Source organism: Salvelinus namaycush, chromosome 11, assembly GCF_016432855.1.
Source record: "Salvelinus namaycush isolate Seneca chromosome 11, SaNama_1.0, whole genome shotgun sequence".
Taxonomy (NCBI): Eukaryota; Metazoa; Chordata; class Actinopteri; order Salmoniformes; family Salmonidae; genus Salvelinus; species Salvelinus namaycush.
The window spans coordinates 34,395,121-34,537,230 of NC_052317.1; the positions used below are offsets into that span (position 1 = coordinate 34,395,121).

The 142,110-nt window shown below is 43.3% G+C and overlaps 9 protein-coding genes and 1 long non-coding RNA gene across 11 annotated transcripts; 4 read left to right on the forward strand and 6 right to left on the reverse strand.

The window, feature by feature from the left end:
- Positions 1 to 4,612: 4,612 nt before the first annotated feature.
- LOC120055373 (zona pellucida sperm-binding protein 3-like) lies at positions 4,613 to 10,798 on the reverse strand. Its single transcript, XM_039003241.1, has 10 exons — positions 10,693 to 10,798; positions 6,573 to 6,757; positions 6,393 to 6,496; positions 6,064 to 6,155; positions 5,726 to 5,903; positions 5,366 to 5,471; positions 5,198 to 5,286; positions 5,025 to 5,116; positions 4,827 to 4,901; positions 4,613 to 4,620 (listed from the first exon to the last, which is right to left on the reverse strand). The coding sequence occupies exons 1-10, from the start codon at positions 10,796 to 10,798 to the stop codon at positions 4,613 to 4,615; spliced, it is 1,035 nt and encodes a 344-aa protein (XP_038859169.1).
- Positions 10,799 to 14,488: 3,690 nt separating this feature from the next.
- LOC120055374 lies at positions 14,489 to 22,216 on the reverse strand. The gene is made up of 9 exons (XM_039003242.1): positions 22,111 to 22,216; positions 16,246 to 16,430; positions 16,066 to 16,169; positions 15,730 to 15,821; positions 15,389 to 15,569; positions 15,029 to 15,134; positions 14,861 to 14,949; positions 14,689 to 14,780; positions 14,489 to 14,565 (listed from the first exon to the last, which is right to left on the reverse strand). The coding sequence occupies exons 1-9, from the start codon at positions 22,214 to 22,216 to the stop codon at positions 14,489 to 14,491; spliced, it is 1,032 nt and encodes a 343-aa protein (XP_038859170.1).
- A 4,049-nt stretch (positions 22,217 to 26,265) lies between these two features.
- On the reverse strand, positions 26,266 to 32,274 carry LOC120055376. Its single transcript, XM_039003243.1, has 9 exons — positions 32,169 to 32,274; positions 28,023 to 28,207; positions 27,843 to 27,946; positions 27,507 to 27,598; positions 27,166 to 27,346; positions 26,806 to 26,911; positions 26,638 to 26,726; positions 26,466 to 26,557; positions 26,266 to 26,342 (listed from the first exon to the last, which is right to left on the reverse strand). The coding sequence occupies exons 1-9, from the start codon at positions 32,272 to 32,274 to the stop codon at positions 26,266 to 26,268; spliced, it is 1,032 nt and encodes a 343-aa protein (XP_038859171.1).
- A 3,861-nt stretch (positions 32,275 to 36,135) lies between these two features.
- On the reverse strand, positions 36,136 to 38,533 carry LOC120055377. Its single transcript, XM_039003244.1, has 10 exons — positions 38,470 to 38,533; positions 38,126 to 38,310; positions 37,946 to 38,049; positions 37,590 to 37,681; positions 37,249 to 37,429; positions 36,889 to 36,994; positions 36,721 to 36,809; positions 36,548 to 36,639; positions 36,350 to 36,424; positions 36,136 to 36,143 (listed from the first exon to the last, which is right to left on the reverse strand). The coding sequence occupies exons 1-10, from the start codon at positions 38,531 to 38,533 to the stop codon at positions 36,136 to 36,138; spliced, it is 996 nt and encodes a 331-aa protein (XP_038859172.1).
- Positions 38,534 to 38,805: 272 nt separating this feature from the next.
- On the forward strand, positions 38,806 to 40,902 carry LOC120056095 (NEDD8). Its single transcript, XM_039004265.1, has 4 exons — positions 38,806 to 38,961; positions 40,169 to 40,216; positions 40,371 to 40,453; positions 40,559 to 40,902. Exons 1-4 carry the CDS (start codon positions 38,944 to 38,946, stop codon positions 40,674 to 40,676), a joined length of 267 nt encoding a protein of 88 aa, XP_038860193.1. The 5' UTR covers positions 38,806 to 38,943; the 3' UTR covers positions 40,677 to 40,902.
- Positions 40,903 to 41,437: 535 nt separating this feature from the next.
- On the reverse strand, positions 41,438 to 54,627 carry LOC120056094 (AP-1 complex subunit gamma-1-like). Of its 2 annotated transcripts, none has more exons than XM_039004262.1 (22): positions 54,425 to 54,627; positions 53,541 to 53,748; positions 51,750 to 51,874; positions 51,367 to 51,508; positions 51,070 to 51,166; positions 50,742 to 50,818; positions 50,456 to 50,551; positions 50,272 to 50,352; positions 50,083 to 50,181; positions 49,888 to 49,943; positions 48,127 to 48,240; positions 47,851 to 47,991; positions 47,486 to 47,540; positions 45,321 to 45,443; positions 45,096 to 45,185; positions 44,859 to 44,986; positions 44,574 to 44,678; positions 43,738 to 43,882; positions 43,445 to 43,589; positions 43,059 to 43,213; positions 42,761 to 42,859; positions 41,438 to 42,675 (listed from the first exon to the last, which is right to left on the reverse strand). In XM_039004262.1, exons 2-22 carry the CDS (start codon positions 53,739 to 53,741, stop codon positions 42,577 to 42,579), a joined length of 2,373 nt encoding a protein of 790 aa, XP_038860190.1. In that variant the 5' UTR covers positions 53,742 to 53,748; positions 54,425 to 54,627; the 3' UTR covers positions 41,438 to 42,576. The 2 variants fall into 2 exon arrangements, with proteins under 2 accessions (XP_038860190.1, XP_038860191.1); XM_039004263.1 differs by lacking the exon at positions 54,425 to 54,627 and adding an exon at positions 54,206 to 54,288.
- A 1,040-nt stretch (positions 54,628 to 55,667) lies between these two features.
- Positions 55,668 to 69,937, reverse strand: LOC120056096 (large neutral amino acids transporter small subunit 2-like). The gene is made up of 11 exons (XM_039004266.1): positions 69,742 to 69,937; positions 65,934 to 66,138; positions 65,315 to 65,466; positions 64,766 to 64,891; positions 60,905 to 61,058; positions 60,330 to 60,453; positions 60,011 to 60,114; positions 59,505 to 59,601; positions 59,193 to 59,342; positions 58,698 to 58,875; positions 55,668 to 56,928 (listed from the first exon to the last, which is right to left on the reverse strand). Exons 1-11 carry the CDS (start codon positions 69,878 to 69,880, stop codon positions 56,837 to 56,839), a joined length of 1,521 nt encoding a protein of 506 aa, XP_038860194.1. The 5' UTR covers positions 69,881 to 69,937; the 3' UTR covers positions 55,668 to 56,836.
- Positions 67,409 to 79,402, forward strand: LOC120056097. Its single transcript, XR_005477744.1, has 3 exons — positions 67,409 to 67,802; positions 69,788 to 75,634; positions 76,130 to 79,402. It is a non-coding gene; the product is annotated as an uncharacterized LOC120056097 (long non-coding RNA).
- An 8,804-nt stretch (positions 79,403 to 88,206) lies between these two features.
- Positions 88,207 to 89,382, forward strand: LOC120055378 (proteasome subunit beta type-11-like). Its single transcript, XM_039003245.1, has 2 exons — positions 88,207 to 88,819; positions 89,036 to 89,382. The coding sequence occupies exons 1-2, from the start codon at positions 88,207 to 88,209 to the stop codon at positions 89,380 to 89,382; spliced, it is 960 nt and encodes a 319-aa protein (XP_038859173.1).
- A 1,703-nt stretch (positions 89,383 to 91,085) lies between these two features.
- Positions 91,086 to 97,690, forward strand: LOC120056098 (proteasome subunit beta type-5-like). Its single transcript, XM_039004267.1, has 3 exons — positions 91,086 to 91,340; positions 91,979 to 92,285; positions 97,028 to 97,690. The coding sequence occupies exons 1-3, from the start codon at positions 91,116 to 91,118 to the stop codon at positions 97,360 to 97,362; spliced, it is 867 nt and encodes a 288-aa protein (XP_038860195.1). The 5' UTR covers positions 91,086 to 91,115; the 3' UTR covers positions 97,363 to 97,690.
- The last annotated feature ends 44,420 nt before the right edge of the window (positions 97,691 to 142,110 follow it).

Below are 142,110 nucleotides of genomic sequence, written 5' to 3' on the forward strand. Positions count from 1 at the left end.
CCATATTAATAGATGGCTTTTTATAAATAATGTTTTGTTGTTGCATTTAACTGAAGAAAATGCAATTATCGAGGTAATTTTCGTAGTAGATGACGTCAGAGGTCAGCATGTGGGAGCTCAGGATGATAGACAAGTTTCCCACTAGTAATTAAGCTTGTTTGGAATTGGAACTTTCCCATTTCTTATTCATCGCTTAGAAGTGTTGTAAATTTACCATCAAATTCATTGGGATATAGGGTACTATGGGGCGAGACGCACCCTGGGGTAAGACGTGCCCTCCCCCCTGTAATTCTCACAACAAAAAAATCAACAGTTTCTCTGGCTGCCGCTAGTCTTGATCAACTACAAATGTCCTCTGTTTCAACATTTTTGAAGTCATGCCATCAAAACAATTTTGAGTTAAATGTATTTAATTATTAATAATTTAGAAAAAGTTGTAGATATAATCCAAAGAAGTTAGATACATTTTGTTTTTATGTATACATGTAAGGAAGCCTTAAGATAAATCATCCATTTGTTTAGAGAGAAACATTTTGATTGTTTTTTTAGTAAAGTAGTAATATGTTAGGTTAGTATGTTGAAGGCAGGAATCCGTCTGCCACACCAATGCGGCAAGATATCTCTCCTCTTTATGATTGATCATTTGTTTCTAGCTGTAATTTAGGCACTGACTAGCCAAGTTAGCTAGCTAGCAACCTCACTAGCAGAAAGTCTGAGGTGAAATAAATGCTAGCCAGCTAGTTAGTATAATATGTCTATTATCATAGTCAGCTAATCCCCCAGTTAGCAGGATTAGGGGTCAGAATTAGAATAGGAGCCAGGGTTAGGATTAGAATAAGGTTAGGATAAAAGCATATGCTAAATGGCATATGAATAGGGGTTAGTGTCAGAATAGTGTTTACGGTTAGGCTAGGTTCAGAATAGGAATTAGGTTACGGGTCAGTTCTCCACCATTCCTAAGATAATTTTGTTTTTAGATGAGTTAACAAGAAAATATCTGATTGTGGAGGCTATGGCGAAGAGGCGCTTCGTTGTGCCCTGAATGCTATTGAAAATGGGCAGGGCATTAACTTTTTATGGCTGCAGGGGCAGTATTGAGTAGCTCTGTTTAAGGTGCCCATTTCAAACGGCCTCGTAGTCAATTCTTGCTCGTACAATATGCATATTATTGTTATTATTGGATAGAAAACACTCTCTAGTTTCTATAGCCGTTTGAATTATGTCTCTGAGTGGAACAGAACTCATTCTACAGCACTTTTCCTGATATGGAGTGAGATTTCAGAAATCTTGGCCCCTGCTCCCAGGTCAGTTCATAAGTCCCTGTGAATGCTATGATGCTACAAACACTGCCTACGGCTTCCTCTAGATGTCAGTAAGAGGTGACAATTTGAATGGAGTCGATTGCGCAATCAGGGCCTGTATAAAAGGCCAAAGACCGGATGTACCGTTCTTTTCCTGCTGCGCCTGACGCACGATGTACGTCGGACCTGCTCTCTTTCCAAGCTTGGGTTTAGCCAGTAATATTTCGCCGGTCATGTTTTTACTCGTTATAGGTGTTAAAAACATCATAAGGTAGTTAATTTAAACCGTTTTATAGCAATTTATATCCGTTTAGTGCGATTTTGAGGCATTGCTTTGTGTTGCACTTTGAAGCGCCGGGCACATTTCGGGGTCCCGGTCGAACGTTAGTGGGCATTTCGACGGACAAGAGGACATCTTTCGACCAAAAGAAGATTAGACCCAAGAAAGGATACATTGCCCAAGATTCTGATGGAAGATCACCTCATAGTAAGAAATATTTAAGATGATAAATCGTTGTTCTGTCGAAAAATTTTAAACGCATATTCCGCCATTTTCTTTGGTATAGCTTCGCTTGGCGAACCCTGTATTGCACAGTAAGGATAATTTTAGAAATGTAATTCAGCGATTGCATTAAGAACTAATTTGTCTTTCGATAGCTGTCCAACTTATATTTTTTTAGTCAAGTTTATGAATAGTTATGCATGAGACAAGATCACTGTTAAAGATGGCGCCCGACATTTTCAGGCTAGTTTTGCTAGTATTGTCATTGTATAACCACGGTTTTTTGTGGCTAAATATGCACATTTTCGAACAAACTCTATATGTATGTTGTAATATGATGTTACAGGAGTGTCATCGGAAGAATTCTGAGAAGGTTAGTGAAAAAATTAATATATTTTGGCGATGATTACGTTATCGCTCTCTTTGGCTTGAATCAATGCTCGGGTAACGTTTGCACATGTGGTATGCTAATATAACGATTTATTGTGTTTTCGCTGTAAAACACTTAGAACATCTGAAATATTGTCTGAATTCACAAGATCTGTGTCTGTCCATTGCTGTGAGCTGTGTATTTTTAAGAAATGTTTTATGATTAGTAATTAGGTAATTCTCGTTGCTCTCTGTATTTATTCTAGTCGAGTTGTGATGGTGGGTGCAATTGTAAACTATGATTTATACCTGAAATATGCACATTTTTCTAACAAAACCTATCCTATACAATAAATATGTTATCAGACTGTCATCTGATGAGGTTTTTTCTTGGTTAGTGGCTATCAATATCTTTATTTGGCCGAATTGGTGATAGCACCTGATGGAGTAAGAAACTGATGGAGTTAGAAAAGTGGTGTCTTTTGCTAACGTGGTTAGCTAATAGATTTACATATTTTGTCTTCCCTGTAAAACATTTTAAAAATCTGAAATGGTGGCTTTATTCACAAGATCTGTATCTTTCATTTGGTGTCTTGGACTTGTTGTGTGAAAGTTAAATATTTAAAAAAAATATTTTTTTGAATTTCGCACCCTGCACTTGAAGTGGCTGTTGTCATATTGTGCCCGGCTTCGGGCTTGCAGCCATAAGAGGTTTAAGGCAGCTGCCCGGGCTTTTAATGTGCCACCCAAAACCCTGAGGCGCCACTGAGACAAGCAGGTCAAAACCATTTGGGTGGGTAACCAGTCTTCACTGGTTCTTTAGAATGAGACCTGGTGAGTCATACCCCAAAAATGGAAAGAGCCCTGGGATGTCTGAAAAGTTGCCTTTGACCTGGCCGGAGAGGATGGGAATCCAAAACACATTGAATAAGGAAAGGCAGTTGGCAGGCATAGACTGGTTTTAACGGTTTTATGAAGCAGCACCCAGGATTATCCATCCGTATATCCCACAAGCAACCAGTCTGGCTCGAGCTGTAGGCTTCACACCCACCATGACCTCTACCCCTGCCACATCAACAACCTCCGACACCAACGTCCACCCCACAGGTCTCCAGTGACCTTCCTCCAAATGTTGGTAAGAAAGGGAAACGTCAGCACACATTTTAGGAAAAATAGTAGCATAGTGTATTTTATTTAACTAGGCAAGTCAGTAAAGAACAAATTCTTATTTACAATGACCGCCTACTCCGGCCAAACCCTAACAATGCTGGGCCACTCGTGCGCCGCCCTATGGGACTCCCAATCACGGCCGGTCAAACCAGGGTCTGTAGTGACGCCTCTAGCACTGAAACGCAGTGCCTTGCGCCACTCGGGAGCCCATTATTGAACCAATATTCATGCGTTCCTGTTTCAAAGTACCAGGTCTCCAACAAACAGCAGCCATATTGGAGTCGCCCACCAGGCCAAGGAAAAGGCCAAGTCAGCTACACCCCACAAGAGGTTCCTGGCGGACAAGGCAAAAAAATAAAAGCAACCTGTGACGCTTGTTCTGTAAGGAGTTCTTCTGTTACCGGATACAGTGCAAGTACTGGGCTCATGAGCTATGCTGAAATTTAACTGGGGTGGGATTCATTTGTGACCTGTCAGAGGGGAAATGCCGGTGTTATGAAATGTTTAATCAGTTACATGTCAATGAATGTGCCAAAAATATTAAAGTGATGAACAGTTTGCTCTTGAACTGCTGGGATTTTAAATCTTGCCTTATGCAAATGATAATCTAGTTTAACTGTTAGAAAGGTAGACATTTTTGCAGGTGAGGTATGAAAGACACTGCAACCAAGGCATAATCTTTGGGGTAAATTCCCCTGATGGGCACTTTCCTAAAAAAATATATTTAAACTAAAATGTAAACTACAGCCATTTTCCTGGATTGTTACCTAAGCATGGCAATCAGCCACCTACAATCTCTAAACTTGGCTTGTCAATTTGATCTTGGGGTGGGCTACTGCTGAAAAAGTATAGGTTCACTTATGACAATCTTTCAAATAGCTTTACCATTGCATGAACACCTGCTGTGACTATCATTAGCAAACTAATTATGCCAAGAGAAGAAAGTGTTACAGTTCAAGAGTAAACAGGACACTGGGTAGTCCAGAACAGTCGCAAAACACTGAGCACTCACATTGTGATCATCTTCTTACAACCAGATGGTCACCTCTAGGCTATTTTGTGTAGATACCGGCTCCGCACTACTGGATTTAGGGTACATCTCATCAGGATCATAGCATTTTGACAACCGACAATCATTAGAGACAAAAACCATTGTAAAGTACTCATTTTATTGAAACATGCTAAAGTCAAAGGACCATACTGGGGGGTGTAGTTTCCACCACTTCTCTAAATGTACTGGAAAGTGATGCACCCTTCAGGCCACCAACAATTAGATGGCTGTGGAGACAGAAAAGAAACCCATCCCTGTAACAGGTTGAAGAATTGTTAGTAACATGCATCTCATTGCAATGACAGATGAGTCAATTACAGGTTCAAGTTCATTTGGCATCAAAGCTGATACAATTAAAAGCCAAGTGTAAACTATAGTCTTCAATGCCAAAAGCACCAACCTTGTTCTACAGTAGGATATTTTACAAATTCACTGGGGATCTGGGTTTCAGAGTTTTCCACTATTGTGAGCGGTCCAAGAACAGAGTTTTGAACCAGGCCCTGGGGTTCTGAGAAAAAAATATATATAAATTACTTCAAGCTGCATTCCCATCAGAAACTCAAGAGTGATCAGCTCAAATGAATATGGAACTACAGTTTATTCAGGCTTGAAATGAAGCGCCTCAAAATACCTGAATCCACACCCCTCTTCAACCGAGGCTTGCAACTCGAGTCACAGCACTTGCAGAGGTCACTTTGAGACGGGTCGTCCAGCAGCTCCCATCTATGAATAAAAAAAAGTTGGCTGTTGCATTGGCACTAACGTCATTATGGTCCAATGTTAAAGAATGTGACCAATACTTACTCTCCAGTCTCTTTAATGTAGTGGCAGGCCTTCTTTTCTATATCAAAAACCTCAGGGTCCCATGCAACAAGCTTACAATGAATATACACCTGGGGTGAAATAAGAGAACAGTCAAGAGCTACAGTATGAAAACAACCCAGTCATACCGAGAACTTGTGGTCCACTCACTTCCTCGCCTAGGGCAAACTTGAAGGACTGCAGGTAAAGCAGAATAGCAGACGAGTGGTACCTAGGCAGGAACCTGGAGTTCCCAGTCTTCCCATCTGCAAGGCAACTGAAAATGCATTGTGCAATGAGCAGACAAACAGAACTTCCATCCAGCAAATAAGCCAACTTTAAAATGTATTCAATACTTTAATGGGATGAATTCCCCCCGTGCACATTTTGGGTTTCGCCCTAGCACTACACAGCAGATTCAAATAATCAAAGCTTCATGACGAGTTGGTCATTTGAGTAGGCTGTGTAGCGCTATGCAGTCAAAAACCAAAATGTGCACCCTACATGGCCATAGCCAGGTCTGGTACATACCCCTTGGTGATGATGGGGTACACCAGGCTCGCAGACTGCAGTTCTGGTGTTGTGGCCGCCACACACTCCTCCAAGAGCAGCAGCAAGGGCTGATGGTCCTTCTGATCCACTGCTGCCCAGATGGGGATGAAAGAGCCCAGGGGAAACAGGCTGGTCTTAGCCAGACCAGTAAGGTCTTCTACATGCAACAGAGGGGGGGAAGGGGCGCAATGTTCATACGTACTGTACAGCCACAGGTTTCAACTAGCTTTGGGCAGTGTCCTCTGCTAGGAATTTCTTTACCAGGTAAGTTGACTGAACATATTCTTACAATTATTGTTGTTGTATGAGTCACTCACCATTGAGGAGTGCCATGTGGAAAACCAATCCTCCATGACCCTCAGCACTACCATAGGCAGGGATAAGGAATGGGGGAATCCATCCCTCAGGTCTACATACAAGGGGGAATGTTTAGTTTAATAATGAAGGTGGCAAAGGAAGATTTGATTCCAACACCATAGCTACAGTACACCCAATAGAGCCCTAAAAGGCAACACATCCACTGCATTTAAAAAAAATCATTCCTTAGACACCAGGTGTGTGCAATTAATGATAAAGTAGAACTGAAAGACAGCAGGCGCCAGACCTCTTAGGGTAAGAGTTGAGTACCCCTGGCATAGATGGTTACCTTATGTAAACACACTTAATATGGTGACTAATAGCAGCAGGTTTGGGCTTTCGGTTAGGTCTGTAAGTCAGGTTGGTTGAATAGATGTGTTTTTTGCCAGTCACCTGGGGAATAGAAGGAGAAGCATTAGTCGTCGCAGGATCCAAAATGGCATACATTGGGTCAAGAGTTAGACATTACCCGTTTCTTGATGGCACAGCCATTGAGGTTGTAGTGGAATGTCGCCATCCCTTCTCCCGTGGGAAGAACAGAAAATGTGGACGGAACACAGTGTCCAAGGAAAAGACGGGCAGCATTTTCAACCAACTCTGGACTGACCTTCCATGTCACTTTAATGGAGTGTTTCTCACAATCCACATTAAAATCTAAAAATATAAATTTGATAATGTCATCATTCACATCTCAAGAGCCAACACCACAACTTGGCTAGTCTGTTAGGCGGTCAGCATGAGATAAGTAGCCTATTCAAGTTAACATGGTATCAGTGCTACATAATCATATTATGCGTTCATTATTAGACGTACCTTCATTGGCAGCGCTTGCTGCTACAACAGCCAAAACAATTGCACATTGCCAAAGGAGAGACATGACTGAATGATCTAGGAGTGCCTACAAACTAGAAATATTTATGGACCAATTGATCCTAATCATCTTAATTCTGAACACCTGTGAGAGGTCAAGGAGCGATAATTATAGACCTAAAAACTTAAGCAACATCATCAGTTTTGGTATTTCCTGGTCTGAAAACATCCTTGAATTTTTATGGGTTTTAAAAGTAAAAATTGTAATAGTCACATCTTTTCCCCATAAAGTAGTCTGCAAAGCGGAACCTATGTCTCACAAAACACGATGGACGGACGGAATAGTGACTTACACAGGAAATAAAGTTGAATCAAAAAGATTGAACAATCTGGTTTGCTCAATTTGACAGTACCACACTAAGTGTGGATTAGGTATTTTTTACATCGATTTAAAGCGTATTTTATGCGACAGTCAAAATGCTGATCAAGGTTAAGGTAAGACCAGCCATTTAATTGGTGGCCAAGCCCGCTAGTTTACATACTGAATGATTATCTCATCACCGATCTAGCTATCTGCCGTAGCTAAATATATGAATAGATCTGAAAAGCGCTATATAGTGGGCATCGCAGCAGGCCATTGGCATTGAAACAGTCATCCCCGTATAGATTGCAGAGTTCGCTAACGTTAACTATACTGAACCAAAATATAAACACCACTAGCAACAATTAAAGATTTTTCTGAGTTACATTTCATATAAGGAAATCAGTCAACTGAATTAAATTCATTAGGCCAAAATCTATGGATTTCACAGGATTGGGCAGGGGCGCAGCCATGGCTGGGACTGGGAGAGCAGGGGTGCAGCCATGGATGGGACTGGGAGGGCAAGTGCGCAGCCACATGGGAGCCAGGCCAAGCCAATCAGAATGAGTTTTTCCCCACAAAAGGGCTTTATTACAGACAGAAATACTCCTCAGTTTCATCAGCTGTCAGGGTGGCTGGTTTCAGAGGATCCCTCAGGTGAAGAAGCCAGATGTGGACGTCCTGGGCTGGCGTGGTTACACGTGGTCTGTGGTTGTAAGGCCGGTTGGACGTACTGCCAAATTCTCTAAAACGACGTTGGAGGTGGCTTATGGTAGAGAAATTAACTGTCAATTCTCTGGCAAAAGCTTTGGTGGACTTTCCTGCAGTCAGCATGGCAATTGCATGCTCCCTCAAAACTTGACACATCTGTGGCGTTGTGTTGTGACAAAACTGCACATTTTAGAGCAGCCTTTTATTGTCCTTTGGATTGTTTTGGCAAAGGATAATTGCTAACTAACAGGGATTTAAAACAAATTTGTACAAAAAAATGAGAGAAATAAGCTTTTTGTTGAGAGAAACATTAGTTGTTTTAGTAAAGTAGTAATATGCTAGGTTAGTATGTTGAGAGCAGGATGCTCCGCCTAAATAAATGCTAGCCAGCTAGATAGCATAATATCATGTCTATTAGCATAGCTAACTAATTCCCAGTTAGCAGGGTCAGAGTTAGAATAGGGTTCAGGTTTGGGGCCAGGGTTAGGATTAGAATAGGGGTTAGGGTTATTGTCAATTGGCGATGCCTATAATAAATGTCAGCAAGCAATCAAGTTAACCACTGCCATCTGTGTGTTTTGCTATGTTAACAACCTCCAGCTGCAGGTGTAACCGCTTCTGCACCGGTGCCTTTCTCCGTTGTGTTCTGGTAAGGTGTAGGTGGAAGATAAGGCTCTGAACACAATTCAGCCGGTTGTCTCTCTTTTAATGATTGCATGGAATGGATACAAATACAAGGCAAAAGTTACTGCTGCAGTCTGGACTCCGTACAAGTATATGTGCCTCATCACACTGAGCAAACTGAGGAGTAAGATCATGGCTCCTGTTGATGACATTACAGCATTAACACAATTTAGAAAAGAAATACAATCAAATAATTCACTCTTGAAAGTAATGTAATACATCTTTAAATAACCTTAAAATAATAAATATGAGGGATTTTTGGTGAAATACATAAAGTATATTTTACACATGTTACATTCACCCCTCCTGAATTTCACCAACATACTGAAAGCATATCAAACAAGATATGGAACACAAGGGACAACAAACTCTACTGAGTCACTACTGGCACGAGTGAACACCAAGATCTCATCTTTGGTCTCTGCTATACAAGCTATCTGCAGGCAGATTCAGAGGAATCTAAGGTTGATCAGGCCTGAGAACCTCCTGGACAAATACGCTGCCAAGTACATCATACAACACTCGTCCTCACATTACATTATCCCTTGACACCATTCTACACATCACTTAGATGGCTTTACATATCTGTGAATATTCCTCAGAACAACAGAAAAAATAAAGAAAACCTTTTTTAAAACAGAGTTAGAAGAGACTGGGACTTCTTTCCTAGTTTGGTGGCTAAGCCCTCCATAGTGAATGGTCTCTGAGCCATTGTCTCAATAAGACGACTTACAGATTTCACTACCCTGCCAGTGCGTGTTCTGACCACATCTTGCGAATCACATGAACCCGGTCTTTGTAAGTCTTGGTCACTAGCTAAATCAGCTGGTCCAATTGAGTCAGGAATATCTGAAGGTTCTGTGTCAGGGACTACAGCCACCCTGTCATAGTCAGGAATGCTAATAGCAGTCTCATTATTGAGAGATAGCTGAGCTTGACGGTCTTGATTTGGACTGTCCCTGCAGCTGTACGCTGACTGTTCTTGCTCCATCTCATCTCTGACTATCTCCTGTCTCTCTGAAGATTCCTGATTTGCGGGGTCATCTACTCCACTGAGTATCCATGAACTGGTCATATCTCCAGAGCTTTCCTCTTCATCAAAGCCTGAAAGGTCCATTGACTGACCCTCATACTCTGGATCTACAGCGCCATCTGATTGAGATTCACGTGAATCATCCTTAGGCGTTTCTACCGGCAGAAAGCTGATGGCTAGCAGAAGGTTGGTGTTTCCTTTATCATCCACCAGCTTATATATGTGTGTGTATGTAGGTTTCTGTCAATGACCGTGTACACCTTAGCTTCCCACTTGTCGGCAAGTTTTCTTTTTCCCCTTTCTCCTTTGTTAGCGAGAAGCACTCTGTCTCCTTTGTTCAGGTGAGTGCTTCTGACTTTTCTGTCATAATGTTTGGCCTGTTTCTGTTGTTCTTTAACTGTATGCCGTTGAGCGATGCTCGCTGCTTAATGAAGATGGAACATCAGTGTTTTGACATAACTACTATAGTCAACAACCACAGGATCACTCAAAACTTGCTTGAACATTACATCAACAGGGAGTCTTGGAACGCGACCAAACATGAGCTGGAATGGAGCATAGCCAGTGGTTTCGTGTACAGTAGCATTGTAGGCAAACGTTAGAGTTTGTATCCGCTGTGGCCATTTCTCTTTAGCTTTTAGAGGGAGTGAGCGAAGCATATTTCCCAGAATTCGATTGAACCTTTCCGTTCCCCCATTCCCCATGGGATGATACGCAGTTGTGTGTGACTTGGTGACACCAGAGAGCTTGAGAAGTTCTGTGATTAGCTCACTTTCAAAATTGGCTTTGCCGTTTGATTTGAGCATGGAAAGGCGTGAGCTAACTTGGTGAAGTGATCTGTCAGAACCAATACATCCACTGAGCGTTGCTTGTTGTCCTCAGAACTCCAAAAGTCGAGACATACTAACTCCATAGGCGCAGAGGTTCTGATGCTTTCGAGGGGAGGTCGAGCAGACGGCTCAGGAGACTTAGCCAGGATGCATCTCCGACAGCACTTGACATACTCCTTCACATCATGCTCCATCTTGGGCCAGAAGAAATGCTGCCTTGCCAAAATGAAGAGTTCTAGCTTGCCCTTGGTGGCCAGCATGGTCATGCACACCACTCAATGCTTTCTCCTTCATATTTTTGGGCATCACATACTGATGTCTCTTTTGTTTGCTCAGGGGATCCTTTGTCGCCCTGTAAAGCACTCCATCTTGGACCCTGAGCCTTTCCCCCTGCTTGGCGAGTGCAAGGGTTTGTGAATCAAATCCATCCCTCTCTCGTCTTGAAGGACGTCTTTTGCGGTTGACAAACAGGATAGCCTTAGAAATCGTAGGATCAAGTTCTTGACTCCGCTGAAGCTCCTCAAAAGAGATCGCAGGAATGGAGTCTTGGCTTGGAGATATGAGTTGTTGCACAGACTGCACTAACTGTACTTAGTTTTGGTTTCGTCATTATGTATGTGAGGGGATTATGTAATACATCTTAAAATAACCTTAAATATGAGGGATTTTTGGTGAAATACATAAAGTATATTTTACACCTTTTACACTGGCAATCACTCACTGATCTGGAAATCATTAGAATGAACTCATTGCAGTCTTGCAATTGATTATCAGATACTTATCCTGAGTTTGTAACCAAGTGGGAGATGTGAATTTACCAGTTATGAAGTCGTAACTAGTTGGATGCATTGAACTCGTTGAGAAACGCCAATTGGCTAATGGCCAACAAGCTGCATAAACAATAAACAAAAAATACAGCTATCATGCTTGTAAACAAACTATAGTGTTCAAAAACCATATTAATAGATGGCTTTTTATAAATAATGTTTTGTTGTTGCATTTAACTGAAGAAAATGCAATTATCGAGGTAATTTTCGTAGTAGATGACGTCAGAGGTCAGCATGTGGGAGCTCAGGATGATAGACAAGTTTCCCACTAGTAATTAAGCTTGTTTGGAATTGGAACTTTCCCATTTCTTATTCATCGCTTAGAAGTGTTGTAAATTTACCATCAAATTCATTGGGATATAGGGTACTATGGGGCGAGACGCACCCTGGGGTAAGACGTGCCCTCCCCCCTGTAATTCTCACAACAAAAAAATCAACAGTTTCTCTGGCTGCCGCTAGTCTTGATCAACTACAAATGTCCTCTGTTTCAACATTTTTGAAGTCATGCCATCAAAACAATTTTGAGTTAAATGTATTTAATTATTAATAATTTAGAAAAAGTTGTAGATATAATCCAAAGAAGTTAGATACATTTTGTTTTTATGTATACATGTAAGGAAGCCTTAAAATAAATCATCCATTTGTTTAGAGAGAAACATTTTGATTGTTTTTTTAGTAAAGTAGTAATATGTTAGGTTAGTATGTTGAAGGCAGGAATCCGTCTGCCACACCAATGCGGCAAGATATCTCTCCTCTTTATGATTGATCATTTGTTTCTAGCTGTAATTTAGGCACTGACTAGCCAAGTTAGCTAGCTAGCAACCTCACTAGCAGAAAGTCTGAGGTGAAATAAATGCTAGCCAGCTAGTTAGCATAATATGTCTATTATCATAGTCAGCTAATCCCCCAGTTAGCAGGATTAGGGGTCAGAATTAGAATAGGAGCCAGGGTTAGGATTAGAATAAGGTTAGGATAAAAGCATATGCTAAATGGCATATGAATAGGGGTTAGTGTCAGAATAGTGTTTACGGTTAGGCTAGGTTCAGAATAGGAATTAGGTTACGGGTCAGTTCTCCACCATTCCTAAGATAATTTTGTTTTTAGATGAGTTAACAAGAAAATATCTGATTGTGGAGGCTATGGCGAAGAGGCGCTTCGTTGTGCCCTGAATGCTATTGAAAATGGGCAGGGCATTAAGGCAGCTGCCCGGGCTTTTAATGTGCCACCCAAAACCCTGAGGCGCCACTGAGACAAGCAGGTCAAAACCATTTGGGTGGGTAACCAGTCTTCACTGGTTCTTTAGAATGAGACCTGGTGAGTCATACCCCAAAAATGGAAAGAGCCCTGGGATGTCTGAAAAGTTGCCTTTGACCTGGCCGGAGAGGATGGGAATCCAAAACACATTGAATAAGGAAAGGCAGTTGGCAGGCATAGACTGGTTTTAACGGTTTTATGAAGCAGCACCCAGGATTATCCATCCGTATATCCCACAAGCAACCAGTCTGGCTCGAGCTGTAGGCTTCACACCCACCATGACCTCTACCCCTGCCACATCAACAACCTCCGACACAACGTCCACCCCACAGGTCTCCAGTGACCTTCCTCCAAATGTTGGTAAGAAAGGGAAACGTCAGCACACATTTTAGGAAAAATAGTAGCATAGTGTATTTTATTTAACTAGGCAAGTCAGTAAAGAACAAATTCTTATTTACAATGACCGCCTACTCCGGCCAAACCCTAACAATGCTGGGCCACTCGTGCGCCGCCCTATGGGACTCCCAATCACGGCCGGTCAAACCAGGGTCTGTAGTGACGCCTCTAGCACTGAAACGCAGTGCCTTGCGCCACTCGGGAGCCCATTATTGAACCAATATTCATGCGTTCCTGTTTCAAAGTACCAGGTCTCCAACAAACAGCAGCCATATTGGAGTCGCCCACCAGGCCAAGGAAAAGGCCAAGTCAGCTACACCCCACAAGAGGTTCCTGGCGGACAAGGCAAAAAAATAAAAGCAACCTGTGACGCTTGTTCTGTAAGGAGTTCTTCTGTTACCGGATACAGTGCAAGTACTGGGCTCATGAGCTATGCTGAAATTTAACTGGGGTGGGATTCATTTGTGACCTGTCAGAGGGGAAATGCCGGTGTTATGAAATGTTTAATCAGTTACATGTCAATGAATGTGCCAAAAATATTAAAGTGATGAACAGTTTGCTCTTGAACTGCTGGGATTTTAAATCTTGCCTTATGCAAATGATAATCTAGTTTAACTGTTAGAAAGGTAGACATTTTTGCAGGTGAGGTATGAAAGACACTGCAACCAAGGCATAATCTTTGGGGTAAATTCCCCTGATGGGCACTTTCCTAAAAAAATATATTTAAACTAAAATGTAAACTACAGCCATTTTCCTGGATTGTTACCTAAGCATGGCAATCAGCCACCTACAATCTCTAAACTTGGCTTGTCAATTTGATCTTGGGGTGGGCTACTGCTGAAAAAGTATAGGTTCACTTATGACAATCTTTCAAATAGCTTTACCATTGCATGAACACCTGCTGTGACTATCATTAGCAAACTAATTATGCCAAGAGAAGAAAGTGTTACAGTTCAAGAGTAAACAGGACACTGGGTAGTCCAGAACAGTCGCAAAACACTGAGCACTCACATTGTGATCATCTTCTTACAACCAGATGGTCACCTCTAGGCTATTTTGTGTAGATACCGGCTCCGCACTACTGGATTTAGGGTACATCTCATCAGGATCATAGCATTTTGACAACCGACAATCATTAGAGACAAAAACCATTGTAAAGTACTCATTTTATTGAAACATGCTAAAGTCAAAGGACCATACTCGGGGGTGTAGTTTCCACCACTTCTCTAAATGTACTGGAAAGTGATGCACCCTTCAGGCCACCAACAATTAGATGGCTGTGGAGACAGAAAAGAAACCCATCCCTGTAACAGGTTGAAGAATTGTTAGTAACATGCATCTCATTGCAATGACAGATGAGTCAATTACAGGTTCAAGTTCATTTGGCATCAAAGCTGATACAATTAAAAGCCAAGTGTAAACTATAGTCTTCAATGCCAAAAGCACCAACCTTGTTCTACAGTAGGATATTTTACAAATTCACTGGGGATCTGGGTTTGAGTTTTCCACTATTGTGAGCGGTCCAAGAACAGAGTTTTGAACCAGGCCCTGGGGTTCTGAGAAAAAAAAATATATAAATTACTTCAAGCTGCATTCCCATCAGAAACTCAAGAGTGATCAGCTCAAATGAATATGGAACTACAGTTTATTCAGGCTTGAAATGAAGCGCCTCAAAATACCTGAATCCACACCCCTCTTCAACCGAGGCTTGCAACTCGAGTCACAGCACTTGCAGAGGTCACTTTGAGACGGGTCGTCCAGCAGCTCCCATCTATGAATAAAAAAAGTTGGCTGTTGCATTGGCACTAACGTCATTATGGTCCAATGTTAAAGAATGTGACCAATACTTACTCTCCAGTCTCTTTAATGTAGTGGCAGGCCTTCTTTTCTATATCAAAAACCTCAGGGTCCCATGCAACAAGCTTACAATGAATATACACCTGGGGTGAAATAAGAGAACAGTCAAGAGCTACAGTATGAAAACAACCCAGTCATACCGAGAACTTGTGGTCCACTCACTTCCTCGCCTAGGGCAAACTTGAAGGACTGCAGGTAAAGCAGAATAGCAGACGAGTGGTACCTAGGCAGGAACCTGGAGTTCCCAGTCTTCCCATCTGCAAGGCAACTGAAAATGCATTGTGCAATGAGCAGACAAACAGAACTTCCATCCAGCAAATAAGCCAACTTTAAAATGTATTCAATACTTTAATGGGATGAATTCCCCCCGTGCACATTTTGGGTTTCGCCCTAGCACTACACAGCAGATTCAAATAATCAAAGCTTCATGACGAGTTGGTCATTTGAGTAGGCTGTGTAGCGCTATGCAGTCAAAAACCAAAATGTGCACCCTACATGGCCATAGCCAGGTCTGGTACATACCCCTTGTTGGTGATGATGGGGTACACCAGGCTCGCAGACTGCAGTTCTGGTGTTGTGGCCGCCACACACTCCTCCAAGAGCAGCAGCAAGGGCTGATGGTCCTTCTGATCCACTGCTGCCCAGATGGGGATGAAAGAGCCCAGGGGAAACAGGCTGGTCTTAGCAAGACCAGTAAGGTCTTCTACATGCAACAGAGGGGGGGAAGGGGCGCAATGTTCATACGTACTGTACAGCCACAGGTTTCAACTAGCTTTGGGCAGTGTCCTCTGCTAGGAATTTCTTTACCAGGTAAGTTGACTGAACATATTCTTACAATTATTGTTGTTGTATGAGTCACTCACCATTGAGGAGTGCCATGTGGAAAACCAATCCTCCATGACCCTCAGCACTACCATAGGCAGGGATAAGGAATGGGGGAATCCATCCCTCAGGTCTACATACAAGGGGGAATGTTTAGTTTAATAATGAAGGTGGCAAAGGAAGATTTGATTCCAACACCATAGCTACAGTACACCCAATAGAGCCCTAAAAGGCAACACATCCACTGCATTTAAAAAAAATCATTCCTTAGACCTGGGACACCAGGTGTGTGCAATTAATGATAAAGTAGAACTGAAAGACAGCAGGCGCCAGACCTCTTAGGGTAAGAGTTGAGTACCCCTGGCATAGATGGTTACCTTATGTAAACACACTTAATATGGTGACTAATAGCAGCAGGTTTGGGCTTTCGGTTAGGTCTGTAAGTCAGGTTGGTTGAATAGATGTGTTTTTTGCCAGTCACCTGGGGAATAGAAGGAGAAGCATTAGTCGTCGCAGGATCCAAAATGGCATACATTGGGTCAAGAGTTAGACATTACCCGTTTCTTGATGGCACAGCCATTGAGGTTGTAGTGGAATGTCGCCATCCCTTCTCCCGTGGGAAGAACAGAAAATGTGGACGGAACACAGTGTCCAAGGAAAAGACGGGCAGCATTTTCAACCAACTCTGGACTGACCTTCCATGTCACTTTAATGGAGTGTTTCTCACAATCCACATTAAAATCTAAAAATATAAATTTGATAATGTCATCATTCACATCTCAAGAGCCAACACCACAACTTGGCTAGTCTGTTAGGCGGTCAGCATGAGATAAGTAGCCTATTCAAGTTAACATGGTATCAGCGCTACATAATCATATTATGCGTTCATTATTAGACGTACCTTCATTGGCAGCGCTTGCTGCTACAACAGCCAAAACAATTGCACATTGCCAAAGGAGAGACATGACTGAATGATCTAGGAGTGCCTACAAACTAGAAATATTTATGGACCAATTGATCCTAATCATCTTAATTCTGAACACCTGTGAGAGGTCAAGGAGCGATAATTATAGACCTAAAAACTTACCAACATCATCAGTTTTGGTATTTCCTGGTCTGAAAACATCCTTGAATTTTTATGGGTTTTAAAAGTAAAAATTGTAATAGTCACATCTTTTCCCCATAAAGTAGTCTGCAAAGCGGAACCTATGTCTCACAAAACACGATGGACGGACGGAATAGTGACTTACACAGGAAATAAAGTTGAATCAAAAAGATTGAACAATCTGGTTTGCTCAATTTGACAGTACCACACTAAGTGTGGATTAGGTATTTTTTACATCGATTTAAAGCGTATTTTATGCGACAGTCAAAATGCTGATCAAGGTTAAGGTAAGACCAGCCATTTAATTGGTGGCCAAGCCCGCTAGTTTACATACTGAATGATTATCTCATCACCGATCTAGCTATCTGCCGTAGCTAAATATATGAATAGATCTGAAAAGCGCTATATAGTGGGCATCGCAGCAGGCCATTGGCATTGAAACAGTCATCCCCGTATAGATTGCAGAGTTCGCTAACGTTAACTATACTGAACCAAAATATAAACACCACTAGCAACAATTAAAGATTTTTCTGAGTTACATTTCATATAAGGAAATCAGTCAACTGAATTAAATTCATTAGGCCAAAATCTATGGATTTCACAGGATTGGGCAGGGGCGCAGCCATGGCTGGGACTGGGAGAGCAGGGGTGCAGCCATGGATGGGACTGGGAGGGCAAGTGCGCAGCCACATGGGAGCCAGGCCAAGCCAATCAGAATGAGTTTTTCCCCACAAAAGGGCTTTATTACAGACAGAAATACTCCTCAGTTTCATCAGCTGTCAGGGTGGCTGGTTTCAGAGGATCCCTCAGGTGAAGAAGGCAGATGTGGACGTCCTGGGCTGGCGTGGTTACACGTGGTCTGTGGTTGTAAGGCCGGTTGGACGTACTGCCAAATTCTCTAAAACGACGTTGGAGGTGGCTTATGGTAGAGAAATTAACTGTCAATTCTCTGGCAAAAGCTTTGGTGGACTTTCCTGCAGTCAGCATGGCAATTGCATGCTCCCTCAAAACTTGACACATCTGTGGCGTTGTGTTGTGACAAAACTGCACATTTTAGAGCAGCCTTTTATTGTCCTTTGGATTGTTTTGGCAAAGGATAATTGCTAACTAACAGGGATTTAAAACAAATTTGTACAAAAAAATGAGAGAAATAAGCTTTTTGTTGAGAGAAACATTAGTTGTTTTAGTAAAGTAGTAATATGCTAGGTTAGTATGTTGAGAGCAGGATGCTCCGCCTAAATAAATGCTAGCCAGCTAGATAGCATAATATCATGTCTATTAGCATAGCTAACTAATTCCCAGTTAGCAGGGTCAGAGTTAGAATAGGGTTCAGGTTTGGGGCCAGGGTTAGGATTAGAATAGGGGTTAGGGTTATTGTCAATTGGCGATGCCTATAATAAATGTCAGCAAGCAATCAAGTTAACCACTGCCATCTGTGTGTTTTGCTATGTTAACAACCTCCAGCTGCAGGTGTAACCGCTTCTGCACCGGTGCCTTTCTCCGTTGTGTTCTGGTAAGGTGTAGGTGGAAGATAAGGCTCTGAACACAATTCAGCCGGTTGTCTCTCTTTTAATGATTGCATGGAATGGATACAAATACAAGGCAAAAGTTACTGCTGCAGTCTGGACTCCGTACAAGTATATGTGCCTCATCACACTGAGCAAACTGAGGAGTAAGATCATGGCTCCTGTTGATGACATTACAGCATTAACACAATTTAGAAAAGAAATACAATCAAATAATTCACTCTTGAAAGTAATGTAATACATCTTTAAATAACCTTAAAATAATAAATATGAGGGATTTTTGGTGAAATACATAAAGTATATTTTACACATGTTACATTCACCCCTCCTGAATTTCACCAACATACTGAAAGCATATCAAACAAGATATGGAACACAAGGGACAACAAACTCTACTGAGTCACTACTGGCACGAGTGAACACCAAGATCTCATCTTTGGTCTCTGCTATACAAGCTATCTGCAGGCAGATTCAGAGGAATCTAAGGTTGATCAGGCCTGAGAACCTCCTGGACAAATACGCTGCCAAGTACATCATACAACACTCGTCCTCACATTACATTATCCCTTGACACCATTCTACACATCACTTAGATGGCTTTACATATCTGTGAATATTCCTCAGAACAACAGAAAAAATAAAGAAAACCTTTTTTAAAACAGAGTTAGAAGAGACTGGGACTTCTTTCCTAGTTTGGTGGCTAAGCCCTCCATAGTGAATGGTCTCTGAGCCATTGTCTCAATAAGACGACTTACAGATTTCACTACCCTGCCAGTGCGTGTTCTGACCACATCTTGCGAATCACATGAACCCGGTCTTTGTAAGTCTTGGTCACTAGCTAAATCAGCTGGTGCAATTGAGTCAGGAATATCTGAAGGTTCTGTGTCAGGGACTACAGCCACCCTGTCATAGTCAGGAATGCTAATAGCAGTCTCATTATTGAGAGATAGCTGAGCTTGACGGTCTTGATTTGGACTGTCCCTGCAGCTGTACGCTGACTGTTCTTGCTCCATCTCATCTCTGACTATCTCCTGTCTCTCTGAAGATTCCTGATTTGCGGGGTCATCTACTCCACTGAGTATCCATGAACTGGTCATATCTCCAGAGCTTTCCTCTTCATCAAAGCCTGAAAGGTCCATTGACTGACCCTCATACTCTGGATCTACAGCGCCATCTGATTGAGATTCACGTGAATCATCCTTAGGCGTTTCTACCGGCAGAAAGCTGATGGCTAGCAAAAGGTTGGTGTTTCCTTTATCATCCACCAGCTTATATATGTGTGTGTATGTAGGTTTCTGTCAATGACCGTGTACATCTTAGCTTCCCACTTGTCGGCAAGTTTTCTTTTTCCCCTTTCTCCTTTGTTAGCGAGAAGCACTCTGTCTCCTTTGTTCAGGTGAGTGCTTCTGACTTTTCTGTCATAATGTTTGGCCTGTTTCTGTTGTTCTTTAACTGTATGCCGTTGAGTGATGCTCGCTGCTTAATGAAGATAGGACATCAGTGTTTTGACATAACTACTATAGTCAACAACCACAGGATCCCTCAAAACTTGCTTGAACATTACATCAACAGGGAGTCTCGGAACGCGACCAAACATGAGCTGGAATGGAGCATAGCCAGTAAAGAAGATAGGACATCAGTGTTTTGACATACAGTGGGGCAAAAAAGTATTTAGTCAGCCACCAATTGTGCAAGTTCTCCCACTTAAAAAGATGAGAGAGGCCTGTAATTTTCATCATAGGTACACTTCAACTATGACAGACAAAATGAGAAAAAAAAATCCTGAAAATCACATTGTAGGATTTTTTATAAATTTATTTGCAAATTTTGGTGGAAAATAAGTATTTGGTCAATAACAAAAGTTTATCTCAATACTTTGTTATATACCCTTTGTTGGCAATGACAGAGGTCAGACGTTTTCTGTAAGTTTTCACAAGGTTTTCACACACTGTTGCTGGTATTTTGGCCCATTCCTCCATGCAGATCTCCTCTAGAGCAGTGATGTTTTGGGGCTGTTGCTGGGCAACACAGACTTTCAACTCCCTCCAAAGATTTTCTATGGGGTTGAGATCTGGAGACTGGCTAGGCCACTCCAGGACCTTGAAATGCTTCTTACGAAGCCACTCCTTCGTTGCCCGGGCGGTGTGTTTGGGATCATTGTCATGCTGAAAGACCCAGCCACGTTTCAGCTTCAATGCCCTTGCTGATGGAAGGAGGTTTTCACTCAAAATCTCACGATACATGGCCCCATTCATTCTTTCCTTTACACGGATCAGTCATCCTGGTCCCTTTGCAGAAAAACAGCCCCAAAGCATGATGTTTCCACCCCCATGCTTCACAGTAGGTATGGTGTTCTTTGGATGCAACTCAGCATTCTTTGTCCTCCAAACACGACGAGTTGAGTTTTTACCAAAAAGTTATATTTTGGTTTCATCTGACCATATCACATTCTCCCAATCTTCTTCTGGATCATCCAAATGCTCTCTAGCAAACTTCAGACGGGCCTGGACATGTACTGGCTTAAGCAGGGGGACACGTCTGGCACTGCAGGATTTGAGTCCCTGGCGGCGTAGTGTGTTACTGATGGTAGGCTTTGTTACTTTGGTCCCAGCTCTCTGCAGGTCATTCACTAGGTCCCCCTGTGTGGTTCTGGGATTTTTGCTCACCGTTCTTGTGATCATTTTGACCCCACGGGGTGAGATCTTGCGTGGAGCCCCAGATCGAGGGAGATTATCAGTGGTCTTGTATGTCTTCCATTTCCTAATAATTGCTCCCACAGTTGATTTCTTCAAACCAAGCTGCTTACCTATTGCAGATTCAGTCTTCCCAGCCTGGTGCAGGTCTACAATTTTGTTTCTGGTGTCCTTTGACAGCTCTTTAGTCTTGGCCATAGTGGAGTTTGGAGTGTGACTGTTTGAGGTTGTGGACAGGTGTCTTTTATACTGATAACAAGTTCAAACAGGTGCCATTAATACAGGTAACGAGTGGAGGACAGAGGAGCCTCTTAAAGAAGAAGTTACAGGTTTGTGAGAGCCAGAAATCTTGCTTGTTTGTAGGTGACCAAATACTTATTTTCCACCATAATTTGCAAATAAATTCATTAAAAATCCTACAATGTGATTTTCTGGATTTTTTTTTCTCATTTTGTCTGTCATAGTTGAAGTGTACCTATGATGAAAATTACAGGCCTCTTTCATCTTTTTAAGTGGGAGAACTTGCACAATTGGTGGCTGACTAAATACTTTTTTGCCCCACTGTAACTACTATAGTCAACAACCACAGGATCCCTCAAAACTTGCTTGAACATTACATCAACAGGGAGTCTCGGAACGCGACCAAACATGAGCTGGAATGGAGCATAGCCAGTGGTTTCGTGTACAGTAGCATTGTAGGCAAACGTTAGAGTTTGTATCCGCTGTGGCCATTTCTCTTTAGCTTTTAGAGGGAGTGAGCGAAGCATATTTCCCAGAATTCGATTGAACCTTTCCGTTCCCCCATTCCCCATGGGATGATACGCAGTTGTGTGTGACTTGGTGACACCAGAGAGCTTGAGAAGTTCTGTGATTAGCTCACTTTCAAAATTGGCTTTGCCGTTTGATTTGAGCACGGAAAGGCGTGAGCTAACTTGGTGAAGTGATCTGTCAGAACCAATACATCCACTGAGCGTTGCTTGTTGTCCTCAGCACTCCAAAAGTCGAGACATACTAACTCCATAGGCGCAGAGGTTCTGATGCTTTCGAGGGGAGGTCGAGCAGACGGCTCAGGAGACTTAGCCAGGATGCATCTCCGACAGCACTTGACATACTCCTTCACATCATGCTCCATCTTGGGCCAGAAGAAATGCTGCCTTGCCAAAATGAAGAGTTCTAGCTTGCCCTTGGTGGCCAGCATGGTCATGCACACCACTCAATGCTTTCTCCTTCATATTTTTGGGCATCACATACTGATGTCTCTTTTGTTTGCTCAGGGGATCCTTTGTCGCCCTGTAAAGCACTCCATCTTGGACCCTGAGCCTTTCCCCCTGCTTGGCGAGTGCAAGGGTTTGTGAATCAAATCCATCCCTCTCTCGTCTTGAAGGACGTCTTTTGCGGTTGACAAACAGGATAGCCTTAGAAATCGTAGGATCAAGTTCTTGACTCCGCTGAAGCTCCTCAAAAGAGATCGCAGGAATGGAGTCTTGGCTTGGAGATATGAGTTGTTGCACAGACTGCACTAACTGTACTGCTCGAGCTTCGGTCGCTACATCACACTGATCATAGACTTCACAGATCGCTTTCACTACTGCAGAGTCACAGGTTAAAGGACAGCTGTCAGACTGATTTCTAGAGATTGTCTCTGCTTGTTTTTTCACTATGTGACTCTGGACCTTCAAGCGAAACACATCTTGAATCCCATCTTCTCCTATAGCATCGGCTTCAGCAAGCAGACTGACATAGTTCTCACTGATCAACCTGTGACTAACTAACTTGGCAAATTGGTCCCTACTGAGGGCATCAGCCACAACGTTCTTTGTATCTGCTATGTGCTTCAGATCGAATGAGTAGGGCGCCAATTTGGCTACCCATCGTTGCTCACAGGCGTGAAGTTTTGGTTTCGTCATTATGTATGTGAGGGGATTATGTAATACATCTTAAAATAACCTTAAATATGAGGGATTTTTGGTGAAATACATAAAGTATATTTTACACCTTTTACACAGGCAATCACTCACTGATCTGGAAATCATTAGAATGAACTCATTGCAGTCTTGCAATTGATTATCAGATACTTATCCCGAGTTTGTAACCAAGTGGGAGATGTGAATTTACCAGTTATGAAGTCGTAACTAGTTGGATGCATTGAACTCGTTGAGAAACGCCAATTGGCTAATGGCCAACAAGCTGCATAAACAATAAACTAAAAATACAGCTATCATGCTTGTAAACAAACTATAGTGTTCAAAAACCATATTAATAGATGGCTTTTTATAAATAATGTTTTGTTGTTGCATTTAACTGAAGAAAATGCAATTATCGAGGTAATTTTCGTAGTAGATGACGTCAGAGGTCAGCATGTGGGAGCTCAGGATGATAGACAAGTTTCCCACTAGTAATTAAGCTTGTTTGGAATTGGAACTTTCCCATTTCTTATTCATCGCTTAGAAGTGTTGTAAATTTACCATCAAATTCATTGGGATATAGGGTACTATGGGGCGAGACGCACCCTGGGGTAAGACGTGCCCTCCCCCCTGTAATTCTCACAACAAAAAAATCAACAGTTTCTCTGGCTGCCGCTAGTCTTGATCAACTACAAATGTCCTCTGTTTCAATATTTTTGAAGCCATGCCATCAAAACAATTTTGAGTTAAATGTATTTAATTATTAATAATTTAGAAAAAGTTGTAGATATAATCCAATGAAGTTAGATACATTTTGTTTTTATGTATACATGTAAGGAAGCCTTAAGATAAATCATCCATTTGTTTAGAGAGAAACATTTTGATTGTTTTTTTAGTAAAGTAGTAATATGTTAGGTTAGTATGTTGAAGGCAGGAATCCGTCTGCCACACCAATGCGGCAAGATATCTCTCCTCTTTATGATTGATCATTTGTTTCTAGCTGTAATTTAGGCACTGACTAGCCAAGTTAGCTAGCTAGCAACCTCACTAGCAGAAAGTCTGAGGTGAAATAAATGCTAGCCAGCTAGTTAGCATAATATGTCTATTATCATAGTCAGCTAATCCCCCAGTTAGCAGGATTATGGGTCAGAATTAGAATAGGAGCCAGGGTTAGGATTAGAATAAGGTTAGGATAAAAGCATATGCTAAATGGCATATGAATAGGGGTTAGTGTCAGAATAGTGTTTACGGTTAGGCTAGGTTCAGAATAGGAATTAGGTTACGGGTCAGTTCTCCACCATTCCTAAGATAATTTTGTTTTTAGATGAGTTAACAAGAAAATATCTGATTGTGGAGGCTATGGCGAAGAGGCGCTTCGTTGTGCCCTGAATGCTATTGAAAATGGGCAGGGCATTAAGGCAGCTGCCCGGGCTTTTAATGTGCCACCCAAAACCCTGAGGCGCCACTGAGACAAGCAGGTCAAAACCATTTGGGTGGGTAACCAGTCTTCACTGGTTCTTTAGAATGAGACCTGGTGAGTCATACCCCAAAAATGGAAAGAGCCCTGGGATGTCTGAAAAGTTGCCTTTGACCTGGCCGGAGAGGATGGGAATCCAAAACACATTGAATAAGGAAAGGCAGTTGGCAGGCATAGACTGGTTTTAACGGTTTTATGAAGCAGCACCCAGGATTATCCATCCGTATATCCCACAAGCAACCAGTCTGGCTCGAGCTGTAGGCTTCACACCCACCATGACCTCTACCCCTGCCACATCAACAACCTCCGACACAACGTCCACCCCACAGGTCTCCAGTGACCTTCCTCCAAATGTTGGTAAGAAAGGGAAACGTCAGCACACATTTTAGGAAAAATAGTAGCATAGTGTATTTTATTTAACTAGGCAAGTCAGTAAAGAACAAATTCTTATTTACAATGACCGCCTACTCCGGCCAAACCCTAACAATGCTGGGCCACTCGTGCGCCGCCCTATGGGACTCCCAATCACGGCCGGTCAAACCAGGGTCTGTAGTGACGCCTCTAGCACTGAAACGCAGTGCCTTGCGCCACTCGGGAGCCCATTATTGAACCAATATTCATGCGTTCCTGTTTCAAAGTACCAGGTCTCCAACAAACAGCAGCCATATTGGAGTCGCCCACCAGGCCAAGGAAAAGGCCAAGTCAGCTACACCCCACAAGAGGTTCCTGGCGGACAAGGCAAAAAAATAAAAGCAACCTGTGACGCTTGTTCTGTAAGGAGTTCTTCTGTTACCGGATACAGTGCAAGTACTGGGCTCATGAGCTATGCTGAAATTTAACTGGGGTGGGATTCATTTGTGACCTGTCAGAGGGGAAATGCCGGTGTTATGAAATGTTTAATCAGTTACATGTCAATGAATGTGCCAAAAATATTAAAGTGATGAACAGTTTGCTCTTGAACTGCTGGGATTTTAAATCTTGCCTTATGCAAATGATAATCTAGTTTAACTGTTAGAAAGGTAGACATTTTTGCAGGTGAGGTATGAAAGACACTGCAACCAAGGCATAATCTTTGGGGTAAATTCCCCTGATGGGCACTTTCCTAAAAAAATATATTTAAACTAAAATGTAAACTACAGCCATTTTCCTGGATTGTTACCTAAGCATGGCAATCAGCCACCTACAATCTCTAAACTTGGCTTGTCAATTTGATCTTGGGGTGGGCTACTGCTGAAAAAGTATAGGTTCACTTATGACAATCTTTCAAATAGCTTTACCATTGCATGAACACCTGCTGTGACTATCATTAGCAAACTAATTATGCCAAGAGAAGAAAGTGTTACAGTTCAAGAGTAAACAGGACACTGGGTAGTCCAGAACAGTCGCAAAACACTGAGCACTCACATTGTGATCATCTTCTTACAACCAGATGGTCACCTCTAGGCTATTTTGTGTAGATACCGGCTCCGCACTACTGGATTTAGGGTACATCTCATCAGGATCATAGCATTTTGACAACCGACAATCATTAGAGACAAAAACCATTGTAAAGTACTCATTTTATTGAAACATGCTAAAGTCAAAGGACCATACTCGGGGGTGTAGTTTCCACCACTTCTCTAAATGTACTGGAAAGTGATGCACCCTTCAGGCCACCAACAATTAGATGGCTGTGGAGACAGAAAAGAAACCCATCCCTGTAACAGGTTGAAGAATTGTTAGTAACATGCATCTCATTGCAATGACAGATGAGTCAATTACAGGTTCAAGTTCATTTGGCATCAAAGCTGATACAATTAAAAGCCAAGTGTAAACTATAGTCTTCAATGCCAAAAGCACCAACCTTGTTCTACAGTAGGATATTTTACAAATTCACTGGGGATCTGGGTTTGAGTTTTCCACTATTGTGAGCGGTCCAAGAACAGAGTTTTGAACCAGGCCCTGGGGTTCTGAGAAAAAAAAATATATAAATTACTTCAAGCTGCATTCCCATCAGAAACTCAAGAGTGATCAGCTCAAATGAATATGGAACTACAGTTTATTCAGGCTTGAAATGAAGCGCCTCAAAATACCTGAATCCACACCCCTCTTCAACCGAGGCTTGCAACTCGAGTCACAGCACTTGCAGAGGTCACTTTGAGACGGGTCGTCCAGCAGCTCCCATCTATGAATAAAAAAAGTTGGCTGTTGCATTGGCACTAACGTCATTATGGTCCAATGTTAAAGAATGTGACCAATACTTACTCTCCAGTCTCTTTAATGTAGTGGCAGGCCTTCTTTTCTATATCAAAAACCTCAGGGTCCCATGCAACAAGCTTACAATGAATATACACCTGGGGTGAAATAAGAGAACAGTCAAGAGCTACAGTATGAAAACAACCCAGTCATACCGAGAACTTGTGGTCCACTCACTTCCTCGCCTAGGGCAAACTTGAAGGACTGCAGGTAAAGCAGAATAGCAGACGAGTGGTACCTAGGCAGGAACCTGGAGTTCCCAGTCTTCCCATCTGCAAGGCAACTGAAAATGCATTGTGCAATGAGCAGACAAACAGAACTTCCATCCAGCAAATAAGCCAACTTTAAAATGTATTCAATACTTTAATGGGATGAATTCCCCCCGTGCACATTTTGGGTTTCGCCCTAGCACTACACAGCAGATTCAAATAATCAAAGCTTCATGACGAGTTGGTCATTTGAGTAGGCTGTGTAGCGCTATGCAGTCAAAAACCAAAATGTGCACCCTACATGGCCATAGCCAGGTCTGGTACATACCCCTTGTTGGTGATGATGGGGTACACCAGGCTCGCAGACTGCAGTTCTGGTGTTGTGGCCGCCACACACTCCTCCAAGAGCAGCAGCAAGGGCTGATGGTCCTTCTGATCCACTGCTGCCCAGATGGGGATGAAAGAGCCCAGGGGAAACAGGCTGGTCTTAGCAAGACCAGTAAGGTCTTCTACATGCAACAGAGGGGGGGAAGGGGCGCAATGTTCATACGTACTGTACAGCCACAGGTTTCAACTAGCTTTGGGCAGTGTCCTCTGCTAGGAATTTCTTTACCAGGTAAGTTGACTGAACATATTCTTACAATTATTGTTGTTGTATGAGTCACTCACCATTGAGGAGTGCCATGTGGAAAACCAATCCTCCATGACCCTCAGCACTACCATAGGCAGGGATAAGGAATGGGGGAATCCATCCCTCAGGTCTACATACAAGGGGGAATGTTTAGTTTAATAATGAAGGTGGCAAAGGAAGATTTGATTCCAACACCATAGCTACAGTACACCCAATAGAGCCCTAAAAGGCAACACATCCACTGCATTTAAAAAAAATCATTCCTTAGACCTGGGACACCAGGTGTGTGCAATTAATGATAAAGTAGAACTGAAAGACAGCAGGCGCCAGACCTCTTAGGGTAAGAGTTGAGTACCCCTGGCATAGATGGTTACCTTATGTAAACACACTTAATATGGTGACTAATAGCAGCAGGTTTGGGCTTTCGGTTAGGTCTGTAAGTCAGGTTGGTTGAATAGATGTGTTTTTTGCCAGTCACCTGGGGAATAGAAGGAGAAGCATTAGTCGTCGCAGGATCCAAAATGGCATACATTGGGTCAAGAGTTAGACATTACCCGTTTCTTGATGGCACAGCCATTGAGGTTGTAGTGGAATGTCGCCATCCCTTCTCCCGTGGGAAGAACAGAAAATGTGGACGGAACACAGTGTCCAAGGAAAAGACGGGCAGCATTTTCAACCAACTCTGGACTGACCTTCCATGTCACTTTAATGGAGTGTTTCTCACAATCCACATTAAAATCTAAAAATATAAATTTGATAATGTCATCATTCACATCTCAAGAGCCAACACCACAACTTGGCTAGTCTGTTAGGCGGTCAGCATGAGATAAGTAGCCTATTCAAGTTAACATGGTATCAGTGCTACATAATCATATTATGCGTTCATTATTAGACGTACCTTCATTGGCAGCGCTTGCTGCTACAACAGCCAAAACAATTGCACATTGCCAAAGGAGAGACATGACTGAATGATCTAGGAGTGCCTACAAACTAGAAATATTTATGGACCAATTGATCCTAATCATCTTAATTCTGAACACCTGTGAGAGGTCAAGGAGCGATAATTATAGACCTAAAAACTTAAGCAACATCATCAGTTTTGGTATTTCCTGGTCTGAAAACATCCTTGAATTTTTATGGGTTTTAAAAGTAAAAATTGTAATAGTCACATCTTTTCCCCATAAAGTAGTCTGCAAAGCGGAACCTATGTCTCACAAAACACGATGGACGGACGGAATAGTGACTTACACAGGAAATAAAGTTGAATCAAAAAGATTGAACAATCTGGTTTGCTCAATTTGACAGTACCACACTAAGTGTGGATTAGGTATTTTTTACATCGATTTAAAGCGTATTTTATGCGACAGTCAAAATGCTGATCAAGGTTAAGGTAAGACCAGCCATTTAATTGGTGGCCAAGCCCGCTAGTTTACATACTGAATGATTATCTCATCACCGATCTAGCTATCTGCCGTAGCTAAATATATGAATAGATCTGAAAAGCGCTATATAGTGGGCATCGCAGCAGGCCATTGGCATTGAAACAGTCATCCCCGTATAGATTGCAGAGTTCGCTAACGTTAACTATACTGAACCAAAATATAAACACCACTAGCAACAATTAAAGATTTTTCTGAGTTACATTTCATATAAGGAAATCAGTCAACTGAATTAAATTCATTAGGCCAAAATCTATGGATTTCACAGGATTGGGCAGGGGCGCAGCCATGGCTGGGACTGGGAGAGCAGGGGTGCAGCCATGGATGGGACTGGGAGGGCAAGTGCGCAGCCACATGGGAGCCAGGCCAAGCCAATCAGAATGAGTTTTTCCCCACAAAAGGGCTTTATTACAGACAGAAATACTCCTCAGTTTCATCAGCTGTCAGGGTGGCTGGTTTCAGAGGATCCCTCAGGTGAAGAAGCCAGATGTGGACGTCCTGGGCTGGCGTGGTTACACGTGGTCTGTGGTTGTAAGGCCGGTTGGACGTACTGCCAAATTCTCTAAAACGACGTTGGAGGTGGCTTATGGTAGAGAAATTAACTGTCAATTCTCTGGCAAAAGCTTTGGTGGACTTTCCTGCAGTCAGCATGGCAATTGCATGCTCCCTCAAAACTTGACACATCTGTGGCGTTGTGTTGTGACAAAACTGCACATTTTAGAGCAGCCTTTTATTGTCCCCAGCACAAGGTGTCAAAGTGGATTGTTTGGATTGTTTTGGCAAAGGATAATTGCTAACTAACAGGGATTTAAAACAAATTTGTACAAAAAAATGAGAGAAATAAGCTTTTTGTTGAGAGAAACATTAGTTGTTTTAGTAAAGTAGTAATATGCTAGGTTAGTATGTTGAGAGCAGGATGCTCCGCCTAAATAAATGCTAGCCAGCTAGATAGCATAATATCATGTCTATTAGCATAGCTAACTAATTCCCAGTTAGCAGGGTCAGAGTTAGAATAGGGTTCAGGTTTGGGGCCAGGGTTAGGATTAGAATAGGGGTTAGGGTTATTGTCAATTGGCGATGCCTATAATAAATGTCAGCAAGCAATCAAGTTAACCACTGCCATCTGTGTGTTTTGCTATGTTAACAACCTCCAGCTGCAGGTGTAACCGCTTCTGCACCGGTGCCTTTCTCCGTTGTGTTCTGGTAAGGTGTAGGTGGAAGATAAGGCTCTGAACACAATTCAGCCGGTTGTCTCTCTTTTAATGATTGCATGGAATGGATACAAATACAAGGCAAAAGTTACTGCTGCAGTCTGGACTCCGTACAAGTATATGTGCCTCATCACACTGAGCAAACTGAGGAGTAAGATCATGGCTCCTGTTGATGACATTACAGCATTAACACAATTTAGAAAAGAAATACAATCAAATAATTCACTCTTGAAAGTAATGTAATACATCTTTAAATAACCTTAAAATAATAAATATGAGGGATTTTCGGTGAAATACATAAAGTATATTTTACACATGTTACATTCACCCCTCCTGAATTTCACCAACATACTGAAAGCATATCAAACAAGATATGGAACACAAGGGACAACAAACTCTACTGAGTCACTACTGGCACGAGTGAACACCAAGATCTCATCTTTGGTCTCTGCTATACAAGCTATCTGCAGGCAGATTCAGAGGAATCTAAGGTTGATCAGGCCTGAGAACCTCCTGGACAAATACGCTGCCAAGTACATCATACAACACTCGTCCTCACATTACATTATCCCTTGACACCATTCTACACATCACTTAGATGGCTTTACATATCTGTGAATATTCCTCAGAACAACAGAAAAAATAAAGAAAACCTTTTTTAAAACAGAGTTAGAAGAGACTGGGACTTCTTTCCTAGTTTGGTGGCTAAGCCCTCCATAGTGAATGGTCTCTGAGCCATTGTCTCAATAAGACGACTTACAGATTTCACTACCCTGCCAGTGCGTGTTCTGACCACATCTTGCGAATCACATGAACCCGGTCTTTGTAAGTCTTGGTCACTAGCTAAATCAGCTGGTGCAATTGAGTCAGGAATATCTGAAGGTTCTGTGTCAGGGACTACAGCCACCCTGTCATAGTCAGGAATGCTAATAGCAGTCTCATTATTGAGAGATAGCTGAGCTTGACGGTCTTGATTTGGACTGTCCCTGCAGCTGTACGCTGACTGTTCTTGCTCCATCTCATCTCTGACTATCTCCTGTCTCTCCGAAGATTCCTGATTTGCGGGGTCATCTACTCCACTGAGTATCCATGAACTGGTCATATCTCCAGAGCTTTCCTCTTCATCAAAGCCTGAAAGGTCCATTGACTGACCCTCATACTCTGGATCTACAGCGCCATCTGATTGAGATTCACGTGAATCATCCTTAGGCGTTTCTACCGGCAGAAAGCTGATGGCTAGCAGAAGGTTGGTGTTTCCTTTATCATCCACCAGCTTATATATGTGTGTGTATGTAGGTTTCTGTCAATGACCGTGTACACCTTAGCTTCCCACTTGTCGGCAAGTTTTCTTTTTCCCCTTTCTCCTTTGTTAGCGAGAAGCACTCTGTCTCCTTTGTTCAGGTGAGTGCTTCTGACTTTTCTGTCATAATGTTTGGCCTGTTTCTGTTGTTCTTTAACTGTATGCCGTTGAGCGATGCTCGCTGCTTAATGAAGATAGGACATCAGTGTTTTGACATAACTACTATAGTCAACAACCACAGGATCCCTCAAAACTTGCTTGAACATTACATCAACAGGGAGTCTCGGAACGCGACCAAACATGAGCTGGAATGGAGCATAGCCAGTGGTTTCGTGTACAGTAGCATTGTAGGCAAACGTTAGAGTTTGTATCCGCTGTGGCCATTTCTCTTTAGCTTTTAGAGGGAGTGAGCGAAGCATATTTCCCAGAATTCGATTGAACCTTTCCGTTCCCCCATTCCCCATGGGATGATACGCAGTTGTGTGTGACTTGGTGACACCAGAGAGCTTGAGAAGTTCTGTGATTAGCTCACTTTCAAAATTGGCTTTGCCGTTTGATTTGAGCATGGAAAGGCGTGAGCTAACTTGGTGAAGTGATCTGTCAGAACCAATACATCCACTGAGCGTTGCTTGTTGTCCTCAGCACTCCAAAAGTCGAGACATACTAACTCCATAGGCGCAGAGGTTCTGATGCTTTCGAGGGGAGGTCGAGCAGACGGCTCAGGAGACTTAGCCAGGATGCATCTCCGACAGCACTTGACATACTCCTTCACATCATGCTCCATCTTGGGCCAGAAGAAATGCTGCCTTGCCAAAATGAAGAGTTCTAGCTTGCCCTTGGTGGCCAGCATGGTCATGCACACCACTCAATGCTTTCTCCTTCATATTTTTGGGCATCACATACTGATGTCTCTTTTGTTTGCTCAGGGGATCCTTTGTCGCCCTGTAAAGCACTCCATCTTGGACCCTGAGCCTTTCCCCCTGCTTGGCGAGTGCAAGGGTTTGTGAATCAAATCCATCCCTCTCTCGTCTTGAAGGACGTCTTTTGCGGTTGACAAACAGGATAGCCTTAGAAATCGTAGGATCAAGTTCTTGACTCCGCTGAAGCTCCTCAAAAGAGATCGCAGGAATGGAGTCTTGGCTTGGAGATATGAGTTGTTGCACAGACTGCACTAACTGTACTGCTCGAGCTTCGGTCGCTACATCACACTGATCATAGACTTCACAGATCGCTTTCACTACTGCAGAGTCACAGGTTAAACGACAGCTGTCAGACTGATTTCTAGAGATTGTCTCTGCTTGTTTTTTCACTATGTGACTCTGGACCTTCAAGCGAAACACATCTTGAATCCCATCTTCTCCTATAGCATCGGCTTCAGCAAGCAGACTGACATAGTTCTCACTGATCAACCTGTGACTAACTAACTTGGCAAATTGGTCCCTACTGAGGGCATCAGCCACAACGTTCTTTGTATCTGCTATGTGCTTCAGATCGAATGAGTAGGGCGCCAATTTGGCTACCCATCGTTGCTCACAGGCGTGATGTTTTGGTTTCGTCATTATGTATGTGAGGGGATTATTATCAGTCCAAAAAAAGTTATGTAATACATCTTAAAATAACCTTAAATATGAGGGATTTTTGGTGAAATACATAAAGTATATTTTACACCTTTTACACAGGCAATCACTCACTGATCTGGAAATCATTAGAATGAACTCATTCCAGTCTTGCAATTGATTATCAGATACTTATCCCGAGTTTGTAACCAAGTGGGAGATGTGAATTTACCAGTTATGAAGTCGTAACTAGTTGGATGCATTGAACTCGTTGAGAAACGCCAATTGGCTAATGGCCAACAAGCTGCATAAACAATAAACAAAAAATACAGCTATCATGCTTGTAAACAAACTATAGTGTTCCAAAACCATATTAATAGATGGCTTTTTATAAATAATGTTTTGTTGTTGCATTTAACTGAAGAAAATGCAATTATCGAGGTAATTTTCGTAGTAGATGACGTCAGAGGTCAGCATGTGGGAGCTCAGGATGATAGACAAGTTTCCCACTAGTAATTAAGCTTGTTTGGAATTGGAACTTTCCCATTTCTTATTCATCGCTTAGAAGTGTTGTAAATTTACCATCAAATTCATTGGGATATAGGGTACTATGGGGCGAGACGCACCCTGGGGTAAGACGTGCCCTCCCCCCTGTAATTCTCACAACAAAAAAATCAACAGTTTCTCTGGCTGCCGCTAGTCTTGATCAACTACAAATGTCCTCTGTTTCAACATTTTTGAAGTCATGCCATCAAAACAATTTTGAGTTAAATGTATTTAATTATTAATAATTTAGAAAAAGTTGTAGATATAATCCAATGAAGTTGAATACATTTTGTTTTTATATATACATGTAAGGAAGCCTTAAGATAAATCATCCATTTGTTTAGAGAGAAACATTTTGATTGTTTTTTTAGTAAAGTAGTAATATGTTAGGTTAGTATGTTGAGGGCAGGAATCCGTCTGCCACACCAATGCGGCAAGATATCTCTCCTCTTTATGATTGATCATTTGTTTCTAGCTGTAATTTAGGCACTGACTAGACAAGTTAGCTAGCTAGCAACCTCACTAGCAGAAAGTCTGAGGTGAAATAAATGCTAGCCAGCTAGTTAGCATAATATGTCTATTATCATAGTCAGCTAATCCCCCAGTTAGCAGGATTAGGGGTCAGAATTAGAATAGGAGCCAGGGTTAGGATTAGAATAAGGTTAGGATAAAAGCATATGCTAAATGGCATATGAATAGGGGTTAGTGTCAGAATAGTGTTTACGGTTAGGCTAGGTTCAGAATAGGAATTAGGTTACGGGTCAGTTCTCCACCATTCCTAAGATAATTTTGTTTTTAGATGAGTTAACAAGAAAATATCTGATTGTGGAGGCTATGGCGAAGAGGCGCTTCGTTGTGCCCTGAATGCTATTGAAAATGGGCAGGGCATTAAGGCAGCTGCCCGGGCTTTTAATGTGCCACCCAAAACCCTGAGGCGCCACTGAGACAAGCAGGTCAAAACCATTTGGGTGGGTAACCAGTCTTCACTGGTTCTTTAGAATGAGACCTGGTGAGTCATACCCCAAAAATGGAAAGAGCCCTGGGATGTCTGAAAAGTTGCCTTTGACCTGGCCGGAGAGGATGGGAATCCAAAACACATTGAATAAGGAAAGGCAGTTGGCAGGCATAGACTGGTTTTAACGGTTTTATGAAGCAGCACCCAGGATTATCCATCCGTATATCCCACAAGCAACCAGTCTGGCTCGAGCTGTAGGCTTCACACCCACCATGACCTCTACCCCTGCCACATCAACAACCTCCGACACCAACGTCCACCCCACAGGTCTCCAGTGACCTTCCTCCAAATGTTGGTAAGAAAGGGAAACGTCAGCACACATTTTAGGAAAAATAGTAGCATAGTGTATTTTATTTAACTAGGCAAGTCAGTAAAGAACAAATTCTTATTTACAATGACCGCCTACTCCGGCCAAACCCTAACAATGCTGGGCCACTCGTGCGCCGCCCTATGGGACTCCCAATCACGGCCGGTCAAACCAGGGTCTGTAGTGACGCCTCTAGCACTGAAACGCAGTGCCTTGCGCCACTCGGGAGCCCATTATTGAACCAATATTCATGCGTTCCTGTTTCAAAGTACCAGGTCTCCAACAAACAGCAGCCATATTGGAGTCGCCCACCAGGCCAAGGAAAAGGCCAAGTCAGCTACACCCCACAAGAGGTTCCTGGCGGACAAGGCAAAAAAATAAAAGCAACCTGTGACGCTTGTTCTGTAAGGAGTTCTTCTGTTACCGGATACAGTGCAAGTACTGGGCTCATGAGCTATGCTGAAATTTAACTGGGGTGGGATTCATTTGTGACCTGTCAGAGGGGAAATGCCGGTGTTATGAAATGTTTAATCAGTTACATGTCAATGAATGCGCCAAAAATATTAAAGTGATGAACAGTTTGCTCTTGAACTGCTGGGATTTTAAATCTTGCCTTATGCAAATGATAATCTAGTTTAACTGTTAGAAAGGTAGACATTTTTGCAGGTGAGGTATGAAAGACACTGCAACCAAGGCATAATCTTTGGGGTAAATTCCCCTGATGGGCACTTTCCTAAAAAAATATATTTAAACTAAAATGTAAACTACAGCCATTTTCCTGGATTGTTACCTAAGCATGGCAATCAGCCACCTACAATCTCTAAACTTGGCTTGTCAATTTGATCTTGGGGTGGGCTACTGCTGAAAAAGTATAGGTTCACTTATGACAATCTTTCAAATAGCTTTACCATTGCATGAACACCTGCTGTGACTATCATTAGCAAACTAATTATGCCAAGAGAAGAAAGTGTTACAGTTCAAGAGTAAACAGGACACTGGGTAGTCCAGAACAGTCGCAAAACACTGAGCACTCACATTGTGATCATCTTCTTACAACCAGATGGTCACCTCTAGGCTATTTTGTGTAGATACCGGCTCCGCACTACTGGATTTAGGGTACATCTCATCAGGATCATAGCATTTTGACAACCGACAATCATTAGAGACAAAAACCATTGTAAAGTACTCATTTTATTGAAACATGCTAAAGTCAAAGGACCATACTGGGGGGTGTAGTTTCCACCACTTCTCTAAATGTACTGGAAAGTGATGCACCCTTCAGGCCACCAACAATTAGATGGCTGTGGAGACAGAAAAGAAACCCATCCCTGTAACAGGTTGAAGAATTGTTAGTAACATGCATCTCATTGCAATGACAGATGAGTCAATTACAGGTTCAAGTTCATTTGGCATCAAAGCTGATACAATTAAAAGCCAAGTGTAAACTATAGTCTTCAATGCCAAAAGCACCAACCTTGTTCTACAGTAGGATATTTTACAAATTCACTGGGGATCTGGGTTTCAGAGTTTTCCACTATTGTGAGCGGTCCAAGAACAGAGTTTTGAACCAGGCCCTGGGGTTCTGAGAAAAAAAAATATATAAATTACTTCAAGCTGCATTCCCATCAGAAACTCAAGAGTGATCAGCTCAAATGAATATGGAACTACAGTTTATTCAGGCTTGAAATGAAGCGCCTCAAAATACCTGAATCCACACCCCTCTTCAACCGAGGCTTGCAACTCGAGTCACAGCACTTGCAGAGGTCACTTTGAGACGGGTCGTCCAGCAGCTCCCATCTATGAATAAAAAAAAGTTGGCTGTTGCATTGGCACTAACGTCATTATGGTCCAATGTTAAAGAATGTGACCAATACTTACTCTCCAGTCTCTTTAATGTAGTGGCAGGCCTTCTTTTCTATATCAAAAACCTCAGGGTCCCATGCAACAAGCTTACAATGAATATACACCTGGGGTGAAATAAGAGAACAGTCAAGAGCTACAGTATGAAAACAACCCAGTCATACCGAGAACTTGTGGTCCACTCACTTCCTCGCCTAGGGCAAACTTGAAGGACTGCAGGTAAAGCAGAATAGCAGACGAGTGGTACCTAGGCAGGAACCTGGAGTTCCCAGTCTTCCCATCTGCAAGGCAACTGAAAATGCATTGTGCAATGAGCAGACAAACAGAACTTCCATCCAGCAAATAAGCCAACTTTAAAATGTATTCAATACTTTAATGGGATGAATTCCCCCCGTGCACATTTTGGGTTTCGCCCTAGCACTACACAGCAGATTCAAATAATCAAAGCTTCATGACGAGTTGGTCATTTGAGTAGGCTGTGTAGCGCTATGCAGTCAAAAACCAAAATGTGCACCCTACATGGCCATAGCCAGGTCTGGTACATACCCCTTGTTGGTGATGATGGGGTACACCAGGCTCGCAGACTGCAGTTCTGGTGTTGTGGCCGCCACACACTCCTCCAAGAGCAGCAGCAAGGGCTGATGGTCCTTCTGATCCACTGCTGCCCAGATGGGGATGAAAGAGCCCAGGGGAAACAGGCTGGTCTTAGCCAGACCAGTAAGGTCTTCTACATGCAACAGAGGGGGGGAAGGGGCGCAATGTTCATACGTACTGTACAGCCACAGGTTTCAACTAGCTTTGGGCAGTGTCCTCTGCTAGGAATTTCTTTACCAGGTAAGTTGACTGAACATATTCTTACAATTATTGTTGTTGTATGAGTCACTCACCATTGAGGAGTGCCATGTGGAAAACCAATCCTCCATGACCCTCAGCACTACCATAGGCAGGGATAAGGAATGGGGGAATCCATCCCTCAGGTCTACATACAAGGGGGAATGTTTAGTTTAATAATGAAGGTGGCAAAGGAAGATTTGATTCCAACACCATAGCTACAGTACACCCAATAGAGCCCTAAAAGGCAACACATCCACTGCATTTAAAAAAAATCATTCCCCTCTAAATCAGGGACTGATTTAGACCTAGGACACCAGGTGTGTGCAATTAATGATAAAGTAGACCCGAAAGACAGCAGGCGCCAGACCTCTTAGGGTAAGAGTTGAGTACCCCTGGCATAGATGGTTACCTTATGTAAACACACTTAATATGGTGACTAATAGCAGCAGGTTTGGGCTTTCGGTTAGGTCTGTAAGTCAGGTTGGTTGAATAGATGTGTTTTTTGCCAGTCACCTGGGGAATAGAAGGAGAAGCATTAGTCGTCGCAGGATCCAAAATGGCATACATTGGGTCAAGAGTTAGACATTACCCGTTTCTTGATGGCACAGCCATTGAGGTTGTAGTGGAATGTCGCCATCCCTTCTCCCGTGGGAAGAACAGAAAATGTGGACGGAACACAGTGTCCAAGGAAAAGACGGGCAGCATTTTCAACCAACTCTGGACTGACCTTCCATGTCACTTTAATGGAGTGTTTCTCACAATCCACATTAAAATCTAAAAATATAAATTTGATAATGTCATCATTCACATCTCAAGAGCCAACACCACAACTTGGCTAGTCTGTTAGGCGGTCAGCATGAGATAAGTAGCCTATTCAAGTTAACATGGTATCAGCGCTACATAATCATATTATGCGTTCATTATTAGACGTACCTTCATTGGCAGCGCTTGCTGCTACAACAGCCAAAACAATTGCACATTGCCAAAGGAGAGACATGACTGAATGATCTAGGAGTGCCTACAAACTAGAAATATTTATGGACCAATTGATCCTAATCATCTTAATTCTGAACACCTGTGAGAGGTCAAGGAGCGATAATTATAGACCTAAAAACTTAAGCAACATCATCAGTTTTGGTATTTCCTGGTCTGAAAACATCCTTGAATTTTTATGGGTTTTAAAAGTAAAAATTGTAATAGTCACATCTTTTCCCCATAAAGTAGTCTGCAAAGCGGAACCTATGTCTCACAAAACACGATGGACGGACGGAATAGTGACTTACACAGGAAATAAAGTTGAATCAAAAAGATTGAACAATCTGGTTTGCTCAATTTGACAGTACCACACTAAGTGTGGATTAGGTATTTTTTACATCGATTTAAAGCGTATTTTATGCGACAGTCAAAATGCTGATCAAGGTTAAGGTAAGACCAGCCATTTAATTGGTGGCCAAGCCCGCTAGTTTACATACTGAATGATTATCTCATCACCGATCTAGCTATCTGCCGTAGCTAAATATATGAATAGATCTGAAAAGCGCTATATAGTGGGCATCGCAGCAGGCCATTGTCATTGAAATAGTCATCCCCGTATAGATTGCAGAGTTCGTCAACTATACTGAACCACAATATAAACGCCACAAGCAACAATTAAAGATTTTTCTGAGTTACATTTCATATAAGGACATCAGTCAATTGAATTAAATTCATTATGCCCCAATCTATGGATTTCACAGGACTGGGCAGGGGCGCAGCCATGGGTGGGACTGGGAGGGCAAGGGCGCAGCCACAGGGGAGCCAGGCCAAGCCAATCAGAATGAGTTTTTCCCCACAAAAGGGCTTTATTACAGACAGAAATACTCCTCAGTTTCATCAGCTGTCAGGGTGGCTGGTTTCAGAGGATCCCTCAGGTGAAGAAGCCGGATGTGGAGTCCCTGGGCTGGCGTGGTTACACGTGGTCTGCTGTTGTGAGGCCGGTTGGACGTACTGCCAAATTCTCTAAAATTACGTTGGAGGCGGCTTATGGTAGAGAAATTAACATTAAATTCTCTGGCAACAGCTTTGGTGGACTTTCCTGCAGTCAGCATGACAATTGCACTCTCCCTCAAAACTTGACACATTTGTGGCATTGTGTTGTGACAAAACATTTTAGAGCAGCCTTTTATTGTCCCCAAGTGGATAGATTGTTTTGGCAAAGGAGAAATGCTCACTAACTGGGATTTAAACAAATTCGTGCAAAAAAAAGAGAGAAATAAGCTTTTTGTGCTCATGAAAAATGTCTGCCATCTTTTATATCAGCTCATGAAACATGAGACCAACACTTTACATGTTGCATTTATATTTTTGTTCAGTATAACTAATGTACTTTAGGTAGCTAACTAACTCTAGGCTAGCTAGGTGTTACTACCTAACTAAATTAAATTGTATGTCCATTGTCCTGTTTGAGCTGCTTTGCTCACCCAGTCTACATCTTAATCCAGACAGGATACAAGGCCTCACTTAGTACAATAAACAGGTCCTGTAGAACCATAGCCAGTACCCACTAATTTAGGCCAATCCTTATAAGATGTTGCTGTGTAGTGCAATATGGTATTTTATGCTCTGAAATGATCAATTATTTTACTGTTTACAGACTCTCACTGGCAAAGAAATAGAGATCGACATTGAGCCCACAGACAAGGTATGAAACATCTACATTACTCTGGAGGTTGATATTAATCTCATGGATTTGCTTTCTGTGTGTAATATTTGGATTACTCATGTCAGCATACATTGTTTGGGAGTGATGTCCTAGTAAAGACATTTAGCTTATATGCTTTCTTGTACACATGAAGGTGGAGAGAATTAAAGAAAGAGTGGAGGAGAAAGAGGGTATTCCACCTCAACAACAAAGACTAATCTACAGTGGAAAACAGATGTAAGTGATCAACCCTTCCAACACAATCTTGTCATGAAACATCAGCTCCATTTAATCAAGTGGTTGCATTACATCTTGGATGTTTTATCTGCTCCCATCCCTCAGGAATGATGAGAAGACTGCTGCAGACTACAAGATCCAGGGAGGCTCAGTTCTGCATCTGGTCCTGGCACTAAGAGGAGGGCTAGTCTGCCACTGTAACAGAATACAACTCATCGTCTAGTGGGGCCGGCCTTGTGCCAACCCACAAGTTTCTGTCATTGTCACTCACACCATGTTGCAACACAAAGCAGCAAATTGCCACAATGGTGTGGCACTAAAATTCTTAGGCCTCCTGGGCCTCAGCAAACAAAGGACTTTCTGCTGTAATTCTTCTGTGTAGATTGTTTTTGCAACCACCTCTTGCTTTAAGTATTTTGCTTGTGATTAAAAAGGTAAAGTTGACTATTTTTGTTTTGAAGTACGTGGCTGTATGGCTGCTATTGTATGAGTGTGTGACTTAGCAGTGCATTGTAAAACTACTTTCCATATATAGGCAGTTATAGGAATTCTAAACACATTAAGGTTTGATAACCTTTAATTAGAAATGACACAACATGGGAGTCGAAAGCAATGCATACAACAAACCGAATTCTCTTTCCGTCTCCATTTCTCCCTCTGGTTCCTTTGAGGGTAGTGGTCTAAAGGGTGGATGTTTTGCTTATTTGCACTGAATCCCATTAAAGCATACCGTTATTAATATCCACAAACCAATTTTCTATCAATGCAAGTTACTTACAAACAATTGCGTGGGCAGCTGGTAATAAGGCCCAGATGTTCGGAATATTACAAAATTAATTTATTACTACTTTTGTAACCTTGTGGAGGAACTTCTCCTATTTGCATCAGCACATGTATATAAATTATTTATTATTGCAACAAGATTTGCAATCTCATACAACCCAAGACTACCTAGTGTTAAGAACATAAGTCACCTGTTGTGCCTTTTTTTTTTTTTTTTTTTTAAGCTGAAAGAGGTTGGGTAGTGTATGCAAGGCAGGGGTCAGGGCCAGTCTTTCCCCTAGATTTACTTTCCCTGGGCATAAAAAAAAAAAAACTCCGTAAGCTAAAGCTATGGCAGGGGAAACACTGGTTAGGACTGCCTGACTGGCACTGGTGCTTCAAAGATACAGCGATATGGGGGAGTTATATCATTCACAGATAACACGGCAACTCTCACCTCAAGGTCAATATACACATACACCATAATACCTCAGCTCCAAAAGGGGGTTCTGAGTGACAGGCACAAGGGAAGAGAGAAGCAGATGGTAAAGAGAGGTAGGGAGAAAAGCACACCAACGGAAGGCATGTAAGTATAGATAAGGCGTAGTGTTAATGGATGCTGATCACGTGGCTCAGATAGACTACAGAGAACTGTAACAGTGAGCCACACTAGTAAGTAGGTCAGTGGTCCTGGAGTGAAAGAAAAGTTGTCAAGCTTTTAACTAGTTTACAAGGTTGCACGAGCCAAGACTTCCAGCTACTCAATTCAAATGTATCCCAACAGACCCCTTTCATGTGGACAGTCATGATTGCAGTTCTCGGGATTTATTGATCTTCTGATTGGACGAGTACCACTGGCTCAGGCAGACAGCTGCATATTACTGTTATTGATTGATGTGACACAGATGACCTGCAACTCTGGAAATACACAGCGAAGCTAGTACCATGTGCAGTAGTGTCATTAATACCGCTAGTTAACCTATGCTATGGGAAATGTAATACCAGTAGTCCAAACAGGAGCTGAAAAGGTAGAATGGTGACAATGGCTTTTAGGGTGACAGTCTCTTGAGAGTTCATCTACATGAATCCTTGTCAAACTGTAGGGGGACAATTTCCACAGTTCACGAGGGTCAGCCATTTAGAAAAATAACCGAATTAAGAGTAATTTGAAAAAACTGGATTGACAGAACATCAGGTTGTAGTGTGGAATAGTTGATTGACAGAGGATCCCCTCTATATGATTTACAGGCAGTTGTTAGGTAGACTGGGTCCCCAGTCCTGGGCCTGGTCAGCTGTCGATCCTTCCACGTACATTGTCTGATGTGTGTCAGTGTTGATGGACAGGTTGATTGCAGCGGTCATTACCAGGCAGTGCTTGGGAAGGAGTCGATCTGCACCGTGTCCTGGCAGACAGAGCTCTGGCTGGTGTAGCACACACGCACCCTAATCTTCAGACTCACCTGGGGGGGAAGGAAGTTCATTTTTAGTCCATTGTGGGTGTGCGCATGCGTGTGGTGACCATGAACTGACTGAATGAAGACCCACCTTGTTTGGGTTGTTGAGGAGCACAGTCTGGGTCACCTGACCTAAGCCATGCGCAGGGATGACGTCACCACTCGGAGCCTTCATCTGTAACTGGACGCTCTGAAGGTGGATGGGAGTGCGAGATAAAGGTCATGTATAGCCTATAACTAGCACCCAGAGTTTTACAAAGGTCACAAACAGCCTATAACCCAGAGTTCTTCCTGGTCAGTTACATGGTCTAGAGGACCCTACTCAAAACGTAAAAGCTTGGAACACCAAATACAAAGGTACTCCGACACAAAGAGATGGGGAAGCAGACCTTGGGTACTGCTGCTTGCAGGGTGAGGCCAGTGATGTCCCCGTCAGTGGAGTTGGTGGCAGTGATGGTAACGGTCATCCCTGTGTCCGTCTGTCTGTCAGTCTGTAGTTTCAGCGTCACACCGTTCTTCTCATACACTGTAACACTAGGTGGTGCTATGGAAACACAAAGAAAAAAATCTGTCACTGGGAATCATGGAATTCAACACCAAAAACAGATGATCATTAAATACATTATGAAGATGTACTGTATATTTTGTATAAAGCTACAGATGTGTTCATTCCCAAACAGTTGATATTTGACTCCATCTCGCCCTCCAACCATCTCTTTGCGACCCCCTGCTCTGCCCATCGCCCTCTTTTTCTCTCAGCTGTTGTGTGTCTCACCAGGTGTTACATCCAGGCCTCCCAGCAGGTCCAGTAGGTCTCCCCCAGCCGTGCTGCTAGCTGGGCCGGGTGCTGTGCTGGACAGGGACGGGCTGGGCTGGAAAGGCTCTCCAGAACCACCCAGCAGGTCCAACAGATCACACACCTTGACAAGGGAAAGCAAGGGTAAAGATTACACATTATGTAATATTCAAGAAGTTTAGCTTGAGAAAGTACACACACAGTATACAATAGTTCTATATATCCAGATAGCTGAAATACCAAAGTTTATTGCAGTCATTTTCATCACTTACCTGATTAGAAGGTTCCTGGGGAAATACTATTTCCTGTGTCAGTTTGGTTGGCTCCAACTCTTTGATAGTCCCCCCTGCTGATTCTCCATTGGTATGTCCCGGGGAGCTTTTGTCAATCACCGGCATTCTCTCCAGCACCGCAGCCCTGTGAGCACAGAGAGCTCTCTTAGCAGTGTAGTGGGGTGGGATATAGTAGCTACCATGATGCAAAGCCCCACTCACTGGGAATGTACCCATACATAAAATATAATAGTAGAAATCAAAAACAAATTGTATTAGTCACATGCGCCGAATACAACAGGTGTAGCCCTTACAGTGAAATGCTTACTTATGAGCCCCTAACTAACAATGCAGTTTAAAAAAATACAGATAAGAATAAGAAATAAAAGTAACAAGTAATTCAAGAGCAGCAGTAAAATAAAAATAGCGAGACTATATACAGGGGGGTACCGGTACAGAGTCAATGTGCGGTGGCACTGGTTAGTTGAGGTAATATGTACATGTAGGTAGAGTGTAAAGTGACTATGCATAGATGATAACAACAGACAGTAGCAGTGGTGTAAGAGAAGGGGGGGGGGGGGGGGGGGGGGGGGGTAATGCAAGTAGCCATCTGATTAGGTGTTCAGGAGTCTTATGGCTTGGGAGTAGAAGCTGTTTAAAAGCCTCTTGGACCTAGACTTGGCACTCCGGTACCGCTTGCCCGTGCGGTAGCAGAGAGAACAGTCTGACTAGGGTGGCTGGAGTCTGACAATTTTTAGGGCCTTCCTCTGACACCACTATATGCATGTATGATTGGCTAACATTGCAAATAGTATTATGTATATTATTGGTTGTACCTCATGTGGTCGTATTTCTTGAAGAGAGCGTTATATTCCACTGCTCTCTGCTGGAGTTCCACGTCGATACAGCTGCCATAGATGCTGACGATGCTCCTAATGCGACTGCCAGAGAGGGACAGGGGAGAGAAAAACAGGCGGAAGCAAAAGCTATTTTAGTATTCGCTGTATCAGCAATGTAGAGAGTCAAGTCCCAAGACCCCACGCAGTGGGCAAAAAACTGACACAGCAGTTTTCAGTTATTGCTGTATAGTAGTTCTAGCAGTGTGAGATACTGATGCTTACTCCACGTTATGTGTTATGCGTGTGCTGAGTTTCATGGTTGCTGTGAGAGCGAAGCCCCTGGTTGCTGGCGACGACATATGTGACTGTAGAACCGTTTCCAAGGCGTCCAGGACATCATCCTCTGTCACCTAAGGGCAGGACAGAAAACAGGAACTACTGCCTCAGTTTAATGACAATTACTACTGTATTGTCAATTGGTATTAATCATGATTGTGTTACAACAACCAAAGCATGTACCTGAACAGGTTCTGTCTCCTCACACTCTCCTCTCAGAAGCAGGTCTCCATACTCCCCAATACACCAGCACGCAACCTGTACCAGGGATTGCTGCACACACACAAACGTTGCACAGTTCCACAGCTGATAATCCGAGTATAACCAGGGCCTTGAGGTTTTCCTGACTGATAACACACACATTCCTTCAGAGCATGGCACACAAACACATTCATACTAAAGCCATACCACTGAGATGTCTGTAATCAGGGCTCTGTACAGCTTGTGGACCGTGTAGCAGTGAAGTTCTGTTGCGGTGGTGATGAGCTGGATCAGGTTGGGCACCGTCTCATCCCGCACATCACCCCCTGCCTGAAAGAGATAGTTCTTAGTTTGACTGAGCTTCAAGTTCCTTAGTGTCCACATCAACAACAAACTAGAATGGTCCAAACACACCAAGACAGTCGTGAAGAGTGCACGACAAAGCCTATTCCCCCTCAGGAAACTAAAAAGTTATGGAATGGGTCCGGAGATCCTCAAAAGGTTCTACAGCTGCAACCTGACCGTTTTGCATCACTGCCTGGTACAGCAATTGCTCGGCCTCCCACCACAAGGCACTTCAGAGGGTAGTGCGTACGGCCCAGTACATCACTAGGGCAAAGCTGCCTGCCATCCAGGACCTCTACACCAGGCGGTGTCAGAGGAAGGCCCTAAAAATTGTCAAAGACCCCAGCCATAGACTGTTCTCTCTACTACCGCATGGCAAGCGGTACCGGAGTGCCAAGTCTAGGACAAAAAGGCTTCTCAACAGTTTTTACCCCCAAGCCATAAGACTCCTGAACAGGTAACCAAATTACCCGGACTATCTGCATTGTGCCCCCCCCCAACCCAACCCCTCTTTTTACGCTGCTGCTACTCTCTGTTAATCATATATGCATAGTCACTTTAACTATACATTAATGTACATACTACCTCAATTGGCACGACCAACCAGTGCTCCCGCACATTGGCTAACCAGGCTATCTGCATTGTGTCCCACCACCCGCCAACCCATCTTTTTACGCTACTGCTACTCTCTGTTCATCATATATGCATAGTCACTTTAACCATACCTACATGTACATACTACCTCAGTAAGCTTGACTAACCGGTGTCTGTATATAGCCTTGCTACTGTTATTTTCAAATGTATTTTTACTGTTGTTTTATTTCTTTACTTACCCCCACACACACCTTTTTTTCCGCACTATTGGTTAGAGCCTGTAAGTAAGCATTTCACTGTAAGGTCTACACCTGTTGTATTCGGCACACGTGACAAATAAACTTTGATTTGATTTAGTACTGTCTAGTAGAAAGCTAGACAGCGGGTCCGGATCTAGAACTCTAAATAATGTTACGGGTCTGGGTCGGATCTAATTGTCCCAGGTATGTGTCATTTTAACTGACTTGCCCTGAAGAACCCGTACAGATCTGAATGTGACTGCTGCAGTAGAAAGATAAATTCTATAATTTATGCTGCTGATCTTGCTTTTCACGAGAGTGGAGTCTGAAGCGTGTAGCTTGTTGTTGTCGACAAATCATAAGTCATCAAAGCGCCAATAGGCTTCAGTCATAAAGCCTCCGTGTGTGGCAACAGTTCAGAGATATCTAATCAATGGAAGATGGAATTAAAATGACCGAGTGAAAAGTTATAGGAGGATAGGCTACAATGACCAAGAGCCAACAGGTAGGCTGCTACTTAATATTATTGTTATTTGTAGCCAACTGTAGGGCGAGAAAGCACACAAAGAATCAATTAGTCTAGCTAACTTGCTTAACTAGCGTCTCCTGGTTTGAGGCAGTCAAGATAGGCACGACGTTGCGGTCTATCCCTCCCTTCACTTGGTTGGTTGCCGTCTCATCTCTTCCCAACTCCTCCTCCCAGTGTCACTGGCTCACACTCACAGAGTACACACGTAACTCAGCCCCTGCTAGAGCAGCACCTCTCTCTCCCTCCACTCCCTTTATCAGCTCTGGTTAATAAAGTAGCTTAAAAATGGACTTTTCTGCTGCTTCACTCACTCGGATCAGGTCTGGATCTGACCAAGTCTATAACGGAACAGGTCTAGTTGTCCTCAGGTCCGTTCAGAATGGGTTTCTATATTTTAAAATGGTATTTTGGGGGAAAGCCCCATGTACATTTCAGAACGGGTCCTTTCTGGATCCGTGAAGAACTCCACTGTCTAGACTAAAGTCAAACGGTGGCAATGTGGGGCGGCCTGGTTTCCACCCAGACGTCTTGAGGTATAGGCTAATGGGGTGAGACCAGTGAGACACATCATGGGGGTATTTTTACAATAGCTATTCATAGTTAAAAACAAGTTGTAGAGGCTCTGAACCCAGGTGATTGTGGTGCAGCATAGTGTCATTATTTACCGTGGTGAGGACATGCAGGATGGTGTCAATGTGCCAGCGCTGAGAGGGAGCATACCTGACAGAGACAGAGACTTAGTGGTCAGTGGTGAGGCTCAGACACAAATATACACAGTCACAAAGACTGACACACAGGGAGGGCAGGCTCCTGGCTAGGCCTGTGTGTGTTTTGTGATGGAACAGCCAGATAGCTGTGAGATATACAGACACTGAGAGCAAGACAGTAACACGTCACTCAAAGAGACAGGGAAACATTCATATAGACAAAGACACAAAATGAGACATCCCAGCACACACAGACCACAAAGAGAGACTTTGTGGCATAGAGATTATTAAAGCCCATAGCCAGGCGAGGTCCAGCTCAGTACCTCTCTGCAGCGTTGAAGATGCCCGAGGTGGTGTGTGCTCGGAGCTCTGGAGGACAGCTGGAGAGGAAGAGGAGAAGCTCCTTCATCAGAGAGCGGATGTTGACAGCTGACACCAGGGCCAGCGAAAGCTCCAATGCCCGGCTGAGGGATAAACATAAATAATAGAACTATATACTGTTTGCTGTTCTCTACATTACCACACCTCCTGTCATCGTAGCTCATGTATAGGCAGCACATGGCCAGCTGGTAAGACAAGTTCAGAAATCACAACATTACCGTTTGACAGAAGCATCCTGGTCCTTCAGGCAGTCCACTATGGTCCCCCTGTGACGCTGCACTGCATTGTGGTCCGTCTGAACAATTTTCTGAAGGGAAGTCATGGAGATATACCTGTGCATGAATAAAAAGAAAGACATTCAGACAAGTTATATTTGTGTGAGGGCTGTGAATTGATCAACACAATTGGTGCATGGATACATTTCACAGAAAATATACTCTGCCCAACCAAGCAACATGCTTGTGATTCTTGTCTACAAGTATCATTTCCAAGATCTCCCATCTCATATATCTTATGCAAAAAAAAGTGCTGTGTGCTTTCTTCACTGGTGTTAAGCATGGCTGCTCTCCTCCAAGTTCAAGGTCTTTGAATTTTCTTTTAAATATCTACACTACATGACCAAAAGTATGTGAACACATGCTCGTCGAAAACCAAAATCATGGGCATTAATATGGAATTGGTCCCCCTTTGCTGCTTTAACAGCCTCCACTCTTCTGGGAAGGCTTTCCACTAGATGTTGAAACATTGCTGAGGGGATTTGCTTCCATTCAGCCACAAGAGCATTAGTGAGGTCGGGCACGGATGTTGTGCGATTAGGCCTGGCTCGCAGTCGGCGTTCCAATTCATCCCAAAGGTGTTAGATAGTTGAAGTTAGGGCTTTGTTTAAGCTAGTAAAGTTCTTCCACACCGATCTCAAACCATTTCTGTATTAACCTCACTTTGTGCACAGGGGCATTGTCATGCTGAAACAGGAAAGGGCCTTCCCCAAACTGTTGCCACAAAGTTGGAAGCACAGAATTGTCTAGAATGTCATTGTAGAGTTAAGATTTCCCTTCACTGGAACTAAGGGGCCCAAACCATGAACAACAGCCCCAGACCATTATTGTGTGCGGCTGCTCGGCCAAGGAAACCCATTTCATGAAGCTCCCGACGAACAGAGGCAGTTAAAAAAAAAAAACGGTAGTGAGTGTTGCAACCGAGGATAGACAATTTTTACGTGCTAGGCACTTCAGCACTCTGCGGTCCCATTCTATGAGCTTGTGTGGCCTACCACTTCCCGGCTGAACCATTGTTGCTCCTAGATGTTTCCACTTCACAATAACAGCACTTACAGTTGACTGGGGCAGCTCTAGCAGGGCAGAAATTTGACTTACTGACTTGTTGGAAAGGTGGCATTCTATGACAGTGCCACATTGAGTCACTGAGCTTTTCAGTAAGGCCATTCTACTACCAGTGTTTGTCTATGGAGATTGCATGGCGGTGTGCTCGATTTTATACACCTGTCAGCAATGGGTGTGGCTGAAATAGCCACATTTGAATGGGTGTCCACATAGTTTTGTATATATAGTGCATCTGGTGAAACGATATGACAGAATGATCCCATCTAAGCCAGTGTAGCAGCTCTCCAGCAGCCGTCACACTGTCACAGGGATGGGAGCTTAAGCCTAGGACCAGACAAGAATAGCCTGCTGGACCAGACAGACCCTACTGGGACAATCCCAACAGGAAGTATGCCTCAGAACAGACAGATAAAAGGAAACTTGATATGTGAACGTGAGCTCACGACGTACAGAGAACTCTGTCTGTCATTCTAAGGGCTCTAGCTAAATAATCCCACAAATAAACATTACTGACCGTGTTAAGCATGATCAGAATCCAGATGTTTGTCTGCCTCAGGCAACAATAATCTTCTAGGCAACGGGCTAGAAACCATGAAAAAGGACCAGATGAGATCAAAGGAAGAGAGAGGGAAGACTAACCGGATGTTCCTATCATTGTTCAGAAGAAATCTCCCCAGGATGTTCACAGCCAAGACCTGTCACACACAAAACATCTTAGATACGTTATGCAGAAATGTAAGCTACATTAGCCTCCATCACTTGTAGCACTTCCAATAGATGTAAATATACACAAACGAGAAATTTCTTGATGACGCTATGATACGTGACACTTACCCTCAAGCCACTTTCTGATTTGATGTCCATGACAGTGAGAACCGTTTCATACAAAACAGCACTGCCTGCGGTCTTGCTGCTGTCTGTGTTCGTAGCCACCTGAAGGTCAATAATACATAAGCTGTGATTAAAATCTAAATAGTTCATACAATAACCCTGCATGACTATTTACTGATGAAAATACTGTACCTGGGCCAGCAGGTCATTCATGGCATCACTGGCTGTGTCATTATTGCGCCCCAGGATCCTCAGCAACCTAAGAATGCGCACCTAATGATGGAGGAAGGAGGAGGAAGAGAGAGAGAAACATGTAGATTCAGTCACAATATGCTTGTTTTTACCCCAACTCCAATTCACTATTCAAAACACTGACCTGCAGGAATGGGTCACTGATCCCAGCCACATTGTGTTCTGGAGAGTAACCCGACATCACCAGGCCTTTCATCATCAGGACCAGCTCCGGCACCGCCTGGACCAAACACACACAGAGCAGGAGTCAGGCTCACAGACCATCATCTAGGGTTGTGGGAGAATGTGTTCTGTTTTTGTAATTAGATGTTACAGTGTAAAACCAAAGATATACATTTGACTGAAGTGTAATGTCTCATGTTGAGTGGATGTACTGGAATGGAGTAGGATGAGGTGGGTGTGTGTCTTACCTTACGAAACTGCTCTAGAGTGTCTGGGTTGCGCTCACACAGCTCAGTGATCAGAACCACAGCTCCATGTAACACCCCTGCAATCGGACCAAAACATTAGGACAGGGAAATATTTGCCACACTGACACCATTTACTATAACATGCTTAATAACAGCTCACAGTCAAAATGTAAGACTACGTAGTGTCCTCAAATGTAAGACTGAAATGGTAGAGACGGACAGCCTGGTACAGAGGAGCAGACAGTGAACAGCTGTTTGATTTATTTATTTTAACAGATCGCTGGTAATAAAAATATATTTTTTAAATGGTTAGATGAAAGTGACTCACCGTGGTTCTTTTCAGAGAGCAGGGATCGAGCTGCAGGGGTGAACAGCTCCCCTAGCTCTGGTACTTTTCTCACCATGTGTACTGCACAAAGAGCTGCCTGAAATGTCAATGTCATCACGATCAGCTTCATAACTAAAATAAACTTCAACATCAGTGCACATGATTGTTTACGTCAGTCTGTTGCAATGCAGTGTTTGACAGTAGTGATCAAGATGGATTGGGTTGTGTTTCTGCATTACCAAGCTCAGCCATGATGGAAGGAGTGGCGGTGTGTGTGTGTCTATAGACGGTGCTCACCTTCTTCTTGATGTAGGAGTTCGAGGCTCTGAGGAGGCGGTCGATCTCTGGGGCCAGGTCTCGACACATCTCAGCCGAGCCCATACAGGCCAGAGTACACAGAGCCAGAGACTGGACATACTGACTGCTGTGGGACAGGTCACTGAAACACAGAGAGAGAGAGAGAGAAGGGGTTTCATGACCATTTCTCAATTACTTTCTCCTCAAGTAGAGGCTACTAGACCACTAGTTCAATGTTTATGTAACTAATGACTACATTGATCGTACACAGACTAGACATGATTATGGAACTGTAGACAGATCCAGTTCCATCCTGATTAGCAGAGTTTCGTCTGTCTTATATTTCCCCTTTTATAGAGCATTTCAGATAAAATTGTCCTTACTTCTTGATGGAGTTAGTGATGAGCAGGCTGGCATCCTGTTTCTCGTCTAGAAGCATCATGGCACCCAGGTACCCAACACGTTTCTCATTGTACCGAGGGCTTGCAATCAGACGCACACACTCCATCTGAGACCAGATGGGGGGAGGGGGGGTTGTTAGGATACAAAAAGAGCAAATGTACCAACTCTACAGTCATCCCCTGACATCTTATGTACACTGAACAAAAATATAAATGCAACATGTAAAGTGTTTGTCCCATGTTTCATGAGCTGAAATAAAAGAGCCAAGACATTTTCCATATGCACAAAAGCTTATTTCTTTCAAAATTGGTGCATAAATTTGGCTACATCCTTGTTAGTGAGCATTTCTCCTTTGCCAAGATAATCCATCCACCTGACAGGTGTGGCATATCAAGAAGCTGCCTAAACAGCATGTTCATTACATAGGTGCACCTTGTGCTGGGGACAATAAAAGGCCACTCTAAAATTTGCAGTTATCACACAATATAATTCCACAGATGTCTGAAGTATAGAAGGAGCCTGCAATTGGCATGCTGACTGCAGGAATGTCCACCAGACCTGTTGCCAGAGAATTTAATGTTCATTTCTCTACCATAAGTTGCCTCCAACATCGTTTTAGAGAATTTGGCAGTACGTCCAACCGGCCTCACAACCGCACTCCACGTGTAACCATGCCAGCCCAGGACCTACACATCTGGCGTCTTCACCTGCGAGATCGTCTGGGACCAGCCACCTGGACTGCTGATGAAACTGACTGTGGGTTTGCATAACCAAATAAATTCTGCACAAACTATCATAAACCGTCTCTGGGAAGCTCATCTGTGTGCTCGTAGTTCTCACCAGGGTCTTGATCCGTCTGCAGCTCGGTATCGTAACCGATTTCAGTGGGAAAATGCTCACCTTCGATGGCCACTGGCACGCTGGAGAAATGTGCTCTTCACGGATCAATCCCGGTTTCAACTGTACCGGGCAGATGGCAGACAGCGTGTATGGCATTGTGTGGGTAAGCAGTTTGCTGATGTCAACGTTGTGAACAGAGTGCCCCATGGAGGTGGTGGGTTATGGTATGGGCAGGCATAAGCTAGAGACAACGAACACAATTGCATTTTATCTATGGCATCGGAGGCCCATTGTCTTGCCATTCATCAGCCGCCATCAACTCATGTTTCAGCATTATAATGCACATCCCCCCCATGTCGCAAGGATCTGTAAACAATTCCTGGAAGCTGAAAATGTCCCACTTCTTCCATGGCCTGCATACTCACCAGACATGCCACCAATTGAGTATGTTTGGAATGCTCTGTATCGACTTGTACGACAGCGTGTTCCAGTTCCCGCCAATATCCATCAACTTCGCACAGCCATTGAAGAGGAGTGGTACAACATTCCACTGGCCACAATCAACAGCCTGATCAACTCTATGTGAAGGAGATGTGCCGTGCTGCATGAGGTAAATGGTGATCACATCGGATAGTGACTGGTTTTCTAATCCACGGTATCTGTACCAACAGTTGCATAGCTGTATTCCCAGTCATGTGAAATTCATAGATCAGGGCCTAATGAAATTATTTAAATTGACTGATTTCCTTAAATGATCTGTAACGCAGTAAAATCTTTGAAATTGTTGCATTTATATTTTTGTTCAGTGTAGCTACATTCTGTATATATTTTATGTTGCTTGTTGATTTCTCTTATCAACACTGAAATGATGTAATGAAAAGCGCTGTAGAAACGAAATAAACTTTTATCATCTTAAGAACACTGTTCACTACCTGACCAAAGTGGGCGGGGTAGCCCAGCATGTGCACATACAGCAGCTTTGCCAGGTTGTGAGAGCGGGTCCCATTGTCAGCCTGTCTGAACTGTGCCCGGATGGCAGCACACTCTCTTTGGATCACACCACGCTCCTCACCCTGTGTACGGGCTCCTCTGATCACCCTGATCATCTCCTGCAGACGCACCGAAGGAGACATGGCTCTGCTGTTTGAGTGAGTGAGAGAGAGTTCAGGATGAGCTCCAACAACATCAACAAAGGTCCTTATTACCTGCCTGGTTCACTGACACGTAAGGCAAATGACAGACTTACAAGAAGACAGTAATCTGAACGGGAAAATGCATTGAGTATCGGTCCAAGCAGGACTAATAACACGTTCATGAGCGCCTGTAAAAGCATTCGCATTTCCTGTACAGTCATGAAGAACAACAATATTACTTCCGAGGTGCAAGTGGGGTTAATGATACACCTGAGAAGGTCTCTAATTCGTTTTTAAATAGAGCAGCCGTTCAGTCATTATTTACAGTGAAAAGTAAAATACGAAATGACCATGATGTACAACTAAACAACAAGCTTTACGCGATACAGGCAGCCGTGAAATATAAAAGTGACGTCAATTTTATCTTGGTACAGTCAATGTAGTTAGCTATCAAATTCACTCACCTAACTAGCACTCCTAGCCACACACAACACACGATGTTTTTATGCTGTGATGGCAAGCGAGGAACCACAGCTCTTGCATAGAAATTCAGTTCGTTAGGCGATCTAGTTTTAGAACATATTTAATAGAGATGTCAACCATGCATTTATTTAGCCAGCTAGCTAACGTTAATGCTCGAGGATAACCTCCGATTACATGGGAGCTTGATGCTTGTCTCTTACCTTCAGAAAGTGAAAACGCCCCTATAAAAATACCAATCCGGTTTCTTTGCTCAATAAACGGAGATGTCAACATTCATTAAACTCTTGCCTCACAAATTAATGGGCAACTAAAACTACTCGGGGGCTTATATTGGCTGGACGCCTAATGTACGACAGTACCTAAACCCATAAACTTAATCTGAAAAACATAATGGCAGCATCACTTCCGAAATCGGATCTCTGACAAGCCTTGAACTCCGCCCCTTAAGAAAACTGAAAGCTAGAGACAAATAATTTATATACACACTAGATGATTTGTAGGGGGCGCTGTGTTGAAGCCTCTTGCCTCCATCTTGGCACTCCCTCCACGGTGGAAAAAAATAGCTATAGAAATTAATGCCTACATTCATTTTTGCCACATGTTCTATTACAGACACCTTGATGCATAATGTTAGTGTCCCATTATAACAAAAACATACTTAAATACATGTCATTTTGTCCTTGAAACATTTAATTTAAATACAGTACAATTCCATTCATTCCTATGGAGGACTGCGCCTACCTGGGGGTTGCCAATATGGCTGACCAGTGGCTTCAAAGCTTCTCAATGGCCAATACAGCATTTCGTCCAGGGTTTATATACAACTTTGCTAGGAACACTGTCTGTTCCTAGGCCTAGACTGTAGGCTACGTGGAGGTCGGTGTCCTTGACAACAGGGGTGTATTAATTAGTCGGATTCCGTTGCAAAACGTTTGTGTTGCAAAACATTTAGCAACAAAGCAAACATAACTGAATTTGTCCAATAGAAACTAGTTGCAAAACAATCCAACTAATGAATACACCCCAAGTGGATGAACGCTTGATGAGGTGGGGGTTCAGACTAAACTGATGGTGCATGGCCAGATAGAGAAGCGATCACCTGAACAATTACATTGAAGGTCATGGTCAGTTATCTTTTTCCATATTATAGCAACATTCCTCTCATCAGTCAACCCTATAAATGTAATGTTATTTTCATACATAACATTGTGTGCGTGTTAAAGTGTCTAAGCATGCACTTTTCCCTTTCTGCTGCAGACACACAACTCAATAAACACATTTACGTGATGAGAGCTGTATTACATGTTATTACTAAACAGTGTGGCACATTTATTGCATACATCTTTAAGGCGGTGTTGAATATCAAATGGAAAGTGAAGTAATATCCTCGAAAGCATAGATCAGACCACATAAATGGCGCAGAGGTAGTGTTTGTGGGAGGATTTTAATGGAAGGAACTAAACCACCAGCATTGGGCTTCCCAGCACCACAAGGAGACAGTGGGAGCATGCCTGTTCATTTTCATTGCCTGTTGTAGCTTTACACACAGTGTAACAAAGCATGTAAGAAACATGGTGGCAGTTCAGTAAGGAATTTCTTATCATTCAGGTGACTAGAACTGTTAGTGTGTTTCATTGCGTGTTTGTATTGATATTGAGAATATAAGATGGTAATGAAACTTGAAAGTGTAAGGAATTAGTGATTCCATGCTGAGCAGCACAGTAATAAACATTTCAGTCAATGCAAGATGTGTATCACCAAATAAAAAGACCTGTGACTGGCATTATAGGAGTACGTTGCATTATTATTGACAACCATACAGAAGTGTGCCCTTGAGCAAAACATATTGTAAATTATATATGCAGCATTTCTATGATTATTAATCATTTGTTTACATAATTATTACTACATTCAGTGTATGGGTCATGCTAGTTCTTTTGCAAGAATTAAAAATCTAATCTTGAACATCAACAAGTTGTGAGAGAGTGATATAACGTGACTTTAAAGTGGCTTTATCACGTAAAAGGATCTGGTCTTTCAGGAATACACCATACACCTACCCTCTATAGTACGTTGAAGAGCAGTTTACAGAAGACATTACACTCATGTACAACAATAACATAAAATAATGAAAAGGGGTGATAAATTAAACGCAGTAAACAAAAACATTTAGGGAATGACAGTTTGTTTAGTGTTATGTGGAAGACTATACATTAAGATCACTATTAAACTTTGCCACAACCAAAACAGATATTTAACCAATACCAAAATCTAAATAAAAGACAATACAGTACAACATTTCCCAAAATAGATCCTACAGAAAATGATCTTTACATCTGAACATCAACATTACTCATCTGTCCAATATATTGATATTGCAGCTCAGACTCATGGGAATGGGCAGTAGTATTGCATTGAGGCAGATGTGTAAAGTCTTAAGGCCAGTCAACATTTAAGAGAGAAAACCAAGTGCTGTAGCATATCTCCTTGAGTGCATCTGTCCATCTTTTGATGTCTCCCAGTCTCTCTCGACACCCTTTTAAGAGTGTGACTGTCTGTGCCAGTGTTCATTCAGATGGGTTGAACACATTCCCCAGTTCTTCTTTCTGTCCCTATGCCGTTCCCTGGTTTCCTACATTTCTGCTTACGCCCATGTCTGGGTACACCACCACACAGAACTTTTGGCACACGTGGGTCATCTTACCTGGGTGGGAGAAGGAAGTGAGGAGTAACCAAGTGTAGAAGAGGAAAAAATAGATTTCATATCAATACAGTCGTGGCCAAAAGTGTTGAGAATGAGAAATATTAATTTTCACAAAGTCTGCTGCCTCAGTTTGTATGATGGCAATTTGCATATACTCCAGAATGTTATGAAGAGTGATCAGATGAATTGCAATTAATTGCAAAGTCCCTCTTTGCCATGAAAATGAACTGAATCCCCCAAAAACATTTCCACTGCATTTCAGCCCTGCCACAAAAGGACCAGCTGACATCATGTCAGTCATTCTCTCGTTAACACAGGTGTGAGTGTTGACGAGGACAAGGCTGGAGATCACTCTGTCATGCTGATTGAGTTCGAATAACAGACTGGAAGCTTCAAAAGGAGGGTGGTGCTTGGAATCATTGTTCTTCCTCTGTCAATCATGGTTACCTGCAAGGAAACACGTGCCATCATCATTGCTATGCACAAAAAGGGCTTCACAGGCAAGGATATTGCTGCCAGTAAGATTGCACCTAAATCAACCATTTATCGGATCATCAAGAACTTCAAGGAGAGCGGTTCAATTGTTGTGAAGGCTTCAGGGCGCCCAAGAAAGTCCAGCAAGCGCCAGGATCATCTCCTAAAGTTGATTTTAGCTGCGGGATCGGGGAACAACCAGTACAGAGCTTGCTCAGGAATGGCAGCAGGCAGGTGTGAGTGCATCTGCACGCACAGTGAGGTGAAGACTGACGATGGCCTGTTGTCAAGAAGGGCAGCAAAGAAGCCACTTCTCTCCAGGAAAAACATCAGGGACAGACTGATATTCTGCAAAAGGTACAGGGGTTGGACTGCTGAGGACTGGGGTAAAGTCATTTTCTCTGATGAATCCCCTTTCCGATTGTTTGGGGCACCTGGAAAAAAGCTTGTCCGGAGAAGACAAGGTGAGCGCTACCATCAGTCCGGTGCCATGCCAACAGTAAAGCATCCTGAGACCATTCATGTGTGGGGTTGCTTCTCAGCCAAGGGAGTGGGCTCACTCACAATTTTGCATAAGAACAAAGTAATGAATAAAGAATGGTACCAACACATCCGAGAGCAACTTCTCCCAACCATCCAGGAAGAGTTTGGTGATGAACAATGCCTTTTCCAGCATGATGGAGCACCTTGCCATAAGGTAAAAGTGATAACTAAGTGGCTCGGGGAACAAAACATTGATATTTTGGGTCCATGGCCAGGAAACTCCCCAGACCTTAATCCCATTGAGAACTTGTGGTCAATCCGCAAGAGGCGGGTGGACAAACAAAAACCCACAAATTCTGACAAACTCCAAGCATTGATTATGCAAGAATGGGCTGCCATCAGTCAGGATGTGGCCCAAAAGTTAATTGACAGCATGCCAGGGCGGATTGCAGAGGTCTTGAAAAATAAGGGTCAACACTGCAAATATTGACTCTTTGCGTCAACTTCATGTAATTGTCAATAAAAGCCTTTGATACTTATGAAATGCTTGTAATTATACTTCAGTAGTCCATAGTAACATCTGCCAAAAATATATAAAGACACTGAAGCAGCAGACTTTGTGAAAATTAATATTTGTGTCATTCTCAAAACTTTTGGCCACGACTGTAATCCCGAAGGCTAAGCATTTTGCACTACATTAAATGGTACAGGTACTGTCATTTACGACTTTACTAGAACCCAGTGTTTCTTGACCAGGAAGAACTAGGGGTCGTAGTAATGAGCATCATCACTAGTGAATATGGTTTCCATACCGATGAAGGTGTTGAAGCATTGGGGCTTGTTGTCCCAGTAGACCCCCAGGAAGTAGACAGGGACTCCAGTCAGCATGATAGCCATGCCGAGGCCACACACCACAGGCTCAGAGTACAGCGAGAAGATGAGCAGGAAGGCCCAGAACAACAGGTAGATCACTGGCCACACCAGGCTCACCTGAAGACAGGACAGCCAACAATCTATACAATCTCATACATGATCAAATGTACACAAAGAATGTAATGCATACAAAGTACAGAGTAAACAATTGAACAATCCACAGGGGGAACACAACACATGCTTTGACAGTTATGGCATTGTGCATATGTCAGCTTGTAACTGGTCATAAACAAGATTAGACCCATGACTGCAATCAGGACAGTATTGAGTAAAGAATTCTTATCAAAACCATGCTCCTCCCAAAATGTGCAAGCAAGCAATAACCTTGTCCAATCGGATTGAGTGATGGAAGCACAGACATATGAAGGGTTTACCTTGATAGGCCGATATAGGTCTGGCTGTTTGATGCGCAGCACAATCTGCCCAGCGACGGTGACCCCATAGAAGAGGTAGTTTATGAAGCCCACATAGTTGATGAGGGTATACATGTCACTGGTGCACAGCATCAGTAGGGTGGAAATACACTAAAGAAGCAGGGTGGTGGGGCAAAAGTCATCCATTCATTTTAAAGTCAAATTAGGCATTAAACACTCGAGAGACTACTGTACATAGAGAGAGTGAAATGAGATGACACGTTTGTAGGTGAGAGAGGAAGAGAGATTATGTTGGGTAAAGTTAGGACTCACGGTGAATAGTAGGGCTGGGATTGGGGTACAGCGTTTCACATGAATCATTGCCAGTAGCCGGGGGAGATGGCCTTCCCTAGCTCCAGCAAAAAAGAGCCTGAATGAAAGAGTGAAGAACATGAACTTAAGGTCAGCACTGAGATACTGGAAAAACAGTCCTCTCTCTTGTTGCTTTTGGACTCGCAAAGAATGAGGGATTTTTTTTTTTTTTTAACTGTCCATTAAGGTGTAGAAAAACAAACACAGGTGATAACAAATGGGACACAAAGAAATGAAGACAAAGCAAGGCAGTGATGGTAGAGGCACACAGAGGTGCAACATATGGAATAAGAAAAGGGAAGAGCTGGTGCAGAAAGAACAGGAATCATAGTGACTAGATGTGATCATTCTGTGGTCTGATATTTCCACACGTATGAAGGACGCACCACAGACAGGAGGCAAGAATGAGGAATGTAAATAACAGACAGCGTGAGAGCAATAGAGAAGGACGGGGTGCATAAACTGACCTTGACGACGTGAAGAGGGAGCCATTGACCCCCCCAAAGGTAGAAAGAGCGACAGAGATGGGCATGATCCATGACATCACTCCAAGTAACTTCTCACCAAATGTCTGGGAGAGAATTTGTGGACATAGGAGAGGAGAGTTAACACAAACAAATTCTGCTAACTGATGTTTCTGGATGACTTTGAAATCCAAGACTGGTGACTAAAAGCATTTTCTACTGATAACCAGACTTTAGACCAAGCTGCATGAGTCCCAAAAGCAGCCATTCCCAAAAGCAGCTACACAAGGGCAGCGGAATGGGGAGGGCCGGGGCATCTCACCACAGCAACGGCATTGGAGGCCAGCAGCTCCTGAGGACTCATGGCGGTGACATAGGCGATGTTGGCGAACACATAAACAAAAGTCACCAGAGGGATGGAGATGAAGATGGCCCGAGGAAGGTTCCTGTTATACAGAGAGAACAGGGTTGAAGAGCTGGGGTTCTGGTGGGGGTGTATTTATGGTGTGAATTACCATCCGAATTGATAACACAGGCCTAACAGGACACCGTCTCATCTGTAATACAGAGTTATAGGTATAGATCATGGTTGACTAGGATAACCAGTGCTGGACTTGGACTGAAATAGGTACCGATACTCATTTTGCTTGCCGGTACCGTATATATTTAGGTGCAGCATTTCCACAATACTTTTGAGCTACTATTCTATAAGAGGTGCAGGAGCTCAAGCAGTAGAACATTTTAGGTGCTGGTACTCCACTCCGGTGAGCTCCTGCCCAAGTCGGGCACTAATGATAACCAGACATGAAACTGGCTAGATTGGGTGTGTATGTAATGCTACCCTGTTGAGACCATGTGCAACTTGTGATTTCGGTCAAGTTGGGGGATCTAGCTCACTTGTAGGGGTCGACAAGCTCCTCTGTGACATAGTTGAGGAAGTTCCATCCCCCGTAGGCAAAGGAGCCTTGCAGGAAGGACAGGGCTATCTGGCCAATGTCATAGGGCTGGAACGTCTCGAATGCATGCGCTGGCTCCAGCCAGTAATACTCCCCTGGGAACAAACACAAACAAACCAAACACAAACAACAAACAAACACAAACACAAACACAAACAACAAACACAGAGTGGGTGGTGGAATTGTGTGTGGGGTCCATGGACATTAAAACCAGTAGATCGTGACAGCGCTGATATCATCCATCTATTAATATGGAAAAAATCCGACGGCGCATGAAGCCAGAAGTATTTTAATTTGAAGCGCGCAATATTGCTGAATTGAGCTGAATGGCACCAACAACAAAAATCACTAAGGATCATGTTGAAAGTGGCTGTAACTGCAGGAAAGGATTGTGGTCAATGTAGTCGTTTTCATCCTGCCTGAGAGTCAACCTTAATGTCTATGGCATGAGGGCATGGCCCTCAGAGCCTACTGGCCCGTGATTTGTCTGTCAGCACGTGGTCCTGCGTCACGACACTGAACAAAAATATAAATCAACATGTAAAGTGTTGGTCTCATGTTTCATGAGCTGAATTTTTTTTTTATCCAAAATTTTCCATAAGCACAAGAAGCTAATTTCTCTCAAATCTTGTGCACAAATTTGATTACATCCCTGATAGTGAGCATTATTCATTTTCCAAGATAATCCATCCACCTGACAGCTGTGGCATATCAAGAAGCTGATTAAACAGCATGATCATTACAGTTTTGAGGGAGCGGTCAATTGGCATGTTGACTGTAGGAATGTCCACTAGAGTAGTTGCCAGAGAATTCAATGTTAATTTCTCTACCAAAAACTGCCTCCAATATTGTTTTAGATAATTTGGCAGTACGTCCAACCGGCCTCACAACCGCAGATCCCGTGCCCAGGACCTCCGCATCCGGCTTCTTCACCTGCGGGAGCGTCTAAGACCAGCCACACAGACAGCTGATGAAACTGTGGGTTTGCACAATCAAATAATTTTTGCACAAACAGTCAGAAACCGTCTCGGAAAGCTCATCTGCATGCTCACCGTCCTCAGTGTCTCGACCTGACTGCAGTTCGGCCTCATAACCGACTTCAGTGGGCAAATGCTCACCTTGCCCAGTCACGTGAAATCAACAGGTTATGGCCTAATGAGTTTATTTCAATTGAGTGATTTTCTTATATGAACTAACTCAGTAAAAATGTTGAAATTGTTGCGTTTATATTTGACAAGTACAGTTGAAGTCGGAAGTTTACATACACTTTAGCCAAATACATTCAAACTCAGTTTCACAATTCCTGATTCTTAAATCCAAGTAAAAACTACCCATCTTAGGTCAGTTAGGATCACCACTTTATTTTAAGAATGTTAAATATCAGAATAATAGTTGAGAATGATTTATTTCAGCTTTTATTTCTTTCATCACATTCCCAGTGGGTCAGAAGTTAGTACACTCAATTAGTATTTGGTAGCATTGCCTTTAAATTGTTTAACTTGGGTCAAACGTTTTGGGTAGCCTGCCACAAGTTTCCTACAATAAGTTGGGTGAATTTTGGCTCATTCCTCCTGACAGAGCTGGTGTAACTGAGTCAGGTTTGTAGGCCTCCTTGCTCACACAAACGCTTTTTCAGTTCTGCCCACAAATTTTCTATAGGATTGAGGTCAGGGCTTTGTGATGGCCACTCCAATACCTTGACTTTGTTGTCCTTAAGCCATTTTGCCACAACTTTGGAAGTATGCTTGGGGTCATTGTCCATTTGGAAGACCCATTTGCGACCAAGGTTTAACTTCCTGACTGATGTCTTGAGATGTTGCTTCAATATATCCACATCATTTTCCTCTTCATGATGCCATCTATTTTGTGAGGTGCACCAGTCCCTCCTGCAGGAAAGCACCCTCACAACATGATGCTGCCACCCCTGTGATTCACGGTTGGGATGGTGTTCTTCGGCTTGCAAGCCTCCCCCTTTTTCCTCCAAACATAACGATGGTCATTATGGCCAAACAGTTCTATTTTTGTTTCATCAAACCAGAGGACATTTCTCCAAAAAGTACAATCTTTATCCCCATGTGCAGTTGCAAACCGTAGTCTGGCTTTTTATGGCGGTTTTAGAGCAGTGGCTTCTTCCTTGCTGAGCGGCCTTTCAGGTTATGTTGATATTGGACTCATTTTACTGTGGAAATATATACTTTTGTACCCGTTTCCTCCAGCATCTTCACAAGGTCCTTTGCTGTTGTTCTGGAATTGATTGGCACTTTTTGCACCAAAGTACATTCATCTCTAGGAGACGGAAGGCGTCTCCTTCCTGAGCGGTATGACGGCTGCGTGGTCCCATGGTGATTATACTTGAGTACTATTATTTGTACAGATGAATGTGGTACCTTCAGGCATTTGTAAATTTCTCCCAAGTATGAACCAGACGTGGAGGTCTACATTTTTTTTCTGAGGTCTTGGCTGATTTCTTTTGATGTTCCCATGATGTCAAGCAAAGAGACACTGAGTTTGAAGGTAGGCCTTGAAATATATCCACAGGTACACCTCCAATTGACTCAAATGATGTCAATTAGCCTATCAGAAGCTCCTAAAGCCATGACATCATTTTCTGGAATTTCCCAAGCTGTTTAAAGGCACAGTCAACTTTGTGTATGTAAACTTCTGACCCACTGGAATTGTCATACAGTGAATTATAAGTGAAATAATCTGTCTGTAAACAATTGTTGGAAAAATGACTTGTGTCATGCACAAAGAAGATGTCCTAACCGACTTGCCAAAACTATAGTTTGTTAACAAGAAACTTGTAGTGTCGTTGAAAAACTAGTTTTAATGACTCCAACCTAAGTGTATGTAAACTTCCGACTTAAACTGTATATTTAATTAAATATCCCGATTTGTAGCGAACTTTAAAATGATTACTAGTGGGGATCGAGCTTCATAATAAACACATTTTAGAGGCCAAAACAGCAGTCTAAAAAAGTGTTTCGTTTGGCCATTCTGCCAATGGTAATTTACATAGGCTTTCTAGGGTAGTCCAGGGCTTTTGGCACCGCTAGGTTGCTACGCAGGAGCCGACCAGCAGAGCTCGTGACTTCACGCTCTAGACAGGACACTGGGGTCCTGGTTTGGTCAGAGATTATGTGTGGGTTGAAGAGGTAAGGGGACTTTAATCCCCTCTCTCACATAGGGACAATGCAAATCCTGTGGAAAGCACGAGTTAACAGTATTATGGTGTTCTGGCACTATATGTTTATTCAGCCATACTTCCCCCTCTCACATCTTGTGATTATTCTTGTGTATCAAAGGTTCTGGGTGAATAACAGATTAGACTAGTTTCTCAAACTTCTAGTGGCCTCAGACACTTTGTTCAGCAGGTGGAGACAGATTAAGACCGTAAAGTATGTGTCAGTGGGGAACGATAGCACAGAGTTCGTAAATCCGAGGCGCAACTTTGCGAGACTTCCGGGAACGACACGGTCAAAAACAACATGGAGTGCCTTTGATTTGACAGCCTGAACATGGGCAGTTCAGCACGAGACTACCGTTAGACCCCATGACGTGTTTCTATGCATGAGTTTAGCTTGCCAACGTCACCATGATTTCTCCTACAAGTGTGATCTGGGATTTCTATTGGAAAAGCAGTTTTTTTTTCGATTGGAGAAGCATCTACATAGCGTACTGTCTTTGCCAATACTCTACGTACAGTAGGGCTATCCTGTAGACATCCCAATGACTTTGTAATGAATGATGAAACAAATCAACAGTTACAGATCAGAATCAAAATCCAAGAGACCGAGTCTACCTTTGCAGATCTGCACAAAGCCCATGATGATGATAAGACCCAGGGCTAGCAGCTTCCCAGTAGTGAAGACATCCTGAACACGAGTGGCCCAGCGCACACTGGAGCAGTTCACCCACGTCAGCAACACTGGGACAAAAGGAGGAAGAGTCACATCACGCATCATAGCAACTTACCACACATGGAATACAGTAACACTATACTAGACTGAGTAATACGGTAGATTTGACCTACAAATATTTATTTTACCTTTATTTAACTAGGCAAGTCAGTTAAGAACTAATTCTAATTTTCAATGACTGCCTAGGAACAGTGGTTAACTGCCTTGTTCAGGGGCAGAACGACAGATTAGTACCTTGTCAGCTCGGGGATTTGAACTTGCAACCTTTTGGTTACTAGCCCAACGCTCTAACCACTAGGCTACCCTGCCTCCCCAAATATCCCTCAAGTCGCAAATTCAGCGAAGAGCGCCAGGAGGGCCAGTGATCAGGCTGAAGTAAACAAAGTAGTCCAAAAAAAACTAAGGCGGCATGCATGTTCTGAGGTGCTCACATAGACAGACAGCAGCCAGCAGGCGGAGGCCATTCTCTGGGGGGACGCAGGAGGGAAATAGGGGCTGCAGGATGTAGTTGGAGAAGGTGAGGGCGATGACCGCCTGGTTGGTGGGGTAGATCACCAATACCGCGATCCACAGACGCAGGAACCTGGGAGAGGTAGGTAGGGAGGGAGGGATGTAGGGAGGGAAGGAGGGAGGGGGTCGGAGAATCACACGTCAAAACACCTCAATCACGCATATCAACGTCTACATTTCTGATGTAGAGCAAAAACCTGTCAGAATACTTGATACTGTATGTGAGGAAAATAAATACCAGTGCTCATTAGAGGACAGTGGGAACACAAAGAACCAACTAGCAGACTTTTCAATAATATGGGCTGATGTATGTGTACAATAAAGGGCAGACATTAAAACAAGGTTAATGACATACAGGAAATGGTGGGGGACAAAAGAATGGTAATTTACTGCTTTGTGGGGGGTACATTTGTAAAGTATACTGTCAATTTATCTGTGTCTGAGAAAAGGGTGGCTCAAAAAATGACAGATGTAACCAGCACTTCTCTTGCAGTACTCTTACAGTATAAGTATTCTCTCATCACCATGCATTTCCCTTACCCGGCAAGTCCTCCAAATATGTCCTTGACGTACGAGTAGTCTCCTCCAGACTTGGGGATGGTAACGCCCAGCTCGGCATAGCAGAGTGCGCCAATGGCTGTGATCACTCCAGTGACAATCCACACGATGAGAGCCAGCCCCACAGAGCTCGCATTCTCCAGAACGCCCTTTGGGCTCACAAAGATCCCTGAACCGATGATGTTACCTGAGACCCAGACAATGAGACAAGGAGGGTAAGGAGGAGTGGAAAATGCTGCATCAATCTTTTAAAAGTGGAGGGTAATATTACACAACATTGACTAGGGCCGACATGGTGCCTTTGGCTGACAAACAAGTGGAGTGTGGACTGGAATGGAAAGTGAGAGTTTCCGGTCACTTAGTCCACAGCTTCCTGCTTAGTGGCCAAGTAAGCGCAACATCACAGGGACCCTTTGCCAACTTCTCATCCTGTATAACTCACTTTCCACTACCTCTTCTCATTTACATCAGTCTCAACACAGCAACTACATCTTCAGACTACTTGTTGTGACTCAAACATAAGATCAGGATTATCAGAATGTTTTTGGGAGTCATAGATAATACAGTAGCACAAACAGGACAGCAGGGCAAAACCACCAACTGCTGACTAATCACGCTCAGGAACAGACTGCTGACTATCACGTTTTCCCCCAGGCTTATCTGACTGATCCCTTGTGATTATTATTATTATTTGACCATGCTGGTCATTTATGAACATTTCAACATCTTGGCCATGTTCTGTTATAATCTCCACCCGGCACAGCCAGAAGAGGACTGGCCACCCCTCATAGCCTGGTTCCTCTAGGTTTCATCCTAGGTTTTGGCCTTTCTAGGGAGTTTTTCCTAGCCACCGTGCTTCTACACCTGCATTGCTTGCTGTTTGAGGTTTTAGGCTGGGTTTCTGTACAGCACTTTGAGATATCAGCTGATGTAAGAAGGGCTATATAAATACATTTGATTTGATTCACAAAGACCACCCAGGAAGGAAGCTCCCAGTCAAGACTCCGACTGCAAAAGTAATTCCAAAAGATTAGATCTACATGCAGAGAAATTGATATGGAGTGTGATTCTACAGCACCGGTCTGGCTCTCTAAACCGGTTCCTGGAGAGCTATACTGTCCTGTAGATTTTCACTTCAACACTGGAGCCCAGTTACATAAAACATCTTAAGTATTACCCTTAAAGGAAAGGAAGCATGAGTTTTTACTTGCTAAAGTAACAGTGTGGTCAAAGACTTAGTAACTTAGTTGTAGTCACGATCTGGTTACCTAAAACTACAAACAAATGTAAAAATGCTTAAAAATAACTTATTTACGGATATCTTCGGAACTACCCACAATGCATTTCTCACCGTCATATGGCGAACCGGTGCTACCTAGCTAATTTCAGCTGGCTAACACTACCTACTACCTGCTAGCATGTACATTACATTCCAAACCATGTGTTGGCACTGGTGAGCTACTATGTACATCCACAAAGAAACCATATAAAGTAATGCTTGTTTGTTAGTGGTAGTCGGGTGAGTGTTGTAGTAGTTCTGTCGTTTGTCGCTAGTGCAGTAATACCCACAAGGATGGGGTTAGGATTCATTTGTGGGCCAAAAAGGAGAAGCAAGCTTTGAAGTCGGAACAGTTTGTCCGGTTGAAGTCAGCAGATTGGAATAGGGGAACCCTGAGCACGTCACTGTATGCAGTACTCACTTCACCATTGATGACTGATGGCATAGTATAACCAGTGGAAGGCAGGATTCGGAATTAGTGACAAACCAGGTGCTGTGCCTAGCGTGAATGTGAAGCCTGCAACCTATTTCCTACCGGTACATGGCGAGTGTCAACAGTGGAGATAAACTGGGTAAATGTAATGTGGATTTACCTCACTATATCGCTATTGGAATAGCTAGCTTTCCCTCTGAAGGTCTCTCCTTAGCTCTTTGACTTTGGTAACCAACTCAGCTGTCAATTTTTTTGGTGTTCTGTGGGTTCCTGGCTATGCTAGACTAATTGTTCTCTGGCTTACTACTTAGCTATGTAGACCATGGTGGTTGGCTAGCTAGGTTAGTTAGCTGGCTAAGCTAGCTAGCAGGCTAAAAACTTTAGCTGGCTGGATAAGATAACTACATATACCGGTAACATTATTGGATAACTGGTTAGATGGTGTTATGCATTTTCAAAAAGTTGGTTTACTTTAATGTTGCTGGAAGGTAGATGCTGATAGCATCTGGCTGACTCACGCAATACTAATGTAACGTTAGCAGGCTAGTAACCTTGCAAGCGGATTTGTAACAAATTCATATTTGCTTGTAAATTGGATGAATTTAATTGAAACCAGTAGTCATGAGTGCAATTGATTTGGTATAATTTGATGTTATACATTTGAAGTTCTGTTATTTCTGTTGGCGTTTACATATAGGGAATAGGCTGACTTGTCGCATCCTCCATATTAAGTCACACCCCACAATTTATTTTCTTTCCCGGCATGACTTCAGCATTCTTCGGAATGCTGATCAGTTTTATGTAACAACTCAAAATGTAAAAGTGAAGGGTAACGTTGCACTGGGACTTTTGCTGCGTATTCTAATGCAAAATCATATGTTACATGTGGTTATGTTTATGCTACATACCCTTTAAGGGTATACCTTAAAGCTGCAATATGCAACTTTTTGGGTGACCTGATCAAATTCACATTGAATGAGATCTAACTCGCATTTCTTTGAAAGCAAGTTTAAGAAGTGGTAGGTCTGTTCTGTGCGCTATTTCTGTGTGGCATTTCTGTAGTGCACCTTCAAAGCTGCACTACTATACAGAAATAGCTCCGCCATTTCCTGGTTGCAAAAATTCTAGTAGTTAGTCTAATTTCAGTTTGACAAAACAAGCGAGTCCAGTACATTCTGAAAGTATTCAGACCCCTTAACTTTTCTGAAATGTTGTTACGTTACAGCCTTATTATAAAATTTATTAAATATTTGTTTTCCTCAATCTACACACAATACCCCACAATGACAGTGAAAACAGGTTTTTAGAATGGTTTGCAAATGTATTATTTACATAAGATTTCAGACACTTTGCTATGAGACTTGAAATTAAGCTCATGTGCATCCTGTTTCCATTGAGCATCCTTGATGTTTCTACAACTTGATTGGAGTCCACCTGTGTTAAATTCAATTGATTGGACATGATTTGGAAAGACACCTGTCTATATAAGGTCCCACAGTTCAGTGCATACCAGAGCAAAAAAAAAAAACAAGCCATGAGGTCGAAGGAATTGTCCGAAGAGCTCAGAGACAGGACTGTGTCAAGGCACATATCTGGGGAAGGGTACCAAAAAATGTATGTAGCATCTAAGGTCCCCAAGAACACTTTGCTGATTCATGCTGATGATTTAAAGTGCAGCTGGTACACAGGCCAAGCATTATTGAGATTACTTTTTATTGACTTCCACTGCATGTGGGTGGGATGGATGCTGCTCTGTGACAGCCATTTTATAACAAATCCACATACCAGTTAAATAGACAACCTCACAGGCACATAATGTATTATTTTGAGCCATGTGGATTTTCTTGCAATCCCAAAACTTTCAGGAGGTAGTCTGGCCATTAAAGAACATACAGATTGAAAACAGGTTTTTCAAGACCAGTTCAGATCAGCTGCAAAATTAGCACTGTTTGTGCAATCCATGTGGACCATACATTTCATCTCAATCAATTAGGTTGGATTTTAGGAGGACACACCCATACCTACATTGAGGAAGAGATCATAGATAGCAAGAACGGATAAGCATAATAATGACTTGCCCACAATAATTCCACATGCGCTGACAAGGCCAATCTCCTTCTTCAGGGCCACTCTTCCTGAGTCCTCTTCAGTGGATTCGGAGGAAAGCGTATCCCCATCTGCCGATGCATTGCCCCGCAGCCTAGGACCATCGGTCATCTCGTCTCCAAGATCACTTTTGTTGGATGAAAAGCGCAGGTGCAGTGCAACCTAGCTCAGTTTGTTGTTACCTGCACTAATGGAGAACAAAAATCGTTTATCTACAGAAAAAATATTCATCAGTGTCAAACGTATCTTTGATGCCATAAAAAAAACATAGCCCGTGGCACAAATGTGATTTACAAATAGCAATTGTCAGTGAGAATTTTCTCTAGTCAACTAATACTAAAATGTAAGCGCTCAGACTGATGAAGCGTGCAATATACCGCCCTATAACGCTGCCATGCCATTCGAATAGTGTGTGGGCTACACGGAGATTACTGCTATTATTAGAACCTACATTGCTTCATAAATAATTCAGTCGTTCGACGCAACGCGGTGCGACCAGCCAGCCCAGGTTCACCTGCGTAAAGTAGGCGCAAAATCACCCAGCAGTAATAGGCTTTGTAGAGGAAATAGGCCACTGAAGATAATCTTGTAGGCCTACTATACACAGCGGGTGGTCAACCACATTGAAAATAACAATGGCAAACTGGCAATGGCAAGCAATTTACAGTAGGCTATATCAGTAAACAAAAATTTCCTAAGAACCCATACTGTGTGCCAGACTAATACATTCCTGTTGCCTATAACAATACTTATTTATAATTTCTCATTTGCCCCGAAAGTTATTATGTTAAAAAAATAATGCATGATATAACTTAGCAGGGGCGCAACTTTGGTTTTAGAAGTGTGGGGGTTGGGGGGGACATAATTATTTATTTGTTTTCCAGTCGGATAAACACTCCAAACAGCCTACCCGACCGCTCACAGGCGTCCGCATGGTCCTACGGCACAATTGTCTCGTTTTGTATCGTGGGCAAAAATGCAATTTCAGAATGTGGGTGACGTCCCCCGTCCCCAGTGAAAGTTGCGCCCCTGTAGTTTAGTGATGAGGGCGATTCAGTTTGGATGGATACAATATAGCCTATGCCATTGTAATCGTTGACACTGTTTTACAGCCTCAAATTCAAGCAATTGACAAAATGATCGACCCACCTCTTCTCCGGAGTAGCCGTGACTTTTAAAATGAACAATCACCAGCATCCTGTTATCAGCACACCCGACAGCTGTTCGACATTAGCAAGTGAACAAGATCTCAGCCTTACTGGAAAATTTAACACCATTTGCTTGAAATGCTCAACCAATTAACGTGGCCGAAATAGTCAACACAGGGTAAGCCCCTCCCCTCCACGTTTCAGCAGGGTTGTTAATTTATTATTTTACTGTTATAATGCTTTAGTAAACTCAAATACATTTTAAGAATGTTAGTTTAAATTAGTTTGTGAAAGGTCAAGAGGAAGTAGAATGATAGAAATAATTCAAATGCATTAAATAGGAAGGGTGTGAGTAGCCATCGTATTATATAGCATTAACACTGATTTCAGTGTTTTCTGTGAGTTGTCTGGAAACTAGACTGAGCTGAAAAACAAAACAGGTTCCTCTAAAACAACCATGCCTTTGGGGTGGAGGCTACAACCTGCACTCCTTCACACCTGTGTTTACAGCTAGATATTTGTTTTCTCTTAACATGAGCAACTCTGTCATCACAAGAAATCTGACAAAACACCTTATTAGGGTCACGTAGACGGACAGATGGAGAGAAACACTGACTTTGAGTTGGTCAAATTCCAAGCTATGTCTCAGTGAATTAATGTGTTTCATTGAGGAAAAAACATCTTATACTTGTGTCACTTACTGCCATAATGACAATTATCATGTGTGCACACATTACTTACACGGCTTGTTGGTAAGACAGCAGCCAGAGTGAGTGTGTGGGTGAGCTAGCGTTGCTGCTGGTCTCCTCATGGTAAAACAGCGTGGGACAGAGACAGCAACACACACAGTCAGCGTTTTGAGAGAGTGAAAACATCAATGGTGGTTAGTGAGCAGTTTCGTTTGTGATGTGGATTAAGGCCAACATTTGAGAATATTTATGAGCTTGTTTTGCATTAGTGTTTGTCCCACCCTAAAATATCAGGGTACCTATATATCTAGAGCAGACACTATTTAGAGGGCCTAAGTGTTCTGGTCAAGAAAGGTCACTTGGTGCCAGAGCTGTGTTGAAATACGTGTATTAAATTATTTATTTCAATAAAAAAAAATCTGTGTACAGTATGAGTATTTTAAAATAATGTGGCCGAAATCATCTAATTCTATTGGAAGTATTTTCAAACAATTTCCAATAATTTCCTATTTGAAAAATATTTGAAAATTGTTATTTCCAATTACATTACAAATACTCCTAGGACATTGGTCCAAATGCATCAGAGTATTTATTTGAAAATACTCTGCATTTGAATATTTTGAAATACACATCAATACTTTCCAAGTACATATAATTTCCCCAAAAAATATTTGAATATTGCTTCGAAATGTGAAAGTAATTGAAATAGTAATTGAACCCTGGTTTGCTTGGTGCCAAATTGATGTGGGAGTAGGTGAAAGTATTCCCTAGAAGTCTGCACTGCAGCAATAACACTCTCGCCTTGTGGAGACGAGTTTAAAAGAGTTGTCTTCTTTTCCAGAAAGAAACTTGGTGTTTACCAGCAATTCCAAGAATATGTGATACACTTTTCTCTCAGTTGGTATAGCTGTTCCTTCTCCATTTCTATTGGACCTGATCCCTAAATGACAGCATGCGTGGCTTAGCTACCTACTTATTTGGTGTTACTTTGATAGGTTTGCCTCTAATGGTGTAGCCCATCATTGTAAATAAGAATTTGTTCTTAACTGACTTGCCTGGTTAAATAAAAATAATGCTAATTACATTCAATGCCAATATTTGATCCCTACCTCTCCTATGGTGACACCTACTGGACAGAATACATCACCACAGTACATGCCATGGTGCAGTCAGACATTAAAACCAGGGTGCAGTCTGTTGATCAGACACAAAAAGGAATAGATCTTTTACATACAATTTCTTTGTGTACATGCATGCATTTAAGTTTTCCATTCCAAATATCCTTTTGATATAGGCATAGCCTGAATTCAAAATAATTCAGTGGATAAACAACCTTATCACAGCCTGCCATTTAACCCACGAGGGAACATGCTAAATAAGTAAGTAGATGCAAGAGGCACATATACAAACAGGGCAAAGAGCAGCAAGTTGCTAGTAGTTGTCTTTATTGACAATATGGATCAGACAAAAACCGTAACAAAACAAAGAAATGAACACCTGAAAAACATATGACCTGAACAGCCCATCTCCTACACACTGCTGTATCTGAGTTGTAACCAGTTAAGTGTGTTGAGTTACAATTTAGAGCCATTTCATCTATCCGTTATTGTATGGAATAGGTCTTTTGACCAATCACATCAGATATTTTTCATAGATGATCTGATTGGTCAAAAGAACAATTAGTGAAAAAAATATCAGAATTCGGCTGCCTATCTGAACGCTGCCATTGAGGGTATCTTGACTGCCGGCTAAATAAGTAACTTAAACGCAATAGGTATGTGAATGTATGTGGATGATAGTCCATGCCTGAAACTGACTCCTAACTATATTGTAAAGTACCCGTCTCAAATCGCTCCCATCTAAACCATTGATTGGGTTCTTATTCCCAGCTCTAAAGCCTCACTGTGACCCTGGTCTGTAGGTTTCTAAAGCCTCACTGTGACCCAGGTCTGTAGGTTTCTAAAGCCTCACTGTGACCCAGGTCTGTAGGTTTCTAAAGCCTCACTGTGACCCAGGTCTGTAGGTTTCTAAAGCCTCACTGTGACCCAGGTCTGTAGGTTTTTAAAGCCTCACTGTGACCCAGGTCTGTAGGTTTCTAAAGCCTCACTGTGACCCAGGTCTGTAGGTTTCTAAAGCCTCACTGTGACCCAGGTCTGTAGGTTTCTAAAGCCTCACTGTGACCCAGGTCTGTAGGTTTCTAAAGCCTCACTGTGACCCAGGTCTGTAGGTTTCTAAAGCCTCACTGTGACCCAGGTCTGTAGGTTTCTAAAGCCTCACTGTGACCCTGGTCTGTAGGTTTTTAAAGCCTCACTGTGACCCAGGTCTGTAGGTTTTTAAAGCCTCACTGTGACCCAGGTCTGTAGGTTTTTAAAGCCTCACTGTGACCCAGGTCTGTAGGTTTTTAAAGCCTCACTGTGACCCAGGTCTGTAGGTTTTTAAAGCCTCACTGTGACCCAGGTCTGTAGGTTTTTAAAGCCTCACTGTGACCCAGGTCTGTAGGTTTCTAAAGCCTCACTGTGACCCAGGTCTGTAGGTTTTTAAAGCCTCACTGTGACCCAGGTCTGTAGGTTTTTAAAGCCTCACTGTGACCCTGGTCTGTAGGTTTCTAAAGCCTCACTGTGACCCAGGTCTGTAGGTTTTTAAAGCCTCACTGTGACCCAGGTCTGTAGGTTTTTAAAGCCTCACTGTGACCCAGGTCTGTAGGTTTCTAAAGCCTCACTGTGACCCAGGTCTGTAGGTTTCTAAAGCCTCACTGTGACCCTGGTCTGTAGGTTTTTAAAGCCTCACTGTGACCCAGGTCTGTAGGTTTTTAAAGCCTCACTGTGACCCAGGTCTGTAGGTTTTTAAAGCCTCACTGTGACCCAGGTCTGTAGGTTTTTAAAGCCTCACTGTGACCCAGGTCTGTAGGTTTTTAAAGCCTCACTGACCCAGGTCTGTAGGTTTTTAAAGCCTCACTGTGACCCAGGTCTGTAGGTTTCTAAAGCCTCACTGTGACCCTGGTCTGTAGGTTTCTAAAGCCTCACTGTGACCCAGGTCTGTAGGTTTTTAAAGCCTCACTGTGACCCAGGTCTGTAGGTTTCTAAAGCCTCACTGTGACCCTGGTCTGTAGGTTTCTAAAGCCTCACTGTGACCCAGGTCTGTAGGTTTTTAAAGCCTCACTGTGACCCAGGTCTGTAGGTTTCTAAAGCCTCACTGTGACCCAGGTCTGTAGGTTTTTAAAGCCTCACTGACCCAGGTCTGTAGGTTTTTAAAGCCTCACTGTGACCCAGGTCTGTAGGTTTTTAAAGCCTCACTGTGACCCAGGTCCGTAGGTTTCTAAAGCCTCACTGTGACCCTGGTCTGTAGGTTTCTAAAGCCTCACTGTGACCCAGGTCTGTAGGTTTCTAAAGCCTCACTGTGACCCAGGTCTGTAGGTTTCTAAAGCCTCACTGTGACCCTGGTCTGTAGGTTTTTAAAGCCTCACTGTGACCCAGGTCTGTAGGTTTTTAAAGCCTCACTGTGACCCAGGTCCGTAGGTTTCTAAAGCCTCACTGTGACCCAGGTCTGTAGGTTTTTAAAGCCTCACTGTGACCCTGGTCTGTAGGTTTCTAAAGCCTCACTGTGACCCTGGTCTGTAGGTTTCTAAAGCCTCACTGTGACCCAGGTCTGTAGGTTCTAAACCTTCAATTTGGCCCTGGTCTGTAGGTTTCTAAACCCTCACTGTGACCCTGGTCTGTAGGTTTCATGGTATGAGCAGGCTCATGATTACAGGTGAATAGGTAAAATGCTAGACCTTTTGTGAGCAAGACTACCTCAACTTCATTTGCAACTAAGTGCCTGTTTAATTGTGTCTGTATGCATGCGTGTGTTTGTATGCGAGTGTGAGATCTTCACAGGCCGATGGTGTAGGATCGTCCTGCTGGGTTGTGGATAGCGGAGCATGAGGGCTCTGTCACGGCCCATTCGTACCACACCTTCTTCCCATTGTTACATCTCCAGAACCTCACCACGACGTCATCATCCTTCGTCACAGGGATCGGTTGCTGCAGGTGGGAGAGGGAAGGAAAAGAGTAAATACACTACATTCTTTTGGGTAATAAAATGTGCTAAATGTAAAGACACATTTTACATGACTGTATGACAGTCAACTTACTTTGAGAGGGAAGAGGATGGGGAACCAGGAGAACATTCCAGGAGAGTGGGTCTCTGGCTTGATACCTTGACCAAACAGATGCACACATTGATGTTAATGATATCAAAACACCTTAAAACCGCATCATAATCGTCATCCCCACTCTTACTACTTACTGAGTGTGACATCTCCGTAGAGTGTGGTCTCGAAGTATCCAGCAAAGCCATGCAGCACTGTGTTACACCCCACAGAGAATCTGAGGCACTGATACCGGTTGTTGTTCATATCTGAAGGAAAGGAGAGAAGCGCATTTAGTACATATCTTATGTGTGATCATTAACCGCACCCTTACATGGAAGCATTAGCCATGTAAGGGTGTTTGACGTGTGTGTATGTGTGTTACCTGTGGTAGGGTGAATGAAGGTGAAGCAGGCCTTGGGCTCAGCCAGCTGGTGGAAGTTGTGGAGTCGGACTACGTAGGGGGTCTCAAAGTGGCCCTCGGGGTCCTTGTCCCGCTCCCTGCACCCCCGGACCTCGTTATACAGCTTGGAGGAAGAGAGGGGGGCCAGGAAGGATGTGTAGGAACAGGGGATGCTCACCCCACCATCTGAGAGGAACAAGAGAACGGGAACACGTTTAAGATGAAAGGGTAGAGGTGGTTGAGGCAAAATAAATGGGCATTGAAAGAAAATTACCATATGTAAAGAGCTCTATCACGTAATAAAGATTTCAATCAGTGATGAGCAAAATTTCAATATCAACGAGTTGCAAATGACTGTAATTAGAGTGACTTCCCCCCCTACCTTTGAGAAAGTTCTGTGCTCCATCTAAACACTCTGGGGACAGCTCATTGTCCCCGAAGGACCCGAGCAGCTCGCTGACGATGATGTCTGCCTTCTCAGGTGCCGCCCACTCCCTCATGTCACATGACACTACGGTCACCTGATCGCCCCACTCCTCAAACTTCCAGTTCTCAAGCCTGGGAGTGTGTGACAGGATCAGTACAGGGAATTTTTAGGAGCTCAGTGGAGATTAATGTTGCCAACCTCACATTTTTATCTGGATTTATTTATCTGCCAGAGAGTATTATTAAAGCTATCCGGCAAAATTACTCCTAATGCCTGAATAAAAAAAATGAAGGACTTCAATTATCTTCTGGAATGAGTTTAGCCTGTGCTGGCAAATCTTTTGGAGGTCAGGGTTCAAAATGAGAAAAGGTTCCACTCACGTGACGACAGCGTTGGGGTTCTTCTCCACGGCGTAGATACGGAGCTTTCTGTCAGCCTGCTTGGCGGCCCGCAGGGAGGCGTTGACCAGAGGACCTCTCCCAGCACCCAGCACCATCAACACCCTGGGGTTACAGAGAATACATACGGTTACCCACCAGATACAGAGGGGGAAGGTGATTGTCAGGAGAATAGATACTCATTAACAGAGGACAGACAGTGAGGTGTTGGAGCTACTCACTGTGTATTGGTTTCCTTCTGCTCCTCCGGGACTCTGTCCATCAAACACTTATACACAGCCTGCAGAAAGATCAGGAGAACCCAATCGGTACTTAATGATATTACTGTGTTAAACCCTACCAGCCACATCACTAATACTGTTAGTGTGTTATACTGTGAGAACATGCATGTCAAAGGCTCCTTACCTGCTGGTACTGGGAGTATTTGATGGGATCCTTCTCAAACACTTCATATGTCTGTGACTCCAGATTGTCCATGAGGGGCTAATGGGAAGAGAACAGATAGAGAAATAAAGAATCCAATGCATACAGACAATAGGTATGCCTATTTACAAACTTAACAAACACACACCTGAAGAGGAGACTGTAGGTAATCCTCGTAACCCTTGGCGAACAGTTCATAGGCATTGGGGGCAGGGCGGTTCTGGTTGAGGTATTCAAGGTACTGCAAGTAAGACCGGAAGTCCTTCTCACTGTGACGACTGGTGCCAGTGAAGATGAACTGGGCCTCAAGCTGGGAAAACAAGGAAATGTTTTGCAAAATACATTTTCAAGAACAGAAGACAGACTGAAGATAAAACGGTTGTAGTTGCTATAACAATTGCCATATAGCCTAGCATTTACAGTACCTTGAATAGACGGAAGATGATTTGCTGGTGGGCTTTTGAAAGGACTGGGAACCCTTTCTTATTGGTCAGAAAGATCCTGGTGGGAAGAATAGCTGCTTTAATTGGCTCTCCAAGCCACTTGTCGATCACAGCGTTGGTGGGCATGTTTGCTCCAACCTCAATGGCTTCAGGGAAAGGAAGGGAAGACAGGTCAGTATCAATTGTGACCAAAACAATTCCTTATCAGTTTGTTAACACTCTAACCATGTTTCCCTGTCCTGCTTCCTTACCTAAACAGATTCTCTTGTTGTAGTCACAAAGAGTTCTGAATGAATGCCACCTGAAAAATTAAAAACAAAAACTACATTTTTACAAAAAGCAAAAATACAAGGCTGAAAACCTTGATGCCTTAGCCATGTGGCCCTAGCTGTGACGGCAGACCCACCAGGCCCAGGTCTTCTCGTCATTACTGCCATCATCGGTGTGTTTCGTTTGCTCATTCTCGATGATGTCATCACGCATATCATCAGAGGAAATCAGGGGGACCCGGATCCAGAACTGATATGACACAATCCACAGTTTCTTAGTTGTAGGTTTTATAACTTCAATTTTAAGTTCACTGAAATACCATGAAATTGCCAGTCACAACACAAGCCAAGGATTAAGAATGAGTTATAGTTCTTATATGGTACAGATAGATAACTCTTGACTGCTGTAGCTACCATGCAGGAGTGGTGTCCAGTCTGGATGTGGTTGAGCAGCACGCGGGCCAGGTTGGCACAGTGAGGGCCCTTCAGAGGGATCATAAAGGCTGGTAGACCCAGATACGCTGAGAAGTTCAGCTCCTGGACCAGGGCCTGAGACATGACAGAGGGATGAAAGGAGAGCACCAATTCAACCTGTGGCAAAGAGGTTTCAAATGGTCTGCTTGAGCAGACAAAGGAGGCCATGGTGTATTCACTAAAATTCAAACGGAACCCAACAGAACAAAATGGGGAGGGACCTACCTGAATTTGTACAATAGAAACAGTCATTTTCATAGCGAAACGTCCTCCATTGCAAAGCGGTTTGCTACTTTTTGTTACGGTGTGAATACGTCTTTTCATGATGTCCAACTCACCGCTTCTGAATTTCTGCGCTCCGTCTCCACCTCTGAGTCTGTCTCGATCCATGAAGAAAGCTTTCCAACAACCAGAGTGTTCCAGTCTGGGTAAGGAAGAATTGTAATTCAATATCCTGATAGTTATGTAAGTAGATGCTCCTGTGCTCAGTGGAACTTGAGAATGAGAATGTACTGTCTAGTTTCTACCATTGAGGCAAGTATAAATACAGGTTGCCTCTGACCTCACCTCGCCCACAGAGTAGCAGGTCCGAGCGTGTATGTGCTCCAGATCGGACTTTGGCTGGATCCAACTCAAACTCCCTCCTGAACCTCGGGTGGAAGAGAGGCATGCACAAGAAGTCAAACCTGAAAGAGAAGGGACAGATGGGACACTAGTTGAGTTACCGATGATCTACAGTCCCTGGTTCTAATCCAGGCTGAATCACATCCGGTCGTGATTGGGAGTCACATAGGGCGGCGCACAACTGTCCCAGCGTCGTCCGGGTTTGGTCGGGGCAGGCCGTCGTTGTAAATAAGAATTTGTTCTTAACTGACTTGCTTAGTTAAATAAAGGTTAAATAAAAAAAATATTTTAAATGCAAACTTGTCTGAAGCTCTTGCAAAGTTAATTGTACGAAAATTACTTTACAAACGTAGTTAACATTTAATTGGATAATACATTCAAGTTACGTAAAGGATCTACAGTAGCCAACGATATTTAATTGGATAATACATTCAAGTAACGTAATGGATCTACAGTCAAATGTATTCTCAACAGATCATATTGAGGTAGTGGCCAGGAGGAACATTTCTTAGCCATTGCGATAGTGCATGTGCTAATATTTCACCGGCAAATGAACCTAGCTAGTTTGCTGTTACTGCCGCTCTAAAATAGCTAGCTAGTTAGCTGGCTACATCACGTGTAGAAATGAAGCCAAAGGGTAGATAGGGATAGCCTACTCGTCTCCAGTATTTGACTGCTTGAGCGAAGCAGTTTACTTACCCAAGTTTAGCGACCGCTGCAAGCGTGTCAGCAACCTCGGGCACACAATTCAAATCTCTCCCGCAAGACACCCTGCCCCCTGTACTGTGGGACGCCATCATTAACCGAGTGAATGGGGAAGAAGGGAGTTGCAATTAGAATCGGGGAAACTGACGCCATTTTGGCTCTAGTCAAGCGTATGCTGTCATAGCGTGGATATGAAGCGCAGAATCAAAATGACTTCCCCCGGAATGCAGTTTCACGCGTTTCAACAACTGTCGCGACACTTGCACGTCCAGCGAGAATATGGTAGTTTGGGGTCACGTCATAGAGACGTTTGTTTGTCAGAGATGTTTGAAAAACCATTGGGATCATATTTGGTCACACCCAGACAACGTAAGTATCTAGCTGGAGAATTTTTGGGGGTGGTTGTTCATTAGATTCGTCCCGCCGTTCTTGATTTTCTTGTTTATTTAATTTATATATAAAAAATATATTGGCTATATAAATCACATTTTCAGTGATGTTAAGTACTTTAGTAAAAATACTTTAAAGTGCTATTTAAGTATTTATTTTGGGTATCTGTACTTTACTATATATATTTTTGAGTAATTTTACTTCACTGCACTACTTAAGAAAATATAGTACTTTTTACCCCATACATTTTCCTTGACACCCAAAAGTACTCTTACATTTTGAATGCTAAGCAAGACAAGAAAATAGTCAAATTCACGCACTTATCAACCGAACATCCCTGGTCATCCTTACTGCCTCTGATCTGGCAGACTCACTAAACTAACTTACTAAGAAATGCTAATATAGGTTCCATTTGACTTCCATTCGATTTATGACACAACTGCTGAAAAGTTTGCATTTGAAACAGTGGCCAGGTAAATAAAACCGAAGCGTTGCTGTGATACCAGGGGGGTATTCAATACACCGATTCTGTTTCAAAACGGAAGCAAACAAAATGGGGCGGGACCTACCTGAATTTGTCCAATAGTAACTCTCATTTTTCTTTGTTCGCTTCAGTTTGGTTCTTAAACGGTGAACGATTTCCGTAATGAATATGCCCGTGGGCCATAGACTGCTTACAGAGTAAGAAAACCATTATGTATTTTTGTAATTTGATTGATCTATCCCTTTAAAAAATGAATCACAGAATAGCAGGAACAGCACCATCTAGTGGTCAGAACCTAGTAATATCAGGATGTGGGATGGTACATAAACCCAACAACTTCAATGCCAAATTTCTCTAAACAAAAAACCACAAAAAAAATTCACTGAGAATATGATGAAGAAACCATACTCTGAGCCACAGCTCCATACTATTTGTCAAACATAGAGAACTGATAGTATATACTCGTTGTTGGGGTGGGATTGTGGGGGGTCCGTGGGTGTCTTTTGTCAATTCCTCATGTCTAACTCATTAGCTAGATTTCCATCCAATTGGCCACAGATTTCCGTGCGAATATTCAAAAATCTGCATAAAAGCAATGTATGCATTTTACCACCAGAGATGAGTTTCCATCAAATGTACTGTTTGCGGATAAAAGGCTATGTGTGATGATGTAGTGCACATAAAAAAAACGTTTGCAGTTTAATTCCTATGAACCGAATAAAAAATACAGGTTAAATTCCATTGCATTTTCAACTCCACTGATGGTTTTGTCACAAAATGTTTTGCATTATAGCGAATGTGCCCACTCTGGTATTGGAAAATGTGCTCTAGCCAACAGATCGCAGCTACAGTGCGGGTATAGCGTACATTATGAGATTATTATGGACAGAGTGAGATAATTTTTATTTGTCAAATGGCAGCCAAGCATCAACCATCATGTCACAAGAATAAAACCCTCGATACTGTGCAGTATTCACACCCCTTGACTTTTTCACATTTTGTTGTGTTACAGTCTGAATGGCAATTAAATTCAATTGAGATTTTTTTGTCAAAGTGGAATAATTGTTTTACAAATTAATTAAAAATAAAATGCTGAGATGTCTTGAGTCAATAAGTATTCAACGCCTTTATTATGTCAAGTTCAGGAGTAAAAATGTGCTTAATAAGTTGCATAAATTCACTCTTTGTGCAATAATAGTGTTCAACGTGATTTTGTATATTGAATATACAAAGTCGTTCTGCCCCTGAGCAAGGCAGTTAGTGGATGTCAATTAAGGCAGCCCCCCACCGCTCTGATTCAGAGGGTTTGGGTTAAATGTTGAAGGCATTCAGTTGTACAACTGACTAGGTATCAAATCTAATTTTATTTGTCAAATGCGCCGAATACAACAGTGAAATGCTTACTTACAGGCCTCCCGGGTGGTGCAGTGGTCTAAGGCAGTGCTAGCTGTGCCACCAGAGACTCTGGGTTCGAGCCCAGGCTCTGTCGCAGCCGGCCGCGACCGGGAGGTCCATGGGGCGACGCACAATTGGCCTAGCGTCGTCCGGGTTAGGGAGGGTTTGGCCCGTAGGGATATCCTTGTCTCATCGCACACTAGCAACTCCTGTGGCGGGCCGGGCGCAGTGCGCGCTGACCAGGTCGCTAGGTGTACGGTGTTTCCTCTGACACATTGGTGCGGCTGGCCTCCGGGTTGGATGCGCGCTGTGTTAAGAAGCAGTGCGGCTTGGTTGGGTTGTGTCCAACTTCATAAAAAATCATACAATGTGATTTTCTGGATTTTTTTTCTCATTTTGTCTGTCATAGTTGAAGTGTACCTATGATGAAAATTACAGGCCTCTCTCATCTTTTTAAGTGGGAGAACTTGCACAATTGGTGGCTTACTAAATACTTTTTTGCCCCACTGTAGGTAGAATTAGTAAAGCCTCTTGGACCTAGACTTGGCACTCCGGTACCGCTTGCCGTGCGGTAGAATAGAGAACAGTCTATGACTAGGGTGTCTTTGACAATTTTTAGGGCCTTCCCCTGACACCACCTGGTATAGAAGTCCTGGGTGGCAGCTTGGCTCCAGTGATGTACTGGGCCGTACGCACTACCCTCGGTTGTAGGCCGAGCAGTTGCCATACCAGGCAGTGATGCAACCCCTCAGGATGCTCTCGATGGTGCAGCTGTAAAACCTTTTGAGGATCTGAGGACCCATGCCAAATCTTTTCAGTCTCCTGAGGGGGAATAGGTTTTGTTGTGCCCTCTTCACGACTGTTTTGGTGTGCTTGGACCATGTTAGTTTGTTGGTGATGTGGACGCAGAGGAACTTGAAGCTCTCAACCTGTTCCACTACAGCCCTGACAATGAGAATGGGGGCGTGCCTAGTCCTCCTTTTCCTGTAGTTCACAATCATCTCCTTTGTCTTGATCACGTTGAGGGACAGGTTGTTGTCCTTGCACCACACGGTCATGTCTTTGACCTCCTCCCTATAGGCTGTCTCATCGTAGTCGGTGATCAGGCCTACCACTGTTGTGTCATCAGCAAACTTAATGATGGTGTTGGAGTCGTGCCTGGCCGTGCAGTCATGAGTGAACAGGGAGTACAGGAGGGGACTGGGCACGCACCCCTGAGAGGCCACCGTGTTGAGGATCAGCATGGCGGATGTGTTGTTACCTACCCTTACCACCTGGGGAAGTCCATGATCAAGTTGCAGAGGGAGGTGTTTATTCCCAGGATCCTTAGCTTAGTGATGAGCTTTGAGGGCACTATGGTGTTGAACGCTGAGCTGTAGTCAATGAATAGCATTCTCCTGTAGATGTTCCTTTTGTCCAGGTGGGAAAGGGCAGTGTGGAGTGCAATAGAGATTGCATCATCTGTGGATCTGTTGGTGCGGTATGCAAATTGGAGTGGGTCTAGGGTTTCTGGGATAATGGTGTTGATTTAAGCCATGACCAGCCTTTCAAAGTATTTAATGGCTACAGACGTGAATGCTACGGGTCGGTAGTCATTAAGGCAGTTTACCTTAGTGTTCTTGGGCACAGGGACTATGATGGTCTGCTTGAAACATGTAGGTATTACAGACTTGGTCAGGGAGAGACATCGGCTGCAGAGAGCGTGACCACATAGTCGTCCGGAACAGCTGATGCTCTCATGCATGTTTCAGTGTTACTTGCCTCGACGCTTGCATAGAAGTTATTTAGCTCATCTGGTAGGCTCGTGTCACTGGGCAGTTCTCAGCTGTAATTCCCTTTGTAGTCTGTAATATTTTGCAAGCCCTGCCACATCCGATGAGGGTCGGAGCCGGTGTAGTACGATTCGATTTTAGTCCTGTATTGACGCTTTGCCTGTTTGATGGTTTGTCGGAGGGCATAACGGGATTTCTTATAAGCTTCCAGGTTCGAGTCCCGCTCCTTGAAATTGGCAGCTCTACCCTATAGCTCAGTGCGAATGTTGCCTGTAATCCATGGCTTCTGGTTGGGGTATGTACATACAGTCACTGTGGGGACGACGTTCTCGATGCACTTATTGATAAAGCAGTGACTCATGTGGTGTACTCCTCAATGCCATCGGAAGAATCCCAGAATATATTCCAGTCTGTGCTAGCAAAACAGTCCTTTAGTTTAGCATCTGCTTCATCTGACCACTTTTTTATAGACCGAGTCACTGGTGCTTCCTGCTTTAATTTTTGCTTGTAAGCAGGAATCAGGAGGATAGAGTTATGGTCAGATTTGCCAAATGGAGGGTGAGGGAGAGCTTTGTAAGCGTCTCTGTGTGTGGAGTAAAGGAGGTCTCGAATAGTTTTTCCTCTGGTTGCACATTTAACATGCTGATAGAAATGAGGTAAAACTGATTTAAGCTTCCCCGCAATAAAGTCCCTGGCCACTAGGAGCGCCGCCTCTGGTGTGGATTTAGTGCCATCCTCGGTCTGTGGTGGTATGTAGCTACGAAAAATACAGATTAAAACTTTCTCGGTAGATAGTGTGGTCTACAGCTTATCATACTCAAAACCTTGAGACTTCCTTAGATATCGTGCACCAGCTATTATTTGCAAATATGCATAGGCCCCTGCCCCGTGTCTTACCAGAGGCTGCAGTTCTGTCCTGCTGATACAGTGTATAACCCACCAGCTGTATGTTCTTAATGTCGACGTTCAGCCACGACTCGGTGAAACATAAAATATTACAGCTTTTCATGTCCCGTTGATAGGATATACTGTACGTGCTTTCAGTTCGTCTCATTCATTTTCCAGCGATTGAACGTTAGCTATCAGAACGGAAGGCAAGGGCAGATTAGCCACTCATCGCCTGATCCTCACAAGGCATCCTGATCTCTTTCTGCGAAACCTACGTTTCCCTTTCCAGCGAATCACGGGGATCTGGGCCTGGTCGTGTGTCTGTAGTATATCCCTCGCGTCCGACTCATTGAAGAAGAACTCCTCATCCAATTTGAGGTGAGTAATCCCAGTTCTGATGTCCAGAAGCTCTTTTCGGTCATAAGAGACGGTAGCAGCAACATTATGTTAAAAAAAAGTTACGAACAACACGAAAAAAACTAACAAAATAGCATGGTTGGTTAAGAACCAATAAGATGGCAGCCCTCCCCTCCGGCGCCATCTTGTATATATCCCCCTTTCCCTATGGGTTATTGTGTGTAGAGAGGTAAGAAAAAAAACATTTAAACCATTTTGAATTCTTGCTGCAGCACAACAAAATGTGGAATAAGTCAAGGGGCATGAATACTTTCTGAAGGCACTGTATTTATTGGAAAGGAGCATCAAGCTCATCACCGTGCACTTTCACCACCCTGTGAAGTTCATTATAATTTATTTAATCTGTAGCCTAATAACCTGCATGCTTTCCTGAGCCGTAGTGGGAGGACCACACCACTAGTCATCGCGTGACTCTAAGTTGACTTTGTCATGACGTTGCCCTCTTTGGGTACAGCGAGCACCATTCCCCTCTCTCTGTCTCCTACACTCAGGCTGCTGCGACCCCAGGTCGTAAATTCCTGGAGGAGAATATCTCCTCATGGCCACAGTATAGAGAGAGAGTGAGTTTTCATAGAGAGAACAAAGGAATTTCTTCCACCTCACCTTGAGGTCCGAACAACATTTATGTTCTGGAAAATGTATAAAAGATCGGTGAAGAATCCAGCTACGAACTGGTCCATTTGGTACAATTTTGTGAAACTCATGGGAGACAATACGGCCACATTACCATAACGCTGTTTATATAATAGCCTCAGTTATGAGGCTTACATCTAATTGTTGTATAAAATGAATGAGTGAGGATTGAACTGTTTGTGAAATTATGTAATGTGATTTTGGATTGTTTAATGAAGGAAACTCCAATTCCCTTTGGAGTTTAACTAAATCAGAGGACCGCCCATGAGCACAGTTATGGTCGGGCATCCTGGGACAGGCCCTTTTCTGCTCTTCCGAATAAAACCCCCACCCGGGTTTTCTATCACCAGACCAGCTTAGCTCGATAACGAGAGGGCCAAGGTTTGAGAGGAGACCATAAACCTGAGTATAAGCTAAGGTTTGAGTAGATGGCTGAATCTTTTAACCATACCACGTGGTTAAACTCTTAGACTATCGATACCGACAGAATAAGAACAAGTCTTTGATATTAATTACTAGTCTGCAGCTAGGAATTCGGTATCATTGAACGCGAAGACCGACATCCGCCGAAACATCTATTCTATAACGACATGAATGAATGTCACTCTTTACTATCCATTCTAACCACGACAGAGAGAGAGGGCGGACAAACTCTCCAACAGAAACAAACTTTTCAACAGAGATCCCGACGACACACTGAGCGTAAATATATATATTGATTGCAATTATTCCCGAATGAGTGAGCGTTCATGTGCAAAGGATTAGCATTTCAATTGTTATAATTATCAACTTTGTAGTGTTTCATCTCAGTTGACCACCACTTCCCTTTTTGTCCACCAAGCCGTGATACCGGTTTATCCCACTAGGGAAACTCCGTTATCATTTCCTTGTAATTATCTACTGTTTGTTTATGCATTTCTGTGAATTACTTAGTTAGTAAATAAATTATTTAAGACAATTGATGTATGGATGACTCATAGTGAAGCAGATAGCAGATAACCAACAATTTACGATGTTTGGAATGAGACTAACATGAGGTAAATAATAAATCATTAATTCGAAAGACTAAGTGATCAGATATTCAAATATCTGAAAGTTATATTAGGAAAATTATAACTTTGTAATCTGAATATTTTCCTTGGTGTCCGACTTCCTAGTTAATTACATTTACATGATTAATCAGTTTAATCGCGTAATAATAATTACAGAGAGTTATTTGATAAATAGTCTTCAGTTTTAATGATGCCAAAGACACGACAACTTCAATATGATGGTTAATATATCAATATTTGAGCATAAAAGCATTTCCACCGGTATTTCTCACATAATTAATTGTCTAGCGTAATTTGTTTTGTCGACATTTGGAACATTTACCGACAAGGCCTGTCGTGATATTTTTTTATGCAACATGTACTTTACTCGCATAAAAAGTTTGATGGTAAACTGGTTAGAGTTAGAAAAAAGTTTAGTCCAAATCGAATGTTAGGCACAATATTTATTTAATATTATGAGTCCTATAAATTAAAATGGCCAATTTTGGTGCAATTAATAAGCTTAATTTCTCGGAGATCAAATTATATTTCAACAAAATAATGCATGAATGCTAATCTTATCTGTTTCTAACAACAGAAACGATTTCAGAACAATCTGAGATGGTGGGTGTCAAAATCCTCTTTCTTGTTCTTTTTGAATGGTAACGACCCTTTTGTGAAGAATAATAATAATTGGATTTACCTTCAAATATAACTCACAGATATAAAATGACATTAAATGTGAAACAAAAAATGTAACAAGAGGACATGTTTATGCAAGTACAAGTGTCGCTTCACTAATGTGGCCTATTGACAAGCTGCCTCAGAATTGACCCTGTAGTGTTTGTAGAGTCGCTTCTCTATATCGTATCACCATCACAACAGAAGCACTATCATATATCGCTAAGTCAAGCTAAATGCTTGTGAGAAATATTAGTGTGTGTGTTTGTGTGCGCATTCGCATGTGTGTGTCAGACTGCTATATAAAAACACTTCAAGTTCAGTGTCATTGTATTTGGGGAGAGAGTTGATACCAAGCTGGACTGTCATATACAAGGCTGTAAAAATGGATTTCACTGGGAGAAATTGAACAAGCCTAAGGACAGTTTCTCTGGATTATGGATTGCTCTGAGCTGTTAAATGTTATTGCCTCTCCTTATTGAGAGATTACACTGAGCATCAACCTTTTACTCAAATTCAAGGGACAGTAAATCTGTTTTTGTAGGGAGATTGAGTCTTTTGTGATCTTTATTGCATTGATATCTACCACAATCCATCAGCAAAAGACAATCACAATGGCTTTACAAGATGTCAGTGGCTTTCAGGACACCCCTATGTCTCACAGGTGGAACACTCCTGTCTCACTATCTGGGCCTATGGGAGATACCACTCCTCTCCTGGACATGGCTGATGAAAGGATCCTTGGTTGGGGAAGGTTTAAATCATCTGAGAGAGATGGAGAGGTCCCTCTGCGCTTTTTCATACCTACTCCTCAGAGCTCTGTTCCTTTCCGCTGTGACAACAGACACACGTCCCTTTCTTCCCTGTCCACCTCCTCATCACCGCCCACCCGGCGCCCATTCCCTTTGTGTCATGGAACCACTACCCTGGCCTTTGTGTTCCAAGGAGGTGTTATAGCAGCGGCAGACACACGTGCCAGCTGCTCAGGGCATGTCGCCTGTCCCTCTGCCCAGAAGATCCTGCCTATCCACTCCCATTTACTGGTCACCACTTCTGGCAGTGGTGCAGACTGCATGCTATGGGAGAGAATCCTGGCCAGAGAGATCCGCCTTTACCAACTACGCCACGGCCGCCGCTTGTCAATCACTGGCTCTGCCAAGCTCCTCTCTCATATGCTGCACCCCTTTAAGGGGACTGATGTGTGTGTGGCAGCCACTCTTTGTGGCTGGGATATAGAGGAGGTTAGGGTGGAGGAATTCAAGGGACAAAGAGTTGATAGGATGGGATCAGGCAGAGACAACAGCATCTCTCCAGCAAAACGGCCCCTTGAAGAGACAAGAATGTCAACTAGTGATGCTTGTAGTCAAGATGACTTGACTGACAGTGCCTGTGAGAGAACAAGACATGCAGTAACTGACGTGGACCTGACAAGATCCCCTGTCGGGGATCGTTGTGGCCCAAAGCTGTTCTATGTGTGCAGTGATGGCACCCGGCTGCAGGGAGAGCTCTTCTCGGTTGGCTCAGGTTCGCCTTATGCTTACGGAGTGCTGGATGGAGAGGTGCGGTGGAGCCTGAATGAGCAGGAGGCTATCTCATTGGCCAGAGAAGCTGTGTACAGGGCCACACACAGGGATGCATATTCAGGGAACTGTGTGGACCTTTTCCACATCACTGCCCAAGGATATTGCCGAAGAGACAGGGAGGATCTGAGAGAGGAGTACCACAGAGAGAGAGAGAGGGAGAGGGTGCTGAAGAGGGGAAAAGAAAAGAGTGAGGAAGATAAGAAATAGGGATTGATACATAGGGAAGGGGGATGATTAGTGTTGGGGTTAGAGGGTAGGGGTAGATTTAGCCCATTCATAGCTGATAATTACCTCATCTATTCATGAACGTATATCTTTTGGCTGGGGGAGTTTTGTTAAGAGCCCCGCCGCTCGTGCTGAACGTTAACATTCATCGCTTGCAGTACGGTTTTGGAAACATAAGGAACGTATCTTTTCTATCTGCCATATTTCCATGTTACAGCGCTTGTGTACAGAAAACAGATGGAAGACAGAGGCGACTACCTCTGCTAATTAGCTACCTGCGTCTCCGAACACCTGTGTGTAAACGGAAGACGGACGCCATAATCGTGTTGTCACTAAACAATACTGTCGGCGGCAACTCTGTTAAAACCGGTTAAAATAGTGTACAGTAAATGTAGCCTATATTTAGCATTTGTGAAATTATTTTGATGTGATATGAAGGTAGAGGGCTCTATGTTTCTTGAACAGTACCGCAATTGAGAATTCATTCACGTTTAGATGGAGTATTTGGATGTTTGGACTGCCAGAGCCAATTCGCCAAGGAACATGTCAGTTCCTTGGACTATAGGGAGTAATTTTATGCTTCTTTAGTTCATGGGCTAGGGTAGATTTAAGGAAAATATAAAGTAAATAGAATCACTGGCCACTTTTTACAGAAAGTAAGGGAAATGCATGCAGAGATGGTGGGGCAGATACAGGGTGTGGGTGGAGAGGGAGAGAATGAAGAGGAAAGGTTGGCAACAAGCAAGGTATAAATTAGATGAGGGCTGCCACAGTCTGCCAGTGAGATACTATTTCTTCTTGGATTAAGTTTAACAGCGGTTGGCATCCTGCCAGTACAATAGTGGCCGCTCTTAGCATTTGGCGTCTTCGATTCAAAGATGACAGAAAAGAAAGATGCCGGGAGTCATGTAACATATTTGGTCTTGACTCTAGGTGTGGGGAAGAGGAGATCAGTAGAGCGAGAGAAAATACAGAGAGGTGGAGTAAAATGGCGTGGAGTGAAAGCTGAGTTCGAATCGAGCAGAGCGTCAAGCAAAGTTGGTGAAGATGAAATTCCTGAATGGACAATAGCAGTGTCAAACTGGAACAAAAAGGAATTGTCTAAAATTGGAGTGAAGGATACGTCTACGAATGATAGTGATTCGCTACTTTTTTTTTGGGGGGGGGGGTGTCTTATTTTGATTCATTGTATTTCTGAAGAACAGAGGAAGATTGCAGTGGGCCTCAAAAGAATCCGGACAACAGAAGTTTCGTGCTTTGAACTTCGGAGTAGAGCACCCGTCAAAAGAGTCATCTCAGGGGTGACGATGGATGTTCATGTTGAATACCTAAGGAGAATTCCTGGTGTGGTTGGTGCCCGGCTTCTGACTTGCTGTACGCCTATGTAGATATTCCATTAAAAATCAGCCGTTTCCAGCTACAATAGTAATTTACAATATTAACAATGTCTACACTGTATTTCTGATCAATTTGATGTTATTTTAATGGACAATTTTTTAAACATTTTCTTTCAAAAACAAGGACATTTAAGTGACCCCAAACTTTTGAATAGTATATATAAATTCCAGAGTAGGTAGTACCGTTCAAAAGTTATGAAGTGTTATCCTCTTTTCATCCCGTACAGTAGGTGGCGGGATGCACATTAAATTGTGCAATCGCAAAAATACCATAGAAGAAGAGGTGCGTGTCGGTTGAGCTCCAAAACACGTTCAAAGATGGCGTTGTCTAGTGTCTTGCAGAGTGAGTCTGCCGATTTTTCATTTAATAATGACCTGTCTTTTTCATTTGGTTGTGGATTCGGTCAGACCGACTTGGGATTTGGGGCTGCACCGGGCGACAGACTTAATTTCGCCATAAAAGCTTCACTCGGCCCTGACGAGAAGGACGGCCCGGAGAGGAAAATAGAATTTCTCCATGGGACTACCACCTTGGCTTTCAAAGTAAATTGAGATTGCTAGTTAATGCCTATTTAAAAAGAAAAAAAAGTAAATTAACTCACACATGAACTAAAATGATATCCGTGATATTTTATTTGATGTCAGCTATATCTAACGTTAGCTATATTGGTGAAGTGTTCTTGAGTTTCTTGCTGTGTCTGTTTTCAGTTTTCTTGATGGTTAGCTAGCAAGCTTATGTTAGCCAGCCAGTTAGCGTGCTAATTGTGCTTGCTCATTGCCAACGCTAGCCAAACTTGCAAGCTAGCTATTTAAATAACTGCCTACAGTAGCTTGACAACACTGACAGTTCTTCAGCTAGATTACAAGTTTGCTTTATCCAAATGTGTCAGATACTAGCTAGTAGCCAAAGTAGTTTATTTGCTTGGCATTTGTCAGTAATTTCAATTGCACTTAGTTAGTTACGTAGTCCTATCCAGGACAAAAGTTACTTGCTAAGTATAACTACATACTAGCCTAAACTTTGTTCATGAGAATTTGTATCCTTCTAAAAGTGTTGGATCAACCTCTCTGTAGCAGAAAGAAACCATCAACTGACAGCCAGTAAGGCCACCAATCTCTCAAGTCAAGTGCAGCTGGCCCTCCTTAACTAACCTGAAATCCCATTTGTCATCATTCCACAGTTCCAACATGGCGTCATCGTGGCGGTGGACTCTCGGGCCACAGCTGGCGCCTATATCGCCTCCCAGACTGTAAAGAAGGTTATAGAGATTAACCCGTACCTGCTGGGCACCATGGCTGGAGGTGCAGCTGACTGCAGCTTCTGGGAGCGCCTGCTGGCCCGCCAGTGTCGCGTCTATGAGCTTCGCAACAAGGAGCGCATCTCTGTGGCAGCTGCCTCCAAGCTTCTGGCCAATATGGTGTACCAGTATAAAGGCATGGGCCTCAGCATGGGCACAATGGTGTGTGGTTGGGACAAGAGGGGGCCAGGTAATTAAAACCCCTACTCTGATCACACTTGTTACACCGATTCACGTAGCTATGTTACAGTGGAACCTCAGTCATACCTGTACATGTATTTGTTTACACTATGATCTGGGGAACTAGCTAACTATGTAAACTGTTTTCCCATACTCATACCAAAGGTAAGCAACTTACAGCATGAGTTAGTAGCTGCTCAGAGTATGAGGTGTGTGTGTGTTTATATATATTTATTATTATTTTTATTTTTTTGTGGTTCATAATAGCAATAGTTAGCAGGGATTGAGCAAACTTCTCCTGTCTGTTGCTTGTGAAAATGTTTACAACACATCAGCTGTCAACAGTTACCAACACAGTTCAGAAAGTAGGCTAAGTACTGGATTGAGTGCATTTTGGTTGTCTCCCACTAGATGGCATTGCTGTCACACTTGCTTACTTTTGTGGATTTAACTTGTGTTTTTAGATGCTGTGAGGTAAGAGTCAGTAGCCTACATTACAGTACATGAGGTGTGCTTAAAGATGGCTGCACCGTGACACTGTGATGGGAGATTGATAGGGCTGGGACTGTGGGCCAGAGAGAGCTGGCGTGGTGATTGACGCAAGGTCTCGGCCCGGACAATTGGGTCGCATGCATAAAGTGGTTCTGCTTGATCGATGAGCTTTGTTCACAGAGTGGGGAGTATGTGTGGACTTTCAGACTGCCTGGGACCTTGGTGACTCGTATTAAATCCTGCAATCAATCGCGTGAATAATGATCCCACTATAAGTGCAATAGGAATGGTGGCAGCTACAATGCCAGTGATTGAATGGAGAGGTAAATGTCATCTAAATTAAATCAATCTCGATTAAGAGAAAGCTCATTAGCGGTTACAATGATGTCAAGCACTGTTATTCTGGTGATTAAGTGTCTTAAGTGGCACAAGAAATATATCTAATAAAGTATGTTAAGATCTTGACTAATATGACTGTAATAACATTCAATGCCATGACTCATATGGTGAACAGGCTTAGTGCCTGGTAATAACATTCAATGCCATGACTCTCATATGGTGAACAGGCTTAGTGCCTGGTAATAACATTCAATGCCATGACTCTCATATGGTGAACAGGCTTAGTGCCTGGCTGCTAGATGGTGTGAGTTAACGCACTCCTCTCGTGGTCGTGTTCTGTCACCTCTGTCGCTGGCTTCTAGGACACAACTCGTCTCATGTTTTGTGATCATTGGACTTAAAAGTAACTGTCCAGTGAAAAGCTCACTTTTAAAAGTTCATATTCTGTTAACTCTTATCCAAATAATGTTGTTGACTCGTACTATACTCCTATTTGTGGCTAAAGCATAACTTGGAGGGAAAAAAACACTTCAAAAGCAAGAATATTTTTAATGACACATTCTGTACGCCCACACCATTCCAACACAATTAACATACTTAATTACAATTTTTTCGGGAAGGGAAAACTTTCACTAATTATATTTCAAAGATATCTGGGAACATTGAACAGTTACTTTTAAAGGGTAAGCGTCATAAAATGGAGAGCGACTAGATGATGCGTTGACGGCCAAGTTAAAGCACTGTAATACCAAACCACATAGGCTCCTGAATTGAGTGAGTCAGTGGATTTGCACAGGTAGCAGGAGCTGGTAAGCTGCTGTTCCCTAGTGAGTGTGAGGCTGAGCATCTGTTTTTGAAGCCTCTGGCCTCCTTTCCCTTAGAGCGGAGCCAGTGATGTGTTTAAGTGAGACAGACACATTCAGACAGACAGACAGACACTCTGTTCGTCCGTATGATGCCAGCTCCTGCTCTTCTGAAGGCTGTCACTCTGATGTTCCTCAGCGCTGACATGAAAAAGAGCTAGAGCTTAACCGCCTGTCACCTAACTGGTGGAGTGGAAGGCGAGGCGCTATGCCGGAACGTTGCGCCGTTCGCAGCCCGCCGCCTTCCTGCAGGTTTATGTGGGCTCATGAATTTAAGCCCTTTTGTTATGCCATGATGAGCGTCCCCCTCTCCCCTCATCTTCTGTGCCGCTTCTCAGTGACGCACTCTCCCTCCCCCTCCGTCATCCCAATCTACATTCCTGCGTTCTCTGCATAGATCCCAGGTGTGTTATGGATGTGGAGGTGTTGGTGCTTTTATCCCTGCCTGGCCCTGAAGAGCCACCCTCCTCCTTCCTCTCTGCCTCTTTGCATGAGTGGCTGCCTTTTAGAAAAGTCTCTTCTATTACATTTTTAACCAGTCCTCCTCAGTCTTCAGTCGCAGCTCCAAAATGGAAAATTATCCTGGCGCATAGGCAGGAGCTTAGTGATTATCAGAGGGAGCTAACGACGCGTATAGAAGGTGCAATTTGCCAGTTGAAAGCAATTCTGACTTCTTAGAGCAATTTCTTTAAAGAAGTATGCTTTAACAGGCTGTCCTTAACTGGCCTGGGAACTGTACTCTGTGGCCTATCATTGGGAGGATTTGTGTGTGTGTGTGAGATTCACAATTATCATAGGTTCACGTTTTGATGGTGTTAAGAGACAGGCTTTTTTCCTCCCTGATTCACCATCTGTAGGTTGGCTCTCTGGTGGAACAGCACAGGCTGGTGGGGCTAGTCACTGCTGCTGCGTCACTGTGATCAAGCCCTCTGCGTGTGTCACATTGGGGAACAAACTGTCTCACAAGTCATCCTTGCAAATACACCAGCCTGAATTATGTGTGCTTGCATTATCAAGTGTAGCATGTGGGAGTGTGTATATATGAATATGGTTGTGATTTTGTTCTTTCGTTTTTCCATCTTTCCTCTGAGTTCGGGTCACCTGCTTGGCCCGGTATGGGTCGATAGTTAATTTGGGTGTGTTGGGAGGGATCAATAAGGCCTAGAGCAGCGCCCCGGGGTAGACAGGCAGGCAGTGTGTCGGGATGTGCCTCGTCAGCAGGTTCTGCTGGGCTTGGTTTACTCTGAGAGGATGCAGCTGTTCACATTCCCTCTGGAGGGCACCGCACGGTGTGTGCACTTGGATCTATTACGTGTTTGTGTGTGTGAGAGAGAAGTGTGTGTGGATGGTAGGGCTGTCCCTAACTAAAAAATATATATAATCTTGGTCGACCGAGAGTTGTCTGTTCTTTCAACCAAGCGATTGGTAGACATTTTTAAATATATATTTATGACACATCCTATGTTTTTATAAAAATCATCTATATGTGGGCTACTGAGCTTGCCTGATGCTTTAAGCAAATGACTAAGAGTTCGAGATCAATGTAGGCTAACCAGATTTTAAAAACCTGTTCCCGACCCTCCTCTACCGCTGCTGCCGGCCTTCGCAGATTCAGCCATTATGCTCCTGAAGTTGCCGGTATTAGCCTACACCAGCGGTTTAGTTATTGTTATAAGTTATTGTAACATTTCTACTGATCTGCGTGCAAGTTATGATTTTCATATGCACATTTTCGTGGAACAGTTTCATTTAATTTATAATAGTCTATATATCTCAAAATATATCGGGTTCAAGTTTGTCATTGAGTGGCCCAGCCAGAGCCCATTCAGAGACTTGTCCAGAAGCCACTCCTGCGTTGTCTTGGCTGTGTGCTTAGAGTCGTTGTCCTGTTGGAAGTCAACCTTCGCCCCAGTCTGAAGTTTTGAGCACTCTGTAGCAGGTATTCATCTAGGATCTCTCGCGCTTTGCGCCGTTCATTTTTCCCTCGATGCTGACTAGTCTCCTAGCCCCTGCCACTGAAAAACATCCCCTCAGCATGATGCTGCTACCACCATGCTTCACCATAGGGATGGTGCCAGGTTTCCTCCAGATCTGACGCCTGGCCTCTTGGTTTCATCAGACCAGAAACTTGTTTCTTATGATCTTAGAGTCCTTTAGGTGCCTTTTGGAAAACTCCAAGCAGGCTGTTATGTGCCTTTTACTGAGGAGTGGCTTCCATCTGGCCACTAGCATAAATACCTGATTGGTGAAGTGCTGCAGAGATGATTGTCCTTCTGGAAGGTTCTCCCATCTCCCCAGAGGAACTCTGGAACTCTGTCAGAGTGACCATCGGGTTCTTGGACACCTCTCTGACCAAGGCCCTTCTCCCCCGATTGCTCAGTTTGACAGGCCGGCCAGCTCTAGGAAGATTCTTGGTGGTTCCAAACTTCTTCCATTTAAGAATGATGGAGGCCACTGTGTTCTTGGGGACCTTCAATGCAGCAGAAATGTTTTAGTACCCTTCCCCAGATCTGTGCCTCGACACAATCCTGTCTCGGAGCTCTACGAACAATTCCTTGGACCGCATGGCTTGGTTTTTGCTCTGACATGCACTGTCAACTGTGGGACCTTATGTAAATAAGGTATTTATTTTTTATAAGTCTGCAAATTCTAAACCTGTCTTCACCTTGTTATTATGGGGTATTGTGTGTAGTTAGATTGATTTGAGGGTAAAAAATGTATTTAATACATTTTAGAATAAGGCTGTAATGTAACAATGTGGAAAAAGTCAAGGAGCTTGAATACTTTCCGAATGGGGGGTGTGTGTATATGTATGTGTGTGTATATATATTATTTTTTTTACATTATTTTTCCCTCTGCTAGTCTAAAAAATTCTCGGCCAACCAACGCCCTGTCCACAAAATGGGGTCAGCCCTAGTGTGTAGCCTACACCTCAATTTCCCTGACACAGTTCAACACCTGATTCCGGAAGTCTTTAACCCACTTTACCTTGCTCTCCTCCTACCCCTCCCTGAATGTCAGATGGTACAGACTGACTCTTGTCTCTCTGCCTCCTCAGGGTTGTACTACGTGGACTCGGAGGGGAACCGTGTGTGCGGGGACCTGTTTGCAGTGGGCTCTGGGTCCATGTATGCGTACGGTGTGGTGGACAGCGGGCTGAGACAGGATCTTTCTGTGGATGAGGCGTGTGAGCTGGGCCGCAGGGCTATCTACCAGGCCACGTACCGAGATGCCTACAGCGGAGGACAGGTCAACCTGTACCACGTCCACAGTGAGGGCTGGACCAGAGTGTCCCAGGAAGACGTATTGAAGCTGCACCACCAGTACCAAGAACCAAAGAAGTTGAGAGGGGAGGGAGGAATGGTCGAAGGAGATGGAGGGAGGGCGTTGTAGTTTCTCTGTCAAGAGTTTGAGAATTATAAAAATTAGGGATGGTTGATAAGGATATAGCAATCATTTCCTTCCGTTTTGGATTAATTTCACTTACACGTCTGTTATGGTTTACTTTCAGATATGTTCCTAGCTATTTTAAATGTTTGAACATTTTTCACAAACAATGGGCTGCAGTTCCCCCACATGGTGTTTGATATGGGGGGCCCAATATACGGCTCACTCAGTCTTGGAGTAGTCTCTCTCTTACACTGTTATAGCTCTACCTTGTAACCACAACTGGGAAAGCAAGTCTTTTCTCAATAAACCCTGAGATGTTTTTTTCAGCTTGGAATGTGTTTCTTTTTATTTGTGTCCTCTTGTTTTTCCTCCTGTGTTTACTGTAGATGTGCATGTTATTCATGTACACAACACATTCTCACCTGTCATTTCATATTTTTCCTTGACATTGCTCCTTTCCCCAAAATGTTAATTTTCTGTTGACATTTTGTCATCTGCATCTGAGATCCTGATGTATTCTGTTCCTCTACTGACAGCGACCCTTCTAACCCTGCTCTGTGATCCATTGGGCACTAGCTGCAGTGTTTACCTTTTAAACCATAGGAGTTGCTAATTACATATCTATCACTAATTGTGTTTCCTGTGTGGAATACAGTGTATTTTCCCCTCACGTGTAACTTCCCCTCCACTGGTTTAGCAATGATTTATTTCTTTAATTGGAAGGGAAATGTATTGTTTAATTTCTATGACACACTTAGCTTCTTAATGTTATGTGCCGCTCTGTCACTGTGCTTTAGAATGTAACGATCTGCGTTGGGTGGGAAACAACGGCAATGGGTAGACGTCTAAGCCCCTGGCACCTTCAGCCAGGGTTAGAATCCAGTTTCACAGGTGGATAGTTGGCAGATGGAAAAATAAATAAATGGGATTTCAATAAATGTCAACGACCCTTTTCCAGCGCTCTGCTCTGAGAATTGAAGAGATGCAAATTGCAACCTCACAATGGAACTGTGTGTTGAGCTGGATTCATACAGAGCATTTAACTTACTGGTTAGTGGACCACTGATGAGATGACATAGCAAGTTCATATGAGTGAGCAATGACTATTTTAAGGATAAGCACAAGAATCATAATTCAAATATTGAACTAATCTTGGTCTTCTCTTTCCAACATGAACTTGAGTATGTAGAAGAACTGGAATGGAACAAAAGCTTGTACAACATGAGGTGGCCAGTCATGACCAAAGGTCTCCACCAGTGGAGGAGGAATGGTTGGAACGTCCTCAGTGAATTTCATAATTTAAATAATGAAACATAGTTATCCTTTTAATATAAAACTATACTAAATATATTCACGTCACCAAATAATTCATTCAAATACTGTTTTGCAAGGAAGGTCTATAGTAGTCTCAACAGCACTCTGTAGGGTAGCACGGAGGACAGCTAGTTTCCGTCCTCTAGGTACATTGACTTCAATACAAAACCTTGGAGGCTCATGGTTCTCACCCCTTTCCATGAACTTAAACAGTAATTATGACAACTTCCAGAGAACGTCCTCCAACCTATCAGAGGTCTTGCAACATGAACTGACATGTCCACCCAATCAAAGGATCAGAGAATGAATCTGGTACTGAAAGCATAAGCTACAGCTAGCTAACACTGCAGTGCATAAAATGTGGAGAGTAGTTGACTCAAAGAGAGAGAAATATAATAGTTACATTTCTTCAAAAATGAAGAACCAATAGAGAGAGCTAGTTATATTTTGTTGTATTTTTTTCACATTCACGTAGCTAGTCAATGCAGCTAGCTAGTCTAGCCTCTTGAAAAAATGGATCAAACAGGGAGGCACCCTATGATATCTACCTGGCTATGGCTATCCAACACTGGAACTCTTCCAAGTCAAGGTAAGCTTTTGGTTTTATGAATGTATTGCCACCGGGGTCTGCTGTTGAAACTGTTAAGCTGCTTGCTGACTGTACACTTTACTGCATGATTGTAGCGGGTTTATTAACGTGTTAGTTCTAGTTACTATGTTGACTGTGACGTTAGCTAATAGGTTGACAGCGATGTAGGCTGTGCTTAGCGGTTAGCTGTTATGATATAAAGGTTTGGCTTGGAAAGTTTTTTTCGCCTGGTCACAGACAGATGTGTTGTGCACTGAAGTCCACAAGTGAGAGGAAAAGGTGAGAAGAGGAGAGCTCTTAGATGCGAGAAGGAATTATACAACGAACAAATGGTCATGCTTTTTGTATTTGGCTGCTATGAAAGTGAAATGTTTGTGTGTGATCAAGGATGTATTCATTCCGCCGATTCTGTTAAAAACTTTTCTTAAATGGAACGAAATGGGGATAAACATACTACCTGAATTTGAAACTCTTGTTTGCAACTGTTGGACTAATGATTACATCCTAGATCCGCTAGATGCAGGGAAGAGTGTGCAAGGCGGTACTCAATGTCACTGTCACCTTGATTACTAAAATGTATCTCAAACTACATTGTGAACTTTCATAGGCTAGGTTGTTACAACCTCATGATGGGTTCAGGGAAAATTTGAGTTATGTAGTAGCCTAAACCTATTGATGTTACATTGAGCTGGGTGAATGGAATATAAATGACAGTCAACCAATATGCTGTAATAGAAATGAGCCATTCTCATAAAAAATCGTCTTCCCTCATCTTAAACGGCACCGACTGCCACTGGTCTCCACCCATGGTATAGGGCCATTCAGCTCTCAATATGAGGGACATTTTTCAGTTTCACCACCTCATGATTTGCTCTCTCCACTCTCATAATGCTTTAAAATCGACTATTGGATGGTGACATGGGGACGGTGTGACAAATGGTGAAAATAACATTGTGTTTGAACCTAAATAACAGTGCATTTTGAAAAAGACCAGCTGGTGAATGGCAATATAGGAAGGTGCCAGCACAATGATTTTCACAGTGTCAGAAAATAACCTCTATGCCCACGTTATACCATCTGTCAGGTCGTCCTATGTGATTTTGGTCTCAGCTACCAGATCTGATTAGGGGCGAGGCTCCTGGGGGAGGCCAGTCTGTTAGATGAACACAGATCCACTTCAAACTGGATAGCTCCTGTGGATGGTCCTGTGTAGCTCAGTCGGTAGAGCAGGGCGCTTGCAACGCCAAGGGTCGTGGGTTCGATTTCCCTTGGGGCCACCCATATGTAAAATGTATGCACGCAGGACTGTAAGCCGTTTTGGATAAAAGTACTAAAATGGCATATACATTGCCTTCAGGAAGTATTCACACCCCTTGACTTTTTCCAAATTTTGTTGTGTTACAGCTTGAATGTATAGATTAAATTGAGATTTAGTGTCACACAATACCCCATAATGTCAAAGTGGAATTATATTTTTCAAAGTATTTACAAATTGATTACAAATGAAAAGCTGAAATGTCTTGAGTCAATCAGTATTCAACCCCTTTGTTATGGCAAGCCTAAATAAGTTCAGGAGTAAAAAATTACCTTAAGTCATATAATAGGTTGCATGTACTCACTCTGTGTGCAATAATAGTGTTTAACATGATTTTTTAATCACTACCTCATCTAGCTTAATCACACACATACAATTATCTGTAAGGTCCCTTAGTCGAGCAGTGAATTTCAAACACAGATTCCATCACAAAGACCAGGGTGGTTTTCCAATGCCTCGCAAAGAAGGACACCTATTGGTAGTTAAATTTTTATTACATTTTTTTATCAGACATTGAATATCCCTTTGAGCATGGTGAAGTTATGAATTACACTTTGGATGGTATATCAATACACCCAGTCACTACAAAGATACAGGAGTCAGTTGCAGGAGAGAAAAGAAACCTCTCAGGGGTTTCACCATGAGGCAATGGTCACTTTAAAACAGTTACATAGTTTAATGGCTGTCATAGGAGAAAACTGAGGATGGATCAAAAACATTAGTTACTCCATAATTCTAACCTAAATGACATAGTGAAAAGAAAGAAGCTTGTACAGAAGAAATATATTCCAAACCATGCATCTTGTTTGTAATAAGGCACTAAAGTAAAACTGCAAAAAATGTGGCAAAGAAATGTACTTTATGTCCTGAATACAAAGCTTATGTTTGGGCCAAATACAACACAACACATAACTGAGTACCACTCTTCATATTTTCAAGCATGTTGGTGGCTGCATGATGTTATGGGAATGCTTTTCATCAACAAGGACTAGGGAGTTTTTTGGGATAAGAAGAAACAGAATAGAGCTAAGCACATGCAAAATCGTAGAGGAAAACCTGGTTCAGTCTGGTTCAGTCTGCTTTCCAACAGACACTCGGAGACATTCACCTTTCAACAGGACAATAACCGAAAACAAGGCCAAATATACACTGGAGTTGCTTACCAAGACGACATTGAATGTCCCTGAGTGGCCTAATTACAGTTTTGACTTAAATCGGCTTGAAAAGCTATGGCAAGACTTAAAAATGGCTGTCTAGCATTGATCAACAACCAACTTGACAGAGCTTGAAGAATAACATGTTTTATAATGTGAAAATATTGTACAATCTAGGTGTGCAAAGTTCAAAGTTGTATTTACTGCCAAACATGTATTGACTCAAGGGTGTGAATACTTATGTAAATGAGATATTTCTGTATTTTATTTTCAGTAGATTTGCAAAAATGTCTAAAAACATGCATTCACTTTGTCATTATTGGGTATTGAAATGAAAAAAGCAATGTAATCAATTTTGAATTCAGGCTATAATAACAACAACATGTGGAATAAGTCAAGGGGTATGAATACTTTCTGAAGGCACTGTATTATTATTATTAAATAACCGCAGGTCGATCTAAAACACTTATTCCATGTGAAGGTAGGAGCAAAGAGATCAAGAGAAAAACAATGATAACCATGTGTGCCTTTGGTGATGATTGAGTGTACCAGAGAAAAACATATTATTTATTTTTCTCTCATCCTTGATGCTGTACCAGGATCGGCAAAACAAATGAGAAGTCTATTTGGCTGAGGTAATGACTCTGGGCGCGCTGTCTTGTGTCCACCCTGAAGGCTCTCCGGGCGTCTGGTAAGCCTAATCAGCATGCTCGAGTCCTTAAACGCCGCCAGTTTCTGACAAACAGCAGAGCTGGCGCGATGGATAATTGCGTTTGTGCTTCTTGCGCATCCCTATCCTCGGTCGTGCAAGAGGCTGCTGCTCCCTCGCCTCATTTGAGAGGTGCCGTTTTTCATTTCTCTGCGGCTCTGAGGAGGCGCTTGTCATTCCTGTCACGTGCTGCTGGTCTCCTCGAACCTGTTTTTCCTCTCCACAACATTGTTTTTGACAATGGCTTTTCCGTCAAATAATTCAGCGGCAAGAATGAATAACTCCTCACTGAGAAAACATTGCCAGCCTTTAAGTGTGGTCTAACAGGTCTAGTCCATTCCGAGTCAGTCCTTGTCATTTTCAGAGGCAGGTTTGTAGGCACTTTTGGCGTGCTGCTCCCCCACTGCTGTGCGTGTTGTTCTGATGATGGTGATGGTGACACTGATAGCCCCAGAGGAACCCTGGTGCCCAGGGCAGTTTAAACCTTGTCATGACACCTGACTGCATAAATGTGGCATGTCTGTTTGTTTCATCGTCAGCAGCAGAGGTTCCTGGCCTCCCAGGCAAACAGACACGGGGTCAAGAGAAGCGCTAAAGACATGGCAGTAAAAGCGATGGTCTCTTGCCATGTTCAGTCCACTTACTCCTGTGTGGCGCTTGTTTTTATTGCCGCGTCCTTTATAGTCACTAGTTACCACAGCTACAAAGTCATAATTATGGCTTAAACCCCGCCTATTTCTACTATTTATCTTCTATCTCAGATTTTAAACCTAACCTTAACCACACTCCTAACCTTATGCACTAGTTACCACAGCTACAAAGTCATAATTATGGCTTAAACCCCGCCTATTTCTACTATTTATCTTCTATCTCAGATTTTAAACCTAACCTTAACCACACTCCTAACCTTATGCCTAACCCCAACCTTAAATTTCATACATTTTTTACAATATAGCCTATTTATACTTTGTGGCTGTGGTAACTAGTGACAACCTTTATTATATGGTGATCCACATGCATTGTAGGACTGGGAGTGGATTACTCCTCCTTGATTCTTGTTTTTTCAGGGTATCAAAAGGATTTTGAGTGCCTGCTGGTTTTAGTGCTTGGTATTGTTTGTATGAACTAACATTTGCAAAACTAACAAATGCAAAACTCTTTTTGTAATTTTATACATGGCAGTGTGGTGGAGGGAGCAAACGCTGATAATATTCATGTATCCAACATCAAACGACCAGTTTATGACACAATTAAATGGAGTTCAATTTAGATTAATCACATTATCGGCAGTACTTATGGAAATAGACTAGCTCTCTGCCTGCCTGTCTGCCTGCCTGCCTGTCTGCCTGTGGGAAGGGAAGGGAAGGGGGAAGTAAAGTACAGTTTTTTGAGGTTTGAAGTGTCTCAGAGGACTGCAGCGTTTTTGACATTCATCGGCAGGCCTCTGCAGGCCCAACTCAGCCAGGGCCAAACTCTGCACCGAGGCGTGAAGTCCTCTTTCTTCTCCTAGATTTCCACTGAATCTCCCCCCGGGACGACCTCGGCCCATCGTCCACCTTCCCCTTTACCTCCCCAGGCCCATCCAGGCCCGGTCCGATCAATGCCATCTTCCCCCTGGCCTGAACGCCCACCTGGTACATCGTGGGAAGGGAGGTATTAATTAAACATCCCAGAGCTCGTTACTCAGGTCCAGCCCCTCAGCTTCCTGCCTCTTTACTGAGTCTGCAATTGTAATTCAGGCTGGAAGTGGATGTGAGGGTAATGAGAGAGGATACGGAGACGAGGACACCATTGACAGCTGATCCGGAGTGATCCGGAGGGATGGCTGTAGCTGCTCAGACGTCCTGATTGACAGAGGTTCTAGTGCAGGGGTCGGCAACAGGTGGCCCATCAGCCAAAACAGGCCTGTAAATGACCCCCCCCCCCCCAAAGTAACAAAAAATCACCAGGAATTCAGCAAAAAAATTGTTTCATAAAGGAAATCTGTTCAAGTATTCCCATGACTAAAGAGACGATCGCATATGTGTCAATGTAATCAAGATATGAAATTATTGTTATTTTCAAGTATAATCTATTTTTTGGCTTAGTTGTAGTCAATTTTCAGTGTGCAAATTATTATAATTATGTTCCGGCCCCCCAACCATCAGCTCCGACAAAAATCCGGCTGAATCTAGTTACCTTCCCCTGTTCTAATGGTTTCCCCACTCACACAGAAACACATGTATGGTAATGTATGGCACCCTATTCCTTATATAGTGCACTACTTCTGGTCAAAAGTTTGAGTTTATTTTATTTTTACAGGGTCAGTGCACATTAATCAACATTTCAGTAAAAGTGCCGGTTTTAGCCAGCCGGCTAATTAGTGCACTATATAGGAATATGGTGCCATTTGCGACAGTCTATGACTGTTCTCCGTCGCGGACAGGAGGAAACTTATAGAAGGACCAGGTCAGCAGATCATGGAAGCTTAGATTGCAGTATGAGTCACATCGACTCTGTGTCTGGACACTGTAATGATAGGAATAATGACAGTTACTATAAAGACTATTATGGAAATTATTGAAGAGGGTGATATAGATTATGAGACTAAGTGGGTAATGAATATGATCATTTATGATCATTTACAATGTGTGATTGTAGTAACCTGAGAATAAAGTTTCAATTACAATGTAATAAGTTAAGAAGGTTACGGAAATCAGAGTTTCAATGGTATGAGTGAACAGTGTTATGGAGAGGTATTTATGTTGTTTATAACAGACAAAATAAAAGTGCAGTGGTGTATACATTTTTTCAGAATCCTTTTCTGATATAACTCTGTCTTTGCCTTCCACAGCTCCCTGCCCTTCTTGCTTTTTCTCTCTCTCTCTCTCTCTCTCTCTCTCTCTCTCTCTCTCTCTCTCTCTCTCTCTCTCTCTCTCTCTCTCTCTCTCTCTCTCTCTCTCTCTCTCTCTCTCTCTCTCTCTCTCTCTCTCTCTCTCTCTCTCTCTCTCTCTCTCTCTCTCTCTCTCTCTCTCTCTCTCTCTCTCTCAGTGCATGCCGGGTGTTTTTTGGAGTTTGGTGTTTGGTGTGGAGGGCTCTATCCTAACTAACTTTCTTGATTATTTTCTTTACATGTTATTTTCTATGGTGGAAGGTTAATGCACAGTTTTTTTCAAAGTTAGGGTGGAAGAGGATAGAGTAACTTTCCTGGGGTTTGGAAGGTGTGGTGTGCGCGATGGCTTCTCAGCCTAGCTGAGGGGGTAAGGAAATGCAGGAGACGCTGTCGATAGGGCATGGATTCAGGTTTGTTCCTGACAATGGAGTTAAGGTGGAGGAGGTTCTGCTCGCGGTCGGTGAACAGGTAGGAGCTGAATTTATACATTCTTCTGCTTCTAGAATGAACAAAGCTGTGCTTGTGTTCATGAAAAGAGCTAATTTGGTTGGTAGGCTAATTGCTAGCGGAATATTTGTAAGGGATGTGTTGGTGTCAATTTCACCTCTCTCTACCCCTTCGACAAGAGTGGTAGTTGCAAATTTGCCTCCGTTTATTACAGATGATCAAATCAGGAAAGAGCTGAGTCGTTTTGGTAAGTTTGCTAGCGGTTTCCGTGTACTGTCAGCAGGCTTTCAGGCAGATGCCGTTAAGCACGTTGTTTTGTTCCGGAGGCAAGTGTTTATGTTTCTGAACAACAATGAGCAACAGTTAAATGTGCACTTTAAAGTGAGGCATGGGGAGGGGCTCTATGCAGGGTTTGCCAGCACAGATAGTCTACGGTGTTTTGAGTGTGGGGATTTGGGGCACAAGAGCTTTGCGTGCCCACATAAAGGCCGTAGACAAGGTGAGAGTACAAGCGCCAGTGGGGGAAATCGAGGTCAAAGTGCAGGGGGTAAGGAAATGCAGACAGCAGAGGCTGGGCCTAGTCAGGCTAGAGATGGTGGTGTAGATGAGGCTGGGCCTAGTCAGGCTAGAGATGGTGGGGAAGCGGAGGCTGGGTCTAGTCAGGCTAGAGATGGTGGAGTAGCTGAGGCTGGGCCTAGTTATGCTATGGAGGGTGGTGTAGATGATGCTGGGTCTAGTCATGCTATGGATGGTGGTATAGTGGAGGCTGAGTCTAGTCAGGCTATGGATAGTGGGGTAGCTGAGGCTTGGCCTAGTTATGCTATGGAGGGTGGTGTAGAAGATACTGGGCCTAGTCATGCTATGGAGGGTGGTGTAGATGATACTGGGTCTAGTCAGGTTATTCTAGTGGATGAGGAGAGTATAGTGGGGAAGTGTAAGAGATTAGGGGTGGAGGAGGAGGGTGTCAAGCAGAAAAGGAAAAAGGGTGTGGACAAAGGCACCATGGACATTTTGCCTGTTGCTGTGGGTGAGGCCCTAACCAGAGAGAAAGATCAGGTGGTCAGGGTGGGAGTGTCGTGGCAATTTCCTGTATTACCAAATGATGAGAGAGTAAATCACACCAGTCAGAGTTATACTTAAACTTCACCTTTAATAATCATTAAGCTTTTGCAATAGCATTTGACTTTCAACATTTCAGTATCTCTAATGAAAAGTTGAGAGTGGTCAACATAATGGCAACTGAGATCTTTTATAGCAAAGATCCACCCACTAGTCGACATGACAAACCACAGATATTAGGAACTGCTTCACAAAGAAAGACTTTTACTTTAGAGAGGAGTATCCCATACAGAGACAGCATTCGCTATAAATTATCGTTCAGTTTGATCTCCTAAACAAGGTTCTAATCTCATCCTTGATACTTCACTGTCTATGAAAACATTACCTCATCCAATGGCATATATCAATTGTCAATCCTAGATACTCCCAAACCTGGACAAACTCAAAATCAGACAGTGAGCCTCTTAGGTCAAATACTAGGTCAAGATAAGGGCAACCTCAGAGGGGAAATACAATGGTTCCAGACACAGCCATACTCTTTCCCCCAATGAGAAAAGTAGGGAGTGACTGGCGTACAGACATTGTATGAGATAGTGACAATGGTTCCCCATTAATAACGCCATCCCTTCCCATGGTTTAGGAATAGTTACATTGACATATGAAGACAAGCCTGACCTCTCCCCTCTCTGCGCCCCAATGTGACTAAGCCCTAGCTGAGAAGTGATAACTGCAATGATGAAAATAAAACATCTTATCTATGTTATCCAACTCATTCTGATTCATCCCCAACATTCCCCTCTCAAGGGACTCTGTCCCTTCTGAAGAATCAGAACAGTAACATGGTACCTTACTAAAAGTAGTTGCAGAGTATATGAAAAAAAAAAATACATATTCAAAATATAAAGATAATAGGGAATCAAATCCCTTCAGAAAACTAAGTTTACAACCTTTATACCACAAGACAGACTTGCACATGTTTAATCACACAGAATAATACATTGGTTGAGTAAAATAAAAAATAACAGAACAGATAAATGCTCTCTAAATTACAGGAGAACCAGTGTCTAAACACAGGCCTCATCAGAATTGGGTTCCCCACTATCAGAGTCCTCATGCTCAGAATTGGGTTCCCCACTATCAGAGATATATAGTCAGGAATAGGGAATAGGTCAGGGAAATCATTCATATACTGTGAACCCTCTCTATCTACACTGTCCAGTGAGAATATTTCACTGTGTTCACCTGATTGTCGTCCATCAATCTCAGATTCTTCATCTACACCTACTTCATTTGCAAGCAAGTAAGAACAACATCAACCACTTTATTAAACAATTTCTTCACACAAATGATAATTAGCAACAGAGCAATCAGTAATATTAGACCATAGATGCACCAGTGGAAAATAGTCGCTCCCCAAGCACCAAACACTGACTGAACCCATCCTAACGGATTCCAGTCGATGTCAGGCTGGTGTTCCCTTTCGAGAACACCACTAAGCTCTTTCAAATGTTCCACTACAATAGTCAAATTGTCATCTCCCTGGGGTATGAATGTACAACAGTGATCTCCTATCATTTGACACACCCCTCCTTCACGTGCTAGCAACATGTCAAGTGCCACCCTATTTTGTGTTGCCATGAGTCGAGTGGCTTGCAACTCTGGTCTTATCATAGAAAACCCTGCAGTGGTCAAATTTACCAGGGATTCCAAATGATATCCTAGCCTATCCAACTCATGTGCATTCTCCGATGCCCCATACCAGGGGAATAAACCACGCCAGAACTTTTCCAATTTTGAGGATCGTCGCGAGTCACTGGGGACATAATTGGAATGCGAGATGTCCCTCTTAATTAGTCTTAACCTGCTTGGAATGGAGGAATTCGTTTTTTGCATTACCACAAGGGATATGTTTAGTTTACCAAAAATACAGCACCCTGTCCAATTTGTGGGTAGGTAGAGATAGGCTTTATCACCACAAATCCAATAATGATCAGTAAATGTTGCCGAGCCAAATTGATGAGGAGAACGATCGTCAGTTTCCGCATCAATAATGGTGTGCCCCACCCTCAGTCTAATGGGGTATCCAGAGCTGCATGTTCCCTTCTTCCAGCTACATCCTTTTGGGAAAACACTATAATTGACACATGTTGACATTCCCAGATAGGATTCATTAAATTGTGGTATGGAAATATTGCTTGGGTTGTGACAATGACAGGTCCTAAATGGGGTTCGCCGGGGTTGTACTTGAATAGGTTCTGGTACATGGGATCTAGGTTCTAAGATGATTCTACTGCACCAATGTGAACAATCAAATCCCCCTCGTAAATCTTTTGTTGATGACAAATTACCATTAATGCATTTATCCCTCAGTGTTCTACCTAGTGATGGTTGAACCCCTGTGTTCTCATTGGACAAGAGCACTTCTAGTGCACATAGAGTGTCATTAATGCTGACCTCTACTGAATACTGTAAGAATGGGGAGATCGCTGAATGTGAAAACAAGCTACATACATAACAGGAGGTATTTCCTAACATCAGTTCAGTCTTTACAGTATAGTTAAGCAGTGACCACCAAGTGTTTCCCTCGTGATTCCTACTGTGATGCTCATCCAGTGGATGCATCGCCCTTCTTCTTCTTTCGATATGGGAGCGGCTATTGTTTGCTGGACTCCTGTCCTGAGCCTGCCGTTGGATCGAGCTGGAGTGGCTGTTATTTAAGTCCCGCCATGGGACTGAACGGTCATTAGTCGAGTCAGTACCATGTTGTCTTTCCAGGACCGGTTGTCCTTGAATCACTGTCCATATGGCAACTGTAATGAGAAGGCTCAAAACAAGAGCAGAAACATTATGCGTAGAGTCTGTGCCTGATCCTCCCATGGCCATCTAGGCGGTGACTTCCGGCGTCTCTGGTCCTCCATCCTCAGGGTCTGGTGGGCAGTATGGCACCTTCCTGCAGTGGTTGGCGTGGATCCAAGTAGACCTCTCAGCCACCCCGAACAGCAGTGGGGGTAATCAGCATCACCTGGTATGGTCCAGTCCACCTCTGCTGGTTCCAATGCTTTCGTCTCAGGTCTTTCACCACCACCCAGTCACCTGGTGCAGTTTGTGCAGGATCCCCACCAGAGGCGGAGGTAGAGCCGCTTTCACGGGACAATAGCCTTCAGAACATTGTTTAGAGCAGTACAATAACTTTTCATGTCATCGTCACAGCCCATCAGTGTCAGCTTGTTCTGTGGGAAAGGAGAATTAATCATCCTCATTGGTCTACCTGTCAGAACCTCATGAGGAGCCAATCCAGTGGTTCTGTGGGGCCGCCCTCGCATGTACATCAGAGCCAGGGGCATCACAGTGACCCAGGAAAGCCCTGTCTCTGCCATAAGCTTCACCATCTTAGATTTTAGGGTCTGATTAGCGCGTTCAACTAAACCGCCTGCTTGCGGCCTATAGCTACAATGGGTCCTGAGGTCTATCTGCAGACAAGTTCTGTATCACCAGGTTTACAAAGTGGGAGCCATTGTCGCTAGTTAATTTAGATGGTAACCCCCACCTTAGGATGATCTCCCTAAGGAGATTCTTGGCTACTGCTACAGCAGTGGAATGTCGACATGGGAAAGCCTCTACCCACTTGGAGAAGGCATCCACTATCACCAGACAATATTTGTAACCTTGACAAGAAGAGAGTTCAATGAAATCCATCATCATGTGTTCAAATGGTCCTTCAGGGGTTGGATGAGCCGACAGTGGCATCGGAATCCCTCTTCCCATGTTGTTAGTCATACAAATCACACATTTTGCACAATATTGTTCAGCAAACACAGAAAACCCAGGTGCAAACCAAAATGTATTTACAAAATCAACAACTCCCCCCTTTGACACATGATCCCTACCATGTGACAACTTAGCTAAGTAGGGGAAACATGAACGTGGTAAGACTGGTAGCCCAGCCGGGCCCAGCCAGAGTTTCTGCACCTGGTCATATGTACATAGTCGTTTCCACTTCCTCAACTCAACAGGACCTACAGAGGATTGCAAGTCAGAGATATCAGTGGGAGAGAAGAGGTTATGATCAGGAAGTAAAACCATCTGTAACACAGGTGCCTCCAAGGAGACAGCTGCTGCCTTAGCTGCCAAGTCAGCCATAGCATTACCTTTGGAGACAGGGTCGGAAGAGTTAGCATGAGCAAGGCACTTACAAACAGCAACTTCAGAAGGGAGCAAAATAGCTTTTAGCAAGTTATCAACAAGTTTTGAATGAGAGATTGTCTTACCAGAGGAGGTCAGGAAGCCGCGCTGTTTCCACAGAGTACCAAAATCATGTACCACACCAAAGGCTTATCTGCTATCTGTATAGATAGTAGCAGACTGGCCTTTAGCTAATATGCAAGCTCTAGTGAGTGCAAAGAGTTCTGCTGCTTGAGCAGAAAGGTGGGAGGGTAATTTAGCACTTTCCAGTGTGGTTGAGGCAGTAGTAACCGCATACGCAACCAATGGTTCTCCTTTCTCAGAACGCTGAGCAGAGCCATCTACAAACAGTTCCAAATGTGCATTTTGCAAAGGGACATCAGTTAAATCCGACCTTGGTTTAGAGACAAGCTCCACCATGGCAGCACAGTCATGCGGCTCTCCATTGTCCTCGGTGGGCAACAAAGTAGCAGGATTTAACACAGTGCACCTCTTCAGGGTCACATGACACATTGTCAGAAGAACATTCTGATAATGGAGCAGTCGAGCTGGTGTTAGATGGGCCGTCTTTGCCTGTGAAATAAGAACATGTACAGCATGAGGAACGTGTACAGTGAGTTCACACATGGCAACAACGTCTGCACAAGCCAACACAGCTTCAGTAGCAGCAGCCACAGCTCTCAAACAACAAACCAGATCTCTGGCCACACTGTCCAGCTGTTTGGAATAATACCCAACCGGGCACTGCTTTCCTCCATGTTCCTGTGTTAAAACAGCTGACGTAAACCACTTTTCTCACAAACAAAGAGGTTAAAAGGTTTAGAATGGTCAGGGAGTCCCAAACAGGGAGAAGTAGTCATGAGTTGTTTCAGTCTGGTCAGAGCAGTCAGTCCCTCTGGTGTCCACTTAATTTTGTCAGTCATAGCCATTTTGTGGCCATAAATAAGGTCAGCAAGTGGCTGCACCACCTCAGCATAGTCAGGTAACCACGCCCTACAATACCCTGCCATACCAGTCAATGACATCATGTGTCGTTTAGTAACCGGCTGTGGGACAGAGAGAATAGCCTGTATCCTCTCTTTACCCAGCTGCCTGCCATTGGGAGAGATGTCATGACCCAAATACCTCACTGTCTGTGAAACCAACTGTAACTTCTTCTTTGAAACTTTGTGGACATTCTCAGCGAGAAATATCAACAGAGCTCGAGTATCAGTTTCACAAGTTTCCATTGAGCTGGAGCACAACAACAAATCATCCACATACTGAATCAGAGTGCTGCCCTCAGGGGGTATAAAACCCTCCAGATTTTGTGCTAAAGCCGCTGAAAAAATAGCGGGGGATTCCATGTAGCCCATTGGAGCCACAGTCCACGTATATCTCTTTCCTAGAAACGTGAAAGCAAACCAGAACTGAGATTCTGGTGCCACTGGAATACTGAAAAATGCATTCGTCAAATCAATCACAGAGAACCACTCTGCTGTGGGTGGTACCGCCCCCAACAGTGTAGTAACATTAGGAACCACCGGGGCACGGGCATAAACTGCATCGTTCACAGGCCTTAAGTCCTGGACCAATCTCCAATCACCTGAAGGTTTTCTAACAGGCAAGATAGGGGTGTTACAGGGTGATTCTGGACAGGGAATCAAAGCACCATTAGCTAACAGGGATGCATGAACAGGAGTAATACCTGCTATTGCCTCCCTACTGAGTGGATACTGTGCTCTAGATGGGCGCCTGGTATCTTTAGGAGTGACCACCATTGGCTCAGCTCCCTTTATTCTCCCAAAATCATACTTGTCCCTTGCCCATAGGCATTTAGGGACCCCTCTCAGGAGGGGTGAGTCTTCACTCAACAACATGACATTGGTAGAAAAAGAAACCTGACCAACACCATGCACACCCCTCTCAGTTGGAGTTTCCCAACTGAGTGGGTAACAACTTGTCAGTGTGCTGGGTGAATAAGTTGACCCATCAGGGCGCATCTCCCAGTCTGTAGCATTAACCAAGCATTTCATCCAAATTCCAGTATCCGCCCATTCTACTCTGTCTGATTTTGCCAGGGACACATGTGGTGCGCTATCCTCAAACAGGTAGAGCTCTTTCTGTGCAGGGGTTAGATGAACCCCTAAAGCACAGAAATCACTGCTACAGTATAAACCCTCACACTGCACTGGCTCATTCTGTAATGTATCACACAGCCATTGTTTCTCATAATGGAGATCTCTTGTCAATGGTGAAAAATGGGAGGTGCAATGTAAGCCTGCTTCAGACATGAAACTGCCCTCGTGGCCCCAATGGGTTTTGGCCATTGAGAAAACACGAGCAATATTGGGCACCTCATCATCAACATCCCATGCATAATACCAGTCACAAATCTCAGACATTAACATCAATTGCTCCTCCCCCTCCTCCTCTTCCTCATGAATAACAGTTTATCCGGTTCGGCCACATGTTATGTTTATGCCAAGTTTACACAGGAGGTCCCTGCCCATCAGATTGACAGGACAGTGGTCAGAGTAGAGAAATTGATGTTGACACTTCTCCTCACAAAAGGAGACAGGCAGAGGCATAGTTACCTGCTCTCTGAGTGGGAGGCCTGAAGCCCCTACAGTTTTGACTATTTCATTAGACATGGGAGGTTTTGTCATAGCCTTGCAGTTAATCACAGACATAGCAGCCCCAGTATCAACAAGAAATATTAGTGACTCCATTGACACAAGCCTCACAAACCATTGACACAAGCCTCCACGGTTGGCTCTACTCTCGGAAGGGTGTGACACTTTAAAAACAAATGCTCTTGTTGCTCTGAGGATTTTAGCACAACTGTCCCTGTCTTCTCATCCTGTCAATACACCTCCTCCTGTCCCTGTCTTCTCATCATGTCAATACACCTCCTCCTGTCCCTGTCTTCTCATCATGTCAATACACCTCCTCCTGTCCCTGTCTTCTCATCATGTCAATACACCTCCTCCTGTCCCTGTCTTCTCATCATGTCAATACACCTCCTCCTGTCCCTGTCTTCTCATCATGTCAATACACCTCCTCCTGTCCCTGTCTCCTCATCATGTCAATACACCTCCTCCTGTCCCTGTCTCCTCATCATGTCAATACACCTCCTCCTGTCCCTGTCTTCTCATCATGTCAATACACCTCCTCCTGTCCCTGTCTTCTCATCATGTCAATACACCTCCTCCTGTCCCTGTCTTCTCATCATGTCAATACACCTCCTCCTGTCCCTGTCTTCTCATCATGTCAATACACCTCCTCCTGTCCCTGTCTTCTCATCATGTCAATACACCTCCTCCTGTCCCTGTCTTCTCATCATGTCAATACACCTCCTCCTGTCCCTGTCTTCTCATCATGTCAATACACCTCCTCCTGTCCCTGTCTTCTCATCATGTCAATACACCTCCTCCTGTCCCTGTCTTCTCATCATGTCAATACACCTCCTCCTGTCCCTGTCTTCTCATCATGTCAATACACCTCCTCCTGTCCCTGTCTTCTCATCATGTCAATACACCTCCTCCTGTCCCTGTCTCCTCATCATGTCAATACACCTCCTCCTGTCCCTGTCTTCTCATCATGTCAATACACCTCCTCCTGTCCCTGTCTCCTCATCATGTCAATACACCTCCTCCTGTCCCTGTCTTCTCATCATGTCAATACACCTCCTCCTGTCCCTGTCTTCTTATCATGTCAATACACCTCCTCCTGTCCCTGTCCTGGATTGTACAGGGTCGTCTGTGCCGGCGGCCCCGTCTGCCAGGCTCCAGGTTGTCCTCTGCCTGAAGGGACTCCTTGTGGGCCCCACTGTTGCTGTTGCTGGACCCCGTGAGGTGGCCCGACCTGCCATTGGTTGGGAGGTGGCTGCCACGGCTGTTGTTGGAATGGGGCTGTCCATGCATGTGCTCCTTTTCCTCCTCTTCTTGCCCCCTCCCTTTGGGCCCCTCTTCTCGGTCCGCCCCTGCCTTTGTTCCTCTGTGGATTCGTTGGCTCGGAGCAGTCAGCAGCAAAATGACCCGGCTTCCCACAGTTGTAACACTTGCGCACTCCACCCCCTTGTCCTGTCCCTGCTGGGGCTGCTCCCTGGTAAAACGTCATCTGGGCAGCCTGTAGTTTCTGTGTCTTCACTTTTTCTTCCTTTATTTTTTCTTCCTTCTGAGTACTTTGTTGTCTCTCAGCATGCTTGCAGTGCTGTACCACTGTTGCTAATGGCTCAGTCTCCCAACTGATGCAGGTAGTCCTCACAGCTTTCTCCAGGCCCGGTGTCAGACCCCTCTCCAGGGCGTCTTTCAGCAGATCCCCATATGCATGTTTGTTTGGTCTGATACCACTGTGTAGCCTGAAACAGGTCTCAAGTCTCTTTCTGAAAGCCTCCAGGCCCTCATCTTTCTTCATAGTGCATTCTCTGATGGCAGTCCAGTCGGTCTTAGTTGGATACATCTCCACAATCCTGGCCAGCAGCGCCGTTATCTGGTCCTGATATGCGCCATTCACAGTCCACAGGTAGTTGCAATCAAACTGTTCCTGTACATCCGCCCACCTGAGTCCCAGTTTCTTTTTACAGATATGGGCTATCTCAGCAGCAGATGGTTTGTACTGACCCACCAATACCCTCATTTCTGCTGAATATTTCACAGCGTCCTTACTTGGGTCTGGTAGGTCTTCTACAATGTCTTTGATTTCATCATGTCTCCACGTCCTCTGGACATACACAATGGGGTCCCATGCTGCGGCGGCAGCAGCATTAGCATCATCAGGTCGAGGCTGAGGGTTGGGACAGGCTATCAGAGGGTATTGTCGATACATGTCTGATGCTGGGTCGTATGTGGAGGGGGTAGAGACACGCCTCTCCGTCCTGGCCAGTAGACGGTCCTTCAACGGGGGAGTCAGCTGGGGTGCCCCTCCGTCCTCACTTTCCTCACTGGAGCTGAGTGGAGGAGCCTTGAGAAAAGGATTGTTGATCTTTTTTCCCTTCTGGCGTGCTCCCCCCACTGCGGCTCCAGTGGGACTGGCCGGAGTCACTCCAGACCCTTTCAGGACTTCAGCCAGGCTCCGTGCCAGTCGATCAATCACTGTGGTGTTGGGAGAGACAGGGGGTGGGGCTGCAGGCTGTAGTGGCCTTGCATCCAGCGGATCAGCAGGAGGCGGCTGAGGAGGAGGGAGGTCCAGCAACACTGGGTAGAGAGTTTGAGGAGTACAGTAGGGAGGGGGACAATCTCTGCCATCATCATCCTTCCTATTCCTTCTCACTGTTTCATCTTTCCCCTTCTTTTCTCCTTCCTCAGTCTGAACTACCATATTCTGACTGGGTTTTCCCCGAAATGGGTCCTGTCTCTTCTTTCGTTTGTCAGCTTCCCTTTCCCATTTTCTGAATTTCACCCAGTCAATTTGATCCTTTTCCCCTAGTTTACCTTCCTTCTCTACCAATCTCTGTCTTATCTCGTCTAACAGTGTCACACTTAGTGTCCCTGTCAAAGGAAAACCATCCTCAATATGCCATAGAAGTACCTGTTCCAGAATATCCCTACCCCATTTATCTACCATAAATACCAAGGCTCCAGTAGGAGGGTCCGGAATGCCTGGTTCATTGCTCCCGCGCGCACCCATGGCTCCTTAGTCACACACACAAACACAAAATCTCACTCTCTCTCACACACACACACACAGGGAGAGAAAAACAGTTATAACAGAAATTCCTTAAGTACTCACAGAACTTTAATGATCACCCACACAGGATGGTCAGATGTTCACACAGAACTGGTCAGATGTCCACACAGAACATCAGAACATAATTGAAAGGTTACTCACACAGAGTCAACCTACCGCGCCCACACAGAACGCTCCTACAAAACAAAACACTCACACAGAGTAACCCAGGGCATACCTGGCTAGCACATTTAAAATAATTGGAATTCACCACTTTTGAGGGTCACTTAGACGTTCACACAGACACTTTCAGAATTAGGTCCTTCTTCCAATAGGGCTTCACCAAGTACCGTGTTTCACACAGAACACACAGTCACCCAGGCCCCTCACCCCCACAGACCGCACCAATCCCCACTGTGATCAATTCAGTGTCAGGACGGCTCTAGTCGCCCGCAACCGATCAATAGCAGAGTATCTTTGAGTCCACAAACTCTCAGATTACTCTCTTCTGACTCGGCCCTGCTTACGCCTCCAAGGTGCCCCCCTCACACAGGAACACACTCAGAACCCACGTAACAGAGGCTTTTGTTAAAAAACTCAACTTCAAGTGTGGTTTGCTCACCTCACCTTTTTTATTGAATTTTTTTACTATGTTCGGGATGTGGTATCCACTCGGCTCGCTTCCTCTCAGATTTTAGGTTGGTCCATCTGCTCCGTTCCCGAAGTGTGGTCTCCCTGAGATCCCAAGTTTGAGGGATCCCTTGTGCACGATTTACCAGGTCGTCAGGAGCAGTCACCGAGTGAAGATTCACATCCCATCCTCGTCGCCAAATGTCGTGGCAATTTCCTGTATTACCAAATGATGAGAGAGTAAACCACACACCAGTCAGAGTTATACTTAAACTTCACCTTTAATAATCATTAAGCTTTTGCAATAGCATTTGACTTTCAACATTTCAGTATCTCTAATGAAAAGTTGAGAGTGCCTAACATAATGGCAACTGAGATCTTTTATAGCAAAGATCCACCCACTAGTCGACATGACAAACCACAGATATTAGGAACTGCTTCACAAAGAAAGACTTTTACTTTAGAGAGGAGTATCCCATACAGAGACAGCATTCGCTATAAATTATCGTTCAGTTTGATCTCCTAAACAAGGTTCTAATCTCATCCTTGATACTTCACTGTCTATGAAAACATTACCTCATCCAATGGCATATATCAATTGTCAATCCTAGATACTCCCAAACCTGGACAAACTCAAAATCAGACAGTGAGCCTCTTAGGTCAAATACTAGGTCAAGATAAGGGCAACCTCAGAGGGGAAATACAATGGTTCCAGACACAGCCATACTCTTTCCCCCAATGAGAAAAGTAGGGAGTGACTGGCGTACAGACATTGTATGAGATAGTGACAATGGTTCCCCATTAATAACGCCATCCCTTCCCATGGTTTAGGAATAGTTACATTGACATATGAAGACAAGCCTGACCTCTCCCCTCTCTGCGCCCCAATGTGACTAAGCCCTAGCTGAGAAGTGATAACTGCAACTACCAACCCTATAGACAAAGAGAAAGATTTTAATGACAAGTATCTCACAAGCATATGATGAAAATAAAACATCTTATCTATGTTACCCAACTCATTCTGATTCATCCCCAACAGGAGATAGAGATGAAGAGGAAACTGAGTCTGAGGAAGAGGATGAGGAGTTATTTTTTCAGACTCCTCTTCAATGGGCCCGGAGCTGACAGCCAGTCAAGCAGAGGGGTCTAAGTACACGTTGAGAGAACTGACAAGGTTCTTGAATGAGACTAAGGGGAAAAGAGTTAATAATGAGGCTTTTTTTTCTGATCCTAGAAAGTTTGTAAGATCAGTACAACATGCTATGAGAAATGAGGGGCATGGTGTCCTCTCACCCAGGAAACGGTTTAGGTTGAGGAAGTGGGTCACAACAGTGTGTAAAGGCTTACCTTCAGACACTGTTTAAATGTTTAATTTCTTTCTGACACTGGGGCTTTTTGAGCTTTGCTATTGGTCAATTTCTCTGCTGGCTTTTCTCCCACTTCTTATGGAGAGTCTTCGGGTAGGCTCGCTCAATATAAATGGCGCCAGAGATGCGGGAAAGAGGAGTGTGTTGGGTGAATATGTAAAACAAAAAAAAGTACAGGTGTTGTTTCTGCAGGAGACGCATAGTGATGTGGTGAATGAAGTCGATTGGGGGCTCTGGTGGAAAGGGGCAAGTGTGTTGAGCCATGGGACAAACCTAAGTGCAGGGGTGGCAGTCCTTTTTGCACCGGGTCTGTCTGTAAAAATTTGCTCCTCAAAGGAGGTGTGTAGGGGTAGGCTGCTTGTTGTTAAAGCAGAAATTAACAACATGGGTTTTGTCTTTATCAATGTGTATGCGCCTACCACAGGGAGAGAAAGAGAGGTTCTATTTGGGTTCCTTAGACAGGATCTCTCACAGGTAGCGCCTGAGGAGACGCTGGTGGTCGGAGGGGACTGGAACTGTACAATGGATTTGAATAAATACAGAAATGGGGAAGAGCCTCATTCAGTGTCAGTGGGAGTGTTAAGGGACATCATTAATCAGTTCGACCTAGTGGATGTTTGGAGAACTAAACATCCAAACACAAGACAGTATACATGGGTGAAGGTCTTTGGGGCTAGGGTGAGTGCAGCCCGACTTGATCGTTTTTACATGTCCAGGAATCAGAGCAATAGGCTGCTGGGCGCTACCATTCTCCCAGTGGGGTTTTCGGATCATAACATAACCATGGCTCGGCTGTCTATTTCACCAGGGCCCCGGCAGGCATCTTATTGGAAGTTCAATGTAAAGCTCTTACAAGATGCCACTTTTTGCTCAGGTTTCCAGACTTTTTGGGAAAGGTGGGGGTAGCGAAGAGAGGAGTATGAGTCTCTGAGTCAATGGTGGGATGTAGGGAAAGTGCAAATTCTGCTTTTCTGTCAACAGTACACAGCTCTCTCATCCTCAGAGGCTAGGAGAGTATTGGGGGAACTAGAGCGGTGTATTAGTGAGATGGAGGTAGAGATGGTGGGGCAAGGCAATGTAGGCCTCCAGGCTAATTTAGCCGAATTACGTAGGGACCTGGGCAGTTTTTTCCAGGTTAAAGCAAAGGGAGCACTTGTAAGAGCTAGGTTCTCCATGCTCAAGGAGATGGATGCTCCCAGCTCCTTCTTCTTTGGTTTGGAAAGACAGAGCAGTGAAGCCAAGGGTATGCAATGTCTACGGCTGTCTGATGGGCGGGTGACCTCTGTGGTGGGTGAGATGCGGGAGCAGACTGTGGAATTTTATACTGAATTGTATAGGGCAGAAGTGTGTGATCCTATGTGTGCTCAGGTCTTGTTCGCAGGACTCCCTAAGCTCTCTCTGGCACAGAGGGATGAAATGGACATTCCTCTGTTGTCACATGAACTGGCAGAGGCTGTAACCCAGATGACCCCCGGTCGTGCACCGACCGGGGGTCGATGGACTCCCAGTGGAGTTTTATAAAAAATTCTGGGGAACAATTGGACATGACTTCTTTTGCGTGTTGCGTGAATGCGTCGGGGTAGGAGAGTTGCCGATGAGCTGCCGTCGGGCGGCTCTGACTCTCCTGCCCAAAAAAGGGGACTTGTGTGAACTTAAGAACTGGAGGCCTGTGGCATTACTCTGTGTGGACTACAATATATTTGCCAAGGTCCTCTCTAACAGACTGAAGTCCCATCTGGACTCTATAATACACAAGGACCAGACATATTGTGTACCGGGACGCTCAATCACGGACAACTTGTTCTTAATTAGGGACATGTTGGACTTGTCGAGAGGTTCTAATGTGAACTTTGGACTGGTCTCTTTAGCTCAAGAGAATGCTTTTGATAGAGTGGACCATGAGTATCTGTTTAACCTGTTGAGGACAGAGGGCGCTGTTTTCACTTTGGGGGAAAATCGTGCCCAATTTAAACGGCCTCGTACTCAATTCTTGCTCGTACAATATGCATATTATTATTACTATTGGATAGAAAACACTCTCTAGTTTCTAAAACCGTTTGAATTATATATGTGAGTAAAACAGAACTCCTTTTGCAGCAAACTTCCTGACAGGAAGTGGAAAATCTGAAATCGATGCACTGTTCTAGGGCCTGCCTATTAATGTCCTTGATATTTATTAGTATAGATGGACTTCATACGTCTTCCACTAGATGTCGACAGGCAGTGAGAGAAGAAATGGAGTGTGTAACTTGATCTGGGGTCGAATAATAGCTCTCGGCATGACGTGTCACCAGTTTCCTGTTTTCTGGAGAGCGCGTGAAGGGACCTGGATTTGCTTTCTGATAAGCTGTCGTTATGGACGACTAATATCTCCGGCTTTGATTTTATTTGATACATGTGACAATATCATCGTAAAGTATGTTTTTTCAATATAGTTTTATTAGATTATTGAAATTTATTCGGGATGTTAGGCGTGTTGCGTTGTGTGCCTTTGTTCAGGAAGGAGAGCTTAGCGCCACTTTGCTAGCTTTCCGTGCTAATTGACTGGAGAAGAGGACATTCTAAATCCAAACAACGATTGTTCCCGACAAAGGACCCCTTGTACAACATTCTGATGAAAGATCATCAAAAGTAGGACCCATTTTATGATGCTATTTCATATATCTGTCGAACATGTTGTACTAGTCGTTTGCGCCCAGATTTTGGGTACTCTCTCGCTATACCTAAGCTGGATGTCGTAATGAAGTTATTTTTAGAATTCTAACACGGCGATTGCATTAAGAACTAGTGTATCTATCATTTCCTATACAACATGTATTTTCTAGTAATGTTTATGAATAGTTATTTGGTCAGAATAGTTGGAGTGTCATAAAAATATCCGCACATTCTGGGAAAAAGATGCTACGTTAGCACAATGTATAACCACTGATTTCAGCTCTAAATATGCACATTTTCGAACAAAACATAAGTGTATGTATAACCTGATGTTATAGGACTGTCATCTGATGAAGGTTTATGAAGGTTAGTGAAAATTAATATCTTTTGCTGGTTTATTCCTTATCGCTAACGTGCCTATTGCTATCGCTAACGTGCCTTGATGAATGAATGCGGTAGTGTGGTAGGCTATTGTAGTAAGCTAATATAATGCTATATTGTGTTTTCGCTGTAAAACACTTAAAAAATCGGAAATATTGGCTGGATTCACAAGATGTTTGTCTTTAATTTGCTGTACACCATCGATTTTTCAGAAATGTTTTATGATGAGTATTTAGGTATTTGACGTTGGTGTCTGTAATTACTCTGGCTGCTTCGGTTCCATTTCTGACGGTAGCTGTGATGGTAGCTGCAATGTAAAACTGATTTATACCTCAAATATGCACATTTTTCGAACAAAACATAGATTTATTGTATAACATGTTATAAGACTGTCATCTGATGAAGTTGTTTCTTGGTTAGTTTGGTTGGTTCTTGGTTAGTTAGGTTGGCTTTGTGCATGCTACCTGTGCTGTGAAAAATGTCTGTCCTTTTTTGTATTTGGTGGTGAGCTAACATAAATATATGTGGTGTTTTCGCTGTAAAACATTTTAAAAATCGGACATGTTGACTGGATTCACAAGATGTGTATCTTTCATTTGCTGTATTGGACTTGTTAATGTGTGAAAGTTAAATATTTCTAAAAAATATCTTTTGAATTTCGCGCTCTGCCTTTTCAGTGGAATGTGGGAGGAGTTACGCTAGCGAAACGCCGGAGCCAGACAGGTTAATGTGATGTCTGTGTTTGGGTTTGGGAAGAGTTTTGTGACCTGTGTGAAGCTGTTGTATGCTGGGGCGTCATGTATGGTTAAGGTGGGAGGGGGGCTCAGTATGCCAGTCTGGGTGAGACGGGGCATTAGACAAGGATGCCCTCTATCTGGGCAGTTATACACACTAGCCATTGAGCCTTTTTTCGGACTGCTACGCAGGAGACTGCAGGTAGTGTGCTGGACAGGCATGGATGTGGTGACAGGAATAGCAGTGTCAGCATATGCAGATGATATTTCTGTGAGGGTCAGGGATGGTCAAGATATGCAGGCACTAGAGACCAGTCTGAAGGTGTACGAGGGAGCTTCATTAGCCAAGGTAAACTGGGGCAAGAGCAAAGCTCTGTTATGTGGGGCATGGGGGAATAGGGCTCCTCCTCTGCTTCCAGGGGGTTTGCAGTGGGGTTGTGAAGGGCTTAAAGTGTTGGGGATGTACCTGGGCTCGGAGAAGTGGGTAAGGAAGAACTGGGAGGGGCTGTCACAGGCAGTGGTGTCAAGACTGGCCAGGTGGAGGTGGCTCCTGTCCCAAGTGTAATATAGAGGGAGGGTGCTGATAATTAACAACCTGGTGGCATCTTCCCTGTGGCATAAACTGGCTGTCCTCAACCCCCCCGCCGGTCTGCTCGCAGACCTGCAACGCAAGCTGGTGGACTTCTTTTGGTCGGGACATCACTGACTGAAGGCAGCAGTGTTGTACATGACCGTCCCTGAAGGAGGACAGGGCCTGGTGGAACTGGAGAGCAGGATGGCTGCTTTCCGGCTAAAGGCGGTGCAGAGACTGCTGTACCATACTGATGTTGGCTGGAGGGAACCAGCATGCGCGCTGCTGAGGAGAGCTGGCAGATTAGGGTTTGACCGGCAGCTCTTCCTCATGAAGCTGGAGAGGCTGAGTACAGCAGGTCTCTCAGATTTTTACTCTGCAATGCTGAGGGCCTGGCAGCTGCTAAGGTCCACATGGGAAGGGGGTGTGGAACCTGGGCTGTGGGTGTGGGAGGAGCCTATCTTCCACAACCCAGCCATCCCTTTGAGATCGGTTCAGTCGGCCACCCTGCAGAGGCAACTGATGGCAGGGGGTTTACAAAGGCTGGGTGACCTGAGACTGCTGGGAGAGGAGGGGTGGAAAACCCTGGAGGTCTTGGCTCAACAAACAGAAATAACGTCCAGGAGGCACTGTCTGAGCCGGTAAGGGGGATGTTTGAGAGGCCAAAGGGAGAGGGGCCACCAATGTTTCCTCCACTGCAGGTGACGGCAGAGACTGGAGACTGGCAAGGGGGTCTGGAGGACTTGTTAGATTTTAACACTCCGAGCCTAGGGGAGTTTGAGGGGGTGGGAGGTAAAGCCCTCTACAACCTCTGCGTTAAGGTTAGGAACATTAGAAGCCTAACAGGAGTGAAGGCACATCAGTGGCAGGGGGTATGTGGGGAGGAGAGTATGGTGGGTTTTAGATGGAGGGCGCTCTACAAACCCCCAGTACCAAAGAGGTCAGGGGACCTCCAGTGGAGGGTTCTTCATGGAGCCCTGGCCACTAACAGCTGGTTGGCACGGGTTGAACCGTGAATCGGGCAGGGGTGTCCTTTCTGTAAAATGAAAGAAACTGTGATTCATGTGTTTTCTGTGTGCACCAGGTTAATGCCATTAATGTCTCTGCTGGAATGTCTGTGTGAGAGGTTGGGGGTGGTTTTAGCTGTTGGGATGTTTATAATGGGATACAGGTATTCGAGTAAGGAGAAAGCCAAATGTGTTTTGTTAAATGTTCTATTTGCTCAGGCAAAGTTAGCTATTTGGCTAACAAGGAGAAACAGGGTCAAAGGTGGGGGGATAACAGACCCTTTACTATTGTTTAATGGGATGGTCTCTGCGCGCCTTAGGGTTGATTTTGAGTCTGAGTTCTATAAAATGATAAAATGTGTGGAGATGTTTGAGGAGATATGGTGTGTTGGGGGGCTGTCTGTATAGCTGGGGAAGATGTTTTGGATATACGGCTGAAAGAGTGGGTATTGTTTTGGGTATTGTGATGGTGGTTTGTATCATGTGGTAGATGGAAAGGTGAGTATGGTACATGTATGCAGTACAGGATATATTTTGTTTTTTTATTTTTAAGGGGGGGTGAGTTTTAAATGAACCAGTCTCTCTCTCTCTCTCTCTCTCTCTCTCTCTCTCTCTCTCTCTCTCTTTCTCATTCTCATTCTCTTTCTCTCTCTCTCTCTTTCTCTCTCTTTTTTTTTATTTTTATTTTTTTCTTGCCCTTTCCTGGGCCTTTGCTCTCTCTTCTTTTCTTGTCTCTTCCCTTTGACAGCTGGAGTGCCACAACCTCAAACAACCAGCAGTCTTCGATGGTATTCAGTCTCTGATGTTAAGCTCCCTCGTCAGCACTGCAGCAGAAAGCCGAACAAATATTTATCCGCTGTGTCTCCCCCCTCTCTCACTTTCCATTTCTGTCACAGTCCCCATATCCCTCTTATTCTCTATCCCCTCTCTCAGCTCTTTCTCTCTCTTTTTCTCTCTCCCATGCCCTCTCTGAATCCCAATCTCCCTTTCCTTCCCTCTCTATTTCCCTTGCCCATGCCTCTCTCAATCCCTCTCCCCTCCTGTTCTCTCTGCCCCTGTGTCCCTTCCTCCCCCTCTCTCTCCCCTCCCGTTCTCAACCTTTTCCCCCGCTCCTCTCTCTCACCTCCCCTCTCTCTCCACCCCCCCTCTCTATCTCCTCTCTCAGGACAGATCTCCTCTCTCTCACCTCCCCTCTCTCTCCACCCCCCCTCTCTATCTCCTCTCTCAGGACAGATCTCCTCTCTCTCACCTCCCCTCTCTCTCCACCCCCCCTCTCTATCTCCTCTCTCAGGACAGATCTCCTCTCTCTCACCTCCCCTCTCTCTCCACCCCCCTCTCTATCTCCTCTCTCAGGACAGATCTCCTCTCTCTCACCTCCCCTCTCTCTCCACCCCCCCTCTCTATCTTCTCTCTCAGGACAGATCTCCTCTCTCTCACCTCCCCTCTCTCTCCACCCCCCCTCTCTATCTCCTCTCTCAGGACAGATCTCCTCTCATTACATTGATGGTGGTGATGATTCAGTTCACTGGCTCTCTGTTCTCTTCTCTCCCCAGCGCCTCTCCAAGGCCTTTTTCAGCAGTCTGCTCATGTAGCCCTTTTCTCTTCAAGGGCACAGTGGCAGCATGCGCCTGGTCCTCTGCCCCTCTGCCCTGTGGATCAAACGTTGGCACCACATACCACTTGACCATTAACCCTAGTAAGCATTGCTACCTATCCGCCTTCAACCATATTCAATACTTTTAACTATGTGAACTATAACACATGCAATACATTAGCATGGGATCCTTCTTGTTCCTCTATGATAATGTTGTTTGTGTTTGTTAATCTCTACGTCTATTTCCCTCTTATTGTCATGCCATACATTTCTCTGTGTGAGGGATTTATGTTGCCAATATCTGTCTTACCTGTGATCCTCATGGCTGCTCATTACCGATGTTACCTTGATCTAACGGCTCGTATGACTGGCCTTATGTGAGCCTTATTATGGTCCCTTGTTTCTGATCTTTACTGAGTAGAGTACTGCCTCTGCCTCTCTGCCTGGCTAGCTGCTGTCCCCCTCGCTCTATTGTTCTAAAGCACTGCCTTGTAAAGCTGCTCTGCTCGGGTATTTTTACTGCGGCTCCATGTTGTCAGTCCTTCACCAGCGTCGTTCCCTAACATGAAACATTAAAGGCTTTTTCTCACTGTTCTCGCTTGCTGCTTTCATCTGTTTATCGGTTTACTGCAATCAGTTCCAGGACCTCTCGTATTACTCCCACAAAGACTCTTAGACACAGACACAATGTACACACACACACACACACACACACACACACACACACACACACACACACACACACACACACACACACACACACACACACACACACACACACACACACACACACACACACACACACACACACACACACACACACACACACACACACACACACACACACTCATTGAATCATTGAAAAGTGAAAGACTAAAGTTACATACATGGGATGCTTTAGTGAATTTCAGAATGACTGGAATAGAAAAGGCAGAAATAAAACAATTCAATAAGCATTCGCAGCCAGTCATCATTCTCACACACATACACAGTCTGGTTGATTGGAAGGATTAATTCATTTATTAATTGGTTTGTTTGTTTCACCTGAGTCTTGTAATGCCTAGCTCTGATCCGGCTGATGTAGCCTTGGCTTTCATCTCACTAATTGGCATATCTGAGCTCAGCTGGGATCCCACCAGAGGGCTGTGTGATTTTGCGAGGCGGGCAGGGCTCAGCCAGCGAGGAGTTAAATGCTGAGTGTGTTTAATGAAGGGTTAAAGCAGCAGATAAGAGGACAGGGCAGGAGGTCCTCGTCTCTACACTTCTCCTCGTCCGTCTGCTCCGAGACAGCTAGGTAGAGTTGGGCCGCCCAGGGCGATGGGGGCAAGGTGGTGAGTGGGGTGGGAGGGGGGTTGTGTGGGAGGAGGAGGGTTGTGTGGGGGGAGGGAGGTGATGTGGTGTGTGTGTAATGGCAAGACTGCTCTTGGGTGCAAGGATGTTATCCTTGTATCGGTTTTGTAATGTTTTATTTGGTTAGGTCACAGTTACACAGGGTTTTAAATGGTTTTGTTCATTCCACACGAATACAGCCGACCCTGTACCCACGTTGACCTCTGACCCCTCCATCTCTCTCCATACCTCTATCCCTTCATCTCTCCGTACTTCCTCCGGGAATAGGTCTGCTGTAGCCACACCTGAGGTCTCAGGTCCCACGCTGCTCTGTCCAGGTGTGTCCCTGGTAGCAGCTGTGACACACACACACACACACACACGTGTACACACACATGCTTACACACACACTTACACACACTTACACACACGCACAGACACACACACACACACACAGACACACAGACACACAGACACACACACACACACCAGAGTATGTTATTTTTCTAAACATACAGTACACCCACTTTCTGTTCTTTGTTCAATATTTCAACAACAACTACAGAATCAGAAAAGCATTTCTCCATCTCCTTGTTATTGTCTTGTTAAAAACTTCTTAGGGATCAAACCCCTTTAGCGGGATCGATTTGACAGCATCCGGTGAAATGGCAGAGCTATACTATAAATATTTAACTTTCATGAAATCACAAGTGTAATACATAAAAATAAAGCTTAACTTCTTGTTAATCCAGCCACCATGTCAGATTTCAAAAAGGCTTTACGGCGAAAGCAAACCATGCGATTATCTGGACAGCGCCCCATCATACAAATGCATGACAAACATTTTTCAACCAGGGAGGTGCGACACGAAAGTCAGAAATAACGATATAATTTATGCCTTACCTTTGAAGATCTTCTTCTGTTGGCACTCCAAAATGTCCCAGAAACATCACAAATGGTCCTTTTGTTCGATAAATTTCTTCCTTATATCCCCAAAATGTCAATTTATTTGGCGCGTTTGATCAGAAAAACACCGGTTCCAACTCGCCCAACATGACAAAAAAGTATCTATAAATTACCTGTAAACTTGGCCCAAACATTTCAAACAACTTTTTTTATTTTTTATTTTATTTTATTTTATTTTATTTTATTTTTTTTTATTTTTTTTGGGGGTGGATCAGCTTAATATTGCGGAAAGAATGTTGCTTCCAATGTAATTGTCTGCATCATTTCCAATCCCCCATATTTTTTTGGGTAAATATATATATCCATTCACGTATGCATACATATACACATATATACATACACATACCTACATAGACATACATACTTTTTTAAAGAGTATACCTTTATTATTATTCCCCGCAAACCCTACCACCGATCCCCCAATTGGAGTAAACTGATAAACATTTCTGTTTTTACCTTCAATTTATACATCTTATACACATTTTACAGACACAGTCTACTTTATAATAGTTCTCTCTTGTTTGTTCTTAGTCCTTCCTCTATTTCTGTTGTCCATCCAGTTTGATTTCCACTTGTAACTGTGCTATTTCACAATAGCTCCGCACCTATACACATTTCACAGATCCCGTATGCCCTACATTGTTTATCTTGTTATTAGTCCCACCCTTCAGCTCCACTCAACCTTTCCCATCTATCTTCCAACATCATCCATTTCGGATTTTTATTTGCCATATATTTTTCAACTGTGCTGTGATGCTTCACAAAAGATTTGAATCTTCCTATTCTCATAGCTTCCACGGATTGTAAATTAAAAATAAACATTTTTGCTAAAATAATTATTATATTATTGATTGATTGACTATGGCTTTTCAAATCCCCCAGTATTGCTATCTGTAGCGTTAGTTCTACGCAAATGTTGCAATTCTTCAACCATTCCTGGACCTGTGACCAAAAACGAGCTACATGCGGACAATACCAAAATAAATGGTCTAATGACTCTGCCTCCTCACAGCAGAATCTACAGAGCTGGGAAGATTGTATCCCCCATATATATAACATTCTATTAGTTGCAAGAATTTTGTACAATAATTTAAATTGAAAAATTCGAAGTTTTGAATCCGGCGTTGTTTTGCGTATCAATTCATACACCATGTGCCATGGAATGGGTACATCGAAAATCTCTTCCCAACTATTTTGCAATTTATATGGCACAGCTGTAAGTTTTTTGGTCCTTAAATGAAATTGGTATATGTTTTTATTTATCACACTTTTCTTTAACCATTTATGTTCTTTAATATAAGGCCGACATACAAGTTCCTTACTTTTATCCCCTTCCACCTGCCTCTTCCATTTTTGTGGTAATGCTGCAATTAATTGGTTGTAATTTTGGGTAGAGCAGACATTTCCATATGTCTGCGTTAGCTGCATGTGTGACATTACTCCACCAGTCCTATTTATGATATCATTCACAAAAATTATACCTTTTTTAAACATTTCTTCGATAAATACAGTTTTTTTATCAATTACTATATTTGAATTTAACCACAAGATTTGTTGTACTATTTGTTCCGTCCTTTCAGGTGGATTAAACTGAAATTGCAACCAACTTTCTAAGGCTTGCTTAAAAAATAAAGATATTTTGGAGATTATTTCCTTTTCAAGCAACCGAAAGTGAGCAGGTGTAATCTGAATAAAGGGAAAAAGGCCCTTCTTGAACATAGGATGAGACATTCGTACCAATCTACTAGAGAACCAGTTTGGATTTAAGTATAACTTTTGTATGACTGATGCCTTTAGTGAGAGGTCTAATGCTTTAATATTTAATAATTTCTGCCCTCCGAATTCATATTCGTTATATAAATAGGCCCTTTTAATTTTATCTGGCTTGCCGTTCCAAATAAAATTGAATATTTTTTGTTCATATAATTTAAAAAGCAGGTCACTAGGTGTAGGCAAAACCATAAGCAAATAGGTAAACTGTGATATGATTAAAGAGTTAATCAGGGTGATTTTCCCACAAATAGACAGGTATTTTCCTTTCCATGGTAGCAAGATCTTATCTATTTTTGCTAACTTTCTATAAAAATTTATTGGAGTGAGATCATTTCTTTCTTTTGGGATTTGTATACCGAGTATGTCCACATCACCGTCAGACCATTTAATTGGTAAACTACATGGCAATGTAAAATGTGTATTTTTTAGTGATCCAATACGTAATATGGTACATTTATCATAATTTGGTTTTAATCCAGAGAGGATAGCAAATATATCTAGATCCTCTAAGAGGCCGTGGAGAGATTCTAGTTGTGGTTTTAAAAGAAAACATGAATCATCAGCGTACAATGACACCTTAGTTTTTAGGCCCTGGATTTCTAATCCCTTAATATTAATGTTTGATCTAATTTTAACAGCTAACATTTCGATGGCAATAATAAATAGATATGCCGATAGTGGACAACCTTGTTTTACTCCTCTAGATAGTTTAAAACTTTCTGAGATGTAGCCATTATTTACTATTTTACACCTAGGGTTACTATACATAATTTTTACCCATTTTATAAGAGATTCCCCAAAATTGAAATATTCTAGGCATTTATATATAAACTCCAGTCGTACTTTATCAAAAGCCTTTTCAAAATCAGCTATGAAAACCAGGCCTGGTGTCCCCGATATTTCATAGTGTTCTATTGTTTCCAGTACTTGCCTTATATTATCTCCAATGTATCGTCCATGTAAAAAACCTGTCTGATTAGGATGAATAATATCTGACAAAACTTTTTTTATTCTATGCGCCAAGCATTTTGCTAGGATTTTTGCATCACAACACTGAAGTGTAAGAGGTCTCCAATTTTTTAAATGGACTGGATCTTTATATATACCACTTGGGTCCTGTTTCAGTAATAATGATATCACACCTTCTTGTTGCGTGTCTGATAATCTATCATTTATATAGGAGTGGTTAAAACAAGCTAATAATGGTCCTTTGAGTATATCAAAAAAATGTTTGTATACTTCCACTGGTATGCCATCCAGTCCTGGAGTTTTCCCATCCTTAAAGGCCCCAATTGCATCAAGTAGTTCCTCCTCTGTAATTAGGCCTTCACATGAGTCTTTCTGTACAGATGTTAATTTTACATTATTATTAGGGAAAAAATCCATACAATTAGTTTCAGTTAGTGGAGATGGAGGAGCCTGAAACGAAAATATATTCTTAAAGTACTTTACTTCCTCTTTCAAAATATCATTTGGTGAATCATGCGTGACTCCATCATTTGTAACAAGTTTTAATACGTTTTTTTTGGTAGCATTTCTATATTGAAGATTGAAAAAGAATTTGGTGCATTTTTCCCCATATTCCATCCAGTTCGCTTTATTTTTGTAATATATTACACTGGATCTTTCTTGAATAAGTTCCTCCATTTCTTTTTGTTTTTCCTCTAACTTATTCTGTGCCTCTATGGTACCGTTTTTATTGTTATCTAACTGTACTGTTAGTCCTTCAATTTCCTTTGTTAATATGGACTCTTTTGATCGAAATTTCTTTTGTTTTATAGATGAGTACTGAATTGCATGGCCTCTAAAGCCACACTTAAAAGTGTCCCATACAATATGGGGATCTGCTGTACCTATGTTATGTCTAAAAAAGTCAGTTATAAATTCTTCTGTCCTAGTTCTAAACAATTTATCATCTAGTAGGCTTTGATTAAATTTCCAATATCCTCGCCCACGTGGAAATTCTGTAAGAGTAATATATATGCCAATTATGTGATGGTCCGACCGCATTCTGTCCCCTATCAAACACTTTTTAACTTTTGGTGCCAGAGAGAATGATATAAGAAAGTAGTCAAGGCGACTAGCTTGATTAAGCCTCCGCCATGTATATCTCACTAGGTCAGGGTATTTAAGTCTCCATATATCCACTAATTCCAATATATCCATGACATTCCTGATTTCCTTAAGTGCCTGAGGGTGATAGTTTGTAGTGTGATTTCCTTTCCGGTCCATAGAGGTATTTAAGACCGTATTAAAATCTCCCACTATAATAATAGAGTCTAGTGTTGCTTGTAGAGTTGATACATTCTTATATATATTGTCAAAGAAGCTTGGATCATCATTATTCGGACCGTATAGGTTAATAAGCCATATATGTTTATTGTCCAATACATTTCAAACAACTTTCCTAATCCAACTTTAGGTATCCTAAAACGTAAATAATCGATAAAATTTAAGACGGAATATACTGTGTTCAATAGCGGATAAAATCAATGTGGAGCGAGTTCCAGGTCGTGCGCACCAAACAAAAGACTCCACTTGGCTTGACACTTAGTCTGAACAGCCCTACTTCTTCATTTCTCAAAGGAAAAACATCAACCAATTTCTAAACTGTTGACACCTAGTGGAAGCCATAGGAACTGCAACCAGGTGCCTCATAAATCTAGTTTCCCATAGAAAACCAATAGAAAACCGTTTTTTTCTGGATGGTTTGTCCTCTGGGTTTCGCCTGCCAAATATGTTCTGTTATACTCAAAGACATTATTTTAACAGTTTTAGAAACTTTAGAGTGTTTTCCATCCAAATCTACCAATTATATGCATATCCTAGCTTCTGGGCCTGAGTAGCAGGCAGTTTACTTTAGGCACGCTTTTCATCCGGACGTGAAAATACTGCCCCCTATCCCAAAGAGGTTTTAAGAGTAGGCTGCACTTTAGTAAAACTTCTCAATCCCTTAAAATCTCTCTCTCTCTCTCAAGATGGCGCCGATAGACATGGCAGCTCTGTTTCTAGCGCCTAAGCAACATTGCAGTATTTTGGGGGGGAGGTTTATTTCTTACATTATTAGCCCATAACGTTTTAGTGTTATTTTATACAGCCAGAAATAACTTTTGGATATCGGAGTGGCGGTAACTCACCAGAAATACGACTTTCCCGAATTGGATCCTTTGTTCGTACCCTCCCAAGGCAATTGAACTTATCCCAGAGGCTGCTCCAAGACGCCGCCGGTGGAGAAGAGATATTCGGAGTGGACTTCTAGTCCGACTCAGGAGGTGTACACGCCATCCACCGCTTCCGAGTATATTACTCGCTAATGTTCAGTCCCTGGACAATAAAGTAGACAAGCTCAGGACAAGGATCTTCTTCCAGAGAAACATCATGGACTGTAACATGGAATCATGGCTCTCTCCAGATATACTGTCCCCGTCCATACAGCCAGCTGGGTTCTCAGTACATCGCGCAGACAGGAATAAAGAACTCCAGGAAGAAGAAAGGCGGAGGTGTTTGTTTCATGATTAACTAATCATGGTGTGACTGTGATAACGTACAGAAACTCAAGTCCTTTTGTTCACCCAATCTAGAATACCTCACAATCAAATGCAGACCGTATTACCTCCCAAGAGAATTCTCTTTGGTTATAGTCACAGCCGTGTATATTCCCCCTCAAGCCGATACCACAACGACCCTCAAGGAATTACACTGGACTTTGTACAAACTGGAAACCACATATCCTGAGGCTGCATTTATTGTAGCTGGGGAGGGGGCAGCATTCGGAATTTTGGATGAAATGCATGCCCAAATTAAACTGCCTGCTTCTCGGGCCCAGAAGATATGATATACATATAACTGGTAGATTTGGATAGAAAACACTCGAAAGTTTCCCAAACTGTTAAAATAGTGTCTGTGAGTATAACAGAACTGATTTGGCAGGCGAAAACCTGAGAAAAATCAATTCAGGAAGTATTCTTTTTTTTGTAGTTTTCTATTCAATGCCATTACAGTATCCATTGACTTAGGACTCAAATTGCAGTTTCTATGCCTTCCACTAGATGTCAACAGTCTTTAGAAAAAGTTTCAGGCTTGTAACCTGAAAATGAGGAAGTAAGAGCAGTCTGAATGAGTGGACCCTAAAGTGTCACGGAGCTTTTTCATGCGCACAACCGAGAGAGTGCCTTTCTTGTTTACATTTTATATTGACGACGTTATTGTCCGGTTGAAATATTATCGATTATTTAGGCTAAAAACAACCTGAGTATTGAATATAAACATCGTTTGACATGTTTCTATGAACTTTACGGATACAAATTGGATTTTTTTGTCTTCCTGTTTTGACTGCGTTTGAGCCTGTGGATTACTGAAGAAAACGCGCAAACAAAACTGAGGTTTTTGGGTATAAAGAGACTTTATCGAACAAAAGGAACATTTATTGAGTAAATGAATGTCTGCTGAGTGCAACCATATGAAGATCATCAAAGGTAAGGGATTAATTTGATCTCTATTTCTAAATTGTGTAACTGTTCTACCTGGCTGGTTACTGTTTGTAATGATTTGTCTAGTGGGCTATGTTCTCAAATAATCGTAAGGTATGCTTTTGCCGTAAGGCATTTTTTAAAATCTGACACCGTGGTTGGATTCACAAGAAGTTCATCTTTAAACCTATGTAAAATATGTTTTGTTTTCTGAATTTTTATAATGAGTATTTCTGTATTTGAATTTGGTGCCCAGCAGTTTCACTGGCTGTTGAAGAGGTGGGACGCTAACGTCTAACGTGCCCAAGAGAGGTTAACTTCTTGTGAATAGGGGGCGCTGTTTTCACTTTGGGAAAAAATCGTGCCCAATTTAAACTGCCTCGTACTCTATTCTAGATCGTACAATATGCATATTATTATTACTATTGGATAGAAAAACACTCTCAAGTTTCTAAAACTGTTTGAATTATATCTGTGAGTAAAACAGAACTCATTTGGCAGCAAACATCCAGACAGGAAGTGAAAAATCTGAAAACGATGCTCTGTTCCAGGGCCTGCCTATTCAATTGCCTAATTTCTATGGATTTGCATGCACTGCATACGCCTTCCACTAGATGTCAACAGGCAGTGGAAGGTGGAATGGGGTGTCTAGCTTGATCTGAGGTCGAACAAGAGCTCTTGGAATGACGTGACCACAATTTCCTTTCTCTACCTAGGCGCGGGAAGGACATCAGCATTGGCTTCTGAAAAGCGTTCGGTATAGACGGTGGATGTCTCTGGCTCTGATTTTATTTGATAGATGTGATAAAAACATCATAAAGTAGTTTTTTTCAACCGAGTTGTATCAGTTTATTCAACGTTTATTGCGAGTTTTGGAATTTTCCTTTCTTTGCGTCAGGAGAAATTGGGGATGTTCGCGCCACATGGCTAGCTCAGGTTGCAAATTCGACAGGAGAAGAGGACATTCTAAAACCAAACAACGATTTATTCTGGACAAAGGACTCCTTGTACAAGATTCTGATGGAAGCTCAACAAAAGTAAGAAGTTGAAGTTGGTCAAGGTTAGTGATTAATTTTATATCTTTTGCTGGTTTTTGCGAATGCTATCTTTGCGGTGAATAAATGCGGTTGTGTGTTTGGCTATTGTGGTAAGCTAATATAATGCTATATTGTGTTTTCGCTGTAAAACACTTAAAAAATCGGAAATATTGGCTGGATTCACAAGATGTTTATCTTTCATTTGCTGTACACCGTGTATTTTTCATAAATGTTTTATGATGAGTATTTAGGTATTTCACGTTGCTCTCTGTAATTATTCTGGCTGCTTTGGTGATATTTTTGATGGTAGCTGCAATGTAAAACTATGATTTATACCTCAAATATGCACATTTTCGAACAAAACATACATTTATTGTATAACATGTTATAAGACTGTCATCTGATGAAGTTGTTTCTTGGTTAGTGACTAATTATATCTCTATTTGGTCGGTTTTGTGATAGCTACCTATGCGGTAGAAAAATGCTGAAAATATGCGGTTGAGTCTTTTGCTATTGTGGTTAGCTAATAGAAATACATATTGTGTTTTCGCTGTAAAACATTTTAAAAATCGGAAATGATGGCTGGATTCACAAGATGTTTATCTTTCATTTGCTGTATTGGACTTGTGATTTCATGAAATGATATTATATGATATCCCTGTGGCGTTAGGCTAGGCTATGCTAGTCAGCTTTTTTGATGGGGGGGATCCCGGATTCGGGAGAGAGAAGCGGTAGAGGTTTTAACTTCTTGCGAATATAGGGGGTGCTGTTTCGCATTAGCATAATTTGCACTACAGATTAAACGGCTTCCTACTCAATTCTTGCTCGTACAATATGCATATTATTATTATTATTGGATAGAAAACACTCTCTAGTTTCTATAGCCGTTGGAATTTTGTCTCTGAGTGAAACAGAACTCAATCTACAGCACTTTTCATGATAGGGAGTCAGATTTCAAACATTTTGGCCACTGATCTGGAGTCAGTTTAAAGGTCCGTGTAAATGCTATGAAGAAACAGACACTTCTTACGTCTTCCCCTGGATGTCAGTGCGTGATGACGCTTTGAATGGAGTCGATTGCGCAATCAGGGGCTGTATAAAACAGCAAATACCGGAAGTAGCTTCCCTTTGCTGCCTGCGCCTTGCGCGCGAAGGACATCGGACTCGCCTCCTTCCAAGCGTTAGTTTAGCCAGTAATATTTCTCCGGTCATGTTTTTACCCGTTATAGGTGTTAACAGCATCATAAGGTAGTTAATTTGAACCGTTGTATAGCAATTTATATCCTTTTAGTGCGATTTTGAGGCATTGCTTTGTTGTGCACTTTGAAGCGCTGGGCACGTTTCGGGGTCCCGGTCGTACGTTAGTGGGCATTTCGACGGACAAGTGGACATCTTTCGACCAAAAGAAGATTAGACCCAAGAAAGGATTCTTTGCCCAAGATTCTGATGGAAGAACAGCTCACAGTAAGAACAATTTATGATGATAAATCGTGTTTCTGTCGAAAAATGTTAAACGCTTACGCCGCCATTTTGTTTTGTATAGCTTCGCTTGGCGCAACCTGTATTGAAAAGTAACGATAATTTAAAAAATGTAAATCAGCGATTGCATTAAGAACTAATTTGTCTTTCGATTCCTGTCAACCCTGTATTTTTTAGTCAAGTATATGATTAGCTATTGATTAAACTAGATCACTCAAAGATGGCGACCGACATTTCCAGGCTTGTTTTGCTACTATTTTCATTGTATAACCACGGTTTTTTATGGCTAAATATGCACATTTTCGAACAAACTCTATATGTATGTTGTAATATGATGTTACAGGAGTGTCATCTGAAGAATTCTGAGAAGGTTAGTGAAAAAATTAATATATTTTGGCGATGATACGATATCGCTCTCTTTGGCTAGAATCAGTGCTCGGGTAACGTTTGCATATGTGGTATGCTAATATAACGATTTATTGTGTTTTCGCCGTAAAACACTTAGAAAATCTGAAATGTTGTCTGAATTCACAAGATCTGTGTCTTTCCATTGCTATGTGCTGTGTATTTTTAAGAAATGTTTTATGATGAGTAAATTGGTAATACAAGTTGCTCTCTGTAGTAATTCTAGTCGCTTTGGTGAGATTTGTGATGGTGGCTGCAATGGCAAACTATGATTTATACCTGAAATATGCACATTTTTCTAACAAAACCTATCCTATACCATAAATATGTTATCAGACTGTCATCTGATGAGGTTTTTTCTTGGTTAGTGGCTATCAATATCTTAGTTTAGCCGAATTGGTGATAGCTACTGGTGGAGAGAAAAAATGGTGGACAAAGAAAAATGGTGTCTTTTGCTAACGTGTTTAGCTAATAGATTTACATATTGTGTCTTCCCTGTAAAACATTTTAAAAATCTGAAATGGTGGCTTTATTCACAAGATCTGTATCTTTCATTAGGTGTCTTGGACTTGTGATTTAATGATATTTAGATGCTACTATTTAATTGTGACGCTATGCTAGCGATGCTAATCAGTGTGGGGGGGGGGTGGGGGGTGATCCCGGATCCGGGGTTGAGGCTCGTTAGAGGTTAACAAAGCAAATATGAGGAAAAGCTACCGAAGTTCTATCAACACATGGCCTGTAGTACTCACGCTTCAAAAACTCTTGAACTTTGTTACTCTCCCTCCCGGGATGGCTACAAGGCCCTCCCCCGCCCTCCCTTTGGCAAATCAGATCATGACTCCATTATGCTCCTCCGATCCTATAGGGAGAAACTCAAACAGGAAGTACACGGGCTAAGGTCTATTCAACACTGGTTTGACCAATCGGAATCCATGCTTCAAGATTGTTTTAATCACGCGGACTAGGATATGTTCTTTGTTGGTTCTGAGAATAACATTGACGTATACACTGACACGGTGACTGAGTTCATCAGGAAGTCAAATCAAATCAAATGTATTTATATAGCCCTTCGTACATCAGCTGATATCTCAAAGTGCTGTACAGAAACCCAGCCTAAAACCCCTAACAGCAAGCAATGCAGGTGTAGAAGCACGGTGGCTAGGAAAAACTCCCTAGAAAGGCCAAAACCTTTGAAGAAACCTATAGAGGAACCAGGCTATGAGGGGTGGCCAGTCCTCTTCTGGCTGTGCCGGGTGGAGATTATAACAGAACATGGCCAAGATGTTCAAATGTTCATAAATGACCAGCATGGTCAAATAATAATAATCACAGTAGTTGTCGAGGGTGCAGCAAGCCAGCACCTCAGGAGTAAATGTCAGTTGGCTTTTCATAGCCGATCATTAAGAGTATCTCTACCGCTCCTGCAGTCTCTAGAGAGTTGAAAACAGCAGGTCTGGGACAGGTAGCACGTCCGGTGAACAGGTCAGGGTTCCATAGCCGCAGGCAGAACAGTTGAAACTGGAGCAGCAACACGGCCAGGTGGACTGGGGACAGCAAGGAGTCATCATGCCAGGTCGTCCTGAGGCATGGTCCTAGGGCACAGCCCCCAAAGCCACTTGGGGAATGCTGCTTTTTAGTTAGCTTTGCGACAGTATCAAAAATACATTTTGAATTGTTCTTATTTTCCTCAAAGTGTATAGGGGATGTTGTTCCCACTGTGACTATTAAAACCTACCAAAACCTAAAACAATGCATAGATGGCAGTAGTCGTGCAAAACTGAAAGTGCGAACTACCGCATTTAACCACAGCAAGGTGACTGGGAATATGGTTGAATTCAAACCATAAGGCAATCAAACAGGCAAAATGTCAGTACAGAGACAACGTGGAGTTGCAATTCAGCAACTCAGGCACAAGACATATGTGGCAGGATCTACAGACAATCAGGGATTACAAAGGGAAAACCAGCCACATCGCAGACACCGATGTCTTGCTCCCGGACAATCTAAACACTTTCTTTGCCCGCTTTGAGGATAACACAGTGCCACTGTTGGTTCTCCATTGCCGACGTGAGTAAGACATTTAAGCGTGTTAACCCTCGCAAGGCTGCAGGTCCAGACAGCAGCCCTAGCCGCGTCCTCAGAGCATGCACAGACCAGCTGGCTGGAGTGTTACGGACATATTCAATCTCTCCCTATCCCAGTCTGCTGTCCGCACTTGCTTCAAGATGTCCACCATTGTTCCGGTACCCAAGCAAGCAAAGGTAACTGATCTAAATGACTATCGCCCCATAGCACTCACTTCTGTCATCATTAAGTTTTTTGATAGGCTAGTTAAGAATCATATCACCACCTTACCTGACACCTTAGACCTTTCAATTTGCATTCCGCCCCAATAGACAATGCAATCGCCATCTTACTGCAAACTGCCCTATCCCATCTGGACAAGATGAATACCTATGTTAGAATGCTGTTCATTGACTACAGCTCAGCCTTCAACACCATAGTACCCTCCAAGCTCATCATTAAGCTTGGATCCCTGGGTCTGTACCCCGCCCTCCACTACGCAGATCCTCAACACAGGGGCCCCACAAAGGTGGGTGCTCAGCCCCCTCCTGTACTCCCTGTTAACCCATGACTGCATGGCAACGCACACCTCCAACTCAATCATCAAGTTTGCAGACGACACAACAGTAGTAGACCTGATTACCATCAATGATGAGACAGCCTTCAGTGAGGAGGTGAGGGCCCTGGCAGAGTGGTGCCAGGAAAATAACTTCTCCCTCAATGTCACCAAAATGAAGGAGCTGATTGTAGACTTCAGGAGACAGCAGAGGGAGCATGCCCCCATCCACATCAACGGGGCCGCAGTGGAGAAGGTGAAAAGCTTCAAGTTCCTCGGCGTACACATCGCTGACAATCTGAAATGGTCTACCCACACAGACAGTGTGACGAAGAAGGCACAACAGCGCCTTTTTCAACCTCAGGAGGCTGAAGAAATTTGGCTTGGCCACTAAGATCCTCACAAACTTCTACATATGCACCGTCCACAACTGCAGTGCTCTCCAGAGGGTGGAGTGGTCTGCCAAACGCATCACCGGGGGCACACTGCCTGCCATTCAGGACAACTACAGCACCTGATGTCACAGGGAGGCCAAAAAGATCAAGCAGCCTCCTATCTGATGTAACTTCCGGCGCCGACCGAGATGGCCGCCTCGCTTCGCGTTCCTAGGAAAATATGCAGTATTTTGTTTTTTTATGTGTTATTCCCAGGTAATCTTTGGTTTCATTACATACAGTCGGGAGGAACTACTGAATATAAGAGCAACGTCAACTCACCATCGTTACAACCAGGAATATGACTTTCCCGAAGCGGATCCAGTGTTTTGCCTTCCACCCAATACAATGGATCTGATCCCAGCCGGCGACCCTAAGCCGTAAAAGGGGCAAACGAGGCGGTCTCCTGGTCAGGCTTCGGAGACGGGCACATCGCACTCCACTCCCTAGCATACTACTCGCCAATGTCCAGTCTCTTGACAATAAGGTTGATGAAATCCGAGCAAGGGTAACATTTCAGAGAGACATCAGAGATTGTAACGTTCTCTGCTTCACGGAAACATGGCTCACTCAAGAGACGCTAACGGAGCCGGTGCAGCCAGCTGGTTTCTTCACGCATCGCGCCGACAGAAACAAACATCTTTCTGGTAAGAAGAGGGGCGGGGGTGTATGCCTTATGATTAACGAGACGTGGTGTGATCATAACAACATACAGGAACTCAAGTCATTCTGTTCACCTGATCTAGAATTCCTCACAATCAAATGTCGACCGCATTATCTACCAAGGGAATTCTCTTCGATTATAATCACAGCCGTATATATTCCCCCCCAAGCAGACACATCGATGGCCCTGAACGAACTTTATCTGACTCTTTGTACACTGGAAACCACACACCCTGAGGCTGCATTCATCGTAGCTGGGGATTTTAACAAGGCTAATCTGAAAACAAAACTCCCTAAATTCTATCAGCATATCGATTGTGCTACCAGGGCTGGTAAAACCTTGGATCATTGTTATACTAACTTCCGCGACGCATATAAGGCCCTCCCCCTCCCTCCTTTCGGAAAAGCTGACCACGACTCCATTTTGTTGCTTCCAGCCTACAAACAGAAACTAAAACAATAAGCTCCCTCACTCAGGTCTGTTCAACGCTGGTCCGACCAATCTGATTCCACGCTTCAAGACTGCTTCGATCACGTGGATTGGGATATGTTCCGCATTGCGTCCAACAACAATATTGACGAATACGCTGATTCGGTGAGCGAGTTCATTAGAAAGTGCATTGATGATGTCGTACCCACAGCAACGATTAAAACATTCCCAAACCAGAAACCGTGGATTGATGGCAGCATTCGCGTGAAACTGAAAGCGCGAACCACTGCTTTTAACCAGGGCAAGGTGACCGGAAACATGACCGAATACAAACAGTGTAGCTATTCTCTCCGCAAGGCAATCAAACAAGCTAAGTCCCAGTATAGAGACAAAGTAGAGTCGCAATTCAACAGCTCAGACACAAGAGGTATGTGGCAGGGTCTACAGTCAATCACGGATTACAAAAAGAAAACCAGCCCCGTCGCGGACCAGGATGTCTTGCTCCCAGACAGGCTAAATAACTTTTTTGCTCGCTTTGAGGACAATACAGTGCCACTGACACGGCCCGCTACCAAAACCTGCGGGCTCTCCTTCACTGCAGCCGAGGTGAGTAAAACATTTAAACGTGTTAACCCTCGCAAGGCTGCAGGCCCAGACGGCATTCCCAGCCGCGTCCTCAGAGCATGCGCAGACCAGCTGGCTGGTGTGTTTAAGGACACATTCAATCAATCCTTATCCCAGTCTGCTGTTCCCACATGCTTCAAGAGTGCCACCATTGTTCCTGTTCCCAAGAAAGCTAAGGTAACTGAGCTAAACGACTACCGCCCCGTAGCACTCACTTCCGTCATCATGAAGTGCTTTGAGAGACTAGTCAAGGACCATATCACCTCCACCCTACCTGACACCCTAGACCC

Excerpts from the sequence above, each read along its gene's own strand:
- LOC120056096 (XM_039004266.1), bottom strand. The coding sequence starts at position 69,880 with ATGACCGATGGTCCTAGGCTGCGGGGCAATGCATCGGCAGATGGGGAT. Across the intron at positions 64,892-65,314 it reads GCTGGCTGCTGTCTGTCTAT|TGTTGCTGACGTGGGTGAAC; the intron begins GTGAGCACCTCA and ends CTTTTGTCCCAG. Across the intron at positions 60,454-60,904 it reads GAGCTTGTCGACCCCTACAA|GAACCTTCCTCGGGCCATCT; the intron begins GTGAGCTAGATC and ends TCTGTATAACAG.
- LOC120055378 (XM_039003245.1), top strand. The coding sequence starts at position 88,207 with ATGGCTTTACAAGATGTCAGTGGCTTTCAGGACACCCCTATGTCTCAC. Across the intron at positions 88,820-89,035 it reads GGCAGCCACTCTTTGTGGCT|GGGATCGTTGTGGCCCAAAG; the intron begins GGGATATAGAGG and ends GATCCCCTGTCG.
- LOC120055374 (XM_039003242.1), bottom strand. The coding sequence starts at position 22,216 with ATGACCATGCTGGCCACCAAGGGCAAGCTAGAACTCTTCATTTTGGCA. Across the intron at positions 16,170-16,245 it reads GCTGTGCCATCAAGAAACGG|GTGACTGGCAAAAAACACAT; the intron begins GTAATGTCTAAC and ends TCTATTCCCCAG. Across the intron at positions 14,950-15,028 it reads AGTTTGCCCTAGGCGAGGAA|GTGTATATTCATTGTAAGCT; the intron begins GTGAGTGGACCA and ends ATTTCACCCCAG.
- LOC120055377 (XM_039003244.1), bottom strand. The coding sequence starts at position 38,533 with ATGTCTCTCCTTTGGCAATGTGCAATTGTTTTGGCTGTTGTAGCAGCA. Across the intron at positions 37,682-37,945 it reads ATTAAGTGTGTTTACATAAG|ACCTGAGGGATGGATTCCCC; the intron begins GTAACCATCTAT and ends CCTTGTATGTAG. Across the intron at positions 37,430-37,589 it reads CCACATGGCACTCCTCAATG|AAGACCTTACTGGTCTGGCT; the intron begins GTGAGTGACTCA and ends TGTTGCATGTAG.
- LOC120056098 (XM_039004267.1), top strand. The coding sequence starts at position 91,116 with ATGGCGTTGTCTAGTGTCTTGCAGAGTGAGTCTGCCGATTTTTCATTT. Across the intron at positions 91,341-91,978 it reads CTACCACCTTGGCTTTCAAA|TTCCAACATGGCGTCATCGT; the intron begins GTAAATTGAGAT and ends ATCATTCCACAG. Across the intron at positions 92,286-97,027 it reads TTGGGACAAGAGGGGGCCAG|GGTTGTACTACGTGGACTCG; the intron begins GTAATTAAAACC and ends CTGCCTCCTCAG.
- LOC120056095 (XM_039004265.1), top strand. Across the intron at positions 40,217-40,370 it reads ACATTGAGCCCACAGACAAG|GTGGAGAGAATTAAAGAAAG; the intron begins GTATGAAACATC and ends GTACACATGAAG. Across the intron at positions 40,454-40,558 it reads ATCTACAGTGGAAAACAGAT|GAATGATGAGAAGACTGCTG; the intron begins GTAAGTGATCAA and ends CCCATCCCTCAG.
- LOC120056094 (XM_039004262.1), bottom strand. The coding sequence starts at position 53,741 with ATGTCTCCTTCGGTGCGTCTGCAGGAGATGATCAGGGTGATCAGAGGA. Across the intron at positions 47,992-48,126 it reads CAGGATGCTTCTGTCAAACG|CCGGGCATTGGAGCTTTCGC; the intron begins GTAATGTTGTGA and ends TTTATCCCTCAG. Across the intron at positions 43,214-43,444 it reads AGGCCTGGATGTAACACCTG|CACCACCTAGTGTTACAGTG; the intron begins GTGAGACACACA and ends GTGTTTCCATAG.
- LOC120055373 (XM_039003241.1), bottom strand. The coding sequence starts at position 10,798 with ATGACCATGCTGGCCACCAAGGGCAAGCTAGAACTCTTCATTTTGGCA. Across the intron at positions 6,497-6,572 it reads GCTGTGCCATCAAGAAACGG|GTGACTGGCAAAAAACACAT; the intron begins GTAATGTCTAAC and ends TCTATTCCCCAG. Across the intron at positions 4,902-5,024 it reads GAAGAGGGGTGTGGATTCAG|AACCCCAGGGCCTGGTTCAA; the intron begins GTATTTTGAGGC and ends TTTTTTTCTCAG.
- LOC120055376 (XM_039003243.1), bottom strand. The coding sequence starts at position 32,274 with ATGACCATGCTGGCCACCAAGGGCAAGCTAGAACTCTTCATTTTGGCA. Across the intron at positions 28,208-32,168 it reads GAAGGAGTATGTCAAGTGCT|ATTTTAATGTGGATTGTGAG; the intron begins GTCGGAGATGCA and ends TTATATTTTTAG. Across the intron at positions 27,599-27,842 it reads ATTAAGTGTGTTTACATAAG|ACCTGAGGGATGGATTCCCC; the intron begins GTAACCATCTAT and ends CCTTGTATGTAG.